Source organism: Eumetopias jubatus, unplaced genomic scaffold (assembly GCF_037043125.1).
Source record: "Eumetopias jubatus isolate StellerSeaLion01/CBP00866 unplaced genomic scaffold, mEumJub1_p1.0 scaffold_14, whole genome shotgun sequence".
Taxonomy (NCBI): domain Eukaryota; kingdom Metazoa; phylum Chordata; class Mammalia; order Carnivora; family Otariidae; genus Eumetopias; species Eumetopias jubatus.
This window is the reverse complement of record NW_028274820.1, coordinates 102787931-102896494: the sequence shown is the minus strand read 5'-3', so window position 1 is coordinate 102896494 and position 108564 is coordinate 102787931. Positions and strand designations below refer to the sequence as shown.

Here is a 108564-nt window from a genome sequence, read left to right as displayed (position 1 = left end):
ACGGCCACAGATGGCTCAGAACGAGCCCCGAAGGCCACTGGGTCCCCTCTGCTACTCTTTCTAATGTCATTCTTTACACAGGCATAGTTCGCAGGAACCATGTGAAGTGCGATCAGACCCCAGGGAAACAGGTGTGCTGGTGCTCATCTCAAGGGGGAGTCGTGACTTTGCAGCCTGAACCCTGACCTTCTGACCCCAACTCCAGTGCCCCTTCCCCCTCACATCACACCTGCCTCCAGGACAGTCATCAGTAAGAGCCAAGGAGGCTGGCTCTGAGTGAAGGAGTATAGGGTTCCTCCAGCTGAGAAGTGCAATTGGAAAAATGAATGCCTTTAGGACTAACCTTCACCCGGAGCCTCACTGCTCCCAGGGTGACTTCAAATAGTGACTCCTCTTTTATTTGATCCTCACAAGAAAAGCAGCCACGGCTGACCCCACACTCTGCCCTAGCCTCCCAAGTCTTGCTACGGGAACATCCTCTGAGGTAGGGGTCCCCAGTCCTGTAACCTACTGCCCCCTCCCCTCACAGCCTTAGAACATTGAGACAATGGGCCAGAACTCTCAAAACTGGGCTGTTCTGGCTTTCGGGGCGTGGAGTCAAGGTGGAGGCACAGCTTCTGTGGACTGCATGACCAGCTCACAAAGGGAACTGTGAGAAGTGGGCACCATGTCTGAGGGGTGAGTGAGGAGCAGGAGTGGAGCCCCCAGGGCCGGGGCAGGTGGGTGGGGAGAAGGGGTGCCGGGGAGAGGGGGTTGGGTGCCGGGCCAGCCCTGGCTAGGCCCCAGCCATTCACACAGCAACCCCTGGCTGTGCCGGTCTGTGGTCAGCTTTCCCTCTTCGGACTTTCCTTGAACTACTTATTCCAGAATCAGGGGAAGGGACCCTTCTCTACACTCATCCCTTAGCCCCACTTCCCACTCACCCTTCTAGACGACCGCAGCATCCCTGGGCTGCACCCTCTCCCCGGAGGGACGGACTGCGGACTCCAAGAGGCCTCTTCCTTAGAGGGAGCCCCTGAGGGCCATGCCTATCCCTCACCCTCCTTGCTAATCCATCAGTGGCCTCCCTCCTCCCAGTGATCCCAATCTCCCCCACCTGCTGGAGGCCTGGACGTGTGTTCTCTTCACTACCACCTCACTCCCCCTCAGGACCCCTCCGGGCCCATGAGTAGCCTTAACTGCACACCTCTGGAACCCCGAGTTCACGCTCCCCAAAAGGCTCAGCAGAGCCCGTCTTCCCCATCCTTCCCCCCCTCCCCCACTCCTGCGAGGCGCAGATCCGAGGCCTCCTGCGCCCTCTCCTCTCCAGAGCTTACCAGCGCCTCTGGGACTCCTCCCACGTGACCCTGCAAGAGCTGCTGGACCAGGAGCAGCCCCTGCTCGAACCCGTGCCCCCCAGGGAGCGGCAGTCGTTCCAGTACAGGCTCTCGTCGATCTACCTGTACTACCTGGGGCTGATGCGCCGGTTCGACACCCTCTACGACCAGATGGTGCAGCCACAGAAGCGGCGGCTGCTGCGGCGGCTGCTGGACAGCGTGGCAGGCCGCGTGCTGGAGCTCAAGGACGACCTGGTGCGCGCCGACCTGAGCGAGTACCACTGCCTGGAGCGCGTGCTGCAGGACCTCAAGCTCACCCCGGTGCGCGGGCCGCGCTGCGGAGCCACGCCCACTCCAGCGGAGGGGCGGGGTGGCGGGTAGCCTTGACCTCCCGCGGACACGGAGCCACGGCTCCACCACCTGGGGCGGGAGGGGGCGGAGAGGCCTGATCTCCCAGGGACAATCCTGATGTTAGGACCTCTGCAAGGGAAGGGGAACGGGGTAGATCAGGGGATGGGGTTTGATCGCGAGGAGGGTTTCAGGAAGAGGGGGTGCATGCGGGTAGTTGGGGGATGGCTAGAGAGTCAGGCTGGAGGCTTCGCGGGGCTGGGAGTACCCACCAACCGCAGGGGCTTGGTGAAGACAGTCCCCCAGAGGCCCGCTTCTCAAAGTGTGGTTCTTGGACCAACAACATCAACATCACCTAAGACTTTGTCAGAAATGCAGAATCTTGGACCACAGCTCAAACCCACTAATCTGCTCCTGCATTTTAACAAGCCTCTAGGGTGATGTGAATGCTCCAGTCTCCAGGCTGCCCCAAGGGCATGGGCCACTGCTCCCCATCCGAAGAAGTCTCAAAGTTTCCAGACCTGCTGCATCAAACTCAGCTGTGGACTTGAAAAAACAAACTAACAAAAACAGACTCTCCAGGCCCTGCCACTCTGATGTGGTAGTCTGGGGAGGGCCTAGGAGTCTGCATTTTAAGAGCTTCCCAGTTGATTCTGATGCACAGTCAGGATTGGAACCACTGCCCATTATGTATCATGATTCTCCAGAATTCAACTCCGGTTACATGGTGGGGCAGGGAGATAGAGGGATGAGCTTAAGGGGACCTGCCCAGAACCCATACATCTCCCGCCCCAGGGCTCTAGGATGAAGGAAACCACCCCCAGGGTCTGTGTAAGCAGCTAAAATGGTAATATCAGCCAGAGGCTCTGGATTTTGAGTCCTGACCCTCCTTCCCCCATATTGCCCCAAAGGCAGACCTGGAGGTTCCAATCCCCAAATACTTTCTGCTGGAGCAGTCCACAATTCTGAAGGAGCGAGGGCTGATGCTGGCAGAGATCCTGTCCAGAATGGAGCCAGTGACCTCTGAGGGCGTAAGTCAGGGACACGCCCTCCCAGATTCCTCTCATACACCCCTCCCAGAACAGAGATGCCATCTTCCGGGACAGAGAGGATTTGCCCTGCCCTATTCCCACCTCAGAGTGCTCTTTGGGGAATCCCTGGCCTGCTTCAAGGATGCTCTCGTGCTCCTCGAAACCTCTGACAGCAAGATAGAAGACAGGACTTGGGCACTCCACTGGGAGGACCATGTCCCCAGCATGTTGTTTGGTGGATGGTCTCCCAGCTGCTAGCCTGGGTACAAGCCCTCTCTCGTCTTCTCCTGCTCCTTTGCCCCTGCTGTGGCCAGGATTTTCCAGAAATGCACCGGACCGAGGCCATAATCCTACTGCAAAGGGCTGAGCGGGCCAGGCAAGGCCGGCTCCGAGCCACCTTCATGCGAGAGATTCGGAAAGAGGAGGAGCGGGATAGGAAGATTCGAGAGGACAGTTGGCACAGGTTCAATCAGGACCAAGCAGCTATCACCATACAGAAGGTAACCCCCCAGCACCCAGGAGGAAGGTCAGGGTTGAGTCACCTCTTCCAAGGAAGACTGCCTGGCTCAGCAATGGAGGACAGAGGTGCAGGTGCTTGGATTCTGTTGCCCCCATAACCAGATCCTAAACTGGGGACCTAATCAGTTAATAAGCTTGTATCTTATGCTATATCTCATAAAAGCCCCAGAAACAGAAGGATCATTAAAATTAGAGGAGAAAGATCCATAATAGGGTAGCAGAACATAGTAGATGATCATTCCGGAAACTCATAAGACTGTTAAAGATGAGTCACTAAAATGGATCCTGAGACTCCTGGCAGCTGAGGTAAAAGGAATGGTGATGAATGAAACAGAGCTTGAGAACTGATGTGATCCAGATGTCCTCAAGGTCTGTGCCATCTGGGTCACCCATGGAAATAACAGAATTACATCCCATCCGCCCCACTGCAGAAAACCCAGCCCCATCCCTAGGTGTCCCTGTGCCTTCTTACCGTCCTGGTGGTCACCCCTCTCTTCTACTCTGGATGGCCATTCCGTACCTCTCAGCCCTTGCTGTCCCCCAGCGTGTGAGTGAGTGTGTGTGTGTGTGTGTGTGTGTGTGTGTGTGTTTGTGTGTGTGTGTGTGGCTTCTCTCATCACTGAGTCCTGCTGACTCAGGCTTACTCTGTTTGGTACTGGTTACCAGCTTAAGGAGACTGGAGTGGCCGTAGGAAAATTCCAGTGCCGAAAGGGAACCCTTTGCTCCTGCAGCATCGTAGCTCCTGAGACCGCTGCCCTGCCCCATCACAGGACGTCCCTTGCCACTTTTTCTTTCCAGAAGCAGGCCCAGAACTGCTGACATGGGGCTGGTCTTTCTGTCTCCAATGAACGTCTTCTCCCAGCTTCTCTCTCAAGCCCCAGTGCCTCGGGGCAACTGTCTGCTAGCCCGAGAGAGGAAACTGAGAACTCCTTTCTGCCAAAGCCCAGAAGCAAAGCAACCAATTAACAAATAATAACTCAAGAAGATACATGCCCTCCAAATGGGATAGATTTTTAGGCTTTTTTTAAAGATTTTATTTATTTATTTGAGAGAGAGAGAAAGAGCACAAGAAGGGGAACAGCAGAGGGAGAGGGAGAAGCAGGCTTCCCGCTGAGCAGGGAGCCTGACAGGGGGCTCCGTCCCAGGGCCCTGGGATCCTGACCTGAGCCGAAGGCAGACGCTTAACTGACTGAGCCACCCAGGAGCCCCTAGATTTTTAGATTTTTAATCAATGCACGGAGCATGCCCATCTGAGCCCCCTGCATCTGGCTGACTTAATGTCAAGCTGGCCCACGGATGAGGAGGAGGCCCTGCCCCCAGGGCTCGCTAAAGCAAGCCCTTCCAGGAGGAAGGTCAGTCCCGAAGAAGCCCCGCTTCTCCCCTGAAAGCCGAAGCAAATCATTTTGTCCCTGTTGCCAGACACCGAGAATGTGGAAATACTGCGGACCCAGAGGCTGCTCTCTGAGGTTCTGTTATGGAACAGACGCCACCTGGCCGGGCCCTGGCGCTGCCTCCCCCTGCCCAGTGCCCCGCCCCCACCCCACTGGTACCGGGCTCTCCATGGGGCTGAGAGCAGCCGGAGGCCTGGGAGAAGAGCACTGGGCAAGGAGTCAGGAGCCCTGGCCCTGTCTCAGCTCCGCCCGAATGGGCTCTTAGACCCGGGAGAGGCCATGTCCTGTCTCCAGCCTCAGTTTCCTTGGGTCAGAACTGTAGGAATTCACCAGGGGAGGTCCACGGCCCTTACAAGGTGGAGGTGGGGGGGGGGGGATCAAGTATGTATTTCAAATGCTGTGGGAATTCTGAGAAGTGAGAGTAGGAGTGCTTCTGGGAGAAGGTGGTATTTGAACTCGACCTCAAAAGAGACAGCAGATTAGACAGTGGGGATGAGAAGGAGGGAATTCCTAGGGGCCCCTGAGGGGGAAAGCCTTGGAGCTGGACCGCGTGGGTGCCTACCGGCCCTGCCCTGTCCTGAGCTGCCCCTGCTCAGGGTGTCACTTGCCCACGAGCAGCCCTGGGAGGTGTCCTCGCTGGCACTCCTCCCCCACCTCCCACCCCAAATCTCCCCTAGCCAGACCTTTCCTTGTGAGGGGCTAGCGCTTCTCCCTGGGGCTGATGGCACGAGCCGCACCCCTGCAGAATTGCAGTGTGGGGCGTGTCTGGGCCCATGTGTCCCTCCAGGTGTGGAAGGGTTGCCTGCAGAGGAGACGTACTCAGCAAGACCGGCGAACGGAGATGGAGTTCATTGGCATGGTAAGCCCCCGCCTCGCTCCAGGCAGGGGCTCGGGCTGGGCTAGTGCATGGGGTCTCCTCCCCTCTTTTTTTGTCCCTCTGAGCCCCCTGTACAGCTCCTCACTGCCCACGTCTCCCTCCACTTGGGACTGTGCTTGGCATGAGTGGAGGGATTCAGGCCTGGGGACCCTGGCTAAAGGATCCTTCGGGGTTCGAGAAAGAGCGAGAAGGACCAGAAAACTACCACCAAGCCCCGTCCCTTTCTACCCCTCCCTCTCTAAAACCTTTGGAAGGCTCTCCCATGTAGGGCAGGATGAGGGATTGTAGCCCAGAGCATCCTGGACCTCATGTTCATGCCGCTAGTCGGAAGGAGAGGCTGAGTGGGTGCACACAGCAGAGGAAGGAGGCCACAAGGCTAGTGGGGAGCCCCTCCCTCCAGGGCTCTTACAGCCTCTGGGAGAACCACGGGGGCCAGGGTGGGTGGGGGCATACCCTTTCACAGCAGAGTGTTTCAGGCCACAGTCTCCCCACCTGCTCTGAGGGGCCGAGACTGGCTTCTCCTCTGCAATGCAGGGAGTCTGGCTGAGTGATACCTGGGTCCATGAGCACGAGTGTGCAGCTAGGGGAGTGTGGGTGGTAGGAGGGGCAGGCTCCCAGCTTGTGCGGGCAGGCTGAACGGGCCCCACTCCCTGAGTAACACCTGTCCCCTACTCTCAGCTGGATCTTACTTCCGTCTAGTCTCTGCTGACTTCGGCCATGGTGGGGGTGAAGGGTGTGATCCCTGAGAAGGAGCTTTGCAGTGGGCAGAGCCTGTGGAGGCCTCCTGATAAAGGGAGTTGGGGAGAGGCTGGGCTGGGGCACCAAAGGGATCCGAGGCAAGGGCCGGGTGGCTATTCTAGGAGGCTTGGGGGCTTCAGAAGGAAGGAAGGATCAGGGGGCATGATGGGAGTGGAGGTCAGACTTGGGGGCCTGGAGAGCTGGACCCCCAAGAGGCAAGAGCAGGCAGAGGGAGGCCAGGGTCGGGCCTTGGGGGGAGGTGGGGGGGGCATGGCATGGTGGTGGGTGAGGAATGAGCCTGGCCGCCTGGGCCCATCAACAGTGTGAGCTCAGCGTTTTCAGTAATTGTCTCTGCGCAGAGTGATATTTAAAATACATTTGGGAGCCAATGAGGCGGGAAAGTGGCTGCGAGAGCGGCTGCCAACACAGGCCGCTGGGGCGGGGGTGTGCGTGGGGGCTGGGGCCGGAGGCTCACAGGGGAGGGTGTGCTGGGGGGACCGGGCAGGGGGGCCAGCCCAGATGCATCTAGCAAACTCATTATCAGAGTAATTTACACAGGCGAGTTTTGGCTCCAAACACGATTTCTCCCGATGCAGGCATGCCCGCTGTTCCGTGTGGGTGTGTATGCAGGGCCTCACGTGTGCTGTGCGCTGGGGAAGGAGGGGGGCAGGTGTGTGTGCCTGGGGCCAGGGGCTGGGCCCTCCACACTCCCACTCCCACTCCCGACTCCCTGCGTCTCTTCTCCACTTCGCCAGCTCCCCTCGCCACCCAACCAGGCGGGGAATGTGGGTGTCGTGTATCAAGCCGGCTTCGGGCAGGATGTCCGGAGGATCCGCCAGATAGAGAAGGAGGAGGAGTTCCAGTTGGCGATGGTGAAGACCCACGACTCTCTCAGAGAGACAGAGGGGCCTGACATGAAGGAGAAACTGAAGGAGCAGATCCGACAGTGGTTTATTGAGTGCCAGTCAGTGTCTCCAGCCTCAGCTGACCCAACCTTCAGCCCCTCTTTCCCTCCTCACCGCCGTGCGCCCGCATCTGTTCTGTTCTCTAGTCTGGGCTGGACCCTTTTCTCCATCCACTCCCATCCTCCTTCCCTCACTGCTCACACCCTGACTTAAACCTGGGGCCCCCACCCATCTCTGCACATGACTTCTCATTTCCCTGGATGGAAAAGAAAATGCCAAAACTAGATGAGGAAGGCATCCATGGATGCCCCCTGAGGAGTCTCTCCTTTCTAATCTGTAACTCTCTGCTCCTTCCCTCTTGTCCTCTATGCCCCTAGTCCTTTTTCTTTCTTCATCCTTCCCTCTATTTAACTATCCATCCATCCACCCACTCTTCTACCCCATCCATCCATCCATCCATCCACCCGTCCATCCACCCGTCCATCCACCCGTCCCTCCACCCACCCATCATCCATCCATCCATCCACCTGTCCATCCACCCGTCCATCCACCCACCCATCATCCACCCGTCCATCCACCCATCCACTCATCCATCTGTCCATCCACCCATTTGTTCATCTCTCTGACCATTTTATGTTTACTTAGTGCCCTTACTGGCCGATTCCCTGATTATCCAGATGAGTCTGTAGGTGGATCCGACCTGATCTTTGCAGACAAGACTCCAGAACAGGTACCCTATAGGTGGAGACAGGAGACTTTCTGTGGTAGGTGGGATCTGAGGTTACAGACGGTCCTGAGTGTAAACTGAGGGTGGCAGTAGGGTTGGGGGGAAAGGTCAGCCTCAGCGGAGGCAGATGTGGTTGGAGGAAATATATGTAGCTAGCCAGACTACATGGGGAGGGGGGGTAGGGAGTGCTTGTGTCTGGAGAAGACATCTTTGGCCAGGGAGAGACAGCATGTCTGGTGAGTCTCTTTGGGACTTCAAATCCCCATGGGCCAAGAAAGAGCAGCCGCTCTGATCGGAACACCTCTTTCTTCTTGGACCCCAGTGAGGTCTCTGGACTCTTGACTATCTGGACCCTATGAGTGACCCCAGTCCACCCCCGTCTCAGGCCTGGGTTCTTTTGCTCCTATAGAATCCCGTTGGTCTTCTCTGAAATGTCTTCCATCATTGGTCACAGGTAAAAATGGAACTGGAGGCACAGATCCAGGCGAGCAAAAAAAAGGACCAAGAGAGAAACAAGGAAAAAGAAAAGGAGAGAAACGAGAGGAAGCAGAAGAAAGGGAAGAAAGAGAAGACCAGGAAGGGGGTAAACACCCACTTGGTGTGGGCCAAGTGGGCAGGGGGAACGGAATCTGAGGAGATTCCTGGTGGGGGGCTGGTCTGAGGAGAGTAAGGGTCAGAGACCATGAGGGGGTCGAGATCAAAGGATGTTTCTGTTCTAGGAAGCAGACACAGTGCTGAAAGTGTGGCCATCCAAATTTATACCAGTGATTAATGCCGGACATGAGGAGTACATAAGTAAGGCAGGAGGAGGCTGGGGAAGAGTGTCCAGGCCTTGTGAGGGCCTTGGGGTGACCCTGGGTCCTGGGGAAAGTGGACACATGCTGTGTGGGTAGTGAGGTGGCCGTGTGGGTGTGTGGATGTGTGGGCCCAGGGGAGAAGGCCGAAGGGGACAGAAGTGTGGGGTGCGATTCCCTGGGTGGGGGGAGTTATGCCTTTGATCCGAATCCTGCAGATGCGGCCTTGGGGTCAGGCCTTTGTGGTCTGGGTAGAAGCAGGGCCAGACAGCCCTGTGAGGAGGGAGGTACCAGCGTGGGTCAGGTTCCTGGTCCCTGCATGCATGTGTGTGAGACAGACAGACAGACAGACAGGTGCAAAGAGAGCAAGAGAGAGGGGGACGAGGCTGGGTCAGGTTCCCGGCCGAGTGTGTGTGAGTGTGTGGGTGCCCTGGGACTCTGAACTTCGTTCCTCTGTCCGTCTCTCCACGGTTAGACCTGTGGAGGAACCAGTATGAGAGTATATACCCGAAACAGAATTTTGACCCCGAGATGCTCCGGATGGAGAAGAGGAAGGAAGTAGAGCAGGAGATCCGGATACAGGTGAGTGAGCTGGCTCAGGGCCTCCCGGCGGCCCTCCCCCGCCCCCTCCCTGGACCTCCCCTGCTTCGGGCTCTTCCCCTCAAGCCCCTGGCCTGCCCCTCTTCTGTAGCAGCCTCTATGTGCTGCCTTTTCTGTGTCATTCTAGCTCCACCTTGGTCCATCTCGGTCCCCATCATCCTCTGCGTCTCTCTGGTCCCTCTCTCCCTGGGGTGTGGAGGGGCTCTGGGCCAGGGTCACGCCCACCATCATGCCCACCAACCCTTCAGGAGCTCCTGCCATGTGGCTGCAGGGCGTACCTTGGGAGCCTTAGGTCATGTCACCTTTCCAACACCCCTGAGGTGGGCGCCATGATTTTCCTGATGTGAGGCAACAGGCTGATACGTCCTGCAGCTGCTCACGTCACACAGATTTTAAGGGGTGGGTCTGGGACTTGAACCGAAAGCCAACTGACTCCATCCTGGAGCTTCTCCCCACACTGATGGCAGGCGAGGGCTAGGCTCCTGCATGAGCAGGATATGGATTGGCCCTGGGTGTGGACTGGCGCAGGGACGGGCAGGGGGAGAAAGGCAAAGCCTGCAGGTCCCAGAAGGGCGTGTAGGAAGGTTGTTGGTGGGCACCCCTGTTGCCTTCCCTGGGCTTGTCTCGCTCTTCTCTGAGGCTGCGCTCCCCCTGCCCGCCCCTGTCCCAGTCCTCGCCCCTCCCACCTGTCCTCTCCAGCCGCTGGCTGCCCCACACAACTCCCTGCTGTCCCCCCAGGTGGATGAGCTGATGCGTCAAGAGCTGAAGACCCTGCGCCTGGCCGTGGACAGGGAGGAGGGGAGACCCTTGAAGCAGCCGAAGGCAAGAGGAGGGGCGGAGGCACACGCGGCGGGGGAGGGGCCAAGGACCAGAGGACAACTGCCCGTGTGCTTGTTTCCAACCAGAAAAAGACCGGGAAGAAAGCTGGGAAGAAGAAGAAGGAAAAAGATCTGACCCCAAACAGGTAGCAGACCCTTTACCTTATCGTGGGTGGTGAGCAAACCCTGGCCCAGGACCGATCGGACTTCTGGTCCTGGTTCTGTTGCTGTGTGGCCTGGAGAAAGTCACTTAACCTCTCTGACTCCCTGTCCTCGTTACCCAAGTACCCACCCTGCCAAACCCACAAGATGGCTGTGAGGATCAAATAGAAGCATGAGAAAATGCTTTGAAAATGACGGTGCAGAGGAAGATGTGAGTGGAGGATTGTCCTCAGTGCTCCCTCCTTCCTGTTCCCCCCTCCAGCGTTTTGCCTTAATCAGCTCTGTCCCTACCAAAGCCATCGGCCCCTGGATGCCACTCTGGGGCCTTGAGGAACTTGCCAGTGGTCCCTGTCTAGTCACTTCTTTGGTGCAGTGAGTCTCGAGCACACTGATGTCAGCTGCTTCCAGGAGTGTGTACACGAAATGTGATTTCTAGAAAGAGGGGGATATGTCACCCAGATGACTGGGTTTCTGATGGTGGAACTTTGAGCAGACTGATGGAGGAAGGGTCACAGAGGGCGCTTCTCACACCCCACTCAACCCACAGAGCACCCACTGTGGGCAGACTGCCTTCTGGGCCAGTGGGTTGGGGCTGTGCCTTCTGGTGCTGGCTGTCCAGTGGCACCATGGGTATTTTTGACCTCAAGCCTGTAGCACCATGCCACTCATCTCTGCCTCCACTTCCCTTCATCCTTGGGGCCCCCTCTGTGCTGTCCTCTGCAGGTCCGTGGACTCCCTGTTTGAAGAGCTCGTGGTCTTTGGCTTTCTAAGGAAGAGCGAGACAGTGGCCTTGAAAGATTACATCGGTGAGACCCCTCCCCAGCGCCTGCTCCCGGGCTGAGGAGCGGTGCCCCGGCCACGGCCCCCTGCAGTGGCTGGCCTCCACCCTCGGCAGTGAGCCCGCTCCTCAAGTGGCTCTCTCTTGGCCCTGCCCCAGTGGATGCCACTCGCCTGTCCCCCCAGGTGACTGCCTCTATCTTGGATCCATTCTGAACCTGGCAAACAAGTTGCCTATGCCTTCCCTGTTTGACATACGACAGAATGTGGCCTTGTATGGGGTCCTTCGGCTTGGTGAGATGCCCTGGGGAGCGGGGAGAGCCAACTCTGGCCGGTGGCTCTTGGGGGAGCTGGGGTGCATGTCAGGGTGGCTGAGGTGGGCATGTCCTCTGTGCCATGGATCCATGCTGGGCTCCTCCTGCCTTCCCCAGGCCCTGCTGGAGGTCACACCCAGATTGGGCCACCCCAGAAGTCATGTGAACTCTTGACCTACCGAGGAGTCCACTTTTCCAGCCCCTCACCCAACCCCAAGTGATATCCCATAGTTTGTCCCCTTCCTGGAAGACCAGGGTCTTTCTGAAGCGGTTGGTCATAGGTCCTTTAATTCTACCCCTTCACGATCCAGAAGTGGAAAGAGATGGCACAGAAGACAGAAGGGGCATTGGAAGGGGATAGAAGGCTCCCTCCTGACCTTGCATCTAGCTCTTTATAATTGTACCTGGGGAGCCAATGGAAGTCCTCTGGGCGGCCTCTCTCAGCGTGCCTGCCTAGGGGATAGCTCACACACTGGGGGACAGCCGCGCAGCTGGGGTCCAAACTTCATCCCACCCAGCCCTGGGCCTCTGGCCTCGCCTTACACAGTGGCTTCCACCCCGGTCCTTTACCGGCCTACTGCCTGCCTCTGGCCCCTGTTTCCTCTCTTAGGCTCCCCAGATATACACTCCATGGCTCCCCTCATCCGCTCCATCCTCCTGGTGGGCCCCTCTGGCATGGGGAAGAAGATGCTGGTCAAGGCCGTGTGCACAGAAACTGGGGCCAACCTGTTCGACCTGTCACCTGGCAACCTGCAGGGCAAATATCCCGGCAAGATGGGGGTGCAGATGATAGTGCATATCGTCTTTAAGGTCTGGGTCCCCCGACTTTGGCATTTCTAGTGCTCAGGCGGTGCCCACAGAGCAGGGTGGGCTTTATGCTCCCATCTGCCTATTTGGTGTGATTTCAGGAGCTGGTGAGGTCTCCCTACCAACCCCTGCTAGGAGCCTGTGGATTCCTGAAGCCCTGGGGATGGGGGAGGTGGGGGGAAGTGGGGAGCAGAGCAGTTTCTTTCATGGTAGAGCTGAGGCTTAATATGCAGCCTCCCCACGCAGGGAGGGCAGAGATTCTGTTCCCATGGAGGTGTGGTGGAGGGCCGGCAGGCTGAGAGGTGGGGCGGGCCGCACGTGGGAAATGGGGGCCGGAGCTCCAAGGCCAGCCCTTGGACCAGGCGGGGAGGTGACCCTTGCCCAGGGACATCTGACGCCAGGTTTTTATTCTCTGACCTGTCCAGGTGGCTCGACTCTTACAGCCCTCTGTGATCTGGATTGGGAATGCCGAGAAGAATTTCTATAAGAGGGTCCCAAAAGAAGAGAAGGAGGTGTGGGCACCTGGGTAGCAGCGTGAGCCATGGGCAAGGCCGGCTTGGGCTTGTTTAAATCAACTCCAAACCTCACCTGCCGTGGGGCCTTGGACAAGTTCCCTGTCCTCCTGATGCCTTTTTCCTTATCCTGGAAGCAGGACTGGCCTCCTGCCCGTGTCCCCCCGACCCCAGTGTCCACGCGAGGCTGAGTGTGGGCATGTGCTCCGAGAGAACTCAGAAGCCCACAGAAGTCACATGTCTCTCCCCCACCCATCTCCCCAGAGCAGATGGACCCAAAGCGAATAAAGAAGGATCTCACCAAGGCCCTGAGACTGCTGGGCCCAGGAGACCGTGTGATGCTGATAGGGACAACTGACCAGCCGCATCTGGCAGAGATGAAGGGGCTGTGCCGGACCTACGAACGGATCCTCTACATGCCGCGGCCCGATTACGCTTGTCGCTACGGTGAGGCCCTGTGACGTGAGGGCAGGCCGGACAAGGGATCCGGGGACCACCCCTGCCAGAGCCTCCTCACCCTTCTTCCCACCCCACTCTGCTCTGAGACCCTGCCTCCATGGCAGGAAAGGGCAGCCAGACAGCCCGGTGGCCTGGGTCCTGGCCTGGCTCCGTGGACACGGGCAGGCCACGTAAGTCCTCCGAGTCTCACTTCCTCGTGTTCAGTGGACAGGATGATGCTCACCTTCCTGGGAGGGGAGGCACTGATGTGCACAGAGCCGCTCTCCAGAAGCACAGACCTCATTTCAGATAGAGGCGGAGGCTCTCACTGCTTGCTTCTCCCTGCCCTGTGTCCTCCCCCAACACCTGCAGTGCTCTGGAGGCAGATGATAGAGGCCCGGGGAGTCCAGGTGACCCAGAACCTAGACATCAGTGCCCTGGCCAAGGTGTCCGATGGCTACACACCCGGTCACATTCTCCAAGCCATCCACTCAGTGCTGACCGAGCGGCGGGTCCTGCAGCTATCCAAGCGGCCCCTGGTGGCCTCAGAGTTCCTGGGGCATCTGGCCAAGCTGGAGCCGGTGTACCAGGAGGAGGAGGAGTCCCTGAAGGTGAGGATTCGGGGGTGGGCGTAGCGGGGAGGCCAGGAGGGAGGGTAACGGGCCAGCACTAACCAGGGAGTCAGCCCTCTGAAGCCCCCCTTAGGCCCCTCCCTCTGCTCCCCCATGGAGTTTAGCTGGGAAGGGGACAGGAAATCACAGGGAAGGGCATGTGGGCAGGACCAGCTTACCTGGTGTCCTCAATGGCCGGAGCCCGAAAGTGCCACCTGGGCATTAAGAGCCCGTGGTCGGTCCTGGCACCAGCAGACACCCACTTTCCCCACCTCAGTCACTGCCCACCAGTGCCCCGTGGGTGGCAGGATGGCCATGGAGAGAGGGCTTGCCCCCGACAATGGCTGACCCCGTGGCCTGGAGTATTTGGTGGAGAGCAAGGGAAACCGAGACTCTAGCAGGACGCCTGAGCCGGGGAAGAGAGGAGAACCGGCTGCTGCCACGGAGGGCACGTCTGTGGAAAGGGGAGGGCAAGGTCGGGAGGCAGAAGCCGGGGGTAAGAGCCAGTGCACTCCCCCCTCCCCCGCCTCCTCCCACCAGGACTGGTATTTCAAGACTCCACTGGGCAAGAGGAGGCTAAAACTCATCAAGGACCAGGACGCTGAGGAAGCCAAGCTGGCGAAGGAGAAGAAGAAAAGGAAGTGATGGTTGAGGGCAGGGTGCCCGAGGCTGGCAGGGGGACTGGGCGGCCCCCGGGAGTGGAGGGCCTGGGGCAGAGGCATAAACGGCCACACAGCGCGGGGAGCAACTCTCTCTGTCCATCTCTGTGCTTCCCGCCCCTGCTCTGCGGCCCCTGCCTGTGCCCAGCCTCCCCCTCTCGCCCCACCCCTGCTGGCCCTCCGTCCTCACCCACTCACGGCCTTCACCCTCAGGCCGCAGAGCCCTGTCCTCTGACCCACACCCATGTCTTCGTCTCCTGTTGGCTCCTGTCCTGGCTCCCCAGCTCTCTTCCTCCTTGGGGTTTTTAAGAGAGAAAAAAATAGGAAAAGAAAGAAAGAAGGAAAAAGAGAAGGGAGAAGGAAGTTCCATAGTAAGTCTGGAAAAAGGAAAAAAAACAAAACCAAGTTTGGAAGTCAGCAGCCCCTGGTGTTAGCCCCACCTCGGTGAGAACTCCCTGGGTGATCTTGCACAGACCTTTCCTGTCTCTGGGCCCCAGTCTCCTTACCTGTAAGACAAGGAGAGGTTGGACCAGCCTCCAAGGTCCCTGGTACTCTAGGGTTTGATTATCCTTACAAAAGGGTGTCAGTGGGGTGAGGACTCTTAGGCAGTGGCAGGGTGGGGTAGAGGAGGGTTCTAGGGAGAAAGGGTGTAGTAGGTGGCCAGAACAAGGGCTCTTGGTAGAGCCAGTGCCTTCTCCGAGTGGTCTCCACGTCTTTCTGAAACATGCCTGCCCCCCACCCACCGGCCCAAGCTCTGCTCTCCTTCCTTTGGCCCAGAGCCTGTCCCTCAGGGAGTGGATGGGACACAGCCTCCTGCCCCCAGGTGGAAGTTCATCTGTGGGTCCCCTTTTGTGGGGAGGGAAGAGTTGGGGTGCTGGAGAAGGGGAGCTCAGGGAGCAAGGGACAGTCGTGCCACAGAGAGCTAGGAGCTCCAGAGTTCTCTCAGAAGAAGCAGTGTAAAGAGTGTGTGAATAAAAGTCAAGGTGTGTTCTGCAGGTCACGGAGGCCAACGGGAGCCGGACGAGATGCGACCGCTAGGGCTGGAGCGGGTCCAGGGCCCGTTGTGGGCTGCCCAGGGGCTGGGATTGAGGTTCTTTCTCCCTGTTTTCCTGTTTATCTCCCCAAAGGAAAGTAGTCTTGTTATCCTAATGTGCCTGAATGGGTAGAACCACTTCCTCCTTCTCACTCCCCAACTGAGACCCCTCCAACGTTGGTAGGTAGAGATGGGAGATGGGGGGTCAGCACCCAGTGTGGGCACTGGGAGTTTCTGTCGCTGTCTGTGGGCCGAGCCCTCTCTCCCCAAGGCAGAAGTCTGTCTTCTAGAGAACACCTGGAAGGAAAGCCTCACGGAGTGGGGCCTTCTCTGCCATTCGTCACTACTGTGGAGCCTTTCCTTGGGTTTGGGAGGGGGAAGGTGCAGGGCTAATCGGTGGCATTTGGGAGGGCAGGAAAAATCGCCCGGCACCCACATGCCCTCCATCTGGGATCAGAGCCCAGGCCGCTGGAGGCCGGCTCGGTGAAGCACATGATAGATGACAAAGACGATGAAATGGCGGCTTGAGAGCCCCCACTCCCCACCCCCACCCCCATTCTAGTCCCGGATCTGCCACAAGTTGTCACACCTTGGGCAAATCACTTCCCACACCCAGGCTCATGTTCCTTTACCTGTGAAATTGCAGGTTGTCTACCACGATCTGGGCGATCCCTTTCAACCCTGAGGGCCGTCAACTCCAGGGTGAACTCAGGGTTGGAGGGCTCGAGCCTCACTCTGTTCCCCAGCTCCTCCCTAATGCCCGCTCCAGCCTGAGGCCGCCTTCCCTGGGACAGACAGCTAGGGCAGCCGGGGCTATTTAGGGCATGGCCTGCGTGCACTCCCCTGCCCCTCCCACACTAGGCCTCTGCCTGGGCCCGGTGCCTGCCTGACCAGTCGGTCAGCGGCATCTCCCCGAGTCCTGCTTCTTCGGCTCTCTCTCTCCCAGAGATTGGCTATGCCTGGGAGAAGGAGCTCCCCTCCCCGCTGGGGACGCCGTCTGGGGTGCCTTCCTTCGGCCCCAGCCTGCCGGGTCTGGGGGTCGCAGGCCTGCCCAGCCTGGGAGCCAACTCGGCCGTCGCCACTACTGTGCCGTGACATGGCCTTGCAGAATGCCCTGTACACCGGAGACCTGGCGAGGTTACAGGAGCTATTTCCCCCACATAGCACAGCCGACCTGCTGCTGGAGTCCCGGGCCGCCGAGCCTCGCTGGAGCAGCCACCAGAGGGGTGAGGGACTGTGGGGGGTGGAGGGCTAAGGGCCAGGGGCCTGGGCTGACCCTATCAGATACAGAGTTACCAAGTGCTTGAGGAAGAGGAGAAGCCCCTGGCTACTTCTCCCCGCCCAGAGGCTTGCCTAAGCCTTGGCCCGGGAGTGAAGTCATGCGGAGCCCAGAATAGCTTCTGCTGAACTGCGTGGCCGGGTCAGGCTCAGCTCAGGGACACAGAGACCCTCTCCCGCCCTCTGTCCCTGTTTCTCTCCTCTTCTTCCTCTCTCTGCCTCTGACCCCTCCTTCCCCCACTCCTCTTCCCACATGCTCCTACTCTGTCCTCATGAGCTGGTCCCCAGAAGAGTGCAGGGGGCAGGGAGAACCCCCCAGTGACAGACATGCGCTCTGTGCCAGGCTGGTGGAGAAGCCCAACAGAGGGTCTGCCGAACACCCAGAGTCTGGCCCGGGACCCATCGTCACCCGGACGGCCTCGGGACCTGCCCTGGCCTTCTGGCAGGCAGTGCTGGCCGGGGATGTGGGCTCTGTCTCCCACATCCTCGCCGACTCCAGCACTGGCCTGGCTCCGGATTCCATCTTTGATACCAGCGACCCAGAGCGATGGAGGGATTTCCGCTTCAACATCCGCGCTCTGAGTACGGGCCAGGGGCATGGGGTGGGGGGGTGGTGATCTGAGAGGGAGAGGGGAGGCTGGGGACGGAGCTCTGAGCTCCCTCTTCCCAGCCTCTGCCCATCTCCCCTGTTGCCTGGCCGCTCTTTGCCTCCCTCCAGGGTCTGAGGCCCATGTCCCCTCTCTCCCTAGGAATCTGGTCTCTGACGTACAAAGAGGAGCTGACCACCCCTCTGCACGTGGCCGCCAGCCGGGGCCACACGGAAGTTCTGCAGCTGCTGCTGAGGCGGCGGGCAAGGCCTGACAGCGCCCCAGGGGGCCGCACCGCCCTGCACGAAGCCTGTGCTGCGGGCCACGCTGCCTGTGTCCACATGCTGCTGGTGGCAGGAGCCGACCCCAACATCCCTGACCAGGATGGAAAACTCCCCTTGCACCTCTGCCAGGGGGCCGGCACCCTTGAGTGAGTGACCCCTCAGTCCAGCCCCCATTCTACTCTTGGGTGGGGGGTCAGAGCCATGACCTCAGGGAGGATGAGCGAGCATGTCAGGGGCTGGCAGGCTTGCTGAGCTTGCCTCAGGTGGGGAGTCAGGATGTGATTACTCCCCAAACCCTCCTACCACTGGCCCTGAACTTGGGAATGGCCTGTACTTGGGACAGTTTCTGCTTCCCCAGGGGTGTAAAAGGACGGTGGCAGGGACCCAGTTGCAGAGCCTGTGTTGGGGAGTTGTCTGGATCCATTATGGTGAGGTAGTATACTGTAAAGTGTTAATTTTTCTGAGCCTACCCTGTATTCCAGGCCCTGTGCTAGGTACAACAGTGACTGAGGCATAATCCTGCTTTCAGGGAGCTGACAGTCCAGGAGTGATCCAGGTAGTCTGGAAAGGAGGGCAGACCCCAGTTAGGGCATGCACTGATCCCTGTGGGCAGGTCTGGCGTTTCCCTATTGGTGGGTACCCTCAGGTAAATGGGCCTAGGGATGGAGCTCAACTAACTAAACTCACAAACTGATAGATATACCCATGTTTCAATATATTATTTAGTGTAGGGAAAATTCCTTTACTATGCCCAAATAATTATGCCATATGTGTAAGGAGATTTGGGGGATGAGTCCTCACTCAATTTTTAAAAGAAGATTTTATTTATTTATTCGACAGAGAGAGAGAGAGAGAGAGCACAAGCAGGGGGAGCGGCGGGAGAGGGAGAAGCAGGCTCTCCGCTGAGCAGGGAGCCCCATGCAGGGCTCGATCCTAGGACCTTGGGATCATGACCTGAACCGAAGGCAGACGCTTAGCCAACCAGGCACCCCCTCACTCAATTTCTTGATGAGCGTGGAATCCTGGCAAAGGGACCCTTGGCAAATCTATGAACTAACTGTACATGCAGTAGAGGCCCTCTCTCTACGGACTGCACACCTGACAAATTTCACATCTTGCTCTGGAATGGTGCCAGATTTTTATCCCTTTCATCATGAGCTGGTTAACCTCCTGTTAACCTCAGCATCCTTCAGCAGACTCCATTGACTTATTATGGTCAAAGATGTATTCTATCCTGGTGTGTCCCAATAGAAAAACAATGTGAGCCACGTATGTAATTTAAAATTTTTTAGTGGCCTTATCAAAAAAATGAACAATAATGGGGCATCTGGCTGGCTCAGTCAGTAGAGCATGGGACTCTTGCTCTCAGGGTTGTGAGTTCAAGCCCCATAGTGGGTGTAGAGGTGACTTAAATGTAAAATCTTAAAAAAAAATAGAAAAAGATGAAATTAATTTTTTTAATTCTGGTAAGATACATATAACATAAAATGTACCATCTTGACCGTTTCTAAAGGCACAGTTCAGTGGCACTAAGCAGGTTTACATTGTCAGGTAACCATCACCACCATCCTTCTCATGAACATTTTTAATCTTAACAAAACAAATTCTGGGGCACCTGGGTAGTTCAGTTGGTTAAGCGTCTGCCTTCGGCCCAGGTCATGATCCCGGGGTCCTGGGATCGAGTTCTGTGTCGGGCTCCCTGCTCTGCAGGGAGCCTGCTTCTCCCTCTCCCTCTGCTGCTCCCCCTGCTTGTGCTCTCTCTATCAAATGAATAAATAAAATCTTTTTTTAAGATTGATTGATTTATTTGTTTGTTTGTTTGTTTATTTATTTATTTATTTGACAGAGAGACAGAGAGACAGAGAGCACAAGTAGGCAGAGCGGCAGGCAGAGGGAAGGGGAGAAGCCGGCTCTCTGCTGAGCAGGAAGCCGGTCGTGGGGCTCGATCCCAGGACCCTGGGACCGTGACCTGAGCCGAAGGCAGACGCTCAACCACTGAGCCACCCAGGCGCCCCATAAATAAAATCTTTTTAAAAAAATCTTAAAAAAAAAAAACCCTGAAATTCTGTCCTCGCTGAACAAAAGCTTCTCATTCCTCTCTCCCTCCAGCCTGTGACAGCCACCATTCTTCTGGTTTCTAGAATTTGACTATTCTAGGTACCCCATACGAGTGGAATTACAGGGCATTTGTCCTTTTGTGATGGCTTCTTTCACTCCACACGATGTCCTCAGGGTTCATCCATGTTGCAGCCAGTGTCAGGATGTCCTCCCTTTTCCAGGCTAAATAAGATCCCATTGTCTGTAGATGCTACATTTTATCCACTCATCAGCTGATGAACACTTAGATTGCTTTCTTTCACATTTTGGCTGTTGTGAATAGTGCTGCGGTGAACATGGGTGTACAAATATCTCTGAAACGGGTGAAATTAATTTTAATAATATCTTTCATTTAACCCAGTATATCCAAAACATTGCCACTTCAACATGTAATCAACATAAAGAACTAATGAGATATTTTACGTTCCCTTTTTTGTACCAAGTCTTCAAAATTGGTGTGTATTTTACACTCACGGCATGTCTCAGTTAGGCATGGTCATAATCCAAGGGCTCAATAGCCGTGTGTGGCTCGTGGCCCCTGTATCAGACAACACAGCTCTATACAATCCCGCATTTTTAGTTCTGGACATGTTCTAGCCCAGCCTCATGGAGACCACACCCAGCTAGAATCATTCTTTCCTTTCCCACGTAAACAGAAGTATTTTTTAAAATTATTATGGATAGGGGCATCTGGGTGGCTTAGTCGTTAAGCGTCTGCCTTCGGCTCAGGTCTTGACCTCAGGGTCCTGGGATCGAGCCCTGCATCGGGCTCCCTGCTCAGAGGGAAGCCTGCTTCTCCCTCTGCCACTCCCCCTGCTTGTGTTCCTGCTCTCGCTATCTCTCTCTCTGTCAAATAAATAAATAAAATCTTTAAAAAAATTATTATGGATAATTTTAAACATGTAGAAAGGTGGGCAAGATAATACAATGGGCCCCCAAGATCCATCACCACCCACTCTCCCTGCCAAGAGCTGTTGTCATGGTCTTTCCAGGCACTGTGCTGCTCACAACTTCATTAGGTCCAGGTATTAGCAAGTATCCCCATTCTCCCGACGCGGACACTAGCTCCAAGAGGCTAAGTTCCGTTCGCTTTGAATTTCCATGTTCATGTTCTTACAGGCACACACGACCTTCTGTGAGGGCCGTCTTGGAGCAAATCTGGCTGGCCAGTTTTGGTTTTGTTGCTCTTTCTCCCATGCCCCCAGTTCCATCCCATACCCACAGCCAGGCCCCACGTCCCGCTTCCTCTACCAGCCCCAGCGTGCACAGCCTTCCACTGCCCTGCTGCCCCCTGGGCCCGAATGCCAGCCCCCCTCCTTCCTAGCTGCATGAATGTGGGCCGGGTCCTCACACCCTCGGGGCTCAGTTTCCTCCTTGGGACCTATGATGGAACTAGTCAGTTCGTGTAGAGCCCTCAGAAGGGCTCCTGTTCTCACTGCATGAGGGCTGCATGTGACTTTCGCCCCCATGAAGACTTTAGGGCACCACTCCTGCAGGGAGCACGCGGGCTTGGAGAGAAGGCTTTGCTGGCCCTGCAGCACATGGCTGGGGTGACTAGTGACCGGCAGGAGGGAAGGGGAGGGGCAGACAGAAGCAGGAGTAGCCCAAGAACTCCCCCCAGGTTTGCTCTGCTCAGACTAGTAGGAGTGGAGGGCCCTATTTTCCTCCCCACCACCGTCTCGCCCTTCCCAGGTGTGCGGAACTGCTCCTGAGGTTTGGGGCGAAAGTGGATGGTCGGTCTGAGGAGGAGGAGGAGACCCCTTTGCATGTAGCCGCGCGGCTGGGCCATGTGGAGCTGGCAGACCTGCTTCTGAGACGGGGGGCATGCCCTAATGCCCGTAATGCCGAAGGCTGGACCCCACTGCTGGCTGCCTGTGACGTCCGCTGCACGTCCCCGGTCGACGCTGAGGCCACCACCGCCCGCTGCCTCCAGCTCTGCTGTCTGTTGCTCTCAGCCGGAGCTGATGCTGATGCTGCTGACCAGGACAAGCGACGGCCCCTGCACCTGGCCTGTCGCCGCGGCCACGCGGCCATCGTGGAGCTGCTCCTATCCCACGGCGTTAGCGCCAACGCCATGGACTATGGTGGACACACGGCCCTGCACTGTGCTCTGCAGGGCCCAGCTGCGGCCCTGGCCCAGAGCCCAGAGCACATGGTGCGAGCTTTGCTCAACCATGGTGCTGTCCGTGTCTGGCCTGGGGCCCTCCCCAAGGTATGGGGCTGGGGCCAGAGGGAGGGCCGTGAGGGTGAGGGGAGGGGAGATGCAGACCTGCTCCCACTCACTCTGGATGCAGCCTCAGACACTTGAGCACATGAGTAAGTTCTTCTTTCATCAAGTAAGCAAAGCCTAAAGGGGGCAAAGGCAAGGACGTAGACCAACAGGAGGGGTGTGTGTGTAGGTATGTGTGCATGCACAAGTGTATGCGTGTGTGATGAAGGTGGGCTGAGGGCAGGAGGTCAGATTATCATGCATCTGAAAAGACAGGAGCCAGGACTGAAGTGGGCATCAGGGAGTTGTTTCTTCATCAGGGGAGTGAGCTGATGAGAGGAACATGCAGGAAGCTCAGCCTGGCAGTGGGATCCATTCAGTGAGACACTCTGCACAGGACAGGCTCCCCCAAGGCAGAGCGATGAGCCTGGGTCATGAGGTTCAAAGCTTCCTGACCTTTTGCAGACAGACATAGTCCTTGTTTCTGAGAGCTTAGCATCACCCAGACCAGCAGCTGCTATCCTGGCACCAGAGAAAAAGCCTTTCACTGTCAATTTCCTGGCTGTATCTCATTTTATTAACATAAAATATTCCCAAAGTGGGTTCAACTTGAAGACCTGTGCTCCTAGATGCCCTGACAGGGGGCCCTGTCCCATACTGCGTCATATCTGGAGGGGGCCATATAATGTCACAAGGGTCTGGGACTGGGATGGGGACCCCTGTTCTCTGAGGAGCTGGGTCAGAACGGATACAGGGTAGCAGGCTGTGGGCAGATCCTTCTGCGTCATCTCGGGGCCTGAACTGTCCAGCCCTGCCCGGTCCTGGACACTCCTCTCCTGTCCCTGCCTTTCGCCTTCACTCACAAACCTAGAAGCATCTGTCTAGATTCCTAAGCAAGACCAAATAATTAAACAGCCTGAGAGTTCGGCAGATTGGTCTCCCCTTTGGGAAAATACAAGAAAATCAACAATTAACACTAATTAATCTCCTATTAACACCAGATAATTAGGAGACGAGCAATTCCCTGTAATCTGACGGTGGCTTTGACAGCTAATGATTTCCCCTTCGGGGAGGAGGTGGGAGGAGGAGGCAGAGCAGCAGCAGGATTTCCCAGGACCCCACTGCCCGCCCCCGCCCCCAGCCCCGATCTGCCCTGCCTTAGGGACCAAGGGGGCCGGCACAGCCAAGTGCCCCATTCCTCCCCTTCGATTGGGTGCCGCGTCCCAGGTGATGGAAAAGTTCAGGAGGGAGCCTGCCTCCATCTCCTGCAATCCACAGCTGCCCCACGCTTGCCTGAGGTGCCTGTCTCCCTGCAAGGAGCCATCTGTGATCACTGCCGGGCTCAGCCAGCTCTCCAGGAGCCACTGGGCACTCAGGAAACCTGAAGCCAGGGTCTGGTCTGATGCTTGTTCCTGTGACTGTAGGCAAGTCACTGGAACACTCTGAACGCATGTTCCTTGCATGAATTATAGCCTCTAGCGAACAGTGATAAAAAGCTGTAGGAGCCTCGTGGGTAACATTTGGAGGGAGCACAGCCCTGACCACCACCAGACACTATTCTATGGTGTGGTACCTGCGGCACGGGCGCCTTCAGTTCTCCCAGCAAACTCGGAAGTAAGTGACAACCAAGAGCGCAGGCTCTGGAGCCTGGCACACTAGCCATGCGACCCTTGGCAAGTTGCTTAATCTCTCTGGGCCTCAGTTCTCTCGTGTGTAACACAGGGACATAAGAGTGTGCCTACTTCATAGGGTTAGGATGAGAACTGAGCTCATACACATAGAGCCCTTTCAACAGGGCCTGACCTACAGTTAGTGCTCAACACCTGTTAGCTCGTGTTCTTCTAAGTTAAATAATGTGTGGGAAAGCTGCTGGGCATTATGCCAACGTGGGGAGAGAGAGGTGCTGGTTCAAGAGCCGCAGGAGGCTTCCTGGAGCAGAGGGGACTTGGGATGGGCAGGCCTTGGAGATGGAGGAGGAGGAAAGTATAGGTATTCCAGGCAGAGGACAGAGGCAGGAATCAACGTGGGCTGGGAGGCACAGAGAGACCCCTGAACAGCAGATAGACGTGACCAGGCTGTTCTTTCCTAGATCTAAGGAGGAGGAAATCAGAGACCCGCTCTGGGCAGACGGGATGGGGCAGCCCCAGTGAGCACTGCTGAGCTGCACTGCAAGAAGCAGAGGGGGCTCCGGGTGTGTGAGATGCTTTCCCCAGGGGCCCTGCTCCCCCGGCCCAGCAGCACCCAGCCCATGCAGCACTCCAAGCCTGCCAGGCGGTGGGGCTCCTTGTAGGCAGGGGGTTTTAAAGCCCCCAATGCTGCATGCAAGTTTATGTGGAGAGAGGGGTGCCATGTATAGGAATGCTGCCAGAAAGACAGTACTTAGCCATTCTCAGATTTTATAAAGGGTCTGTGGCCACTGCCTATAGCTTGAGACACAGCCAGAGGTGGAGCGGATGAAGCACACATCTGCTTCTAGCTAGGACTTGCAGACTCGGGTGAGTATGATGGCATCTGTGTGTGTCCAGGCCGGCTGAGGCTGTCTTTCTTTCCACGTGGACAGTCCCTGGCACGGGCTGCTCCCGCAGCATAGCTCAGCCTCCCCTGCAGTGGGTCACCTCCTCAGAGAGGCTTTTCTTGACCACCCATCTAGGACAGCACCCTCCCAACACATTCAGTCCCCAAGCCTACTTATTTTTCATTGTAATGGCTTATCTGTGGTGGTTTATGTGTTTATATTATTTTCTCCCACTGAAATAGACCTTCCCAGCTGAAAGGACCTGTCTGTCATCCTCATTGCTGGGTCCCCAGGGCTCAGCCCGTAGTGGTCCTCAGTAAATATTTACTAAATGAAGACATGAAAGAATGAATCTGGCTCCAACTTGATCCCACCAGGTCTCTGCTGGCCTCTTCCCTTCTCTCTGAATCCTCTCCCTGATGACCTCATTTTAACTTCATCGCAACTGCAAAGATCCTATTTCTAAAGAGGTCATATTTATATGTCCTGGGGATTAGGACTTCAACATATTTTTGGGGGGACACAATTCAACCCACAGCAGCTGTTCTATCACTGTCTCGTCACCCTGTGCAGGCTGGCTCGGGGACCTGCAGCGTGGGGGAACCCTGGAAGCGCTGATGCATCTCTGCCTCCTCCAGGTGCTGGAGCGCTGGTGTGAGTCTCCGAGAACCATTGAGGTCCTGATGAACACCTACAGTATCATGCAGCTTCCCGAGGAGGCCATGGCCCTGGTGCCTCTTGAAATACTGCAGGTCAGATTCCAGGACCCTGAACACACACTCACTCAGCCTGGCCCCAAAGGACTCCACTCCCTACAGGGAAGCTCTGTTGGTTCCCCTACCCTGCCCCAGAGAAACAACCCAGAGACCCGTTCATGTCCCAGAAGAAGAAAACACAGAGTGAACACCCAAAACACTACTTCTAGAGGCTCCTGTAGACACCTGCTGGCCACCAGCCTCCCCTCCCCCCTCCCCCCCCCGCCCGCTTTGGGAGGAAAGGGTGCCATTTGTCCAAGGCTGCCTCGCTGAGCCCCTCATTCTATCCCCAGAAGCACCACCGTTTCTATTCCTCCCTTTTCGCCTTGGTGAGGCAGCCCAGATCGCTGCAGCACCTGAGCCGCTGTGCGCTCCGTGCTCACCTGGCCGCCTGCCTGCCCCATGCCCTGCCCCGCCTTCCCCTGCCATCCCGCCTGCTCCGCTACCTGCAGCTGGATTTTGAGGACGTGCTCTACTAGGTGAGTGCCGGGTTCTGTGGGCATTTAGAGGGATGGGTAGGAGGCAAGAGAAGAGTTGGGGGCAGGGCCTTGGCCAGAACCAGCCTGCCTCCTGGACCTTGGGACCTCTCTGAATCCACACCTCTCTTTCCAGATGTCTGTCCACTGCCTTTTGAGAGACCTGAAAGTAGATGCCCCGGGGGCTCCAGTCTGCGGCTCTCAGCAGCCCCCAGCCCAGGACTGAGTTGAACTGATTCGGGCCGAGGTGGCTCTGTCAGCAGGAGGTCCAGCTCCTCAGGCAGATGTGGATGCTGCCATCCCTGCCGGGGAGAGAGAAACAGACCATGCAGCCAGGTGATGTCTAACAGAGAGACAACTGGCACTTGTGGCAAGTGAGGAACTCCTCTTGGTGGTCTCCTCAGGCACCCCTCCAGCCCATCCGATCCCTGTATGAGCATTAAAAATCTGCAGGCCTGTGTTGTTTGGTGCTGTCTGCAGCAGGCCTTCCTCTGAGCTGCTCACTCAGGGGACTCAGGATGGGCAGACTTATGGACCCCCTCACCCCCATCTGCCCCATGGCGCCAATGGTGTCATCTTCCCCCTTTGGCATCTACCAGCTGTTGAGCCGCCCCAGGCAGACTTGCCCCGCCGGCTCATGATGTGGCACAAGGGCCACCAGGTGAGGTAATGTCAGGACAACCACCCAGAGGATGGGTGAGCAAACAGGCTTGGGTAGAGAAGAGCTGCTGCAGGAATGAGGCAGGGCAGATGTGGGACAGGATGGGAAAGGCAGCCTCGGGGTAGGGAGGTGAGGTGAAGAGCAAGAAGGCCAGTGAAAAGTGGGTGCAGGTGTCAGCCATCAGAGAGGGTAACCGTGGTTCAGGTGAGAGTGGAGGTTTCAGGTTTGGAAAAAACAAGCAACTCTAGCTACTGCCTGTCCTATAGGTCAGGGAGCACCGGACGCACGCCTGGTTCCTGCCTCTCTTGGACTTAGCTTTGTGGCAGCAGGAGCGGAGCTGAGCGTTACGTCCGGGGCCTCAGCCATTCGGCTGTGGAACTCAAATTTCTTCCCCTCTCTGGGCTCAAGTTGCTCACATTCGTAAGCCAAGAAAGGAGAGAGTCCCTGAGGGTCTTTGCAGTGCCAGGTTTTTAAGACCTCGCAGGTGGCCAGCACGCAGGAGTCGGCCTGCAACCACAGTAGAAAGACGGAGCTGACTGGTGTCGCAGAGCAGCCAATCAAGGGCACTGTGATCCGTGACGTCAAGGGTCGCCGGACAGGTTTCCCAGGGCCCCAGAGTGCGCAAGCGCCGGTGTTCACAACTTTCCCTCCAACTTCGGGGACCGAGGCTGCGGGGGCGGGGCCTGGAGGACGCAGGCGGCAGGGGCGGGGCCGGCCGGGCGCGAAGCCCCAGACGGCCTGGGGAGAGAAGCCTAGGAGAAGCGGGGCGGAGGTGAGTGGGCCCCGGGGGGTTCTCACCTTGCCTCACCGGCCTTGGGCTGACCCGCCCTGTGGGGCGCGACGGGAGACGGGGCCGCCAGACGGAGGCCCGGCCCCTCAGCTGTGGCGACGCCGGGCAGGTCTTGAGCGCGCAGGCCCCGGGGCCCGCGCGGGTTGGGAGGGGAGGTGGGGCGGTCGGCACAGGCAGGGGATGAGAGGGGTCGGGCAGCGATCTCCCCGGGGCTCGCTCATGTGTGAGTTCCCCTCACCGTGTGGGGCCTCTCCTGGAGAGCCCGTCTTGTCCGGGGGCGGAGGCCTGGGAGAATGGCCCGTGGCCCATGTTGGGCAAGGGCTTCCGTGCCCCTGTGGTCCAGGTGCCACGCACACACAGGCCTGGCTCTCCAGTCCTCACCGGAGTACCCTCTAGGGGGAGGGGACCCTAAGCAAATGGGCGGCAAGGTGCCGCAGGGCTAAGCCCTCTGAGGCATTCACGGTGATTGCCAGCTTGCTTGGAGCTATTGGAGACTGGGTGACAGGCTGCCTCTTGGAGGAGGTGACATTTGACCTGAGGCCCAGGCCCGTGAGTGGAGTGGGGAAGAGCCCGGGAGTGCCCTGAACTGAGGTAGGTTTGGAAAGATCTCTGAATGGCTTTGGGGAGAGGGGAGAGGCCAGGAAGAATCAAAGACCATTAGGGGGCTCCTGCTGAAGTCGAGTCCCCAGAGATGGGGGAAGCAGTGACTTGGGACCCTGTTTGGGGACTGGAGGAGACGTGCTGATGGACTGGATGTGGGGGCTGAGGGAAAGCGTAATCCAGGATGACTTTCAGTGTTTGGGCTGAACAACTGGGTGGATGGTGGTGCTAATTACTAAGGTGGGGAAGATGGGCAAGGGGCAGGTGGGGGAGGAACGAGAAGGTCGCTCTGGGAGATATGAAGTCGGAGCTGTCTATTACACATCTCAAAGAGGCTATGTTACAAGGTCATTTAGATCTAGAAATCTGGAATTCAGAGACAAAGTCAGGTCTGGGATATAAATGGGATCATTGGCGTGTGAAAGATGTTGAAAGCTCTGTTCTAAGAGAATCCTGACTCTCGAGGGGGTGACTTTCCTGAGAGTTGTTTTGCACTTTGATGGAAATTTTATTTAATCCCATCCACATCATTCATTTTGCGCCTCCTGAGTCCCAGGTTTTAGGCACTAGATCTACAGCTGTGAACGAGACCAGTTCCTGCCCTCAGTGAATTTCCCATCTAGTCTGAAAAACAAGGTGTGTGAATCACTAGTTCAAATACAAGGGGCAATTAAGTGAATGCAAAAGACATGTGGGAGCAGGACCTGAGGGCGTGTAGGGGCAGGGACCTGGGAAGACTTCACAGGAGGTGGTTGCCTCTCCCAAAGTGGTAAGAAGGGAGAAGGATTTCTGACCATATCTGAGAGTACTGGATCTTCGGCAGGATGCCTTTTTAAAGAGGATAGCAGTAAAGGAGGAAAGACGATGTAGAGTGGTCAATATGAGGGGCTGCTGCCCAGCCTCACCCGTTCTGCCATTAGCAGGCAGTGTTAGGAAGGTCCGTTCTGGGGTTAGACATCCACAGACACTCTTGCAAGCCAGGGAGCTTCCTCCCTAGCCTCCTGGCTGCGGGTCCCGCGGGCCCAGAACTTCTCCCCGGTAATTGCTTTCCGTAATGTGTTTGCTCCAAACCAATTTCACGCCTCCGTGAGGACTCCGCCCTGCACTGGAGGCGCGGACCTCCCCACCACCAACCTACCCACGTGTGACGCGTGCGCACACACAAACGGCACACATTTTACACAACAGATACACGGGGTTCAAGTAACTGGACACGAAAAATATACACGAACCTACACGCATGCATACTAGATTTTAAGACTCTTGGGTACAATCCCCCCGCCCAACCAGTGCCTTCACAGTTAAATACCCCGCAGCGGCGCCAGCGCGCGCGCCCTAGGAAGGCTCACCTGGTCGGGTTCCTGTGCCCTCGCACGTCTCCTGGACTAACGCCAGGGGGCGCTGCAGTACTCCGCACTTCACTCAGCTGACGCAGTTGCGCGCTGCTGCCACCAGAGGGTGGCCGCGGGCAGGGCCCGACGCTGCCCATCGCGAGTGGACTCTCTCCCGCCAGTAAGTGGAGGTACAGATGCTTTGGCTTTGACTTTAGAATAGTTCGTTCTTGGTATCCTGGGTGCTGGTTTCCAAACCACGAAGGGGAGGCCAGATGGTGAGGTCCGATATAGGGACACGCAGAGAGAGGGTAGATTCAAGATAAGATTCCTCTGTATGAACCTTTACCCAGCAGGTGAAATCGTGAGAGTGGGACAAGTTAGAGTATGTGGACAATTAAAGAAGCAGAATACTGTTTTAGACAGAAGAGTGCTTGCCCACAGTGGGCCTGTTCGGAGATTCAGTAAGAGAAGCACAGAGTTTACTCTTGGTGAAGAAAGGAGCCAGCGTTGATAGTGACCGCTTCTTCCCTGGTCCTGATGGTGAAGCAGAGGAGAGCCACCGATTCAGGGGACTTCTCTTCTCGACCACTGTGCTCTTCTTTGTCCATTTGCTACAGGAAGGGAAGGGATTTTGAAAGGCATTTCTTCATGTTCGCTTGATCCTTGCACTGGCTTTTTGGCTAGGCAGAGTAGAGATTTATCACTTTCTCTCACAGATGGAGTTAAGTCAGGGGGGCCAAGGTTACATGTCTCTGTGAGGGGTCAGAACAGAAACTTAACTCCAACTCTTATTACTCTAGCCAAGTGCTTTTTTCCATTTACCATTTGGCCTTGGTTCCACAGTCTACAAAAGGGCAGGGAAAGGGAATGGGTTGCTTCAGTTGCCACTATGTATGTGGCTTTTATCCTGGGATAGCCAGTGAATGTCAAGGACTATGCAGAAGTCACACTTCATGACCTAGCATGGCAAGGGGACAGATCGAGGATATAAATGGATTACAAAATACTGTATCTAGCAAACATGCAGCACACCAGGGCAATACAAAGTACCTGGGGTTTCACTTGCCTCATTTCAGGTTTGGTGGCCAGCTGGGATTTGTTGGCAACAAGCTCTAAGCCTGTACCCTCTGCCAGCTTGAGCAGAGGATTTCACTTTACGAAGTCTAGTTCTGGGCAATGAGCTCTTGGCTTGAGCTGGATGACATACATCTTCAAGATCAGAGGGTCTTTAACCTTGAGTCGCTGACCGTGCATGATCATTCTGTCCTACCAGAGAGCGACAGGCTTATTAAAGTGGCCTTTTATGAGTGTGTGGGGGGGTTACTGGTGGGAGGGAGATGTTTCAGTATCTACCCCTTTGAGTTTTTGGAATTTTGTACTAGATAATTTTATTACCTATACAAAAAAATGAATGCAGTTCCTTTAAAAACTGTCTCTTCCTTCCTGCTTTGATTGGTGGTGGTCCTGCTCATACAGATTTAATTTCAGTGATTGTAACCCAAAGTTCTCTCAATAATTTATCAAGTCAATAAGCCTCTATTTGTGTATCCAACACTGTAAAGCCATCAAACCAAGGACTGACCTCTCATTTTTAAAGTACAGTACACTTTTGAAGTCTGGTCTTCCATGTTGGTACCCTGAAGTGCTTGGTTAATTTAGCAAAGCGTTCTGAAGAAGATCTTTAGGAGGATGTACAAAGATTATCCTAGTACCCTTGTAGTGAGGCAGGGTTCCCAGAGCGAAGGTGAGGCGCCTCTTCTTTCTCCATGGCGACATCTTCCCACCAGACTTGTCTCTAAGAGTTTTCATGAGTTTAATGTGGAGCCCAAGGTAGATCAGGACTTCGTGGAAACCACACTCTTCTCCTTTTCCCTGACGAATTGTCAATCAAGCATAACCAAAGAGAGGTCCCTGCTAGGGTCTCACCCTTTTCTGTCCCACCCTGGTGACAGTATCTTTCAGGGTGCCTTTTTGTCATACGTCTGACATTAGTGGTATTCACTAGGCCACCACGACACTCCTGATTTGAACAAATGTCACTGAGATCCAGAGTTCCCTCCTGCCTGCTCTGCCTTGGCTCAGAAACAGAGACTCTTGGGCATAGGTTTCCGTCCTCACCTGAGCCAAGTAACTTCCCCTATCTGGACTGCATCTTCCTAAACTGGCTTGGCTCTCCCTGGCCCACCTGAATAACAGTTTCCCGGTGACCAGGTGACCTTCATTTTAGCTAGCTAGGCTTGCTCTGGATCCTGAAATTCGGGTCACTCTCCTGTTGACTTGCCTGTCTTAAGTCTTTTTTGCTGGTTGACCTATCAAGCAAAAGTGCCCATGACTTTTGCCTCTAGACTGACAACTATACCGCTGGGAATAGGGGGTGGGGGTGGTAAAAGACGCTACCATTTCTGTGTTTGAGAATGGGGGAGGTGAACAGAGTCATCTGCAATTAGCGAATAATTAGCGCTGCTGACCCTTGGGGCTCATCAGCGCTCCTGGGGCCAGCCCCCAGCAATCAGCTAGGGCAGGTCGAGAGTGTCAGGCCCAGGAATGAATAGGGCTCATCAGCGGTGCTGGAGCCGGGGAGCCAATCAGGGAAATTAATAGCAGAAGAGAGGGAGAGAGAGGGAGGGAGACAGAGATAGACAGACAGACAAGAGATACAGATACAGGTGAGAAATGACGGGGGGGGAATAGAATAAGACAACTGGGATAGGGAATGAGAGAGAGGAATAGGGGGGCGGCAGCAAAGGGAAGCGTGGAGGAAGGACAAGCATGTAAGGGATGGGAGAAAGATGGAGGGGAAAGGTGAGAGCAATGGTAAGTACTTGGCATAGTGTGGGCACTCGAGGAAATTACCCGCAGAGGCTACAGTGAGGAGCTGAGGTAGTCCGCGTCGGAGGAGGGAACGAGGAAGAAGGGGAAGAGCCAATGTCGAGAGAAAAGAGACCCGGGGAGAGGGGAATGGAGTCGGGAAGAAACTACCAAGGGGGGTGACCCCCCACCCCCACCCCGTACAAGCGCCCTGAGCTGCGGCGCCCGGCGGCACAGTGCGCCCCCTGCCGTTCCCGCCTCGCCGCCCGAGAGGGCGCCGAGGTCGTGTCCAGCCCGCGTGGCCAGGTCTTGCTCTTGGGGCGGCCGGGGAAGGGGCGTCGGGGGCGGGGAGGCACGCCGGGGACCGGCCCAGGGTCCGACGGAGGGCGGCGGCCTGGGGCGCTGTGGTCCGGCCCCTCCCGGGGCGCTCTCCTTGCCTGGCGTCCCGCGCCACGTCCACGCCCGGGCAGGGTGGGCTGAGTGGGGGGGGGGGCGGGCTGGGTGGAGGGAGGGGCACCGGCCCAGCAGCTGCCGCCGCCTTCTCGTCGGCCGCAAACTTTCACAAAGCGGCGTGTCCGGCCTCATCAATCTCCATTAATAATAGTTGGTTGGGCCGCGGGGGGCGGGCGGGGGTCCCGGGCCGGCCGGCCGGGCCGCTGGGAACGGGCTCTGCGGAGGGAGCGGAGCCGGGCGCGGCAGCGGCGGGCGGAGGGAGGAAGTGAAGCGTAATTTGAGGAAGATGGATGAGTCCGGAGGGCGACACCCCCAGCCCGCCCGCTCGCCCGCCCCCTCCCTCCTTATGAGAGAGAGGGAGCGCGGCGCCGGAGCCACACTGCGCCGAGCCCGCGCCCCGCCGCCACCTCGGCCGGGAGCCTGGGAGCGAGCCCTGCGTGTCCGCGCGGGGCGCCCGAGCCGCGGGGCGCACGGCGGCGCCCAGAGGGGAGCGCCGCGGGGCGGCCGTAGCTCCCGGCACGATGCAGAGAGCTGGAGGCGGGGGTGCCCCCGGGGGCAGCGGCGGGGGCAGTGGTGGGGGCCCGGGCACTGCCTTCTCCATCGACTCCCTGATCGGGCCGCCGCCGCCTCGCTCCGGCCACTTGCTCTACACCGGCTATCCCATGTTCATGCCCTATCGGCCGCTAGTGCTGCCGCAGGCGCTGGCCCCTGCACCGCTGCCGGCTGGCCTCCCGCCTCTCGCCCCACTAGCCTCCTTTGCCGGCCGCCTTACCAACACCTTCTGCGCGGGACTGGGCCAGGCCGTGCCCTCGATGGTGGCGCTGACCACGGCGCTGCCCAGCTTCGCGGAGCCGCCCGACGCCTTCTACGGGCCCCAGGAGCTCGCCGCCGCCGCCGCCGCCACTGCCGCCCGAAACAACCCCGAGCCGGGCGGCCGACGCCCGGAGGGCGGGCTGGAAGCCAACGAGCTGCTGCCCGCCCGGGACAAAGTGGCAGAGCCCCCACCGCCCCCGCCTCCGCACTTCTCAGAGACTTTCCCAAGTCTGCCGGGTAAGTGCTGGGCCGACCAGGGCGCCGGGCGGGAGGCTCGTTCACTTGGAAATGCCAGACAGCAGCCTGCTCAGAATCTCGGCACCTGCCTGGAGCCCTGGAATCCCAGACCCCCAGATGTCGGGTTCTGCAGAACCACCTCCAATTCTGTTCCAGACAGGGCACCTCTGGATTCCCAGAACCGCTGCCCTGCTCTGTCTTCCAGAGTGCCTGAAGCCTCACCCAAGACTTCCCAGTACTCCCTCCCAAATTAGTACCTTTCCTCCCCACGTTCTAGTCCTCAAGCCTTTGCTCCCACTTCTCTTTTTAAGAATCCCTTCATTTTTCTCCTCTGTGGAGAATAGAGAAGCTGCAAGTGGGGGATTCCTGGGGACACTAGCAAGACCCTAGGGTGAGGGTACATTGGGGCAGCTGTCAGTTCAGTAAGGGGAGGGCAGTTCTGGCTTCTGAGAAGATTGTATTGACCCCAAGTAGGCTTCTGTGAATGAAGGGGCAAAGGGAGTGTCCAAGCAGTGGTGACCACATTCGTGACCTGTGTTTGCCTTAGTAGTAGAGGTCACTTCTGAATTGGCACATTTAGAGATCAGCCCTGAAGAACTGAGTAGGGGGCCTAGCACCTGCTGGACCAGGACTGACCCGGGGAGGTCAAGATGGAGGCTAAAGCTGGGCTGGGGTGGGCGTGGCACAAAGCCGGGAGTCGAGAATATAGCTAAGATTCTGGAACCAGTGAGATTCAGCCAAGAGGTAATTCAGGAACCCTGGCTCCTCCATGGGAAGGTGCCCTCTCCATAGAGGCAGGGTGTATCAAACCGAATCCTGTGTAGAATCAAGCTACCCGGAGCCCTCCTGACCTCCCTAATCGATCCTCAGATCCTAGATGCCAGAAAAGCTTTCCCCTATCCAGGGGCAGATCCAGGTGTGATGAGATCCAGAGCTTATACTATTTAGTGGACTCTTGTTTAAGGAAAATGGGCTGCATGCAAGCGTGGGGTTCCTGAAGCTTAAACTTCTTTAGCGCCAGGATGAATCCACCTCTGCTTAACCATTCGTCACATCAGCTTAGCAGGTAAAAGTGACCCCAGGAGGCCTGGGGGCTGACTCTAGCAGAGGCAAGGAGGAGACCCAAGAGTCCTTTTGTCCTTTGCCAGGAGAAGACAGCTCCTGGTGATAGGTTTCTGGGCCCTTCCTTGAAATTGTCCGAAGGTCTAACCACTCTTCCAGACCCCAAGTGCTGCTACAGAGCCGGTCTTCCTCTCCTTTTCCCCTTTAGCCCTGGGCATTTTGGCTTTGAGGATTCAGCTGTTGTTTTCGTACCTGGTTGGGCCAGGGGGATCCAGTGGCTGAAGTCTGAGCGGCATCTCCCAAGGAGGATCAAAAGGAAATGATAGAGCAGCAACTGGAAGGTGGGAGGAAATGTCCACAAGATAAAAGGGCCTGGAGGGGAGGGGAAAGCAACTGGCAGGAGGATCGGAAGAAGGACAGATCAGTAGGATTTTTGGAATAACAGTCTTAAGGCAGAAAAGAGCAAGGCAGACCATCAGAGGGATGGCTTTGGGGGCACTAGGAGCCGGAGGAACAAGCAGACACCTGAGGACGAGATGAGCTGAGGGGGAGCAGAAAGGGAGCCATCCTAGGGAAGGAGAATCTGGGGAGCTAGATGCCTAAACCATGGGAGACCGTGCCCTACTCTTTCAGCTTCCCCTCAGTTGTTTGTTTTGGCATTTGTAGAATGAAGGCTCTCTTCTGAGGCAGATAGAGTATTGGCTGTAAAACCAGGCAGTGAGAGAGAGAGGAGTAAGCAGAGGAAAAGGACAGAAGAGAAGTACTGAGAGAGGACTAGAGGGAAGGAAGGACCGAAACACGCACTCTACCCGCAGGTAATCCAGAGAGAGAACATGAGCGGGAAGAGGTCTGTCTACTGGAAGACAGAGGTACAAGGATTTCTAGCCTGAGCAAGATGAAGAGGGAAAAGCATCTCTGGACCAGAAGTGTGTGTGTGAGAGAGTTCTGTTTTGAGAGGCTTGGGGCAGAGCTAAGTAAATGTCCTGGTAAGAAACAGGGAAGTGTCTACTCCAGGAGTAATTTTTTTAAAAGGTTTTTCAATACTGGGAGTGATAGTAAACTGGAATTTGTATAGTGAGAATGATGAAGGAAAGATCATCATCCTAGGAAAATACTGGAAGCAATCAAAAGACACTTGTTCTTGGAGTAAAGACAAGAATGATGGGAAGGAGACCTTAAGGAGGAAGAATTCTGAGAGGTGGTAGAGTGAAGGTAATCACTCATCTTGGGAAGAGGTACGCATAAAGGGTTTATAGTGGGGCTTGAGGGGCAGGGCAGGAAGGGGAGATTTCAGAAGAAACCTTCAAAGAGGATAGTGACTGGAAGATCTTTATCTGTGACCCCCACTTACCACTCTCAAGACAGACTCTCCTGACTCTCACTACACCACTCACGTCTACCTGCCCAGTCTTCATTTTTTTTTTCCCCTGAAGTAGTTGAGAAAAGAAAAGGAAATTCCAGAAATGTTAGACATAAAATTGGTCTGGGGAGTGATGACACATGGCCCATGCTGAAAATGGTGGGAAACGAATGGTCTATTTGGGGAATTGTATTAGAGTATTTAGCATGAAATGAGAGTTTTTGCTTGAATAATGGGATTGAAACCTCAACATTAGAAGAGTTTGGAGAAAGAATGCTGTCTTTAAAATGACAGAGGAGGAATTGCTGTTCTAGTGTGAATGGCTGACATTGGTCTGAAATTATTAATTTATATTTGTTTAGTGCTTTACAGTTACTAGTCCTGTTAAATGAAATTATAGTGAAGATAGGCCAATCCGGAGAATGGTGAATGAAGTTCTTTTTGTTGGGAATTACTATTTCTTTCTGAAATTTTGCTTCGAGTTAAGAGAGACACCACCTGACTACGACTGATGATAAAGAAAACAACTTTGTTATGATTCAGTGGCGAGGGTAGAAGCTATGTTAACAGGCAAAAAGAAATACCATGTATAGAAATAATGGGTAGAAAAGGTATTGAGAATGTTAGATTGAAAATAATTCTGGGCTTAGAAAGTGGAGAACAGTGAGGATAATTGTGGAAGGTGTCTTAGGAGAAGTGATAAAAGAGGAGAGAATTTTGAATTCATAGAGAAGATTTAAAAGTATGAATCAACAGAAGAGCCCAGAGTAGTGCTGTCTAGCCAGCCATTTATGTAATTAAAACATTATTAGCCATCTTAAAAGGGTAGAAATAAACAGGTGAAATTAATTTTAATACCTTTTATTTAACCCAATATGTCCAACACTATTTTAGCATTACTCAATATAAAAAAATTTTATGAGATATTTTATATCATTCTTCCATATTATCTCTGGAATCCAGTGTATATTTTATACTTTCAGCACATCTCAGTTCAGTTTAGCCGTGTTTCAAATGGTCAGTAGCCTCATGTGGGCAGCGGTGTTGTATTCCTCAACATAAGAGATCTAGAGAGTCCTAAGAACAGAGTCATGTGAAAGTGATGGGGAAAAGGAGCTTTGAACTGGGTTGATGGCAAAGTCTTCGATGTATTAGGAATAGTGGAGAAAAGACAGTAGTAAATTCCGAACGACAGAAGGAAAAGAGAATTCTGCCTTGAGTGAATTGGGCAGTGATGATCCTGTTGTATGTGAAGGTGCGTGTGAGCTCTGCCTGAGAGTAATCACAGCTGACCTGAAGATGTGCGGACACACATTTCAGCAACGATGGGTAAAGATGACCCTGGTGCTGGGGGCAATGATGGAAAGAGCTGTCCATTTGGAGAAATGCAGAAGAAAACTTTAAATTGGGGGTGCTTAGAGCAATGATTCAAGGAGAAAGGAGTTGGATTGCTTGAAAATGAAGACTTAAAAAGTGAAGGATGGTAGATAATCCATACATAATTGTTGGATGGATGATAAAAATATAGTGAGAGATTGACATGAAAGATAATGCCAGTATTCAGCATGGTGAAAGAATATTTGAAAAGAAAACATTGAGATGATATAGGAAAGAGAATATGATGGAACGAACCCAGGAGATGGCAGTATAGTGAACATTATTTTAAAAAACTAAAAAAATTTGGTAACTTTTAAAAATGATTTTATTTGAGAGAGCGAGCAGGGGGAGGGGCAGAGGGAGAAGGAGAGAATCTCAAACAGACGCCTGCTGAGCACGGAGCCCAACATGGGGCTCAATCCCAGGACCCTGAGATCATGATCTGAGCCGAAACCAAGAGTCGGATGCTTAACTGAGTCACACAGGCACCCCAAAATTTGCTAATTTCTGAACAGAGATTGGCAGTAATGATGGAAATCATGCAAGGAAACTAGGGAAACTTCCTAGCGGCATGATGTTTGAGGGCTGATTGCTGTAAGCTAAGCACCTGATTATAATAACATTTTAGATGACCATCGATTAATTTTTGAATAGGTACGCATTATGACTGTCCATATGTATTTACTGATGAGAGAAAAACAGGAAATAATAATGTGACACGGAATCAGAGACTTCTGTTGTTAGAAACAGGAGGGAAATTTTTCTTGGAAATGATGGAGACCCATGTTTTCCTAGAAATGTTGAGGGAGAGCACACGGTGAGAGTGTTTGCTCCACTGGCATTTATAGAAAGGCACATGTTGCATTGACTTAATGGGATTGAAGGAACATTTATCGAGGAGTCGTGACACGTGTGCTCAGGGGTCAGCCCTGTCATTTAGCTGCACAACCTTGGCAAATTGCTTCCTTCAACTCAGGGAACGTTTATTGTGTGTCTGTTATGGACTTAGTATATTCAAGACACTACAAGAGATTCAAAGCCCTACAACCTCTCTAGGCTTCAGTTTCCTCATCTGTAACATAAAGGTTTTGATTCAGATTATTTTTAATGTTTTGGTCAATTCCATAAAATAAAAGCTTGTTTTTCTAGCTCCGATGTTTAAAGTAGGGTTCTAACATGGATTTCATGGACCTCTTATAAAAGGATCTGTTCATTATGGGTGGAGAAAAAAATTACATCTTTATTTTTGCTAACTTCTAACTAAAATTTGGCATTTTCTTCAGTTATGAGTGTAGGCCAGAAACCATAGTGGTTTCAGCAGTAACTGAGATTTGTGTTACCAACAGAAATTACAGATATTTTCTTATGAATTTATAGCTTTGGAGGCATCTTGTTTAATGAATTATAAACATACATGATTATAACACAATCATTTTTAAATATCTGAAAACTGCCTTTTTATATAGTTGGCTTCTAACGTAATCCTATGTGTTTTATATTATACCTAAACGCAGTATTCTGAGAAGGGGTTCATGGGTTGTATCAGACTGCCCAGGAGTTCGTGGCATAAAAAGGGTTAAGAACCCCTAGTTGAGAGACAGAGATTCCGGAAGTGGCAAGAGGAAAATCTTATCCGGAGGATTGGAGTGGGGTACTGAGGTGCCTTATACCACAGTGAAGGTAACACGTGGGAGGGTTGAACAGAGAAGGGAGAGCTCTGCAGTGGCATAGGGAAACGTGGGGGTATATGTTTAGATGGTTAGGAGGATAATTCTCATACTCAGAATGATGGGCATAAATAGTCTATACTGGGAGTAATGGGAGCAAGGCAGTAATTGGAATAAGGAGGGGGAAATATTATTTTTTAAGATTTTTTTATTTATTTGACAGGAGAGAGAGAGTACAAGGAGGGGTAGCGGCAGGCAGAGGGAAAGGGAGAAGCGGTCTGTGGGACTCGAACCCAGGACCCTGGGATCATGACCTGAGCTGAAGGCAGACACTTAACCATCTGAGCCACCCAGGCGCCCTGAGGGGGAAGTATTTTAATTGGAAAGGAGGAACATGGTATGATGAACAAAGTGCTTTGCAATGAGAATAATATTACGATGGGAAGCTATAGGCAGGAATTTTGCCTCGGAAGTAATTGGGAAAGAAGAATCTTTGCCTTGAAGCTGGGAATGAGGAAATAGAAATGGATGGATGGCGCGGATGGACAAAAAGAGGGAGACTTAAATAGGAATGGTGACTGGGAAAGAGTTTGGCGGGAGAGAATTTTTATCTAGAGGGAGCAGGAAAAAATGCCCCATGCTGGGGTAGGAGAGAAGCAGCCCTGGTTCCGAACCGGTGGAAAGGACAGAGCTTTCGATGCAGGCGGTGGTGCCCATGGCTACATAGGTGATGACAGTGAGCAGAGAGGTCTGGGTTGGGAGCAGTGAAGAAGAGGTTGGGGTTTTTCATTGGAAATATGGGAGAAAATTGTCAGCTTAGAGTAATGTGGAAGAAATGCTTATGTGCTAATTGGGAGAAAGAATTTGGGGAGGAGAGGTGCTTGAATTTGGTGTGATAGAACAGCGACTCGCACAAGCTGAATTAAGTTGTAGTAGGAAGTGGTTGTTCATTCCCTTCCCACCACGGAAGGGTAAGGAATGACCTTCAAGAGATGAACTGAGAAATCTGTATTAAAGCAAGGGGGCTGCAGGGACTCCCAGAGACTAGGGTGTGAAAATTGAGGATGGGAGAAACAGAAGGAACTGTTTCTGCACTGGCGGTAATGGGAGTTGGATTTCTTGACTGAATTGTGGAGGAAATGATATTACAAGGGAAGTCAGTATTGGGAGCAACGGGAAGAGAATGGAGGAAGACGAAATCCTCCTGAGAGTGAAGGTGAGAAGCGCTTTGGGCTGCAGTGGGTGACAGACATTCTCCACTGTTCTCTGCAGGTCCTGGGAGTACGGGACTGAATGATCCTGGCCACACCTCTGTAGCTTAACTTCCTCATCAATACAATTAGGGGTTTGACTTAGATGATCTCCAAGGTCACTTCCAGCTCTACAATTCTGTTTTATCTGTAAGGAGACCTTTATTAATGAATTGTTTCCCTTAAAAAAATAAAAAGGCATCCTGAGCAAAGGGATTGGGGGGAATTCTCTACTTCCCCGTGCTGAGTTGTGGCAGCCCAAGAGGAGGCTGGCTGTATATCTTGGGGTGGAGTCAGGGCTGGGCTTTAGGATAGAAAAGGCTTTGTCATCTGGGATTGGGGAGGGGTGACTGGAGCTATGGCTGGGTACGTCTATATAATGAGAGAAAGAAACTTTTCATGAAGGTGAGCGATCTTATCGAGGCCAAAAAGATTAGGGATCAGTTGTGCCTGACTTTACCTGGTGGGGAAGGAAGCAGTGCCCATGGTGGGGGGGGGGGGGGGAGAAAAAAGTTGTGGAATCAGTTGCTGGCCTTCTCTATTATTTCTTTGTCTGGTACAGTGTTTGTAATAGCGGAACGGGGAAGTCAGTGTTCACAAAAGAGACGGGGTGCCACACAGAGGAATGAGCGTGGGCTTTGGATACAGATCTTAATGCTACCACCTTTTTTTGTGAAAGAAATATCAACAGCAAAATACCTCTGCAGTCACAGCTTCCTCACCAGCAGAATAGGGCAACAATACTTACCTCACAGAGTTAAGGATTAAATGAGAAGATACTTGTCCAGTATCCTAAAGTAATTGGTGTGCAAGAAACTACTGGTATTGTCCTTGTACTGGAAATGGATGGGGAGCATACCTGGGAATTAAGTTGGGGAAGACTTCTTTATTAAGAACTGACTAGGGTAAGTGACACTCTGTACTGATGAGGAGGTACACATCTGGGAGTAATGATAGAAATACACTGTGTTCTGAGAGGCGTTTCTGGGGGGAATGGCAGAAGAGAACCAATGTATTCATCTCATAAGGGTAGATTTCACATTTTTTCTTTGGCTCTTTCTCCCTCCTTTGGTTTCTCTGTCTCGAATTTCCACATTCTCTGTGGATCCCAAGACTACCCAAAAGCCCTTCTTCTGTGTCCCACTGGGGCCTGTTCTTCTTTTCTTTACATTGTGTATATATTAAAAAAAAAAACAAAAAACCTCTCCTTTCTTCACCATAATTCCTATTCTCTCATATATCGGATCTCAGCTTGATGTTAGGAGCAAAGCTATTGGATTAAAATAATTCATACTTAGATGGATTAAGGAGATTTTTAAAAAGATTTATTTATTAGAGAGAGAGAAGGGGGTGTGGGGCAGAGAGAGAAGGAAAAGGAGAGAAGCAGACTCCCCACTGGGTGTGGAGCCCTGTGTGGGGCTCGATCTTATGACCCCGAGATCATGAGCTCAGCTGAAATCAAGAGTCAGATGCTTAACCGACTGAGCCACCCAGGCACCCCAAGGAGATTTTTTTAAAAGTCCAAGTGAATTTCAAGCCGGTGGAATATTAGATGGTGTTACTATGAATAATTTCAGGTAACGTGGAAACATCAGTTGGGATGGGACAGCTGTGGCAGTGAGGTGGAGAGGCTTACTTTCCCTGGAGTCCTGAGATCATTGTTACTTCCAGTTACAGCATTGGATGAGAACTCTTTGGTTTGCAAGTGACAGTAGCTTAACTCCAATTTAAGCTAAAATGGGCATTTATTGATTCACATGACTCTACAGGAGTTGAGTGGATCCAGAAATGCAAATGGTATTGCTAGATCTTTCTTTCCTTTCAGCCCTGCTCCTCTCTCTCTCTCTGCCTCGTTCTCTCCTTAAGAGAAGTAAGAAAGGGTAAGAAAGGGCACAAGCATCAGCAGCTCTAATTTTTTTATAATCCCAGGTTGAGACCCCAGTGGATTCTAGCATATACAAAATTCTAGGGTGACTGATTAACTAGCTTGAGTCCAGTCTCCAGGGGGATGGAGAGATGGGATGTTAGGATTGGTCAGATCCAGGTCACGTGCCTACGTTGTCACAAAGGTGGGGAAATGTGATTGACAGTCCCACTACACTGGGTAGTTGATGAGAGGCAGTGCCCAAAGGGAGGGGGTGTTGTGAGTGAACAAAAGGAGGAAGGGATGCTGAGCGGACAAAAACAAACCCCAAGCAGATGTCCACCTCAACCAGAAAGAAAGGCAAGGATATGTCTTAACTCCCTTTCGGTATCAGGGAGGAAAGCCTTCTCTCTGGCTAGAGAAGTAGCCCTAGGAGTGATGGAAGAGACAGCAAGAGAGGAGCTCTGAAGAGAGCTCTGTATTGAGGAAGGTGGAGAGAGATGAGGGTGGTAGAAAAATGTCTGTTCCTCAGTGAGGCTGATTCCTGTATAAGAAGGAGCTGTGCTTGAGGGATGGGTGACACATTTGTAAAGTAGAAGCTAGAAGAAAAATGGATATTAAACCAAAACTGTTTCCGTAGTTTGGCAACGTTATTTTTAAAATGAGAAAATACATTTCTAAATAAAAGGAATGCTGACTGGTAAGATTACATCATACAAACCAATAATGACAGAAAAAAAATAGATCTGATAGGAATTTTGTCTGGGGGAAATGATGGGACAAATAGCCTATTCGAGGACAAGGGTGAAATTTGGTAAGTGGCAATTTTAAGAGCCTTCTCTGAGCGTGGCAAGGGGAGATATTAATGATCAGGCTAGGGCTCTGGAGTGATCAGTGAAAGGGATGAGGTCTGGATTGAAACTGGGTTTGGTAGCAAGGTTAATTATCTGATGAGGCATCTGGGCATTTACTTGGAGTGGGAGGGGAAAGGATAGAAGGAGCGTTGGTTGGAAATTTCGGAGACCAAGGTTCTAGACATTAATCTGTCTCTGGCTGTGTGACTCAAGAGAATCACTCAATCCTTGGAAACTCAGTTTTTTCACCTGAGATAAGGTTACCAAACTTCCATTAGTACTACTAATAGGTCTACTCTATTTCAGTGAGTTGCTTCAAGGTAAATAGTGTGAAGATGTTTTGGAACGTTGAAAGTAACAAGGGTACCCTTGGCAATGGTGGTGCTGCTATGTCATGAGGGGAGCTCTGAGTGGTGGGGAAATTGCCCTGGACCTGTCATCAAAGGTTGGAGGGGTGTAGAGAAAATTCCCATTTCAGTTTGGAGTGAGAAATGCTGAAGGGTCATAGGAAGGGTGGAGAGAGAGAAAGTGAAAATGAATGTTTCTTATTGCACCTGAAGTTATAGGGAGGAGGGTAGCATGAAATCAGTGGGGGCGAGTGAAACACAAATTGAAAGTGAGCTAATTGCTGTAAATGATGGGAGAAAAAGTACTGTCTCCAGAAAGAACGGAGAAATAATTCTGTCCTGGGCATCATGATGAAGATGTAGAAATGAGAGTGGTGGTAAACATACCTCTTTTTTGAGGGATGACCTGGGTTTCTTTCCACCTTTTGACCTCCCCCAAATTGCTTCTGTATTCAGGAAGTTGAGTAGTTGGCCCAGGATGATCAGGAAGAGACTTACTGTCCTGACAAGTAGTTCGGGGAATGTGAGCGTAGTCGTTTTGGAAGTAGAGGGAAGAGAAGTCAGAACTGAGTGTAATGGGGGAGAGACTCCTCTTCAGTGGATAATAAAGGCTGTTGATTTTAAAGGAGCTAAAACAGAAGAGGATGGGCGAGGGGCGGCACAGGGGCTCTGTGAGTTCCCATACCTGGGGGTCTAAAGTGGTTTTCTGCACCACAACCCAGGTCCATCATTCTTGGTGACCACAGCTGTGGACTCCCCCTCTAGATGGTGCAGATCTGGCGCTATTTATTTTTTCTTCTGGAGAATACCTACCATGGATTCTTTGGCCCTTGATTTCTTCCCCAGCCTGACCAGATCCATTGGAAACATGGGCTTTTCTAGATCTCTGGTGCTGCTGCCCTTCCTCTTGGAAACAAGGCCCCAGGCAAATGTGTCCCTGGGACCTGAGTACCGCTCTCCGGAGGTGGGAAGAACGCCCCTCGCGTGGACTTGACGAGTAATTGAGGTTCAAACCTTGTGATTTCTGGTTCTTAGGATAATAGCATCCACTATGAGAGTGCACAGAAACTGTAGATGTTTCCTAATAACCAGTCTGCCATACAGTCATCCCCCTGGATAGATACAACACTTTTTTCAGACTCTAGACTTACACGTAAGGAACAGGCTGAAAACTCAGTATACTCTTATATTACCAATAATCTCATTTTCATACACAAAGAACAGAATCTTTCTATCTGTTTGGCCTATCTATATACATAGTCAAATTTTTTCCAATTTAAAAATTTTCCTTTTGCTAAATTTTTTTTAAAATATTTTATTTGACAGAGAGAGACATAGCAAGAGAGGGAACACAGGCAGGGGGGAGTGGGAGAGGGAGAAGCAGGTTTCCCACGGACCAGGGAGCCCGATGCGGGGCTCGATCCCAGGACCCTGGGACCATGACCTGAGCCAAAGGCAGACGCTTAACGACTGAGCCACCCAGGTGCCCCTGCTAAAATTATTATCAGAATCATTTCCCATGTAAAAGTTTTCAGTGAAGCCTCATTTTATGGCTCAAGGTTTTGGTTTTGGTTTTGGTTTTGGTTTTGGTTTTGCTCATATCAACCAATTATAGCATCTGCAATTAGTAATTTACTTTTATGGACATTATATCTACCAAGTCATATTCTAAATCAAATTTTGCAATTAGAAATTTATCAGAAAGATTTGCTTCTGTCAGTTTTTAGTCAACATATTTTTCTGCGTGCAATTTTTGTTTTGTTTGATTATATTTACTATTAATATTCATTACAAATCAGATAAAAGAAAATAGCTTGCATTTATTTTTTAGCTAATCCATAAGAAAATAGTAAGCCAATTCAGGATCGCTGTACTGTTAAGGATTGGGCTACTGTATGGCTCATCCGATTCTGCTGAATATGTTTCCTTCACTTTGGGTATTGATTGCATCTAAAAGTGCTCCATCTTGGTGGAGCAAAGAGCATGTGGCAGGGCAAAAATGTTTTGCTTTGCTCCAAATGCAACCGTGTTTTGGGGGAAGAAAGGTAGGGGGTATGATTTTTTTTTTATTTTGTTTTGTTTTTAAGCATTTTGCTCTCTTTTTCCCCTGATTTTTTTTTTTTTTTTTCTATTTTCTAGTCCTCCTCTAAACTTTCCGGCCCCTTGAGTTCTCTGACTCATCATTTCATTCTCTTGCCACTGTGTCTGCCCCACTTGTCTCCCTCCCCAGTCCTTTTTCTGCTTGTTTTGGCCCTTTCTTTCCCACATCTCTGTGTCACTCACTGCCCCAGACCCTCTCCTCTGAGGGTGTAGCTGTATTTCCCCTCCTGGTTGCTTTCATATTGCCCCACCCCCACCTCCTTCCAAGAGTTGCTTATCAGAGCCCTCAATGTCATGATTATAAAGGCACAGAGAGAAACTCTTGCCCCTGCCGTTCAGCATCCCACCGGGATCAAGTAACCAAGAGAGGTTGTGAACCTGTGCCCCTTGTATGGCTTTAAAAGCAGCACTGAGGGAGGTCTGCCTATGTGGGCCTGATTTTATGGAATCTGTCTGAAGACAGAGGGATGGATGATGTGATCTCAGGAGGGCCCTGCCAGATCAAGGAACCCGGGAGCCTCATCTAAGTCAGTCATCATCAGTTTAGATTTATTGGACACCCCCTGGGTGCTTGGAGCTGTGCTAAATGATTTCATCCTTCACACCCTGAAATCCAGTTTCTGCCTTTTTAGTAGCTGCTTAGAATATTGTAATATTGGGCTGAGTTTTTGCAAGCTTTTATTCTTTTATTATGTACTACAAACCAGGTTTTAAAAATTGACAGAGGATTCAGCAATGATGTGAAGGATTTTCCTTTATTTTAGCGTAAGATTCTATAGATTCCCATGGCATATGGGTTTCTCTCCAGCTAATGTGAGATCAGAGGGCATATCGAAAAGTGGGTAGAATAATACTTATGGAGAGAATGTCTTCTGGGCACGGGACGGGGTGGGGCTGTGGGGAATATTGGGAGAGGCTTGGGAAAAAGGAAGAACAGAGGTGGGGACAGAAGAGGGGGGGAGAGGGAGGAAGGGAGAGAGAAAGTGCTTGGGAATGGTTTTTTATTTAGTCAGTAAGTATTTATTGAGTGCCTACTCTGCAGATAATTTTCTAGATGCTGAAGATACAGCAGTGGAAAAAATATATTAAAAATCCCTACCTTCATGAAGCTTACATTCTAATAGGAAAAGAGAGCCAATAAAATAAATGAATAAAGTTTGTGACATGTACTAAAGCAAGAAATAAAGCAGAGAAGGAAGGTAGGAGTCCTGGGAGTTTTCATTCTGAAAAGATGATCGGGGAAAGTCTCTTTGGTAAAGTAAGGACCCGAAGGAGACAGGGAATGAGCGAGTGCAAAAATCTAGGTGGAGAGTATAGTATTCTGAACAGAAGAATCATCTGGGGGAGGGGCAGGGCAGGGCAGGAGCAGGGAAACCAGTTTGGAGAACAGGTTGATGAACCAGGCGGGACGCGATGCTGCCTGGGACGCGGGTGAGAAGGGCGGGCTCCGGGAGTGGGCACGGGTTGTGAGAGACAGGAGTGAGGCTTGATTTGAACGGCAAGGAGGATGGAGTTACCGCTAGCCAAGCGGGGAAGGGCGTGGGCACAGAGAGCGAAGGGCTGGTTTGGGAGCAAGTTCAGGAGTTCTGTTTGGGACCTGTTAAGTCTGAGTTCTGTGAAAATGGAAAATAGTGTGGGAAGGAGCCATTAATGAAGGAGAGAACCAAGGATGTGACGCTTGCAGAAAACATGGATTTGGCTAGAATGAGGTCTGGGAGGAAGCTTGGGACGTGTGGCAAGGAGCAAGTTCTGTAGATGGACCGAGGGACAGGCAGATGGACGGATGGATGTGAAGCTGGTGCTCGAGAAGCCCGGGAAGCTGCTAGAGGGAACGGAGAGCGCTCACCGAGGAAAAGCAACGAGTAGGAGTAACATAGGTGGGCTGGGTGAGCCTAAAGGAGGGCATGCCGCGCGGGTTTTGAAGTGAGATGAGGAATGAAGCCCTAAAGGAAGAAAAGGCAGGGGCTGGCGATAAAAATACCCTTGAGGTGTGAAGGAAGCTGAGTGTGATGGAGGTGGGCGATCTGGACGTGGGCTGAGAAGTCCTGGCCTCTAAGGAAGGTGTAAACATGGCTCTCCGGGACAAGGGAGAGGTGTAGCTTGATGGCGTCAGGGAAGGGGAAGGAGCTCTGGGGCTGGGGAAGGTTACCAGGCTGGTCCTGGAGACCCCGAGACTCTCCTTCTGGAACACAGGCAGGTGGCAAGGGGTGCTGGAAGGTGTTCAAGCGCACAGCCTGCTCCTCTTGTAAGGCATTTCACTGTTCCCCGATGTTCTTTTACTTCGGGTCATATTCTCAACCTCAGAGCTTATGAGTGTCTGTGGGATGCGTGGTGGTTACAGAGCAATGCTCTTACGAAACCCCAACGCCTTCACACTGTGAACTCGGTGGCAAAGAGCTGACTAGCTGGTGTCCAGGTTACCCATTTCCTCTTGTTCTCTTTCCTATTGGTTGGGTTTCTTCTGACTTTTTGTTTCGCTGCTTATTGGCCCATTGAGCAGAAAACAAGGCAGTTTTACAACTCAACTACTGAAAACACTTGCGATCCATTATTTGAAGTTCTGACAAAACTGTCCATGGATGAGATTAAAACTGATGATTGAATTAAGAGTATTAGAGTTACACATGGATTTAAAACACCTGATATGGCTGTAATTACAAATAATCAGTCATCTACCAAATGAGTCAAAATTTCTTCTTTTACCATTTTCCTCTCTACATTTTCCCTTGTTGCACTTCTATTTCTTTATCTTCTCCCATATTCCCTCCAGTTCTTCCCGCTGACATCAAGCTCAGGGTCCTCAGGATTCAGAACTTGAGCAGAAAGCAGCTGTTTGTGCTGTTCCGGCATCCTTGGTGGGGAGAGAGATGATGTCATTTTACAGTTAAGGAGGAGGGGAGGGACGACGGAAAGGGGCCTAGGAGAGCTAGGCCACTGGAAGAAGCTCTGGCCATAGAGAGGGCGGCCTGTAGCTGGGAGGGCTCCCCATTCTGGGCTGGCTGGGCTGGCCAGGGAGAATTGGAAGTAGGGGGAAGGACACATCCCAAAGCCCTTGGTTACATTTCTTGGGCCCAGATCTGGAGGGGGGGGGTTGGTGAGGACGGGGAATTAGATGACCCTTCAGTTTCCATCTGGAAATGAGATTCTAAGATTCAATCTAGGGAAGAGGGGAAGAGGCGATACAGAACAGAGCTCAACCCCGGGCCGGTAAGGATCCCTAGGAGAGTACCCGAGGCCGACAGTGTGACCCCCCCCCGCCGCCCCCCGCCCCGTCTACCCCGCAGACGTGCTGCCTCCTGCCCAGAGCAACGGGAAGGCTCCTGAGCCAGTCCCACACTGCTTCACGCCGGGACCTGGGCCGTGTGGATTTGGAGGGGTGGCGAATGAGTGGGGAGCCCTGGGCCTGGGTTTGGAGAAAGCTGGGAAGGTAGTGGGTAGAGGATGAGGTGGGGTGGTGGTGGTGGAGTTCAGGGGTCCTGGGAATGGCATTCCTTTGACGTACACTGAGTGCCCTCCCCCGCGCTTGCTGTCGTGAAATCTGTGCTGGTTAATACCTTTCTCTCCATCTCTTTGTCCTCCCCGAACCTCTCCCCCACCCCGCGTCCTGGCCGCGCTTCCTCGGGCCGCCTCCGCCCCGCCGGTCTCTTCCTTGCCGGCCCCTTCCGCATCCGCTGGTTTCCGCCCCCGCCCCCCCCCGCGCCCCACCCCCCGACGGCAGAGGGGAAGGTGTACAGCTCCGACGAGGAGAAGCTGGAGGCACCAGCGGGGGACCCAGCGGGCAGCGAACAGGAGGAAGAGGGCTCAGGCGGTGACAGCGAAGAGGACGGTTTCCTGGACAGTTCCGCGGGCGGCCCCGGGGCTCTCCTGGGACCTAAACCGAAGCTCAAGGGAAGCCTGGGGACTGGAGCGGAGGAGGGGGCGCCGGTGGCGGCGGGAGTCACAGCTCCTGGGGGCAAGAGCCGACGGCGCCGCACCGCATTCACCAGTGAGCAGCTTTTGGAGTTGGAGAAGGAGTTTCATTGCAAGAAATACCTGAGCTTGACAGAGCGTTCCCAGATCGCCCACGCCCTCAAGCTCAGTGAGGTGCAGGTCAAGATCTGGTTTCAGAATCGGCGCGCCAAGTGGAAGCGCATCAAAGCCGGCAATGTGAGCAGCCGTTCTGGGGAGCCCGTAAGAAACCCCAAGATTGTGGTACCCATACCGGTGCACGTCAACAGGTTTGCCGTACGGAGCCAGCACCAACAAATGGAACAGGGGGCCCGGCCCTGAAGGGGCTCCCAAGGATTCTGGAAGCGAGGGATCTGTTCCCGGGCCTGCTCTGAGACTGGGTCAGGGTTCTGCGGACCAGAGGGGCTACCACTGTGATCCCGCCCTGGGAGGGGGCTCAGGTGGCAACTAACTTTAGTGCCGGGTGTGCTCTCCTGGCAAGCTGGGACGCGGGCACTGGGCCCTGCACCTGTTCCAGAGACCCTCAGACTGGGGGCTTGGGTTCTCAGTGCTGAGGAGCTGTGGGGATTGAGGTGGACTCCTGGGGAGGGGGTGGGTTCTAACATGCCTAGGGCCTGAAAGGTTCCCAGCTAATGCCCTGGAATTACTTCTCACAGGGGTGGGAAGAATCCAGGATGAAACCTAGTCAAGCTGATCACAGCTCCTTATTTATTTTCTGTAAAGTTTGTATATATGGAGCTATCTGCCTCTGTCTGTCTCTGTCTGTCTGAACCCGAGACTGGGAAAGGTCTGCGTTCCCTCCGTCTTCAGCCAGAGTTCAGGTCCACCTTCCTGCCTTGTGGTGGGCGCTTTCCTGCCCGTCTGTAGGACAAGGGCATACAAAGGAACAGAATGAAACTGTCACTGGCCTCCTTAGAACCCCTCGGCACGCACCATCTCCCCCCACGTAAACCACCTCCACTTCCCATCTGGGTGCTGCCCCCTGTCCACACCTCTAGACCTCATGTTCCTGGCACATTTCTTTTCTCTCTCCGCATTAAACAAGGCAAGCTGCTGCTTCTCTGCTTTCTTCTCTTTGGGAGAGTTGGCAGACTTCAGAAGAGGAGGTTCGCTCCCTTTTGTATTATGAGGGGAAATGAAGTACTTGAGCCTAGGTTAGCTGAGGTACGTCCAGGCCCTACCTAGGCTCAAACTCGGTAGAGGTTACCAGTCCTGTTCGTGACTAGGGCAGTCTGGGGGCTCACCCTTATCACCTGTGGGCTCAGTCTTTTTCTGTGCAGAGGACACAGCAGCTGAGTCCATCGCTGCCCCCCCCCCCGCTTTGGTATTCCAGATGGGAGGGCCTGGAGTAAGACTCATTTCCAGTTCTGTTCTTTCTGCATTAATTGTGGGGTCTCCTCCTTGCCACCGTATGGCTCATGCTGCTTGGCATACCAGAGCCTCTTCATTTGTAAAGTGGGCTGGGTTGAGAGGGCCCACTGCAAAATGAATGAGGCTGGAGCGAATGTGTGATGTTCTGGACGGTTGTGTACCGTGGGGGAAGCTACAGGGACTGGGAGCTTCGGGTTTGGGGTTCTACGGGCAGATGAAGGAACGGCCTTAGTGGACAAAGTAAAGGTGAGGACCGGGGACTTCAGGGGCACTCGGGTATATACCGGGAGGGGAAACGAGACAAACTCCAGTTATCTGTCGTTCCCCCTCCCCACCCCACCCCCACACAGAAGGGCTGCTGTCCTGTGCCAGCTCTGGAGCTGGGCTGCACAGATGCGGGAGAGAGGAGGGTTACAGGAACCAGCTGAGGTTGGGAGCGTGGTAAGCGGGGCTTCCCGGGAAGAAACGTGACCTGCGCGGAGTCGGGAGGAGAGCCAGGGTAGAGAACAGAGCCACTGAGAAGAAAAATCGGCAGGCCTGTGAGGGGGGCAAGGAGACTCAGGAAGTTACGGTCTGGGAGGGAAACACAAGCTCAAGTACCTGGCCAGCCTCATCACCGTCCTCAGAAAAGTGCTGCTGTGCCCGGTTCCTGCGGTGGCACGCCAACCACTATTTCCTCAAACATCTGCACGCCTCGTATGAGCAGACAGGCCTTCTGTGGCAGTCCCTGCTCCCCTGGCTGGTTTTGGCAACCAAACAGAAAGCGACCTGGGGTTGTGACTGGTTATTCACTACAGTGTCAGTTCCCTAGTTGGGACACACGGATCCAGGGCAGGTCTTCTCGATTTGGCTAAATTTCAGCAAGGCTTGAAAATCAGGCTAAAAAAATGTAGTCCACACCAGCCCCATTCCTGATCTAGATTAAGGCAGTCTCTGCCCACATAAGGAACCTATGGGGTTAGATTCTTTTCAGGAGAGAAGCCAGGCAGCAGTTGGAGATCACAGGAGCTGCTATTGTCCCTTGGCTGTTGGGAATTCATGTCTATGGGTCTAGGGCTAGAGCAGACGCTGTCTGCGTGTGTGTGCGTGCGTGCGTGTGTGTGTGTGTGTGTGTAGGGGGGAGACCAAGGTCCCGATTTACCATTTTCCTCTGGATTTACCTACGAAGCCTCCTAAACTATACCAGGCAGTATTCAGCCACTTGAGCGGCTGGTTTTCTTTAGGGAAAATAAAGGAGGGGATTATTGGTAGTAACTTCTGAGCCCAGGAACCCATTAGTGTACAGACCCAAGGCCCTGTTTCAGTTCTACTCTTCTCTTTGCTTAAGGCTCTTACTGGCCTTGCAAAGTGGCTGTGGACCAAGAAAATACAGTCTGGTTTCCCCTCTGAATAGCACTTGCTTGGTTACCTACCTGCACGCAGGCAGGTGCCCCCAGACAGTGCCAGCCCTGCCACACCCCGCTCATTAAGTGGTGCAGAAAACAAGGGCCATGAGCAAAGTGGTTGTAGGAATGGGAAAACAGGCTCCTTGGAGAGCAGGGACCTTAACTTGGCAAGTTCTCATCCTTCAAGAAAGGTAGAGAGGGGTGTCCCCTCGGGTCTTTCCAGGATCAAGGACGGTCGATCAAGGACGGTCGAAGGGGAAAACAGGAGCTCAGGGTTCTGCCCCCAGCTTGGCAAGATGTTGGTGGGAATCCAGGTGGCTGTTCTGCCATCGGTGACCTACCTCCTCCCCTTTCCTCAAAAGCAAAGCCTAGGCATGAGGCCCCAGAGAAGTGCTGTCCTGGTAACATCTAACCACTCACCCTTGTGGCAGCCTCAGAATTCTGGTCCTGTGCCTCGAGTATCTCCCTGTATGTCTGGCTGTGAGAATTCCCAGAGTCTTGGGAAGGGGGGGGTGATACTTCTGTCCCTCTGTGGGTGAGCTCTGGCTGGTACCAGGTGTGGCATGAGGTTACTGGGCACCAGCTGGAGGGCAGGGCTGGAGTGTGGGGGGAGGGGAAGGCAGCGCCGAGATTCCAGTAGGAAGCACAGAGCTCCGAACCTCCTCCAGGGTTCGCTGCCAGTGCTGCCGGCCGACTCAGAGTCTGAGTACAGACAGCAACAAGGGAGTAGAGCTGAAGGGCATTTCTGGAAGGGCAGAGATAGAAAGAGGGACAACAAGGCCACACACAGTCTGGTTTACTGGCTCATCATACACACACACCAGGTATGTACACAAACATAAATATTCCAATGTACAAATTTACATGGGACTCACAGATCACTTTCCTTTCCTCCAGCACCACCCCGCCCCCCAACCTGTGCCCTATCCGTCCCGGCTCCGTTCTAGGACGAAGGCTGGCAGGGGGCTGGCAGGAGAAGGCAGGAATCTGGAGGAGGGCGAGGTCCTGCTCCCCTCTCCTCACAGGCACCTCCGAAGGGTCCTGTCCCTTTCCAGTGGCACCGTAGGGCAGAGGGCTGGAAGAGCTCCACTCCCTCTCTGCTGCGGCTCAAATCCCAGAGGGCTCCTCTGGCCCCTCTGTCTCTCCCCTTTAGCTCTTCTCTGCTTTGACGACTCTTCATTTCCTCTCCTTCCTTTCTGCACGTCCCTGCTTCTCAGTCTCTGTGTCTTGGCTCCCCCCAGTGCCTGTCGGGAGGAGGGGCCCCAGGCCACAGAAGTCCTCCTGGCCCCTCTGCCCTGTCCGCGAGCCTCAGAGAAGGCTAGGACTTCGATGCAGCTCAGCAGAGGCATTGGTGCCATTGGCAGGCTCTCTGTTGGGGGTAGGTGCTAAGCCACAGCCCTCCCCGGGGCAGCCGTGCTGGATCAAGATGTCTGCGCACTCCTGGCTGCCGGCCCGACGGGCATAGGCCAGCGGGGTCAGGCCCCGGGCGTCCCGGCTCCGCACGTCCACCCCATACTGCAGAAGAAAGCACATTTTCACAGTTGGCACGATGTGGCAAGAACGGTAGGGGGTTCTTGGAGAGGTGGCTCTCAAAGGGCCGGGGGGGGGGGGGAGGAGGGCGGGGCTCAGGTCAGAGGGGCCCTCGGGGGTGGGACTGGCAAGGCCGGGAGGGAGCCCACAACTCACCCAGATGAGCAGTTGTGTGAAGACGACATTGGCCATGGCGCTGGAGAGATGGAGGGCCGTCCGCCCGTCCCCATCGCCGTAGGTCTCGTTCACCTCCTCCTTGGACCCGTGCGCCAGAAGCATCACGAGCAGCCGCAGGTCGTCCTCCACCACGGCCCGGAGCAGCTGCTGGCCCAGCGGCACGTCCGAGCTCGGCAGCGGGGCCAGGAAGAGCTTCTGTTCGTACTTGGCCCGGATCCAGCGCTCCTTCTCCTCTCTGCAACCACAGGTCCATCAAGGCCCGAGCCAAGAAGGGCCCGAGCCAATGGGCGGAGCCCGGGGAGGGTGGTCAGGGAATGACACGAACACCCCGAAGGGGAATAGGGAGAAACAGAGAAAGTGTAGGACGGAGCAATGAAGAGACGAGCCTAAGAAACGGACGGCACACAGCGGGTAACGCAAAGGGGGTGGAAGAAGCTGAAAGGAAGGAACACTGAAGGGAGGCCCCTCGGGGGCAGCAGGGACGTAGGGGGCTGAGAGGGCAGCAGGATTCTAGGCAGGGCCCCTGTGGTAGCTTATCTGGCCCTGCTGCAACAAAGGGGGTGGGGGGCCTGCACCAGGGGCCCATGCACTATCCTATCTCCCACCCATTCTCCCCATCTCCGAGCTCGGGGCGAGGGCCTTCACGAGGGCCTTCACGCCACTGAGTGATAGGGCCCTGCGCATGCGCCTCCTGCTGGCCCCTGACCTGCTGATAAGGCTCAGAAAGGGCCTCTTGTTGTGAGGCGCCTGAGTGACAGGCGGGGAGGGGGAGGGGCACCCCAAGGGGCCAACTGCCAAGCAGAGCAACGGCCACTTTTAACCCTTAGAGAGCGCAGCTGTGGCCACTCGGCGGCTCCGGCCCCGTCCCTCTCTCCTCCGTACCAGAGCAGCGACGCCCCCTCCCTTTCCGGCCAGCTTCAGCGCCCCCGCCAACCCCAACCCCAACCCCAACCCGTCCACTCACCTGCAGGCGTCAGGCCCGGGCTTGGCATAGCCATCCAGGGCCCCCTCCCAGACGCTGTTGGCCAGCGCATTGCCCATCGCAGTCATGACAGCCAGCAGCTCAGGTGGCCAGTCATCGAGGTCCAGGGAGCGGACCCGGGACAGGTGAGCCCCCAGATGTCGGTGGGTCCCTGAGCACTCAATGCACATCAGGGCACCCAGGTTCAAGCTGGCCCAGTCCGGATCTAGGTGAGGAGAGGAAGCATCGGGAGTGAGGTCCACGGGCAACCAGAGTGAGACCGCCAGGCAAGTCCTCTCCCCTCCGTCCTGCGCAGGGCCCACCGCAAGCCGCTCGTCGAGCCTTCCCTAAGCCGTCCGACCCCAGCCCCGCCGGCCCCCGCACTCACTGGGGGCATCGCAGTCGATACAGAAGCTGTTGCCGCGAACAGTGCGGACGGCCTGCACGGCCAGAGCCGCGTTCTGGTTCCCCAGTCGGGTCTGTGCCATGGGAGAGACAAGGGGCGGCCGGTCAGTCTCGAGGCCACCTTGGGTCCCACCCCAGGGGGGCCCCCGTGCCAACCTTGTCCTTGGCGCTGCGGCAGCCCTGCAGGCTGGCGAGGATCTGGGCCTGCACGCTCTGGACCCACAGTTCCCGCTCCTCTGCCGTTGAGGCCTCGAAGTGCCACGTCTGCCCAGTGAGGGACACCACCACAAACTCAAACGACTCCTCTGCCTCTGTGGGAGACCGGGGTGCTTACCCACCGGCAGGGCAGGGCGCCCTGCCGCGCACATAGCCAGGGACACGCCCCTGCCACAACTCTGCGCGCCGGCTGGCCCGGCCAGTGTCCTCTGCCCCCCAGCCCCGGCCTCAAAGGCCATGCTCCTGGGGCAACTGGGAGTCGTGCGGAGGAGGGCTCACCCCCTCTGTTCCTAACCACCTGTGGGGCCTGGGTGAAGAGAGGCGGGGTTTTTCGCCTCCCTGGCACGGCCAGGAATGGGTCTGGAATTCAGAGTGGGGTGCCTCCCGGAGAAACGAGCGGAGTGTCTGGAGAAGGGTGCAATGGGGCGCTAGGAGGCAATGCTGGAGAGGGTGGGGGAGGGCGGGTGTGGGCACCATCCGTACATGTCAGCTGCAGCCGCCTCATTTTGCAGCTCATTAAACCCAATATTCCTGACGGCGTCAGCGTGGGGCTCCTGGGAGCCGGGCCCCTCCCCCACTACCCTGGCGTAGGCAGGAAGGATGAGTGGATGGGGAGAGGAGGAGAGGTTTTCCCCGCAAACTGGGATGTGTGAGCAGACGGGGAGCCGAGGACAGCTCCGGTGACAGGCACTGTGGGCCGGACTGTGACCCCGAGCAACGTGGTGAAGCTGGTCCAAGCTCTGCTCCCCTTAGGCCAACAGAAGACAGCCACCCGCATCTCGCTGCCAATGGTCACCACCCTGTGGGTGAACAATCCCTAACAAGCAGCGTGCATGTGTCACGGGGGCGCGGGGAGAACTCAGGGACCTGGGGGTAGGCGCGACGCTGAGCTAGAGGCCAAGGCCCGAGTCCCAGGCTCTACCCAGGACAGCCTCTCACCTCAGTGACATTCCCTGGAAGTCTTCCTGCTGGGCTCCTACTCTAAGGGCACCCCTAACAGGAACTTCTTCCTAGAGCAAGAATGCTGGTGCCCCTTCCTTCCCCAGGCTCCACCATTCCACCTCACCTTGCTTTCAACACAGCCCCTGAACCACAGAGTCGCCATCCTGTGGGGCGGGGGGGGGAGGGGGGCTCAGTTCCCTGGTACAGGTGACTCCATGCCATGAATGCCAAACACCACCATGCCACAGGTAGGCTGGGAAAGGTAACTCTTCCCCACGGAGGCGATCTCCACCCTCCTGCCCACATCCCTACCCCTGGCAATCGGAGCAGACGTGAGACACTATGCATCGATACAGGTTAAAATTATTTGGGAGCGAAAGGATTCCAACCACTGAGAAGAGGAACAATTTGAAGACACTTTGGGGAAAATCAGAGGAGTGCTATGATTAACATTAGATTTTAAGAAAGGCCCTACCGAAAAATGTTTGAGGAGCTGGAATTCCTTAGCCTAAAGACGAGTCAGGAGAGACTTAACCAGTTCCTACACACGTATTAAGCACCTATTATATGCCCAGCACTCATTAAGCTCAATGGGTGATACAAGAGACACAGAAAACATAGGTCCTGCCCACAAGTCTTGGAAAAGCTACTGGAGTAGCCACCTGCTGCCTTTTACCTTCCATTAGGAATAAAAGAAAGGCTCACATTTTAGTAGAAAGGGTTTAAATTAGGCAGAAGGAAGAGCTTTTCTAAGATACTAGGTCTAGATTACCCAAAGAAGTTGTGCAACTATGGTTATTGCTAATCACCACGAAGTACTTGCTCTTAAAACGGAAAATGGTGTTACTTTTAGAGTACTATCCCCGAATCCCACAGCCCACCTCCTGTGCCCCAGTTTCCCTGTAGGTCCCCCTAACCTTCAGCAGCACTGCTGGGGCCGTCTGGTCGGGGGGTCCCGGTGCTCTTTTTCCGCCGGTGCTTCTTCCGGTTGGAGTGGGGAGATGGGGGAGGCTCCAGCTTGGGGCTGGAACTGAGCACCTCAGCTGGGCCACTGGCTGGTGAGGGGAGAGGCGGAGAAGTGTGGGAAGAAGGGACAGTGGGGGGGGGGGCAGAGCACACGACCTGCCTCGACCTGCCTCCTGTCGCCTAGTGTCACGGGGAGCTCCACCCTGAACGGCAGCTGGGCTACCCTGGGAGAGCCCAGGGAGGGGTCTGCCCAGCCAGTCCCAACCGCAAAGCCTCCCCAGCCTTGAAGGAGGAGAAGGTGAAGAGCCGAGAGTGTAGGGAACTCAGGCAGAGCAGGATGAAGGCGAGGAGGGCTTCGGCAGCCCGGAAGGGGTGGAAGGCGGCCCAGGGAACTCACAGGGAGCTGAAGCCCCAGCAGCTCCGCACCAAATTTATCCTCAATCACACTCCCCGCTCCTCACAATTAATAGCAGAATTAGAAACAATCAGGGAGCTGCCTAATTACTGTCAATTAGAGCGCGCTAATCAAGCTCCCGTCTCCCACACCCCGCCCGGCGCTCACCACTAAATGTCAAACTTCATTAGAGGCAGACACGCTCCCTCCCTCCCTGCCTTCCTCCTTCCAGACTCAACAGAGGGGCCCCACGGAGGCCTGTGGAGGCCAGCACAGGCCGTCAGGACAGGGACTCTGGGAAGCGCCCTCAGCTCCCCTTCTCAAGCCCTCCACAGTCACTCCCCCGAAAGGGAGGCTCAAAGGGAGGCTCGGACCTGGATCAGGAGGTGGGGAGATGCCTGTGCTGAGGGCACCCGGCTCCTTCCTGCAGTCAGAGCTCAGACTGGGGGTTAGTGCTTCTAGGGGGGTGGGGGCCCGTGAAGACTTTTTGGGGGGCACATCCAGGAAGAGAGTTCATGGGCCTTGGGCAGGCACTGTGCCCAGCTGGAGGACAAGTGGGAGGAGTCCGGCTTCGGAGGGGACAGGGCGCACCCTGACCTAGAAAAGGAGGGCAGCGCTGTGCCCATTTCCCTTTCAGCCTGCAGAACGGCTGAGGGGATCTGGGGCCAAAGGAGATGGGTGAGAGTAAGCTGGGGGAAGAAGGGGGGGCAGCGCGCGCGCGCGTGTGTGTGTGCGCGTGTGTGTGTGCACGCGCGTGCGTGTGTGCGCGCGCGGCGCTGAAGAGGGCGAAAAAATAAGGAGAAGGAGGAGTTGAGATGTGAGGGCAAGGCACAAAAATGGACGAAAGGGGAAGAAAATGAAGACGAGCCAAGGACAGCTGGGAGGGTGGGATGGCACAGAGAGGAGGCAGAATTTTTGACCAGCTAGACAGGATGGGGCCTCAGCCCCCTGGAGGCGGCACAGGTGGGAACACTACCTTTCTGGATCCCGGATCCTATCTCTAGGAACCCCCCTCTCCGTGGCAGGCAAGTTGCTGCCTTCAAAATGTGTTTAAAGCCCCCAGCCTCCGACCTCCCTGCTCAGCCGCTTCCCTGCCGCCGCACCCCCCCCCCCCGCGGTGAGGCTGATGAGCTGGCTGCGCAGGGGGCTGATGGGGATGCGGGAGCCGCCACCAGCACTGCCTGGGGACAGCAGTGGGTGGGCAGAGACGCAGCAGAGGGAAGGTCTCCGGCACCAGCCAGCCCCTAAGCAGGGCCTGGGGACAGCAAAGGGGCAGAGGGGCAGGAAGCCGCCTTCGGCTGTCGGAGAAGGGGCAGAGGCCCGACTCCATCTCTCAGACCCCCCGCACTGGCCCTGCAGCACAATGCGACAAGCCTTGGCAGGCTCTGCTGGGCCCCTCCCCTGGGCCTGGGCTCCATCCCAACACAGCCTCCCCGGCTGCAGACGCTCTCGCTGGCTGCCCTCCTCTGTGTCGCTTAACAGGGTCCTGCGTACCTGGGGGCAGGGCATCACTCCACTGGTCGGCGCTGGAAACAGAGCAGGAGCGCTGGTGCAGCCCCTCGGGGCGAGGGCCAGCCCAGGCCGAGTTGCTGGCCGAGTAGGGGGCACCTGGGGGTGGGGGGAAGGGTCAGACTGGGAAGGGAGGCTGGGGAGGGGTACACAGACTTTCCTGAAAATAACACTACAGGCAGAACTTGAGAAATTCTAGCAGAATACTGACCAAAATTGGATTTACCAGGTACTGGGCCAGGCTTCTTGGAGACCGAGAGGCCTCGAGTGGGCACCCCCCCAACACCTCAGGAGGCAGCCGGTCTCACACTTCACCCCCCTCTGCATCTCAGTCCCCTTCCTGTGAGCCGGAAGGGGGGGCATGTGGTACTGACACCCCCTCACCGCAGCGCTCCTTGTCTAGCCCCCAGCCCCAGCCCCCTTCCCCTCTGGATCAGGCCCCTGCACCCCACGTTCTAGTCCACATATGCCATTTGCTTTGCCTCAGCTTTGGTGCCATTCTGACGAGAAATAAGTGTATCAGATTCAAGTAATTATGTCTAATTAGTATTAGTAATTATCCTGTTGGGCTGGAGAAAATTAATCTTTCGTTTCCCATCAGGGAAGAATGGCAGAGCCAAGGGGAACCAGAGGCTCCAGGAGCGCCAAGGCCCGGGCAGGCTGGGCCGCCTGTGCCCTCCGAGCTGCCCTGCTCCCTCCCTGAGCACCCAGTCCCTTGCAGAGCGCCCATGGGACAGCTGCCGGGCCTCCGAGCCTGTGACAACTGAAGGGCCTCCAGCGCCCTCTCACCTCCGTCCACGTGAGGACGGGCACCGAGGCCGGAAGGCAGTGCTGGCGCGGAGCCTGGACACAGGCGGGGCCAGGCGCGAGGTGCCTGAGCGCCAGGCGGGAGAGCGGGCCAGGTGCGGGCCGGTAGTAAGGGGGCAGAGACAGGGAAGAAGTGGGAGAGAGCAGGGGGCAAACTCAGCCTCAAACCAGTCCTGGGAGGACACGGGTGGGGTTTCTGGAAGCCTACGGATGCAAGGTCTGGGCGGAAGCCACTAGAAGGTAGAGAAGCAGGCCGGACATCCCTAACGCCCTGGGGACAGTACGATGCTGAAAGGTGGAAGGCAAGTTTTGTGTTTCTCTTGCATTGGTCGTTACCAGCCAAGTCAGGACCAGACACACAGTAAGTGCTTACGGGTTCTACGCGTGGCGCCGACACTGCCCTCCAGTCCATCCCACCTCCAGCCCCTCGAGGCAAGGCGCTGGCACTTCCTCTCCAGAGCCCCGCCCCCTCGCACTCGGCCTAACGGGTCCCTGCCAGCTTAGCCTTCCTGGGGGTGCCCTCGGCTCCCTGGCAGGAGACCTTCCAGAGCGGCACACGCAGTTCCAAAATTCTCAGAGACCCTGCTTCTCCCCACCCGTGTCCTGCTTCCATCCCCCTCCTGGGTTCCAAATCTCATCCCTGCCTCATCCCGAGCCCCACCCAAAGCCATCACGGGCCCCACTTCCTCCCCAAGCCCCCCAACTCAAAACCCCGAGGGAGGGAAAGTGCTTTCCCTTTTCTTTGTTAATTCTCCCCTCATTACGCCTGCAATCCCACAATCAGTGTGCACTGTAATTGTCGAATTTGATGCTAATGATTAATGAATTAAACATGGAGCCATCAATTAGTCCTCGGAGGATAATTCTGCATAAAGCAGCGGATAATGTAATTACAGTAACAAAGATAATGAGATGTTAACATCGCCCGGTGAGCGGGAGACATGTGTGAGTGTGCATGAGGTCGGTGTCAGCGTGCAGTGGAGGGGACACGGGCTTGGGTAAACGCCCGTCCGTGTGCTCTGGTGATGCCAGCGCGTGTCCGTGGGTGAGTGCACCTCCGCCCGCCAGGGGAAGGCTAGGAGGGCCCGGGACTGTGACAGGACGGAGTGTCTCACGGTTTCTCTCCCTTTGGGGAAAGAGCCCCGTCCTGCTACCTGACTTCAGGGAAAGGCTCCCCCCCACCTTTCAGAGTACTGATACTTTCTCCTCCTCTGTAGGATCCGAGGAACCCCACGCCAGCTCAGAGGCCGCCTCTCACTGTGCACGCAGCTCCAGGAGAGCTCAGGGCCCCCGGCTGATGCCCGGCCCCCCTGCCCCTGCTCACCAGTGATTTCCCAGCAGCCCCGACCTAGCTCTCTGCGCAGAGCGCCAAGGGCAGCCCGGGGCCTGCCGTTTTTTGCCATTCGACCCCTCCCCCCAGTGCACCCCCACAGGAAGCTTTCGGCACCGCCCCCCCACCTCCCCCTCCCCTGCCGGCCCCGGCTGGGTGCCTTGCTCCTTAGCTTCCTGCCTTAGTCCACTGGAGCTCTCCCTCTGCACAATTCGGGGCTTCTCTCTGAGCTAGGGGTGGCTTTTCAAGTCAGGCACACTCAGGTTCAAATCCCAGCTCTACCACTTACTGTGGAATTTTACAGACAAGTTACTGAATCTCGCTGAGCCTTCGTTTCCTCGTCCATCAAACGGGGATAATCTCTCAACTTCACGGAGCCACAAAACGGGCCTGACCTAGAGTAGATCTACTGCATCTGGCGCACATCTCAATCAGCAGACGGCAGCCCCTCCCCGTGCCCCCAGACTGGTCAGCGGGGGTTGCACACGGGCCACAGGGCCGGGGTGCAGAGTGCTCGTGTGCCTCCAACAAGGAGCACCCTCAGGAGGCCATCGGCTGGCCGCCTTCTCTGGACCCGGAGCTGCTCAATGCGGGTCATCAGCATTTTGAGGGGGGCAAATCTTTGGGGTCTGTTCCATCCATCCCAGGGACTTCGTACCCAGCCCCGTCCACTGAATCTGCATCAGCCTATGACTGTGAATAAGCAAAGCACCCTCTGGGGCAGGGACACACTGGCAGCCCCTAGGAGGGCAGGACAGCATCTTAAGTAGCTATTTCTGGGTCCAAGGAAAAGAAGATCCAATCATCTAGGACAACATCAGGGAGAGTGAAGTCTTGGGAATGAGGGTCCAGAAGCCAAGGCAGATCTGGGGCACGGGGACTTGGGAGGGACAGTGGTGTGGCTTGGGAGCCACACTGTGGCCACAGAGGCCTAGGGAGGCAGACAGAGCCGGGGACAGAAACAAACATAAGCATCATTCACCTGAACTCTCAGTGTCATCCAGAAAGGTGAACACTGGTCAAGGAGAAGCTGCCACGCCTCAAGTTCAGGCTCTCTCAGCCTCTAGCTCTCCTTCCCACACCGCCAGACTCGTGGCAGAGTCTGCTTGGCTTCCGGCTTCTCTCTAAGCTCAGTCCTCTCTGAGCAAAGACCCTACCTCTCACTGCAGACCCGAGGGCGTTCGCAGGGTGAACTCCAGGGAGCCGCGTGCCCTTCCAGCTGCCCGCCCCGCCCCCGCGGCGTGCTTGGCTGAGACGCTGGCTACGTGCGCTAGAGATCCCGTTCTCACCAACACCTGCCTTGGTTGGCTCCAGCTGAGGAGAAACGGTCCCAGGACCGCTGCTAGCACCCGTCAGCTCCAGGCTGTCTGGCCCCATCCTGATCTCCAAATCACCCGCCACTCCCTCTACCAGCTCCCAGGAGGGCAGCACTTGGGCAAACGCACTTCGCTGAGCAGGACTCTGCGTGGCAAGCACGTCTGGAGCCCGGAGGACCCAGGCTGGGGAAGAGTGAAGCCCCACAGCGCCTCCCTCTACGGGCCTCCATAGCCGCACTCCCCGATCCCGCAGAGAAAGGCACCCCCCCCACCCCTACCGCCACCAGCCACCTCACCTGCGCCCCCACCCAGCTGTGCGTTACTCCGTTCCAGGGCCAGTCCGTTGGCCCGGGGGCTGGTGCCTGGGGCTGTGGCAGGGGTGGCGCGGGGCAGGCGCTTTCCTGGCACCTTTACTGTGGTCCGCAGCAGGTCAATCTCCTTGCCGTGGATGTTCTGCATGTAATCCTAAAGGCCATGGGGACAAAACAGACAAACATGCGTTAGGGCAGATCCCTCTTCGGCCGCACTTTGTCTCTGGCACTGACCCGCCAACTCGAACGTCTCTCCCCCCTGTGCCGCAAGAAAGGAAGGAGGGAAAGCTCAAGTTCTGAAAAGCAGGACAGTGAAGCCCCCAGGCTTCCCACCCACCCACCAGACGTGGGTGACACCCAATCTACTGGGGACCAAATGCAGCTCTGGGGGGACTCAGTCAGCAGGGGGCAGGAGCAGGGGAGAGAGAAGGGCGTGGAGCCCAGAGCTGAGGCGCAGGGCTCCTTTAGGAAAGAGCTCAGGGAGCAACGCGAACAAGGCCAAGTACAGGACCAAAGTGGGATTCGGGAAGAGCAGGCCTGCATGGCCAGGAGAGGAACTGACAAAGTCCGAAGGACGCAGACGGCTGGGCCGCCCTGAGCTCTGGGTGGCGCATCACCGAGGGCTTCAGCCCTGGTTTCAGAAGCTCTCACCACCACTGCGGCACGGGGAACCCTTAAAGCCTAGAACAGTCCTCGATCCTGACAACGGTGCCTGATGATAAATATGTTAAACAGTTAAAAAAAGGCCTTAAGAGTATAGAGACCGGTCCACGGTTCCACAGATACTAGGGGGCACCTGACGAGCAAAGGAACAATAACCACTGTCATCATGCCACCACACCACCTGCCCATCCAACGGGGCCAGGCACTCATGCCCCACAGCTGCAGATCATCGCTCACGCACCAGGGCCGCTTTGCAGTTGAAGGAACCGAGGCTTACAAAGGTTAATCTGCCCAAGGTCACACCATCGGACGGTGGAAGAAACAGACTCGAGCCCAGGCTCTGTGGATTCCCAGGGCTGCGCACTGACGGCAGATGTCCCGGGCCCAGGCACTCATGCCTATCTCAGGTCAGCACCCGGAGGGCCGCTGAGAGTGGGAGCCACTCAGTGCCTTGCCCCCCCACCCCACTCCTGCCATCTTGACATTGGCCTGGGAGTCCCACGGTGGAGCGGCAACGTGGGGGCCACAGAGCAGAGCCCGGCCGCGGCCCTTTAGCTTCCTGCTTTAACGCCGAGCCTAGCCAGGGCCCGAGCTCTCCCCACTGCTTCTGCTGTCTCCTTCCCGACGGCTACCTCCCATTTCCTCGCTTCTACCGCCGGCAAGTTCCTCAGCAGTTCCCAGCTAACGTCCCTGATAAAAGGTGGCCACCGCTCCTTCCAGAGAGCAGAATCCGGGTGGGGGGTGCCAGCTGAACTCTGGAGTTCCCCGGAGTAGACTCCGACCTGCTCTTCTCCTCCCTTCGGGAGCAGCCGTCAGAGCGCTTCCCCGAGACACGGTCCCCGCCGTCCAGCCCCCAGGCCTCGTGCCTTCACCCGCTTCGGGACATCTGACTTCTTGTCACCCAGCAGCTCTCCTACCTTCTCACCCTCAGCTTCAGGGAAAAGGGCCAGTGTCCCCCGCTTGAGAGAGCCGGTGGGGAGGAAAGGGCGGGGGCAGACCGGGGGTTTAGGGCTGGCCCTCACTCTGGGAATGACCAAGAGAACATCAGGTAGAAAGGGGTCCCCCGGCCCCAAGCAGCCACGAGAACGTGCAAGTTTCCAGTCAGGAAGAGGAGCGAGAACAAGCAGCACCCAGTGCCAGACTCACTTCCGAGGTGCGTCATCGGGGAGAGGGGACCCGTGGGGACGTGAGCACGCTGGCCTCACCGGCCACGTCCAGCTGCAGTGAGGCCCGGCCAGGCCCATAGCTGCCTTCTCCTCTCCGAGTGGCCCTTCCGAAGGACAGCGGGGCCTAGCCGGGCACAGGGGAGGGGCAGCCCCCAGCAGCCTGCACCCAAGGGGGAGCTCCCTTCCATGCTGCTCTGGGCTGTGTCTGTGCACCCCCCCGCACCGACCTGCTGCCACCGTGAGGAAAGGTGCCAGGTGCCCAGCCTCGGGCACACCCTGCTTCATGTCTCAGAGCCACAGAACGACATCCGAGAAGTCTGGAGGAGCGGTCTCCACCCACAGGAGGACCCCCGTGACAAGCTCTCACCCCCACTCTGCTCAGCGAAGCCTCGCCCTGGTGCCCAGGGAAAAAAAGAAACCTGGGACCTCCTTTCCTGCCCAGCCCCGCCGCGTCCCCCCAGCCGTCCATCTTCCAGCAAACTCAGCCCCCCACCCGGTCACCGCTGGCCCTGCCGTCTTGCTTTGGGCCCGGCGTCCGGCATCAGCCTCACGGCCCCGGGCCCGAGGTCCCCCGGACTCGGCTTCTGCGCGCACCCGTCCCGGGTCCCCGCACACGGTCGCATCGTGGATTGGCTGTTCTGACAACTGTCAACAGCTGGCTGGGCCGAAGGCACAGCTGCGGTCCCTCTCCTGGGGGAGGGGCGCGGGCTGCTCTAGTTCACAAGGAGGTCACGGCAGCTGCAACAGTTTTCAGGCCGCGTGACGGCCCTGGGATGCCCCGGCTGGGACATGGAGACGCGGACCTCACACCAAGAACCCAAGTCGCACGGAGGGACTCCGCTCAGGGCCGAGGAGCCAGAAACCGACGCGAGGGGCCTGTGCCCCGCCTCCGCCGCCCCCCGGGAGCACCTCCGACCACAGCGGACGGGCCAGCCCCCCCCCCCCCCCGGGGCGCTGAGCCCCGGGCCAGGCCAGCTCCAGCACCAGGCCGGCAGACGGAGCGCACGGAGCGGGGACGGGGACGTCAGGGGCACAGCGCCGGCGTTTGCCTCCGTCAGCAGAATGGGGAGCGCGGCGGCAGCGGCGGCTCAGGAGAGCGGTCACCACGGCCGCCTTTATTATCCGCCATCAAACGGCAATTTCTTCCCCAGCCTCCTCGCTAATTACCCAGCCAGCGTTCTCATCTCGTTTTATTACTGGAATTAACAACGAGTTCAGAGCGTGGAAAGCTATTAAGATGTGTGATTAAGCCACATTCAATTAGCTTCTACAAACAATTTAATTGATGTTGCAGATAGAATTAACAGAAGGTGATTGTGTGAATGGCTCCGCTGGCTGCAAAATGGGGGAGGCTGGGGCGGGCTCTCTTGGGCCAGGCGGCGGGGGGGTGCGGTGGTAAGGCTTGAGGCCTGCCCGGCAGCCCTTCCTGTGGTCATGGGCAGGAGCCGTCCCTGCGATGGCAGCAGGCGAAGCTGCGAGTGCTGTGTGCACCTTGGGGGTGACCCGACGGCCCTTCCTGGGGCACAGCTGCCCAGCGGGAGGGAACCTCCCAGGAAGCCGGGCGGGGGGGGGGGGCGCCACTTGGGAAAGAGAGGGCAGGGAAGGCAGCAACGGCGGGCGCGGCAGCAGGGAGGAGAGAATGTCAAGAAGCAAGAGGGGCGGACGGAGCGGAGAGCCTCGGCTGGCGGCTGGTGGTAGACTCAACCCTGCTCCCGCAGCAGCACGGGATGACCCGTGCTCCTCCTCTCACCCTCCCACGCTTTCCCGATCCGATCCGTGTCTCCCGACAGGAAGAGAAGCATCCACAGGGCAGGGCCGCTGCTCTGCTCCCCTCAGGGGCCAGGGCCTCCCGGCTTCTCGTGTGCCAGGAAGACCTACCTGTTGACGCCAGAGCCACGGACAGCCAGTGGCGAGCTGAGCCCCTGGCACCCAGACCCTGTCCCCGGCCCCTGAACGCACCCAAGTGCACTCGGTTCAACAAGCTGGAAGGGCGTCTGAGCTACTCAGAGTGGCCCAGGCGGGCGGCCCGTCGGTTCCCTCCGTCCTCCTTGACAACAGTCTAGGCAACACTTGCCTAGACGTAAACTCTCCAGTCACTTTCTCGGCTAGTCTGGAAAAGAGGTGCTCTGGGCACGGTGCAGAACCACCTGTGTCATGCTTCGAGTCAGAGTCATGGGTCCAGGTATTAGCTCAGCCCCACCGGCTGGGCGACTTTAATGATCCAACCAAGCCACCACGCTTCGGCTCTCTAGATGGCTGAGCATAAAAGCAGCGTTCGCTCAAGCCTTTACCTTCTCTTCCCAAACCCACGCCAACCACAACCACCCGACACCGTCCCCCACATCCTGAGACTCCCTTCCTGTCCCTCTCCTCCATACTGGGCTTCCTCCATCATCTGAGGCGTGGGGACAGGAAAAAGGGACACAGCACAGCTCGAGCAGCACAGAGCACAAAGAACGGGGACGGCTGCAGCAAAAGGGGAAAGGCAAGGCCACCCCAACACGGGGGCGGGGGGAAGCTGGGGTGCTTCCAACAGGCTCGTTCCCGGCTCCACTGGCAAGACACTGCCTGAGGAGAACCAGTGCATCTTGCCTGGGGTAGAGGGGGACGGGCGGGGGGGGGGCAGGACGGACAGCTGGGAGGTCAGAGGCACGAGGCTGGCCTATGAATGCACATGGCGGCCCCTCTCAGCTGGGAGCACCGTGGCTCTGCCGTCTTTCTGGTGTAGAGGCCCTGTACCTGCAGGATGCCCCGGGACTTCCTAAGACACCTGTGCCTTGCCGCCCCGCACTGACTCAGCAGCAGGACCAGGTCTGTGCACGAGGTGGCCGGTGGAGTAGGGCCAAGGAGCCTTTGGACTAGATGCACACGGGCACCGGGTGTGGCCCCTCCACAGCTCCCCCTCCCCCCGCCCAGTATCCTGGCACCACCTCCCACCCTGCGGAGAATGAGACAGCAGGGGGAAACAGTCCAACTAGTGGTGGTCCCCGAGTTAAGGGGGAAAGAGCCAGTGTCCGAGGAGTCAGACAGGGAGAAGCCCAAGAGGGCAAGGCTGGGCTCCGTCCTGATGAGAAGCAGGTGCCCGCCGGCTCCCCCGAGCCAGGCCCCGGTGCGTCTTCTCGGCAGGGCTGACCGGGAGGCGCTCTCGGGCCCCGGTTAGGGCAGGCACCGTGGACCCCAGCGCCTCCCAGGTCGGGCCTCCCTGACACCTTATGCAGATTCGGAGGCAGGCCCCGGGCTCCCGGGCTGGCTCACGTGCTGTGCTTGAGGGGCTGCACAGGAGAACTCATTAGCCCCACAGTGGGGCGGTGACAGAGATGGATTCTGGTGACAGCTGTGCGCTGCAGCCACGCAGTGTGGGGAGGGGCCGACGGGGGGGGGCTGCCACAAGGGCCACTCTGCCGTCACCACACCACACCCCCTCCAGACACCTCCACCCCCAGGCTCCCCTTCCCAAGAGGACCCGTGCCCTTCCAGGCAGCCCTGGCTGAACGGCCCCCCGGCTCTCTGTCACCTCAGGCCCAGGAAACCAGGGATTTCCCCCCGCCGACGTGGCTCCCCCCAAAACAACTGGTTGGCCACCACTGGCACCCCGAACTTTGACAATTCCACGTAAACGGGCCCAGTCCAGCTCTGCAAACACAGAGCGCGTGGGCTGGAGGACGTGACGGGCGCGGCAGCCTGGCCTGGAGGCAGCCATCCCCGGGGCCGAGCTCTCGCCGACGGACTCAGCCACCACGGAGCTCTGCGGGGATGTGCGCGCTCAGCCCGGGCCCGCGCCTTGCGGTCTGGGCGGTCCCCGGGCCACCACGGCGGGGGCCTTTCTGAAGGGCCAGTCCGTCTGAACGTGTCAAGGCTGCTTCCCTTCCTCCTAAGGTCCGCCCCTCCGCGTCGGCAGCTCTTCCGGCGGCCCAGGCCTCCCGCAGACTCACGTGCAGGCTGGGGTGGTAGGTGAGCAGCCCGTTGTCACAGAGCGTCACATACTTCTTCTTCCACTCCTTGTTCAGGGACTTGCCGCTCCGCTTCAGCAGGATGCCCTGAGGACAGAGGCTGGGTCAGAGACAGGCCCAGAGAAGGTCACGGTGACACCAGGTAACCCCATCCTCCATCCCCCGTCCTCGTCTGAGTGCAGAGGCTACAAAGGACAGAAGCCGCAGCTACCCCTGACCGTCCTCCAGGAAGCAGCCTGGGGGCCCCCCTCCCCAGGCCCATGGACCCTGCATCCCCCGGAGTCGTGGGGCCATGCCAGCACCAGGATGCAGGGTGTCACAGGGCAGTGATGCTCCTGCCCACAGGTCTCCAGGGCTGCCTGAACAGGACAGAAATCCCTAACCGTCCCTAGAAGGCCCCAGACTCCTGGGGGCGGGCAGGGTGGAGACCCAACCACAGAGCTCAGCAACCAGATTCTCTGTGCAAGCCTATGAGATATTCAGCGTGGAGGGAAGAGGAGCGGAGGCATGAACACGAGCTCTGCGAGAGCAAGGCTGTCCGTGTGTTCTGTTCAGGGACACACCCTCAGCACCGTGACCATGCCTGGGACACAGCAGACGCCCCGCAAACGTCTGGTGGGTGCGCTGGGGGAAGCCAGCTGATGGGCGCCGTCAAAGATGCTGAAAGGGCTGTGGGCTGAGAGAGGAAGGCCACAGGGAAGACCCAAGGGTGGCCTTCGCCTTCCTCTAAGGATACCACCAAAGACGCCCTCGCCCACCTCTGGCTCTCTCCCCGAAACGACAGCACAGGACAATGGCTGAGGACAGGAGCTGGGGTCAGGGAGAGGAGCAAGTGCCATGAACAGGTCTCTGTGGCAGCTTCTCAGGACCAGCATCACCCCCAGGAGCCCCCCTGCCCCACATGCAGGAGGGCTGAGTAGAAGCGGGATTTGCTGGAGATTCCCGGACAAAACTCCTCCGAGGGGAGAGCCACACAGGAGGAGCTCAAGCGGGGAGGAGTCAGGACCAGCAGAGGCTAGGAGAGAGCAGAGGAAGCACCCGGAGTCCACCCCAGTGGGGACCAAAAAGAGGGAACTCGAAGATGTGGCTTTGTAACGGCTCCTCCTTGAGAAATGGAGGCCCTGCCCTAAGACCAGGAGGAAAACAGGGGTAAAGAGACTCAAGTGTGAAGAAACAGCATCAGCTAGGGTCCTGGGGCCCAAGGGTGCAGGGTAAACCCCGATTCTCTCTCACTTCCTAAGTTTTTCCGAAGAGAAGGCTCAGTCCTAAAGGGAAGAGCTAAGCCAACACGCCGTTGGGACTTCCTGCCCGATCTGCCCCGACGGAACCAAGACAGAGCTGAGAGTCTCCCACCTTTCAACAGACGTTTAGCATCCTTACTACCACTCCTTCCTTTCCCTATCTCCCTCATCCCGCCACCCCCAAAAGACAGATGCCGCCGTGGGAGGTGCGGCCACCTGAGATCGAGTTAAGGAGTCCCGGGTCACTTAAGGACACAGTCTACGACCTGGTCCCCATCAGCACGAGAGACCCATCCTCACAAGCGGCATCTGAAGACAAGTGGTATTAACGGGACCGTCATTAGACCGTGGGGAACATTCCAGAAGGCAGAGCCCTGCCCTGTGGTCTGCAAAGGAGCCTCAGTGACCTGCTTCCGGGCAATGTATCCACCCGCTCCCAGGCCAGGAACAAGGCAAGAGTTCAGCTGCTCCCTCTCCCCTGACTGCAAACAACACCCCTCAGGACCAACAGCCAGATTCTGGAGAAGGCAGTCCCCAGTCTCACCCTGTGCCCTCCGGAAGGGTTGGGAAGATGGCTGCTGTGGCCAGCTCACCTGCTCCTCTCTTCCCCGTCTCCCACAGCCCCCGGCCTTCAGAGGAGGTTCCACACTAGCCTCTGTTCTCAAATCCTTCCCACCGGAGCCCTGCTCTCCCTCGCCGGACCGTGCATCTTCCCCACGTTGGAGCCCTTCCCTCCTGGGTCCAGGTCCGGCTCCGGGTCATGGGAAAGGGAAGCCCAGCTCTGCTCCCACATCTGCCACCAACTAGCCCTCCACATCAAACAAGTCCCGTTACCTGCCTGGGCCTCACGTTCCCGGCCAGGTAGGGAGAGTGGACTCACATGCGGGGATTCCTCCCTCTTCCAAGCAGGGCATCAGGATCAGGAGGCCCAGGGGGCCGGCCTAGGACGGAACCCTCTCCTGCCCAGCACTCGGGCCCCTCCTTCACTTGGGCCTCGGGCCTGGAGGAAGCAGGGGGGCCGCGGCCTGGCACTAATGAGCTCGCGAGTGAGCGAGCGCGCCGTCAGCAGAGGTGTGGGAGGACTGGAAGGAGGAAAGCGAGCGCGGCTGGCCAGGGACTCGACCTGCCTGCCGCCCACTCGCGCCCCCGGCCTGCCTCGCACCTGCCCGCCGGCGCCCGGACGCGAACCGAGCAGAGAAGGCCAGGCTGGTGAGAGGCCTGCCTACCCGGCTCCTCCCGTTCCCTCGCATCCTGCCCTCCGAGGAGGGAGACGAGCTACAGGGGTTCCTGCTCCCCTCCCTGGCCGGCCCGGCTGCGCCCAGCGGAGCAGGAAGCAATCTGGGGCGGAATGGGAGCGGTGCGGAGGCGACAGCCCCCAGAGGACCCGTTCTGCCGCCGCCTCCCTCCCAGCTCCGCCAGCCGGCTTAATTGCGGAGTCCGGATTGATTGGGAATGCAAATGGCAGCTGAAATGCAATCTCCATTCCCAGCAGGAGTGGGGGGGGGGTAAGAACGAAGGGGATGGGGAGACCGTGACATGAGGGCGGGAAGGAAAGGGGCCACACCGGTCCTGGGCAGCTGGAGGCTGTGGGGAAGCGCCAGGCAGGGCCACGGGGCGGGGGAACCTAGAGCGTGGACGGCCCCCGCCTCCATGCAAGTACACTCCGAGTGCCCTGCAGGAGCCCGCTGTGGCCCAGGAGCTCACTCGGCTTCCTTCCTGGCAGGGTCCGCTCCTACAGGGGGTCCCTGAGGTTTAGCGGCCTGTACCAGCCAGGCGACCCAGCTGACCCGGGGCTGGACCAGAGCCCCAGGTGCAAGCTCGCAGGGCTCCAGCCCCATCCTCCAGCTCTCCCTCCCCTCCATGTGGGGGATTCCGGGGAGTGACAAATTAGCCTGCACCCCAAACAGGAAGGAGGCATTTGGGGCTATCCTTATCTCAAAGTAAAGGCCCTGGAGAAAGCGTTCTTTTATGTATTAAATGTTTACGTGTGCGCATCAGGCTCAGAAAGTACCTGCCCCCAAAGCAGAGAGTGACGGGCCTCTGTGGGGCACATCCGCCTTGCCTGGTGAGCGGCCCCCAGGGAGGCGCAGTTTGCACCGCCCCAGAGCCACGCAATCACACCATCAACAGGTGCGCGGGCTCTGATTCTGCACCCAGACACACAGCCAGACGAGGAGACTGGCCGCTGCCCCTGGCCTCCCCGGAGGTGATCCTGCTACAGCCGCCTCTGCCAGGCCCCGTGGGATGACATTCCAGCGGAGGGCCGAAGCAGAGACACAGGACCGGGAGCAACAGATGGCTCCCCACCTGCCCTCTGGGACCCCGACCCCCTTTCCGGGCTCTCCGTTCTACGTAGACCTTCCCTGCGGCGGCGTCAGAATCCCACTTTAACACGGGAATCCTGCCAGGCTGCCCACGGGCCCCAGAAGGCCCAGCCTGGAGGGCCAAACCCTGTCCACGGGGCCCTGGCCTGGCCGAGCTCCAGTGACCTGGCCACCCCAGTCTCCTCTGTAGTCAAAACCTGACAGACACCACAGTCCCTAGAAACATGCCATGTCTAACCACCACCTCCTGCGAATATCTGGGCCGGGCCCAGGGTCCTGATCGCCAAGCCCCTGCCGCTGTCCTCACGGGCGGGTCAGCCAGCAGGCTTCTGCCTGAGCTCCACAGACACCTCCCGGCTCCACCCGTCTGGCTCAGCAGCCCTACAGCTGCCCAACACGCCACCGTTCCTGCACAAGGACGCCCTGCCACGTTCAAGGTCTTCTCCCAGCACAGGGACCCGCCCAGAGGGTCTGGGAAGCTCCAAGCTTCCGGAGGCCCAGCCCTGCCAGGCAGACTGGGCAAGGAGGCGCCCAGGACGCGGGGCAGCTCAACTCAGCTTTTCCAGGGAACAGAGGCTCCCACGGAGAAACCTGCACCAACGAGCCCCGGGCAGGAGCAGCCCTCAGCGTGCCCCTCAGTGCGTGCCCCTCAGGGTCCTCTTCTGGGAGTTCCTTTCTGGGAGCGGGACAGGTAGGCCGGCTGCCCGACGCCTGAAGCACTGCGGGAGAGCGGCTGAGCGGGGCCGGCGGCTCTCTGCTGCCCCCTGGTGGCGGCGAGCAGGAATGGGCAGGGCCCGCGGAGGGACCGCTCCGGCCGCGGGGGGGGGGGGGGGGGGGGGGGCAGGCTTCCTGAAGGTCTGTCCTTAGCAGGAGAACCTCTGTCGGGTGAAGCATTCAGGCCCGGCGGGAGCTAGGGGGCCAGAAGGAAAGGCCCACCTACGGTGCTCCCTGGGCCTCATCCCTCATCTCCACCGCTCTCGGGCCACAGGGGAAAGGAGTGCTGACCTGTTTGATGGGGATGGCCCGGCCGCTCCCGATGCTGTCCACCTTGCAGTCGGCAGCCTTCTTTTCTCTGTCCAAGTCGGCGCCCTTTCGAGACTGAAAGAGAAAAGAAGAGGCGTGTTAAAAGGGCACAGGGCCCACGGGGGGACAGCAGCCCGCCTGGATTCCCCTGCCCTCCCCTCCACCCTCCTCCTGGGCAGGCCCTAGCAGTGGGGCAGGGCCGGGGCGGCGGGACTGGGAAGGAACGGAGACCACGAGTATTCCAATGGGTTTATTCTTACACACGGCACCGTACAGAGCAGCAAAGTTCACTGAGCCAGGCCCACCCCTTACAGAAGAGCAAGGACACGGAACATACCGAGGGCGCGAGGAGCGCGCAGCCCAGGGGCTGGGGCCTACGAGAAGGGAGGGGGCGAGGAGAGGTGGACGGTGGGGCTGAGGGATGGCGGGGAGCACGGGGCACGATAACCGGGGGACAGCAAAGTCCAGAAGTGAGCGGGCAGTGGCCCGTCTGCGGCACGGACACCAAACGGCACGTTGCACCGAGCACGGTCGGCGAGGCCCGAGGGGCACAGTGGATGGAGAGAGAGAGGAGAGAGGCCAGAAGAGGCCCTGCGCCCCTGCCAGGCTCCTGGGGCAGAGCCCGCCCCAATGCGGATCCTAGGAAATGGGGAGGCCAAGAGGGGGAAAGGCAAGCGCGCAGCGGTGGCGGTGGCATCCGGAGCGGAGCAGGAACGGCAGAAGTCCATGCAGGAAGGAGCGGAGGGGGGGAGGGGCGGGAAAGCTCCCCCCAGGAGCAGCTGGGCCGGGCGGGCGCTCGGACCCTCGAGCGCTTGCACGCCCCCGCCCCTCTGGGCCCATGTCGCGCTGGCCCGGCGCCGGGCGTGGGGCCGAGCTCCCTTCTTCTTGGTGCAGCGAGCCTGGCGCAGCGCGTCCAGCCGGGCCTGGTCCCCCGGCAGCCCCCAGCCGCGGGCTCCAGCGTTCCTAGCCTTCCCTGGGGGTGGGGGTTAGTTACAAAGGTTCCTGTGGGTCTCTGGAGTGGGGAGCACGGCGGCCGCTTCTCATCTGAGAGCAGTCCCAGGGCCCGGCCCGCCTCCGGCCCCGAACAGGGGAGAATGTCCAGAGGTGCTGTGTGTCACCACCTGGTCTTCTAATTTGGAAGGAGTTGGAAAGGCCTTTTTGTTGATGAAAAGTTGGAAACAGTGGCACATATCTGCAAATATCGAAAGAATAAAGATTTTGGCAAGTTATACTCAAGCCCCGCACGAGTCGGTCAGCACTGGTGAGGGCAGAGACCCGGGTGCCTGGGGAGAGGCGGCAGCGGGATGAAGAGGAGGACGGGGGGGAGGACGGGGAGGACGGGGAAGAGGACGGGGAAGATGGGGAAGAGGACGGGGAGGACAGGGAGGACGAGGAGGAGGATGGGGAGGACGGGGAAGAGGACGGGGAGGACGGAGAGGACGGGGAGGACGGGGAGGACAGGGAGGAGGACGGGGAGCATGGGGAGGACGGAGAGGAGGACGAGGAGGACGAGGAGGACGAGGAGGAGGACGGGGAGGAGGACGGAGAGGACGGGGAGGAGGACGGGGAGGACAACGGGGAGGACGGAGAGGACGGGGAGGATGGGGAAGACGAGGAGAACGGAGAAGAGGACGGGGAGGAGAACGGGGAGGACGGGGAGGACGGAGAGGAGGATGAGAACGGAGAGGACGGGAAGGAGGACGGGGAGGACAGAGAGGACGGGGAGGATGAGGAGAACGGAGAGGAGGACGAGAAGGAGGATGGAGAGAACGGGGAGGACGGAGAGGAGGACGGGGAGGACGAGGAGGTCGGGGAGGACGGAGAGGAGAACGGGGAGGAGAACGGGGAGGACGAGGAGGACGGGGAGGAGGATGGGGAGGACGGAGAGGACGGGGAGGAGGAGGAGGAGGACGGGGAGGACGAAGAGGACGGGGAGGACGAGGAGGACGGAGAGAACGGGGAGGACGGAGAGGAGGATGGGGAGGACGAGGAGGACGGAGAGGAGGACGAGGAGGAGGACGGGAAGGACGGGGAGGACGAAAAGGAGGACAGAGAGGAGGACGAGGAGGAGGCTGGGGAGGAGGAGGGGGAGGACGGAGAGGAGGACGGGGAGGACGGGGGGAGGACGAGGACGGGGAGGAGGACGGAGAGGATGAGGAGGACGGGGAGGATGGGGAGGAGGATGGGGAGGACGAGGAAGACGGGGAGGAGAACGGGGAGGATGAGGAGGATGGAGAGGACAGAGAGGAGGACGGGGAGGATGGAGGGGAGGACGCAGAGGACGGGGGGATGACGGAGAGGACGAGGAGGAGGAGGAGGACGGAGAGCAGGACGGGGAGAACACGGAGGAGGACGGAGGACGGGGGAGGACAGGGAGGAGGATGGGGAGCGGACGAGGAGGATGAGGAGGAGAGGAGGACGGGGGGAGGACGGGGAGGAGGACAGGGAGGACAAGGAGGACGAGGAGGAGGACGGAGAGGACGGGGAAGAGGACGAGGAGGACGGGGAGGAGGACGGGGAGGGGGATGAGGACGGGGAGGACGAGGAGGAGGACGAGGAGGACGGGGAGGAGGATGGGGAGGACGGAGAGGAGGACGGGGGAGGGCGAGGAGGAGGACGGGGAGGAGGACGGGGAGGACGGAGAGGAGGATGAGGAGGACGGGGAGGACGACGAGGACGAGGAGGAGGACGGGGAGGACGACGAGAAGGAGGACGGGGAGGAGGACGGGGAGAAGGACGGGGAGGAGGACAGGGAGGAGGACGGGGAGGAGGTCGGGGAGGAGGACAGGGAGGAGGACAGGGAGGAGGGGGAGGTGGACGAGGAGGCAGACGAGGAGGCAGACGAGGAGGAGGCGGCGGCAGGGGCCGCTGGGCAGTCCAGCTCATCAGGGAATGTTCGCCGCTGGGCGGCCGGGGCCCCCATCCCTTCCTGTCCTCCCAGGTCGCCAGGAGCCCGGGGCACAGGCCTGCAGGTGCAGGCGGGGGGCGCACAACCACGGGAGTAGGAAGAACCGGGCCAGAGGCCACTGCCCACAGCTCCAGGGTCAGCACCTGCCCCAGGCCTCTCCTGGGCGCCACAGCCTCTGCCCCTTCGGCCCAGGGAGGAGGAAGGTGGATGGGCCTCTGCTGCCACCAGGTCCCCGGACCAAAGAGCTGGTTGGGGGGAGTGGGGCACAGCCTGCCCCGGCCACACTGGTGAGCCAAGAGGCCCCCAGCCACCAGGGGATTCCCTGGGAGCCCAGAGGGGCAGCCCCCCAGGATGGGAAGCAGGGCAAGAGTGGCAACAAAATGAGTACATGAGGTCATGGGGGAGACTGGGGACATGGATGGCCACATCCAGGGGGTGGGTCACAAGGACACCGGCCACGGAGCAGGCATGGCTCTGCTGGGGAGGGGGATGAGGGCGAGGAGGTGGCCCCAACAGCGACGATGAGAGCGGGGGAGGTCCCGAGACGCACGCCTAGGAACGGACAGGTCTCGAGGCCTCCTCGCGGACAATGGCGCAAGGGAGGTCACCATGGAAACAATGAAAAGAAAAACTAAGGTCGCCACAGTGAGGATGAGAGAGTGGAAGGACCTGGGGGAGGCTGACAGGCGGAGGGAGCACAGCGGAGCGGGCAGCAGGGAGCACAGGGCCGGGAGCATGGGGGGCCGCGGCGAGGAGGCCATGAGCCGGGCATGGACGGCGGACAGAGGGCGGCAGAGGGAGGACAGCAGGCCTAGCAGCAGAGGAAGTGGGAGGTTTGGGATGGGGTGGAGGGAGTGGGTGCCAGAAGTGCGGGCAGCGGTCGCTACATACAGGCACCGGGGGGGGGGGGGGGGGGGGGGGAGGGGCTCTGCGGCAGCGGGCGCGGGCACAAGCAGACAGCCCAGGGCGGTGTGTGGCTCGATGGGCACGAACAGAAACAAGACGCTTCAAGTCTAGGCAGGCTCGGGGCTGGGGCAGTGCAATGCACGGCAGCGGCTGTCAGCAGGGACGAGGAGGGGCCGTGTGGCAGGCACAGGGGGGGACGGAGGTGGGCAGACCAGGCAGCGAGGTGCTGGGCAGGCGGAGGCGAGAATGAATGAACGAGGCCTGGGGGCACTGGCTCTGTCTGGGGGTGGGGGGTGGGGGCTCCTGAGAGCCTGGCAGGGCCTGCCCGGCCAGCTGGACACAGGACCAGGCTGAGAGCCAAGCCCTGCTGCTCAGAAAGAGGCGCACGGACTGACGCGAGAGCACCGAGGGACCTCCTGCGAATCCACACAGGCAGCTCACCCACCTGCGTCTGACCCGAGACTCCCAGAAGGGCCCAGCCACGTCCCAGCTGGAGGGTGAGAGTGTGGGCGGGCACTGTGTCTCGCATGCTGGGCGTGGACAGCCAGCAGACTGGGGGCGCCTAAGGGCCGAGGGCCTGGGCCCCTAGCTGAAGGCACGGGGTCCCCAGTGTGAGGTCTGTGAGGAAGGGAGAGGACGAGCCTGTACGGGGCCCGAGGCTGGGTGGTGAGGCACAGGCTAGGCCTCAGGAGCCGAGGAGTGGGGAAAGACGTCTAAGCCCTTGGTGGACCACCTGCAGCGGTGGGTGGGAAGCATAAGGTCAGGGGAAAAGAGCGGAATGCGGACAAGGAGGCCTGAGCCCCGGTTCTGGCTCCGCCAGCTAACCTTTCACGTAGCCTTGGGCAAAAAACCGTGGGGGCTTGATCCACAACTGTGGGATCGAGGGCGTGAGGGGTGTTAGAGCAGACGTGTCCAAAGAGCCCTCAAGCTGGCCAAGAAGCCCTATGGGTCAGAGAGAGAGGCGGAAGTGTATGCGGCCGAGGCAGGAGGGTCTGTGTAAGGGTGCTGCAAGCAGCCCCTTGAGGGCTCAGAGAAACCATCTAGAAGAGTCTGGATGTGCAGGAGGGCACTGGGAAGGAGCCTACAGAAGCGGGGTGTGTCTGTGTAGATGGCATCTTCCTGCCTCGGGCTGCCCGTGGCCCAGTGTCTGTGGCTCTTGCCCGCCCCACCCCCCCGGCTGGGGGCTGGGCCCTGCCTCGCCAGTGCCGGCAGCCGGGCCGGCGCGAGGGCGGCGCACAGGGCACATACCGTAAAGATGTTGGAGCGCCGCTTGGACTGCTTGCGGACAGGTGTGGGGGTGGAGGAGGCCGCCACAGTCTCGATGCGCAGCTCCCGCTGGCTGACGCTGGGGGTGGAGGGGACTGAGGAGGAGTAGTCGCTGAAGGCGCTGCTGCCGCCATTCGTGGCCTAAGGACAGAGAGGGCTGCTGAGGGCTGCTCTGGAGCGGGGCGCAGGGGCGGGCAGCAGGCGGGAGCTGGGAACCCCTGCAGTGTCGGGACCTGGCCTGGGGTCCGTGGGGCAGCAGAGGAGGAAAGTGGCAGGGCCTGGAGGCTGGCGGGAGCCAGCCACCACCGCCCTGGGCTGCCCCACTAGGGCCCTGGCGAATCGGGTCAGGGTAAGTGCTAGAGGCCGGGGGAGCCCTGCCTCACAGGGGCGTCGGGCATGAGGGAGCAGGTCACCTCGGACAGGCCCCCAAGTCAGTGATATGTGTCGAAGATGTGGGAAGCCAGGGTGGGGCACAGGGAGCCCAGGGAGGCTGAGGTCTGCTTCCGGACAATGTGCGTGACAGGGGCAGGGTTACGGGAGAGCCGAGGCCGAGAGCGGCATGGAGCAAAGACTGTCCTCGGAGGAAGCAGCAGATAAGGGACAGAGGTGGGAAGGGAAGAGAGACGGAAGGGAGGGAGCACAGGATGGAGACAAAAAGCGCACGGCAGCACCGGCTACTCCAGGACTCGGGAAACACGCACAGCACAGCGAGGCCGAGGCCTGCTCCCTAACTGCCCATAAGACGTTCACTAAGCAGAGAACACGTCCTGCCCTGACAGCCTCCTCGAAACCTCACCTGCACAAAAAGAGCAAAATGCCCCAACGGCTGTCGTTTGGCCTCAGAGCCACGTGGCGGGGCCCGCACACCGAGCTGGGACGTCCACCCCCTGACCTCTGCCAGCTGACGCGCAGTGCCTCAGGGCTAAGGCAGAAAGACCTAACGCTCTTCCTCGGGGATGCTCCCAGGGAAACGCCTGCTGTCCCCTGAAGCACTAAAGGAGGGGCTCTGGAAAAGCAACCAGGCCACCATCAGAAAGCTGGGGGACCAGGCGGGCCTTGAAGACTAAAGCCCTTGGCAGAAGTAGAGCAGAGACGGTCAGCTTGACCACTCAACCCAGCGCATGTGTGCCGACCCGGGGCTTTCTGCAGAGCAGGGGACGGAGTGGGGAAAGAGTCACAGAAGGAAGCGCCAGCCCAAATGGAGGACCCGAAACTAACCAGGGAGTAGGCAGCAAGCGGGCAGGCATCCCGGTGGTGTCATGGGAGGAACGCCGGCAGGACCTGGCTCAGAACACCGCTAACACCCCACGCGGCACAAAGGCCAGCGGCCCCTGTGGGGCCCGTGCTGCCCTTCTAACTGCAGGGCCCACAGGTGAGGAGGGAGCAGGCCCCCGAGGATGGTTCCACGGGGAGCAGCTCCCGAGCCAGCTGCGAGAGCGCCGCCCCAAGCCAGCCTCCGGGCTGCCTCCGCTACCGGGGCTGTGGGGCAAGAGGGGCGGCAGCAGGGACGGGGGTGAGCAGGGAGGCGGTCACTGCGGGGCACAGAGGAGGCCAGGCCAGTCGTGCAGGCAACGGGGAGCGCAAGCCAGCACTTTCACACTAGTCACAAGGCGGGAGACCAGACGGGGTCGGGGTGGGGGGGGGGGGACACGCAGGCAGACAGACAGGATGAGGAGGGCCGAGGCGGGGCCACGCACAGGGGGCGGGGAGGCTGGCCGCACCTGGTTGATGTGCACGGCCGGGATGGAGGCGGCGGACACTGCCGAGTGGCTGGGGGAGTTGGGCAGTGACTTGCAGGGCCCGATGGCCAGCTGCTGCTTCTTCCGCAAGGCCACTACCTTCTGGGCCACTGCAGGGGACAGCAGAGTCAGTTACCCCTCTGGGGAGAAGGGAGAAGCCCAGCTTAGAGCCGCCCCCCAGGGTGCACAGCCCTGATGGCCACAGGACCTCCTGAGCCCCTGTTCGGGAGGCGCCACCCCGCGCCTGAGTTACTGGCCTGGAAAAGGGGGGAGCCTCCCGCCCCACGCCTGAGTTACCGTCCTGGAAGACGCGCTCCACGTTGAGCCCGTAGGTCGCGCACGTCTCATAATAGGTGCAGCGCTTCAAGTCTGTGGAGAGCTTGCGGGCCCTGCTGTCGTCGATGACCCGTGGGTTTGCGGCACTGATGGCATCTGTGGGGGGCGGGAGGGTGGGACTTAGCCTGCTGAGAAGCGGTGCCACGCACGGGGGACCGGGGGGGGGGGGGGCGGGGGCGGTGTTAGGCCCGAGGGCGCGTGGGCCATGAGCCGGGCCAGTGGACGACGCAGAGCTCAAGCATACGGGCGTCCAGGCCTCGTTCCAGCTCCGCCACCGACTCAGAGTGGACACAAGCCAGCCGCTCCATTTATCCATCCCCCAAAACGTGGACACGCCCGTCACACCAGGCGGGAGGCTCCAGCTGGGGAAGATCCAGCGCGTATGGAGCAAGGAGGTGGTGCCCGCTCCGGGGTGACACGGGAAGGGGGAGAGGGGAGAGCAGGTGGCTTCCTCCCCGGCCCCGCGGGCCCGCTCACCCTGTGTGCCCACCAACACCATGGGCACCTCGCTGGCATTACGGAAGCTGCAGAGCCGCAGAAAGTAGTTGTACACCGTCTGGAAACTGATTTCATCCTCCAGGCTGAACACGAACACCACCGCGTCCACCCAGGCAGCAAACTAGGGGGACGGAGCAGAATTACCACCTGCACCCGTTCCCGGGCCAGCTCCACACCCCTCTGCACACACATAGCTTTGCCCCGTCCCAACCAGATCCTTGGGAAAGGGGTGCCACGGGCCAGGGCTGGGGCAGGAGCATCACCTGGAGCTCGGGGGGGCCTCCTTCATCTCGGATCAGAAGCAGGTAACTTTGGCCATCCACCACAATCTCCTTCTTAAACCGACCCCCTAGGACAGAGTGCACGATCAGGCCCCAAGCTGGGAGAGCCCCCGGGGGCCAAGCAGTTCTGAAATCCAGCGCTACCAACAGAGAAGACAGGAGGACTTGGAAGGACAAGGAGCTCCAGCTCCCCGGCACAGCTGACAGCCAAGAGAGAGAGGGCCAGTGGCCAGCCTCAGAGCCCAGGCAAGCCCGTGATGCTCACCTTCAGGGGACTCCTCCTGGACATAGGTCCCTGTCAGATAGCGGTGCACCAGGGCCGACTTCCCGCTAGACAGGTTCCCCACAATGCCCTGTGGGAGAGGAAGGGGTGAGAGCGGTGGTCAGGGGCAGGAAAGACAGACCTTAAGAAGGACCAGAGCTAAGGACCAGAAAAGAAAGCTGAACAGAAGTGAGGGGCCGCGGAGAGAGGCCAAGACCAGAGAAGGAGAGGCCTGGAAGTGGGGGAAGCCCGTCGCGCTAGCCCGTGCCCACCCCGCCCCAGGGCTGCCTGGGCGCCCCCCCACCAGATCTCACTCACCACTTTAAGCTCCGGAACCGAGCGGCTCAGGGTCCACTCCTGGCTGTTCACAAAGGAGTCTGCAGGAGAGAAGGCCACCCATCAGACTGAGGAGGCACGCACAGCTGTGCCATCCACCACCGGCTGTCTCCTATACTGCCCCTTCCTGAGCCAAGGCCAGAAAACAGCACGGTCCTGATGGGACCCCAACCCTCACCCCTAGTTCTCTAGAGAGTGGCAGGAAAATGCTTCCGGAGAGGAGTGGAGCGATGACGGTCCTCGGGGAGAGCACTCTGAGAGCTGTGGGCCCAGTTCTCCTGGCCTGGACCCATGTCCCTCCTCCTCTTCCTGCTCCAGCAAGGTAAGCAGCTCCCACCGGGGCCCAGGTGAGAGGCTTCTCCAGTAGCTCTAAGCTCAGACCCAGGCTGGGCCGGGCACCTGGCAGCTGGGCAGGGGGGCCAGCGTCCCACAGCCAGCGAGTAGGAACAGCTCACCCTCACAGGGTGGGGCCACCCACCACATTCCTAGGCGGGGTGAAGAGGGAGGAGCCCTCACCGGGGCCTTGTTCTGTGAGGGGCAGGTTGAATGGGGAGCTATCTATCCTGCCTGACTGGCCCTCCTTCTCAAGCTTCTCCTTGGTGGGAGGCCACCACTCTTTTCTTTACCAGGGAGCCGCCTCCTGGGCTGCCTGAACTCTGGTCCAGGCCATTCTCAGCTCTGGCCTGCCTTTGGCAGTGTCCTGGGGAAGGGAAGCCTGCAGCTCCCCAGAGCCCCCTCCAGCCCCACCGCCAGCCCCACTTTCTTTACTCTTTGCATTGTAATGGACATCCTCCAGCCAGCTCCAGATGGCCCTGGCCTGGGCCAGCCTCTTTGCCCACCTCCCCTCACACAGGCTGTCTCAAAGAGTAGCTACCACCATCGATCGATCGGGTCCATAAACAGTCCCTCTGCTCATGTGCAGAGGCAGCTAGAAGTGAGGACTCAAGCCCACCTGGAAGCTAGAAACATGAGCACTCTCCGCCCCTCCCCAGCCTCAGTTCTGCATGTGCCAGAAAGTGAGGAAGGAGCCCCTCCGTCCTGGTCTCACACTCCACCATGCCAAGGGCCAGTGGTAGCGCCCGGTGGCAGGGGACCCAGACTGGACGCACCTGCAAGTCCTCCTCTGCCACAGCCACCTTCTGGGGCCCATGAGCCACCCAGAGCGCGCCGGGGCCCCGGTCTCACTTGGTCCCCGGCCCTCGCGGCACACCCACCTCTCCCAGGCAAGCTCGGTTTGTTTTCACACCCGCTCTCAACAAGGGACTCCAACCAGAGAGGACTCCCGGGCCAGGCTCTCTCCCTTACCGCTCTGCGCGCCCAGGAGCCCGGGGGCCGCGGCCGCCCGGCGGCTCCACAGCGGCTCCGCGGGCGCGGGCTCCCTCCGGCGGAAGCGGCTGGTGAGCAGTCTCCAGAGGCCGGCGGCGGTGCGGGGCCGGCCGGGCTCGGGCGCAGCGCGCGGGGCCTCGGCGCCCAGCAGCAGGTCGCGGCGGCTAGGGAAGGCGCCCAGGGAGCTGGCGTCGCCGTCGCTGCGGGTGCGCGCCCGGGGCAGGAGCCCCGACTCTGCGCGCCGGATCTCCTGGCCGCGGCGCAGGCGGAAGCTGAAGCTCTTCCTCAGCGCGGACAGGCCGCGCCGGGGGCCCGGGGTGCTGCGCCCGCTGCCGCCGCCGCCGCCGCCGCGGAGCACCTGCCAGCGCTGGCTGCTCCACAGCGAGGCGCCCCGCAAGAAGCCCGCGCTCCCCGCGCGGCCCAGCCCCGCGCCCGCGCCCTCGGCCGCCGCCAGCTCCAGGCGGTTCACCTCCAGGAACGTCATGCTGGTGGGCCGCGGCCGTGGCGTCTGGGCGCCCCGCGTGCGGCTGCGCCGGGCCGGCGCTGGGCTGGGCGCGGGACTGGGCGCCGGGCTGGGCGCGGCCGAGCCGGGGAGCCGCGAGGGCGCGGGCCCGGGAGCCGGCGGGTGGCCGTCGGCGGGGCCGCGGCGGCCGAGGCGCGGGCGCAGGAGGCCGAGCAGCAGGCTGCGGGCGCCGGAGGGCGGGGGCCCCGGGCCGCCCGAGCACACGCTCCGCGGCCGCGCCGGCTGTTCGCGCGCGGCGCTCAGGGCGGCCTGCAGGGCGGCGGCGGCGCGGCCGGCCGGGGCGCCGTGCAGGTCCAGCGAGTCGCAGACGCTGAGGGCGCGGCGGCAGACGGCGGGCCGCTCCCGGCTGCAGCTGTCCCCCGGCGGCCAGCCCCGCTCCATGCTCAGGGCCCGCGGGCGAGGGCCAGGCCCATGGCGAGGGGCGCGGGGCTGGGCCCGGGCCGGGGCCGCGGCCGGGGCGCACGGACCTCCGGCCTCTGGGCACCTGGTGTCGGGCCGACGGAGTCCCTGGGCGCTTCCACCTCGCAGCCGGCAAGCCCAGACCTGGAGAGGCCCGGAGCCGGCCCAGCAAGGAGAGGCGGCAAAGCCCGGCCTGGAACACCCTGGAACGGCGGCAGCCGGCGGCAGGGGAGTCAGCCTGCTGGGGCAGCCCCCGGAGCCCTCAGAAAACAGGAAATTCCAGCCCAGGGCTCCTCCTCAGATTGGGGCAAGTAGGTGACTGAGCTGTCATTACCAGCAGGCCAAATAAATAACAGTCCTCAGCACACCACACACTGGGCCCCGTTTTGGAGAGAAGTGGGCCATTGGCTCCTTCTCTAAAGGACCAAACAGGTGTTACACCACAGGGCCCACATTATGAAAAACTTCAATTAGGAGCCAGGAGGCAAGTCATATGCCCTCTCTGGCCCTCAGTCTCCTTGTCTGTAAAATCGTGGGCCTTAGTTTTTGGCTGAGACATTGTGAGGTTGGGAAACTCCAGAATTCAGAGTTGCTGGATGCTACAGGCAGCTCCTCTGTTAATGGCCGAGGTGATCTCCCTCGGAGATGGTAAAACTGTCTGGGTTCGGTGAAGTGTCCTGCCTAAGGGCAGTGGAAAGTCAAAAGGTAACCTTCAGTCCTGGACCACACAGTTCTGGACGAGTGACTCACTTCTGCATCCCTGAGTCTCCAGTCTCCTGCTCGCTGGGTCTCACCTCCTGTTCAGAGGCTGTCCAGAGGTCGGCTGGCCAAGGTGAAGTGTTTGCCCTCAGTTCTGGCTGGAGCCTGATGCTCACCCTCTCCAAGCACAGATGCCTGTTCATGAGTGTGGGCTGCACCCGGCGCTCGTGAAGTGCAGGGCTCACCCCAGGATGGGGGCAGGAGGCCGGGAGCTGCCCTGCTGTGCTTTCCACTTCACTTTAAACATCAGTCCTCTTCCGAGGCCCTGGAGATGAGCTAGTTTACTATAATCCGTAAGACCATGAGCAGATCAAGAACCCAGTTCAGGTAGTGGCAAGGATGAGGAAGGCTGCATGTGCTTTAAAGAAATGCTACTCCCCAATTTTCTCCACACCCCCCAGTCCAGCCCAACTCCCAATGTCCCTCCTCTCAGCCTCAGAATTCCATGCTTCTGCGTAGAAGCAAAGTACAAGATAAAAGTGGCACATTCCTGAGGGGGCTGGGGTGGGGGAATGCCTGAGGAAGGCAGGGCCTCTCCATCCTAGGTGCTGCCCAAGAGCCCAGAGCTGGAAACTCTCAAGTCCCGGGCTGGATCTCCCAGGCCTGGAGAGCCCTGGGGGTGGTTTCGTATTTTCCTGGGACTACTTATTAACAGTGATGAGGATGGCTTCTCCCTCTCCAGCATGCATATTCCCCACATAATAGACGGTTCCACAGAAGAGCCTTTCCCAGGATCCTTCAGGCGCGGCGACAAGAGCGCAGCCCTGGAGTCCTGCCTCAGTTCCTCACATTTAAGTCTCCCACACTCCACTGCCCTATCTGCGTATCTGTCTGTCTGCCCTCTCTCTCAGACACATAGGGAATTACCCCTCCCCAGAAGAACAGGGCTGCTCATTACAAACCCTCCCCTGCCCCAAGCCAACGAAACTGCGAGCACAGGATGGCAGCTCCGTCCGGGGATTGAGGAAGGACAGGGACAAGGTGCCCAGCTGGGGATGGGCTGCCTTAGGACTCCCCTGGCTGTCTCAGCGGGAGACGAGCAGGATGGCATACAAGGGGCAAAGGCCCCCAGATACACACAGACCTGCTGTGGGAAGGCAGGCAGCGGTGCCTAGTCCCAGAGATAAAAGAACATCTTACATTCTCGGGGGATGCACCAGCTCCCGGTGGCTCCCACTGCACCTGCGGAATCTAGTCCAAAGTGCTCAGCCTGGGTCACTTCCCAAACCGGCAACAGCTTCCGCTTCCTCCCCTGGCTGCCTTCTTCCTCTTCCTCCTTCCCAGAAGCCTTTCTCGACCCAGAGAAGCTAGAGAAGGACAGCTGCCTACACATAAATATCCCCGGGCCACCGAGCCAGTCGAGGACCTCAGGGAGAACAGTGCAGGCACAAATCTCTCTTCCTCACTGGCATCACAAACTGAAGTCTCTGGGTTCTGCCGGACAAGATCCTGCTCCAGAGAGCTGTGGCAAACACAGCTCCACGCAGCACGGCCCGAAAGACATTAGGACCATCCTAAAAATCTTCAAGCTGGGATGGTGTGAACAGTACAGAAATTCCAAAAGGCTAGCCCTCAGGTGAGTTCTCCGTCTCCTAAGGTCCTCAGAAACACCAGGCTAGCTCTGCTGCTGAGGGCGGAGAGACTCCGTGGCAATTTCTGGGGGAATTAAAGACAGCCTCTCTCGCGAGGCCCCGCGGTGTGCACTCTGGGGGAGGCTGGAGACACATCTCCCTGGAAGCAGAGAGCACAGAAAATGAGCTGGGAAACCAGAAAGAGCAAGAGCCGACTCTAGAGGTATCCACGGCTGGGTGGGCTGGACCCACCATGTGGACCGGCCTGAGCCTGGGGGTGGCAGGGGGTCACGACTAACCCCGGCTACCTGTGGGGGGAGACGGCTGTGAAGGTACGCTGTGGGAGGCACTGCACAGAAACCAAACACTGTGAGGAAAGGGCAGCCTCCAGCCCCAGGATCCCACACGACCTCAGACCTAGTCTCTGCTCAAATATTTGCCAGGGGTGACCCACTGATACGTGCTGAGGCGCGCCCGGCTGAGGCCACCCACGCCGCCCAGAGCCTGTGGACATCCTTCCCAGCGACAGGAAGGGAAGCCAAAGGGCACGCGTGGTGGCTCGCTCGGAGGGAGAGATGTGGCCTCCTTCCCGTGGCCCCAGTGGTCCCAGAGCCACACTGGCCCTCCAACGGCGGCCGGGCTCTCCGTGCCCACAAGATGGCAGCAAAACATCTTCCTGCGGCCGGGATGCCGCGGAGGAGGGGAGGGAGGCGGGGAGCAAGGCGGGAGCAAGGTGGCGGGAAGGCGGCGGGAGGGCGGACGGCAGCCTGCGCCCGGGGAGCCGGAGCCGGGGCCGGGGCCGGGGCCGGCGGCCAGGGCCACACCCAGGGCGGCCTGAGGCGGGGCGGCCTCCAGCAAGCTCCTCTGCGCAGGCCTCCGGGTGGCGGCCTGGGGAGTCCGCGGACGGGAGGGGGGAGACTCCAGGCTGCCTCCCCGCTGACTTCCGGGCCTCCCTGCGAGTCTTGGGTCTCAGGAACTGTCCACGGAGACCAGAGCAGCAGCGACGTCACCACGCGCACGGAAGGCTCCTCACTCTCGGCTGCTTTTCGCGTCTACCACTCCCCCTAGGACCTGGCCCGCCCGCCTGCCGGGGACAGAGTCGTGCCACGGTTCTGTGAATGGGTCTGTGAACAAATGCATGCATGCATGCCTGCTGAGCATGAACTGCAAGCCCAGGCCTCTGTTCTCCCTATGGGGAGGGAGGGATGGTCCCTGGCTGCGACAGTCGGCTAAGGAGGTAAATCACAGGCCCAATCATCTTCCAAAGATCCCAGTCTAGAGGCATGGGGTGCTCTGGAGTTGAGAGAACTGGGTTCAAATTCAGCCTCTGGCACCTACTAGCCGTGTGCCTGTCTACAGCCACTTTAACCTCACTGGGTCTCGGGGTTTAGTCTGCAAACCAGAAATAATCCCACCTTGCCCCCTGAAGTTGCTAGGAGGACCAGCGCTGTGACTGTGGAGGGCCCAACACGGTGCCTGGCACAAGGCAGGGGATCCATAAAAGGAGCTGTCCCTGGGTGAGAGAGAGAACAGAGTCCTCTGGGACTCAGGAACAACTGAAACCAGCTTTCATCAAGTCAGAAACCTAGTGGGACGTGCCACCAGTTATGCATCAGCCAGGCCAGGCCACTGCTGGTCCCGTCACTCCTCAAGACCGTGGAGGCAGACCTCGGACATCCCTGGGACCCCTCCGGATCCAGTCTTTCTCTGAAAATCTGCTGAAAGCTGTTCCAGGCTGAACTGTGCCCCCCACCGTTCATATTTCGAAGTCTTAACCCCCAGTCCTTTAAAAGGTGACCTTATTTGGAAATAGGACGCTGGCAAAGATGAGGTCACGCCGGAGTAGGGTGGGCCCCTACTCCCTTATGACTGCTGCCCCCCCTTTTTTGATTTTATTTATGTGACAGAGAGAGACAGCAGGGGGAGCAGCAGGCAGAGGGAGAGGGAGAAGCAGGCTCGCCAAGCAGGGAGCCCGATGCGGGGCTCGATCCCAGGACCCTGGGATCATGACCTGAGCCAAAGGCAGAGGCTTAAGGACTGAGCCACCCAGGCGCCCCTCTGACTGCTGTCCTTACAAAAAGGGGCAATCTGGACAGAGACAGTGATGGAGAGGGAAAACAATGAGCTATAGGGGGAAGACAGCAGTCCACACGCCGTGGAGAGAGGCCTTCACAGGAAACGTGGCCCGGCCTGCCCACTCCTGGGTTTCCGACTCGTGGCCTCCAGACCGGGGGAGAATGAGTGTGCTGCCCAAGAGCTGCAGGAGCAAGGGGGTGGGCTCCAGGGGGCCAATCCGCCCCCACCTCCCAAGGTCAGGGTAGCAGAGAGCTCCCCAGTGGCTGCGTTCGCGTCCTCCCCATGGAGAAGCTGAGAGGACCCAAGGGGCAAGCGAGGGTGGGAGACAAAGGGAGGAAACCAAGACCACCCTCTGCTGAGCAGTTACCCAACCTGGAAACAGCCTTCTAGCACCAAGCTAGCTACTCCATAGTAGTTTCCTTGTTTTTCTTTCTGTCCACAAGCTCTGTGCTAGGCTCAGTACTTCTGTACATCTCCTGACCTCCTGTACCAGCCTCCTGACCTTGTTCCCCCTTGCCACATCCTAAAACCCGAAGAGGGACCTGGACAGACACTGCTCCCTGCTCAGACCGAGAACTAGGACCATGGGCCCTGTGCACGCTGCACTCTGCCAAGAAAATCTACTGCTTTTCACACACCACTGACCCTGCAGGGCAGGGGCGGGGCACTTACCACACTGCCTTGCTCCGGACGGGGATTCCAGACACAGAATGTACCACCGTGCACGCTCCCTAATGGCTCCTTGCCTTTCCATCTCAATTCTGACACATATCCTGCATTTCATATGTCTTAAAAAGTATTCTTTGAAAAAAAATTATAAATTAAAAAAAATAAAATAAAAGTGTTCGCTTCCTTCAAAACTGAACCAAGGTCCAGCGTAAGTCCCATGAGCTAAAAATCTGCTTCTTCCAGTCCCATGGCTCCCAGAGGCATTCAATTTATGAGATCTTCATTCCTGATCAGCAGTATGGCAGCTTGTCTGCTTTCACCTTATTTTTACCAAAGTAAGATATCTGAATAAAGGAAAGATTCCAGGGGCGCCGGGGTGACACTATGAACTGACTTTGGTTTTGGCTCAGGTCATGATCTCAGGATCCTGGAATCGAGCCCCCCAGTGAGCCCCACATGGGGCTCCGTGCACAGTGAGGAGTCTGCTTGAAGATTCTTTCCCTCTGCCCCTCCCCCTCCCCTCACACTCTCTCTCGTAAATAAATCCTTAAAAAAAATAAAAGCGAATATTCCACGAAGTATAATAATTGCGCTAATTCGGCTCCAAGATGGAGGAGCTATGGAAAGTGAAGTGCCACCAGGTGGCTGAGAGCCCGGGTACACAGGTGCAAGTGCACGGCCCCAAGGCAAAGGGGCTGAGGGGCAGTGCACGCTAAAAAAGACTTGGGTAGTTTGAGAGTCCAGCGAACAGAAGTTTAAAAGTGTCTGAATTCCCCCTACAGATTTTGAAAGTGGAGCAGGTAACTTCCTCAGGCTCTGGCCAATTCCCAAGGCCATTCCTGCCCACTGCCTGGGGCCGGGGGGGCTGGAGGGCTGGGGGTAGGGGTCCCGCAAGGGCTCCGTGTTGAAGGAAGCAGAAGGCCTCTCCAGCAGGGCCCTGCCAGCTCAGCGGCTGTGGTCAGAACACTCAGCCCATCCATGCCTGCTGCCATCACAAAGCTTTGGGGGACTCCCACACCTTGCTGCCCCCTCAGCCTCCCCAGCTCATCCTGTCTCTGCTGTAGAAGCTAATACCGGATCTGCTCTCACTTCACCGGGGCCTGGGCTCCTGGGCACACATGGGCCAGCCCTGAGGGCAGCAGAGACACCTTTGGTGCCCTATACATGCAAGTCAACAGCCACATGGGACACGGCTGGTCACCTGGTAGTGAGAGCCACTCACTGAACACAATCAGCCACACTGAGCACGTGACACCCAGTGACCCATTTATCTCTGACAACAACCCTCCGAGAAAGGTAGGTCACTTCCCCCAATGTACAGGTGCGAAAGCTGAGGCACAGACGCCAGTCGGCCTAAGGTCACCAGCTAGTAAGCAGCTGAAGCCGGCATCTGAACCCAGGCCGCCTGGCCGGCCCCAAGCCCCTGGGCCTCCCTGGCCGGGCAAGATCTCTGCGGACACAGGCCCGACCTGGGCCCAGAGCTCATCTTGCAGGGAGCCCCTGCCTGTCTTCCTTTCTGGGTATGCACATCAGCGAAGACCAGGCTTGCCCTTCCTAGCAAGGGCCCTCCTTCCAAAAAGACCCCCCCCCGCCCCCGCCCCGGCCTCAGCTTCCTCCTTCCCTAACTTCCAAACAAACTCCTGGCCCAGTCCTACTGCCTCAGTAAGAGAGGCTGATTCAGGTTCTGCAGCCACCTCTCCCAGCGATGTCTAGGTACATACGACACAAAACAGAGAACCACATCAAATGATTACTTCTGACACAAAAAGGGGGCTATTTGGGGCTGCTGAGCCCCTGGCATGAGCGCATTCCTCACGTTCCTGCCATGTAGACAGAGCCACAAAGAGGCTGGGCCTGCCGGTCAGGGAGGAGGGGAGTCAGTCAGAGCCCTCCCCCACCCCAGCTGAAGATGCTTTCCTTCCCTGGGGGACCACAAGCTTTCTGAGCCAAATGAACATTCTCCTCCCCACCTGCCCTGCAGGGTCTCCACTGCCCAGCTTCTGCCCACACCCAGTGGTGTTGCGCCAGCACTGTGCCAGCCCGCATGCAGAAGGGACACAGGGCCCCTCTGTGTACCCTCCTTACACTCCTCGGTGCCCTTACACACCCCCTGGTCCCCCTGGAGCCTGAGACCTCGGCCATGCTGAGCCCGCACAACGCAGGGCTGGGAAGCCAGGGGAAGCCCATTAACTTCAGCAGTCTGCGTTGGAGGGGGGGTGAACCAGGAGAGGGTGTAGCCGGAAGCAATATGCCCCAAGGCTTGTCGGATTTAAAAGGAAAGGGGAGGAGCGCCTGCGTGGCTCAGTCGGTGAAGTGGCTGCCTTGGGCTCTGGTCATGATCCCAGGGTCCTGGGATTGAGCCCCGCATCGGGCTCCCTGCTCAGCGGGGAGTCTGCTTCTCCCTCTCCCTCTGTGCGCTTGTTCTCTTTCTCTCTCTCAAATAAATAAAATCTTAAAAAAGAAATAAAGGACAGGAAAGAGAAGATCGATTAAGTCCAAATACATAAACATAAAAAAATCCAGAACAATTAAAAATGCTAAGAACCCTAAGAAAAATAGAATTAAAGGGAAATCGAACCTGACGTGGGGGGTGGCGGGAAGGTAGCTAGATCAATGGGTTAATATCACAAATGTTGCTTAAAAAAAACAAACATAAAACCTCCACGTGAAAAAAAAAATACCTCCACGTGAGTAAAGAAAGTACAAATGGCCAATACAAGCGGACACCACTCATTTTCATTTGATACTCGAATAAATAGAAATTAAAAATGAAATTCTGCTCACTTTCCAAAGCCCTGCCAGTGGGCTAGGGTGTGCAGTGGTCCCGGTGCAAGCATGTGAGGCGCGGTGGGGAAGAGAGGCTGGGCCCCCAGAATCCATGCTGCCCCGGGGACCACCTGACACGGAGGGAAGGACAGACGGAGGCCCGAAGATGTCCAAGGCTTCCAAATGAGTGAAAGCAACACGAAACGCCCAGCAGCAACACGGGAATAAGGCAGCCAACAACCACGTCTCCAGAAGGTGGAACATGGCGCGACCGCTTAAGACGTTTGCAAAGCCTTTTCTACCTCACACAGGTGGTGGTGGCACTTATGGTCATTTTTTTTTTTTTAAAGCAAGACTGTATGTACCACGGGCCCATGTGCGAGGAACACAACCAAAGGAGGGCAGTGGCTAACTTGTGGCAGTTAGGAACTACAATGACTTTTTTTTACTATTTTTCTGCAAAACGTCTCTTTTATTTACTGTGCTGTCTACAACGTGTATAGGGAGAACACGACCTCTGTAAAAAGGAAAAGAAACGGTAGCAGCAGGAGGCTGTTCCACCTGGGGATGAGGGCTGCACGCAGAAAGGACACATGTGGCTCATCAGAAAAATGGGCGGGTCTGCATTGTCCTGGCTGGAAGCTCAGACCCCCAAACCCCCGCTCTGCCCAGCCCCCAGCCCCCAGCCCCCAGCCCCCAAGGTCCGCAGCTGCTCTGAGGTCACCACACGTCCTAACAAGGACTCACACACGAGGGCCTTCCAACTCCGGGTGAGACACAAAATAGGAAAGTGGGTTAGGACTGGTACATGTAATAAATGTACACGTTCCATCTTCTTAAAATTTTATTTTGGGGTATAAAACCACTTTCACAACACACTCAGGAAACTGCTTTTGGCCCCCTGGCACTTCCCTATGGGTAGAAATTTCCAGAATGAGTGTCCAGTCCCCCCCTCCCACCACCTCAACGGGACCCGGCCTCCAGCACTGCACCAAAATGCACCAGCTGCTCCCCACATGCTCTTGTCCACACCCCGCCCGTGGCCATGGTTCCCACTCACCCTGATGGCTAGCTTCACGATATTTCACGGTGCACACACTCCACCCTCATCCCACTGTTCCCAGACTCGAGGGCATTCTGGTGGCTTCCTTTGTTGTTGTTGTTGTTTTTTTTAAACCACCATAAGCTGCTGCTTTGCATGGGGAAGAAAGTAGGACAGTTGGGTTCAAAGATGGACAAATTTTTCATGTTAATGGATAGCATCCAAAGACTTCTCCCTCACGGGCCCCATCTCCCGCCAGCCCAGCGGGGCAGGTCAACACTGGCCCTCCCATCGGCATCGAGAGTTGTGTGTTTGCCTCCTGCTCTCGGACAGGGGAGCCCGCCCGGGACCTTGCTCTTCTGATCTGCAACCCCGATTACTCGTGAGGTAAGCAGCTTTTCATGATCACCAACAACGTGCATTTCCTCTTCTCTGAACTGTCTTTCTGGTCCTCTGCTCTGCCCGTTTACCTTTGGAATTAAAAAAATCTTCACAGTTTGCAGGAACTCAATCACAGGCATCTTAAGCATTTAACTAGCATATGTACGTGGCAAGCAAATTCTCCTACTCTACTCCACAGAAATGTAATTAAATCTGTTAATTTTGCAATTGATTATATTAGAACATCTGAACACCACCAACAACAAAGATCCGTGAGACCAGGAGAGAGGATACAAAAGGGTGAGCTGGGACGAAGCTCTTCTCGCTGGAAGAACACCAGCTAGCACTCACAGAAGGAACAGGCACCTGAGAAAATCAGCACGCGGCCACCTCAATACACCAGTTCGCTGATGCACACAGAGACCCCCGCCCCCCCCCGCAAGGGGAGGGGTCCCTGGCAGCCGCTGACTTCCGTGGTGCCCAAGCCCCAGCCCACAGATCACTTAGCAACCACTAAGTGGGAGGAAATGGACCTTCCAGACCATTAGCTCCTTAACATCACGAACAGCAGGGCCAGATGTGACGCAACAGGGGGTAATCCTGTCAAAAGGGTTTAATCTGGATCTCATCAACACCTCAACCTCACTCCAGGTCCCAGGCAGCTCTGGGGACAGAGAACTTCAAGAAAGCCAGGCAGCAGGAGCATCCAAAGCCGGGGCACGGACCTTTTCCAAGAAATCTGGCCCGGCCTCATCCCATCCTGCTTTGGAAAGACCAAAGGACATATAAGGTATTTGGGGGAAATTGAGGAAATCTGCTTGTGGGTGAGCTCTTAAATGCCACCAGAGGATTCCTGTCAATTCTCTCGGGTGTGACACTGGTGTTCTGTTTCGTTCAAGAATGTGCCGGTGCTGGGAGATGCCAGCTCAGGGGCCTTCGGAGAAGGTGAGGTGCGGAGCGGGGAGGAGGGAGCAAACGCCTTTCAAGGTGGTGGTTTTTCCAAAATAAAAAGCTGGGGAGAAAATCTGGCGTGTTTTCTCCTCTATAAATTCTAGGTTTCCTATCCGGCTTAAGGGGACCCTTCATATCCCCAGAAGAGACAAGAGTCTCTGAACTTTCTCCCGTGTTTCATTTTATTTTATTTTTTAAAGATTTTCATTTACTTATTTGAGAAAGTGAGCGAGAGAGACAGCATGAGCGGGGTGGGGGGGGGAGCAGAGGGAGAGGGAGACGCAGACCCCCCGCCGAGCAGGGAGCCCAACGCGGGGCTTGATCCCAGGACCCCGAGATCATGACCCAAGCTGAAGGCAGACGCTTCACCGACCGCCACCCAGGAGCCCCTTCTCCTGTATTTTTAAAAGCTGTATCTGTTTCATGGTGCAGCAACACCTGCGGGCCCAAGCACAGGCTCTGAAACCAGCCTTCCTGGGTCCGGTCCTGCCTCCGTCCCTAAGAGCGAGCAACCCTGAGCACATCCCTTTCCATCTCTGCCCCCCTCTGCAGGACGGGGGGAACACTCACCGTGCGGGGATGTCCAGCGAACCATGAGGAGGCACACAGGGCAGTGGCGGGCGCGTAAGGAGCATGCGCAGGAAGTGAATCTGGTTAGTACGGCCCCTTCTGAGATCCCAGATCTGATCCTGCCACCCTTCACTTAGAACCCCGCCGCTCCCCGCGCCCGCTGCTGCAAGAGCTGTCAATCTCGCGACATTTGCAGCACAAACACAAAGTGCTGCCGTGTGGGGTGGCACATTTGAATAGTTTAAAAACACACTACGCCAGCAATTTTCATAATAAAATCAGTATTCCAGTAAAACAGTGTCTCGCAGTGCCGATCAAAGCAGCCGGGCTGCCACGGCACCCACTCGGCCGTCCCGCTCCACCTGCTCGCGGCATAGAAGCCACTCACCGCCCAAGGCACGCACGCTTTTCTTACACACGATGTTGATTTTTCTTTGGTGCCGGCTGCATGGCATCCGAGGCTCCAGAGATGAGGGAAGGCCTCGCCCTCAGGGCCTCAGCCACGGTCACCCTGTCAAGCCACCCTGTCAAGCAGCGAGGGTCACACGGGGTGGGCCGGTCCCAGGCTTACCTCTCCGCCAGTAACCCACTCCTTGGCCTCCCTCCCCCCTCCCTCCCGGGGCGTGATGGAGGGAGGGCCACTTCCATGCTTCCCAGGGAGGCTTCCTCACTACAGTGGGAATGGCTTTTAAGACCTGAGCCAGCTGACCTGTCAGAAGCACACACCAAAAAGCAGGACACCCACATCTTCAATGATGTCCCAGCTCTGACCCAGCTCTGACCCCTCGGGGAGGAATGTGAACTCCAAGAGGGAGGACAGAGGACCGGACGCGCCTCCACCCTCCTGCCATCCTCCACGCACGTCCGCAGCCGGGGCACAAGGCAGCCGAGAGCCCCCCCCTTGCAGAGACTCCCATGCGAGGCCCTTCTCCACTCTCCTGTGAGAAGACACATGGCCTTGTGACAACACCTGGCCCCCACCCTAAATGGCCTCCCGACTTCCGGCCCTGCTCCCGCGGGGCTGTCAGAGGGCTGATGGCCCACAGCTCCACCTTGCCCCCTGCTCCTCAGGCCAGCAGCGGCCCACCAGGCCGGACAGAGCACAGTAACACATGCGGGAGGCTCTCTGAAGGACCTCCCGGGCCCAACAGGGCTCCCGGGCTGGGTACAGAGCAGGGAGGCCTCCTGATGGTTGGTCAAGCATTCTCTGCCAGGCCAGGAGGCCCACCCAAGACTGGCTCAGGGCTCCGTGTCCACAGGGGACATGGCGAGCAAAGCAGATCCCAGCTCCTGACAAATACCAGCTGGGGGTAAGAACACCAACGGCTCTAGGCCCGGTGATGGACGAAATTGGAAAGGTGGGTCTTGAAGCTGGACACACCAGGTTTTGACCCCCTCCTGCCTGGTGTGTCCATCAGGCTCTCTTCTCAAGGGCAGTAACACCCCCCTGGAGGGGCCCCTATGCCACCTGGGGCCCAGGAAATGACAAGAGAACCTTTTAACACAGGCTCAGGACAGGGTCTCCGTCCCAACAGTGCCAAGGCTGGGGAGAACGAGAGATCTACAAGATGATGGTTTCTGTATTCTTGGGTTGGCCGAGGGGACTCTGAGACGTCCCACTGAAGGTATCACAAGGGGCTGTGCAGCCCACCCTGTCGTCTGCAGGGTCCCTGGACAAAGAACTGGGCTCCTTCCTGCCATTAACAAGAGGATGGTGGTAAGAGGAGCCTAGCGTTTTATTGCTGCAATACCATGGGATTCGCCTTCTGGGGTGTGGTCCACAATAGCCTCACCTCTGAGCAGGTGGAACCGAGGAAAGCCTCCTTACTGAGCAGTAGGGACGTGGGCCGAGAGACGGCAAGGAAGCCAGCCCAGAGCGGCTGGCTGGAGGGGGGCTTTATTCTGTGCCGCATGTCTCCCAGGAGTGTGCATACATTTACAACCTCTCGCTACAATATAAATACGTATCCCGCTATTTTATATAAATATATACAACTCAGCATAAATGAAGGGCAAACATAAACCCAAAAAAACCTACAAAAACAGTCCCTGCCTCAAACACCAGGACGGAGTGAAGAGAATATTGTGACATTTGCTGGTGACACACAGCATCTCGGCACCACTGCCACAGGTCACGGTCGAAGGGGAGGTGACTCGCAGGATCAATCGCCCAGCCCACCTCTGCTGGTGTGCTGGAAGGAGGTCACCATGATGCAAAAAAGCCTGGGGTGCTAACCAGTGACCTTGAACCCTCCTGTCCTGCAGAGCGCGAGGGCTGGGCTCGCCCTTCTCCAACTGTGCACTGTGGTTGGGGCCACGCAATCAGCACACTATCCCCTGACTGTGTGCCCCTCGCAAGCCAGCACTCTGTGTGACCTCGTCGCAAGCTGACATGCAAAAGGCCAGCTAGTCCACACACCGTGCTGTCCACACGAGCCCCGTCCACTGACAGCTCACCAGCCTGCATGGCCACTCCAGTGTCGGGCCACCAGCTGAACTCGAGAACACGTGGGCCCATCCCGCAGCAGAGGGAAGGAGCCATGGGAACTGCCATGCCTTTCCCCGCCCTCCTTTCTTCCCTCACCCGGGATCACCTTCCAGGTGGGCAACAGGGAGGCCTGGGGCTGAGAGGTAAGCAAGGCATGGCACCAGCTGCAGGGGTTACGGGGACCGCACCAAAGTGAGCTATACCGAGGCCTGCGGCCAGCCCACCCAAAACAAGGTGCTGCCTGCGAAGGGCCACGACGCGTGCACTCATCTCGCAACAGCAGGGCCTGGGCTCACACCCCACCTTCCATCCTTGGGCAGAACCACATGAATGCGGCTCCCAAGTGTGGAGCGTGAGAGCCCTGTGACCGGAACAGGTTTTGCGGGGGCGCCCTCACCACGGCGGTGGTCTTCCGGTTTCCAGAAAAACACACGGTGACAAAAAGCTACTGTGGATTCAGTCCCTTCTCAATGGATCTGTTTGCAATCAATCACCACAGCCTTAGCGGGTGCTTGGAAAGCGCACGCCTGCTGCCTGGCTGATCGAAAACAGCAGGACCTATAGGAAAGGCATGTTATTATTACTTTTTTTTAAAGATTTTACTCGTTTATAAACTTGAGAGCGAGAGAAAGAGCACAGTGCAAGAGGGAGAAGCAGACTCCCCGCTGAGCAGGGAGCCCAACGTGGGACTCGATCCCCCAATGTGAGACTCTGGGATCATGACCTGAGCAGACGCCTTACCAACTGAGCCACCCAGGCACGCAGGTGTTGTTATTAATGCAATACTTCAGAAAGCTAAGTCAAAAGGATGCACTTTTATATTCACTTTTTACAACAAACAGGTATTCTTTTATTACGGGCTAAAATTAGAGCTGTTCTTCCACCAACACGGCCACGGGCCCCGCGTGGCTACTGAGCACTCGAGATTCGGCCCATCCCAGTGGAGCAGTGCTGAGGGCGGAGCTTGAAGACAGGGTGGAAAAAGAGTGTAAAAGACCCATTAATAACTTGTCCTATCGATTGCATATGGAAATAACATTTCAGATATGCTGGGTTAAATTAGACACAATATTAAAATTCACTTCACCTTTTTTTTTTTAACCCTTCTTAATACGGCTACTTGAACATTTAAATTGACACATGGGACTCACCTACGTAACTGGACAGTGCTCCGGAGGAGTCACGGGCCATGGGCCCTGTGCAAGGTACATTCACTCTCATGCCCTTAGTCCCCACTCCCACCCTGCCAAGGCTGTGGCCAGCACCTAGTGTATGAATGACAGGACAGGACCCAGCACAGGACGAGCACTTCCGAGGGAATGGTAACGATCTAAAAGCTCTGCACGCATTCACCGACCTCATTCTCACACTTACACGATGAAATGGGCGCTTGTTAACCTCATTTTAGCAACAAGGAAGCCAAGACACAGAGAGATTAAGGGACTCACCAAAGGTCACACAGCTGCCAACTGGTAAGTCTGGATTCAAATCTAGACAGCGTGGCTCCAGAACCAGGTTGGTAACCATTACCCCTGACAGACGAGGAAGGACACCCAGCATTCTCTCCACCACATCACCCGACGTAAAGCAGTCTGGAATAGTCCAGAAGCCATCACCAAGCAGAGGAGCACTTCGGAGCAACTAAAAGGCACGAAATCATCAAAGTTCTTCACACCAGAGGTTCTAGGGCCTTCCTATAGGGCCTGATTTACCAAAGATCCTCAGGGCAGAGAAGTCTGTCAGCCCTTGCCTGGGAGACAGTAGGCAGCTCTGCTGGCGAGCAGGGCGAGCCCCGAGCGGGGGTCCACATCTCCCGGCCTTGCCCAGCCCCCCACGCACACAGACACACACGCCCGAGAGGCCGGGCCTGGGCTCGAATCCCACTCTATGAGCTTGGGCTCTGGGTCTGCGAGCCATCAAAACATCAAATTAAAAGGCAAAAGAGAAAGTGCTGTAGGCGGGCACACCAACGGTGGCAAAGGGGGGTGCCGACAGACGAGAAAGAGAAAGAGAAACACCCACTATCAACAGGCACAGAAACAGCGCAGGCATAGCCCTCCGAAACCATGTGGCGTGGGCTCGCTCTGCTCAGCGCCCAGAGGACAGTCCGGTCAGCTCGGCTCCAGGTCTGGGGGGCCCGCGTGCCGCCTGAGAGCCCGAGGCCATGGCTTCCTGCCAGCAGACAAATGCTTACTTCAGAAAAATCCACGTTAAGAGATTAAAACTATCTTACATGCCGTAGGAAAAGAGTAACAAACCAAGAGGAAAATGAATAAAGGACGTGAACAGAATTAAAACAAAATGCAAATGACCAAAATTGTTTTTTAATGTTGACTTTCACTAGTCATCAAACCAACACAATATAAGACAACAAGGAAAAGCATCTAATGGTGGTGGTATCGGTTTTTAACCTATGAGGTGGGGGGGGGGCGGGTAGGTAGGGCAAGGAGCAGGCGGTCTCTACACCTAGAAACAGGAGGGCCTTCCTGGAGGGCAGTGTGGCGTGCAGCAAAAGTCCTAAAAAAGTGCATACCTGACGGTCTCACCTTTTTCTTTTGGGAATTTGTCCCAGGAAGTCATCGGACAAGTGTACGAAGGTCTATATACAAGAAAATGCGTGAGAAACCGTACTCTCTTTAAAAGGCAGCCTGCAGCCTTTCATTTTGGGGGGGGGTTAAAGATTTTATTTATTTACTTGATAGAGAGCGCAGCAGAGGGAGAGGGAGAAGCAGACTCCCCGCTGAGCAGGGAGCCTGACGCAGGATTTGATCCCAGGACCCTGGGATCATGACCTGAGCTGAAGGCAGACGCTTCACTGACTCTTTTAAATAGTGGTGAGCATTCACTGTGTGCTTGGCTCCTTGCCAGGCCCCACCGTGAGCCCCTTACACGCACGACCCCGTCAAGCCTCACGTGATGCCACCCTGTGTCTCCCCAACCGCCCAGATCTCGCCCAGAGGACCTCTGCAACCACCAGCTCTTTGAGGGGACCCTGGCAGCACATATCAAGTACTGCGCACAGGAAGTGAGGCTCAGCGCGGCTCATGGAGTGGAGCCTGCACTCCGTGGACAGGCTGGCCCTGAGGCCAGAGAGCCAAGACTGAGATGGTCCAAGGACCCGTGTGCAGAGTCACAGCGAGGGGCACAGATGCAGGAGAATGCAAATCTCAAAAAAGGTCAAGCACGGGGTGACCTGCCAGTCGCAGCCTGGCAGGCACGACAGAGAACCTCAATCTCCCGATTGTCCAGCAGGGAGCTCCTAGATGAGCAGATGAATGCAGGGGCTCCCGTTCTCCCAGCAGGGGGCTTTCCACCAAAATCCCACCTTTGCCGGGAAATGCCAATAACATCAAATCAATCACAGGGTCGTCGATAGCAGATACGTGCAGGGAAAAAACAGACCGGGAGGACGTGCATCAGGCAGCCAGCAGCAGGTACCTCTGAGGAGGGGAGGTGTTCCTTCTGCCTCCCTTCCCCATCTGAATTTGTTCTAATAAGCGTGCATTACTTCTGCCGCTTCCACGTATTTTTAAATGTTTTAAATATTTCTAAGTGTTTCTTGAGCCAGCGTCTATGTGCTACATGTAATAATATTTATGCTGTTCAGGGAGGGGAGAGACGTCCCAGAGCCACCATTCGGTTGCGGATTCAAGACATGCAAAAGATTAGAGCAGGAAGGAGGAGCCCTAAGTTCTCTTTAAGTTGTATTCTAAGTGATTGCAGGTTAAACTGGAGGTCAAAAAACTTCCCTGAGAGGCATCTTAGGAGGGCTGATGGGGGCATCCGATCTGACCCACCAAAACTCATCCATCCATCCATCCATCCACATCCATGGGGGAGGTGCCAGCCCTGCAGCCGGAAAACCAGTTCCTGCTGCTCCCAGGCGCTCAATCTACGTCCCAGGCTTTGCAAAATGGGGATGATACCTGCATACCTAGAAAGAGACCTGCCACGTGATGCAAAGGCCTTATAACAATGTCCAGCAGGCAGGCAGAGAATGCTAAGCCTTGGAATGCACTACCAGCCAATCCGTACATCCTCAAATCAAGCACCCCAGGTCACCGCCCTCTCCCACTTCCATCACCCTGGGGCTCAGCTCCATATCCCCAAATTACCTTCCCTTTCCCCTCAGCCTGCAAGTCAGCGAGGGGTCAGAAGGAAAGCAAGCTGGTTAAACCAATTTCAAGTTACCTGCATATTAAAAAGAGAAGGTAAGCTAAAGGTTCCCGGCTGGGGGTTCTGGTGATGCCGAATAAGGACACAGGAGTTCTCAGGGCCACAGTCTGCCCCCCTCCCCACCCCCAGCTCCCCTAAGCCTGCTCTTCCAGAAGGACATCTTCTTCACTCCTTCCACTCCTGAAGTTCTGAGGCCACTGACTCCCTGAGAGCTCGTAGGGTAGGCTCACGGTGCAAACGCACAGTGTGGACACTAAGGACTTATGGATCGGCTTCCCTTCCTGCCTGTTCTCCCCATGGCCGCTGTTCCCTCTGCCGCTCACCGCCCACCACCCCTGCCCCGCTCCCCGCAGGCTCAAGAGCCTGCTCTCAGCCGCAACTGCCCTAATGCTCCTGCTTCAACCCTCACACGCTGGCCCATCTCCTGCAGGATTCCGTACCATCTTAAGTGCTCTCCTGGATCACGGTGGAGTGTAAATAAATTAACACAGGATAAAGCACGAAAAACTCCCAAACCAGGGGCCTCTGGCCTGTCCCCTCTGGACTCCGTGCCCCAGGTGTGCAGACCGGCCGGCTGTTCCTTGAACACCACACCATACTGTCTCCCTCCCTTGCTGCCTCTGCAAATCTGTCCTGTCTGCAGAGAAAGTCTCTGGGAGCCCCATGCCTGGCATCCACATTCAGCTAAGAAATAAATGGTAGAGAAAAGTCAGTAATCCGAGCCAGCCACAAGGTGCTCAGGAGCAAGGACTGTCTGATTTGTAGGAGGTCTTCCACCGGGCAGAGAGCAGAAGCTCAGTGACCGAGGACAGAATGGAGGGGGGCGGAATGAGCCATCTCTCTGCCGCCTGAGGAGGTGGTCTTTCCATCTCTCTCCTGACCCCTTGAGGAAAGGGGTCTTGAGGAGTCTTCCCCAGGCTCTAACCTTTGCCCCGGTTTTCTTAAAATCTGGGCTTTATTCCCACCACTCCCAGTCCCGCTCTGGCACCTCCTACAGGCTGATCCGTTCAACTTCGGGGTCCAGAGTACCCGTGTGACCCCTCCTCTGCCTCCTCCCTGTCTTCCACTGTGCTACATGCAACTGGGCCACACAGTAGGAGCTAAATAAATGTATCTGGAGCAAATGCGACTTTCCCCGGCCACTAGCACCCACACAGATACCCTCCTTTTCAGAATTCCTAGAGCTCTTTGGTGCAAAGTCCTACTTAAGCCTCCAGGCCCCCACCAGGCACTCATTCCAGCAACCAGCTAATTACCAGCACGCCCGGGGAAGTGACAAACCCAGATCCCTGGGCCCCCATCTCAAACCTACTGAATCAGATCGCCTGCAGGAAGCGAGGGAAATGTGCCCTTCCGCAAGTCCCCCAGGTGGGTGTTAGCACCAGTTGGGGACCAGCCACCTCGAGGAAGAGGCAGAAGGGCAAAGGAGCCCAGGAGCGAGCTTCCCTGTCTCCAAAATGGCTACAATTGCTCTCCACCTGTCTCACAAAATCCCAGGGCCGCTGCCAGGATCTCGTCACTGGACACAGAGGAAGGAGGATGAACGCAAGCCCCAGGCGGGCGTGCAAGGGCGAGTTGCTGCTGAGGCGGGCACCCCCTGCCCGCTCCCTCCGAGCCCCTACCCAGCACCCTCTGCCCACAGCTCAGGCGCACCATCCCTCTCTAGCCTCGGCTTGAACCCACAAGGAAAACCTGTACCTGGGGACTGACCTCAGTCCCAGAGCCCTACGGAGCCCCACACCCTGGTGCCTGGCCAGCAGAGCCTGAGGAAGCCCTCAAAGAGTGAGGTGCCACCGGAATGCTCAGAGGCACTCCATTGTTTAAAAAAAAAAAAAAAGTTGGAGGAAAACAAAAGGGACAGCAACAAGTCACCAGCTGACCAAGCCCAGTTCCTGCCCAAGGAGTAGCCACACGGCACATCCGAGGCCACAGTAGGCTTCCCGGGCCTGCCCGGGCCCTGCAGGGCCCACCCCTGCTCGGACTCCACTGGGGCAGACCTCCCCGGGTTCACGTCTATTCAGAGACCAGCCCGCCTTGCCAGGCCACCTGCTGGGACCCCGAGGCTGCTTCTCCCAGCAGCTCATCCTGGCTCCTAACTCACTTGGCCCGGTGTCTGCAGGTTTCACGTGCCCGGGCTGTCCCCCATCTGGCCCGAGGCCCAGTTTCTCTGCAGCCCTCTTTCTAGGACACAGCCAGGAGACCCGAGCAAGTCTCAAGAGCTCCTTTCCCTACAGACTCCTACCCCGAGGCCCCGCATGATCCCTCTTTTCTCCAAGCCTCAGTTTCCCCTCCAGGGAGGGGATACTGGCTCAGAGGCTCTGCCTGCGGTGAAGTCTTCTATCCCTCCACCCCAACTCCCAGTTACACTTCTTTCATTCCTCAAAACTGCAGGCTGGACACCTTTTCTCCTTCCTTGGCCTTTGGTGGAAAAGGAACTTTACAGAAACAATCTGTCTCCCCTCAAACCCTGTCCTGAAACAGGAAGGCTGAATGTTCCTCTGCTTCCTCCCGCCCGGCCACAGGGTTAGAGGTGACTGAAGGAAGCAGGGAGAAGACAGGAGGGCAAGGTGCCATCATGCTCCTTTAGTCCCACACGGCTTCTGACTGCGTCTCCTAGGTCACCTTCAGAGCTGGGACAAATAAATCCTTCACCGAAGTATTACCGGCGTGATGCGAAAGCTTATTATACACTAGGAAAATGTCATCCCTTCCCGCTAAGAAGCTCGGCCCTAGTAAACATAGACCGGCCTCCCTGGCTACGGATGTGTTATGTAACCCGCGGACCCAGGTCTGCTGGGCCCTGGCAGGGGGGCTCGGTCAGGCTCACAGGGAGTAGGGAAACGCCCCAGGAAGCTGCTCCCCTCCCTCCCCCAGGAAAGAAGGTGGGGACGCTGCTTTACAAGGCAGCAGCAATATGGTTTGGCAGATGGAGGGGCTCTACTGCAGGAAGAGTATAGGGCAGAAATTGGAGAAGGAGTTTTCTGGGTTGTTGTGTGTTTTTTTGTTTTTTAGGTTTTTTTTTTTTTTTTTTTTTTTTTTTGCTGCCTGCCTAGAGCTGGGTGACAAAAGCAGGGAAACGGAGTGAGGCGGGTACTAAAGATGGATTCCAGGAGAGAGGCTGGGAGAAAAGGGGGGAGCAGGAAGAAAGAGGTGGGAGGCCCTGCCAAGAAAGAGCGGGGAAGCAGGGATCAGGAGAGCTGAGAACGGATGTGTGAGGAGCAGCTGGGCCTGGTGACAATGAGACATCGGGTCCCAGGATTCACGATGGTGATACCAAGCTTCCAGGCTAAGCAGACAGAACATGAGGTACTTCCAAACCGCAATGGGGAAGTTGGTCATGGGGGAGGGCTCTAAGAGGGGAAATTCTGCCTGACATGTTGAATTCAAGACAGGGATGAAAACTCAGAACCATGGCCTTCATGTCACAGAAGATGCCCAGCCAGAGGCCTCCTGAGCTGGGGTGTGTCTTGGGGGGGAGAGGGGGGGCGGTCACAGGTCAGTGTTCAGGAAGTTGGAGCTGGATGGGAATCCAGCTGATTCCTGCCCCTCCCTGCTCAGGGAAGTGCTCTGCGGCAGATGTCTTTCTTCCCTCAGTCCCTGCCGTGGCTACCCCACCGCGTCTCTTCACCAAAAGGAGCTGGGGGCATCTTAGAGCCGATGGGGAACTTCTACATCCTCGGAAGGACAGTGAAGCTATGGAGGAATGGCCACTCTCCCTGCCCCACCCGCTTCAGATCTAGGAGAAAAATTTGGTCATCTCTCTTTGGGGCTCTGGGCTCACACAAATGCCATCTCCTGGTCCCCAGCCACAACAACGGTGATTCAGGCCATTTACTCAGATCCATGTTAATGAGTTTCTCCTGTCGCCTAATTAGTTCACAGAGAACTCAGCCTTGAGAGGGAAGAGGTAAGAGAGGACCGGGGAAAGGACAGAGGAAGTCAGATTGGAACATTCCGAGAACAGGGCAGGACCCCAGCTCCAAATGGGGTCTTCTACTCCCAAAACACTGAATGCTCCTTCCCCAGCTGGCGGGACCTCCAAAAGCAGAAAGGAGTGTTCATGTGAGGGAGCCCCTGGAGCCTCACACAAGAAGATGAGAATGTGGCCCTAACTGTGAGGCCCAAGAAGTGGACAGGCCCCTGCCCACAACTCCATGTCATCACCAAAAAAACCCTGCAATTCCCCCTGCATTTCCACTAAGGCTGAACCCACCACCTGCTGGTGGGCGTCCCCCTTCAAATGGAGCCAGAGAGGAAGCAGATGACCCAGGGTGAGGCCCATCTGCTCCTCGGGCCCTCAAAGGTCACGGTGCCACCAGGCTGTCTGTGGGTGGGGTGGACCCCCACCACATCAGGGGTCGTGGGGTATGTGCCAGCAGCGTGCACCCACTTCCTCTGCCTCGCCTTGGCAGCCAAAGTCCTGGGCCCAAGAGCCTAGAGAAAGGGGCGCTGGGCAGGGCAGTTGCCCAGGGTTCTGGCATTTGACGCCCGGCACCGTGTCCACGGAGGTCAGTCAGCGCCCCGCAGTCCCGCGCCCGCCTCCCGAGCGGTTCCCGGGTGCGCGTGGGACCCGGCGAAGGCGCGGATGTACCGGCCGGCGCCTCCCACGCGGTCGCGCCGCCGGAGCCCCGCGCCAGGCCCGGCCTGCGCCCGCCTGGCAGCGGCAGCGTAGGGGGTGTGCGTCGGGAAAGGGAGCCGAGGCGAGCGCCACCCTCCGGGGCCCGCGGGCGCTGGGCCCGGGAAGGCTGCCATCCTCTAACGGGAGGCTGGATCCCCCGCCCCGCCGCGGGGCAGGGCCGGGGCAGCGGCCCCACCTCCCCGCCCGCCGAGGCCCTCCGCTGCGCCCACCTTCCCTCGCCATGCCTGGCCAGCTTTGGCCCTAGCACCCCGGACCTCTGCGGCTCTGAGCGCACCTGTCCCGGGAGCGACACCACCCTCGCGCCCTGGAGCACTAAGATCAGAAAACGTGTCCCCTGGCACGGGACCGGCCCCGAGCCACAGTGTCCCCGGACGAGATATAGAGAAGTCTGGACGACCGCTCTGCAGCGCCGACGATCAGCACACCGCGTGGCCGGGACCTCAGGCGCGCGAGGACCCCCGACGGAGAGAGCGTGGCCGAGCCGGGCCACCGCGCCCCATCTCCCGCAGACCCCGGCTCCGCTCACCCTCGATGGAGATGACGTGCTCCCGGATCTGGTTCTGCAGCGCCAAGTCCTCGATGCGCTCGATCAGGTCGTAGATGGCGTAGATATTGGGATGCACGGATTCGAAGCGTTGGATCTCGGCCCGGATGGCTGCCGAGTTGGAGAGCGCGAATTGCTGGGGGGGCCCGCCGGCCAGCTGCTGCGAGGGGCCGCCGCCGCCCCCGGCCCCCGGCCCCGCGCCGCCGAACTGCCCGCCGCCCCCCGCGCCGCCGCCGCCACCGCCGCCGCCCCCCGGCGCCGCCAGGCTCGGCTGCTGCTGCGGGCTCTGCCCCCCGCCCGCCTGGAAGTTCATGGCTCTGAAGCCGCGGGGCCCGAGGCGGGCCCGGCCGGGGCCCGGGGCGGCGCTGCGGCGGCGGCGGTGGCGGGCGGGCGCGCGGGGCTGGCGGGGCCGGGACTACAGAGCCGGCGGCGCGGGGCTAGCGCATGAGGCCGGAGGCCGGGGGCCGAGGCCGGGAGGCGCCGCCGCGCACGCTGTGGCCGCCGCTGCAGGGCGCTTCTCGGCGCCGCGATCCCGCTGCCTCGGAGCAGCCTCCAGCGGCAACAACAACGGGACCGGGAGCGCGCGGCCCGGGCCCTCCCCCCGCGTCATGCGCACGCACCGCCGCCCCCGCCAGCTCCGGCACACGCAGCCCGAGCCCCCCTCCCCGCCGCCCCCGCCCCTCCTGCGCGCCGGCCCCAGCGCCCCCGCCCCTCGCCTGCTAGCTGGCTCGGCAGCCTCCACCCCAAAGCCGCGCGCTCCAGCTCCGGCGCCCGGGCCCCTCCCACCTAGCCTTGGCCCTTCCGCCTGCTCTCCAGCCCCCACCCACACCCGCCTTGAGGGCTACCCGCTCCAAGTGGACAGCTGCGCTGGCCTCCTCCCGGCCCGGCTGTCTGTCTCGCCTCCCTGCTCTAGTCTGGGCGGGGTGTCCGATCTTTGGGCACTGCCCGAGCAGTGCCTTGCGCCTGAGGGTGCTGATGAACGCGGCGGATTGGCCGAGAAGGGCCGCTAGCCCAGGCACAGCTGCGTCTCACTTACATGGTCCTGCCTTTAGTGCTGCACAGGCTGCCCTGTTCCCGCCCCAGATCATCCCTGGAGACCACCCTGTCCGCGGGGTTCTCTCTGTGGCCGTCCCCTGGACTCTCCACTGCGAGCTGCAGCACACAGCCTGGAAATCTGGGCTCCCGGCTTCTATTTCCTGTTCTCCCTGAGAGCTTCACCAACAAGGCCCTTTCCAATGGCCCTTTAAACAACAGCCCTTCGCTCATCTTCAGGCTTCTCCTAAAAGACTCCCCTGTGGGACTGGGATGGTTCACTGTCTGCCACCGCCTCGGACCTGCTGGTACATAGGCAAAGAAGAGAGAGGAATCCAATATGATGCCTTCTTCCCCCACCCACCCCATTCAAGAGATTCACCAGAGCCCACATGGCTCTCTTGTCCTCAACCCCTTGCCCATCTTGTGTTCCTGTCCACTCCTTCGGGGGCCAGGGAACTCCCTTCCATGTTTCCGTTCCTCTGCACCCCCATTGCCAAAGCTGTCTACAGTCCTCCTAGTCAGCCCTCATCCCCAACCTTTGCAAAAATGCCTAAGAGAGGGCATGTGCAGGGCACTGGCCCCAGCCAGTCAGCCTCCTAGGTCTGTGCCCAGATGTCCTCCGGCACAATTGACATATGCTGGTCTTTTTACACACACTTCCACGTCCCAAGCCAAGCTGAGTCTTTTCCTTGCAAAGAGTTGCCCCCATCTGGCTACTCACACAACTCTGCCCCAGTACCAACGGAGTCACCCAAGTGTCCTGTACTGTCCAAAGAACCAGGTGCAAGGTACTCAACAGCTGGGGCCTCCCCAGCTCTTGAGAGATTCAGGTTCTATCTACATGTCTGACCTTACTGATGTAGCTTCTCTGTGCATCATCTGCAAAATACAGTGGTTGGAGCAGAACACCTACCTAGCTCCGATGCTGTGTAAGTCTGAAAGCAACAGCGAACATCTCTTTTAGATACTTAACTAGAACTGACACCAAGAATTTGCACCAGGTAGCTCCCAGGAGAAATGCTGAGGG

The 108564-nt window shown here is 57.6% G+C and overlaps 4 protein-coding genes across 11 annotated transcripts; 3 read left to right on the top strand and 1 right to left on the bottom strand.

The window, feature by feature from the left end:
• Window positions 1-667: 667 nt before the first annotated feature.
• DRC11L (dynein regulatory complex subunit 11 like) lies at window positions 668-14330 on the top strand. Its single transcript, XM_028089206.2, has 19 exons — window positions 668-678; window positions 1310-1637; window positions 2576-2695; window positions 3010-3195; window positions 5393-5464; window positions 6976-7184; window positions 7771-7855; window positions 8307-8435; window positions 8572-8647; window positions 9122-9228; window positions 9985-10068; window positions 10152-10210; window positions 10950-11032; window positions 11190-11297; window positions 11928-12127; window positions 12550-12636; window positions 12906-13083; window positions 13447-13685; window positions 14226-14330. Exons 1-19 carry the CDS (start codon window positions 668-670, stop codon window positions 14328-14330), a joined length of 2466 nt encoding a protein of 821 aa, XP_027945007.1.
• A 1875-nt stretch (window positions 14331-16205) lies between these two features.
• On the top strand, window positions 16206-25581 carry ASB10 (ankyrin repeat and SOCS box containing 10). 3 transcript variants are annotated; one of them, XM_088018505.1, is made up of 6 exons: window positions 16333-16603; window positions 16911-17237; window positions 17405-17672; window positions 21316-21835; window positions 24986-25099; window positions 25396-25581. In XM_088018505.1, the coding sequence occupies exons 1-6, from the start codon at window positions 16333-16335 to the stop codon at window positions 25579-25581; spliced, it is 1686 nt and encodes a 561-aa protein (XP_087874631.1). The 3 variants fall into 3 exon arrangements, with proteins under 3 accessions (XP_027945004.1, XP_087874631.1, XP_087874632.1); XM_028089203.2 differs by lacking the exon at window positions 16911-17237 and having other exon boundaries at window positions 16206-16603; XM_088018506.1 differs by lacking the exons at window positions 16333-16603; window positions 24986-25099 and having other exon boundaries at window positions 16928-17237.
• A 7164-nt stretch (window positions 25582-32745) lies between these two features.
• Window positions 32746-49787, top strand: GBX1 (gastrulation brain homeobox 1). The gene is made up of 3 exons (XM_028089273.2): window positions 32746-33274; window positions 34338-34340; window positions 48874-49787. Exons 1-3 carry the CDS (start codon window positions 32746-32748, stop codon window positions 49422-49424), a joined length of 1083 nt encoding a protein of 360 aa, XP_027945074.1. The 3' UTR covers window positions 49425-49787.
• Window positions 49788-52638: 2851 nt separating this feature from the next.
• AGAP3 (ArfGAP with GTPase domain, ankyrin repeat and PH domain 3) lies at window positions 52639-106869 on the bottom strand. 6 transcript variants are annotated; one of them, XM_088018212.1, is made up of 18 exons: window positions 106485-106869; window positions 81605-81663; window positions 81290-81377; window positions 81007-81092; window positions 80723-80864; window positions 80207-80341; window positions 79892-80019; window positions 78153-78311; window positions 73073-73165; window positions 68485-68589; window positions 62709-62877; window positions 58945-59058; window positions 57008-57145; window positions 55089-55243; window positions 54916-55006; window positions 54531-54753; window positions 53546-53801; window positions 52639-53374 (listed from the first exon to the last, which is right to left on the bottom strand). In XM_088018212.1, the coding sequence occupies exons 1-18, from the start codon at window positions 106813-106815 to the stop codon at window positions 53168-53170; spliced, it is 2679 nt and encodes an 892-aa protein (XP_087874338.1). In that variant the 5' UTR covers window positions 106816-106869; the 3' UTR covers window positions 52639-53167. The 6 variants fall into 6 exon arrangements, with proteins under 6 accessions (XP_087874338.1, XP_087874337.1, XP_087874339.1 ...); XM_088018211.1 differs by lacking the exon at window positions 106485-106869 and adding an exon at window positions 82928-83852; XM_088018213.1 differs by lacking the exons at window positions 57008-57145; window positions 58945-59058.
• Between the last annotated feature and the right edge of the window lie 1695 nt (window positions 106870-108564).

Coding starts and splice junctions, on each gene's coding strand:
- DRC11L (XM_028089206.2), top strand. Junction 1,638..2,575: donor AGGACCTCAAGCTCACCCCG/GTGCGCGGGCCG, acceptor ATTGCCCCAAAG/GCAGACCTGGAGGTTCCAAT. Junction 7,856..8,306: donor CAGACAAGACTCCAGAACAG/GTACCCTATAGG, acceptor CATTGGTCACAG/GTAAAAATGGAACTGGAGGC.
- ASB10 (XM_088018505.1), top strand. CDS start 16,333: ATGCCTGGGAGAAGGAGCTCCCCTCCCCGCTGGGGACGCCGTCTGGGG. Junction 17,238..17,404: donor CTTCAACATCCGCGCTCTGA/GTACGGGCCAGG, acceptor CTCTCTCCCTAG/GAATCTGGTCTCTGACGTAC. Junction 25,100..25,395: donor TGCCTCTTGAAATACTGCAG/GTCAGATTCCAG, acceptor TTCTATCCCCAG/AAGCACCACCGTTTCTATTC.
- GBX1 (XM_028089273.2), top strand. CDS start 32,746: ATGCAGAGAGCTGGAGGCGGGGGTGCCCCCGGGGGCAGCGGCGGGGGC.
- AGAP3 (XM_088018211.1), bottom strand. CDS start 83,852: ATGGAGCGGGGCTGGCCGCCGGGGGACAGCTGCAGCCGGGAGCGGCCC. Junction 78,312..79,891: donor CGGCCGTGCACATCAACCAG/GTGCGGCCAGCC, acceptor CTCTGTCCTTAG/GCCACGAATGGCGGCAGCAG. Junction 57,146..58,944: donor GAGTGATGCCCTGCCCCCAG/GTACGCAGGACC, acceptor TCCCCTCACCAG/CCAGTGGCCCAGCTGAGGTG.